This window comes from Haliotis rubra, unplaced genomic scaffold (assembly GCF_003918875.1).
Source record: "Haliotis rubra isolate DU_JTF1 unplaced genomic scaffold, ASM391887v1 Scf1026, whole genome shotgun sequence".
Lineage (NCBI taxonomy): Eukaryota > Metazoa > Mollusca > Gastropoda > Lepetellida > Haliotidae > Haliotis > Haliotis rubra.
Window position 1 is genome coordinate 29,031 of NW_025764922.1, and position 107,312 is coordinate 136,342.

A 107,312-nucleotide genomic window follows, 5' to 3' on the forward strand; every position below is an offset into this window, starting at 1 on the left:
ACCCTATCTGAGAGCGAAGGTTCTGGACAGGAGGATGAGGAGGGGCAATAAGACAATTCACAACAAATGTAAAGTAGACATTTGGGACAGCTCCTATGCTAATGTCTACTCATTTGAAACAATGAAATATGTATATCTCTCTTGTTTCTTAATGTATTGTACCCATGAAGCTCTAGGTTAGACTGAACCTTCAATAACCCATGTTTGTCGTAAGAGGCAACTAACGGGATCTGGTTGTCAGGCTCGCTGGCTTGGTTGACACATGACACATTGTGTAGAACGACGCTCATGCTGTTGATCACTGGATTGTCTTGTCCAGATTCCATTATTTACAGACCGCCGCCACAGAGTTGGAATATTGCTGAGTGTGGCGTAAAACTAAACTCACTCAATTTAATGCATTGCTGGAGGATTGACATTAGACAATGGTTCATTGTACAATTCTTGGATTTATAATACCAATTTCAACCCTATTTGACTGAATCCACAGAATTTTTTAACATGATCATACAACCTCAAACTATTATCAGTCAAATGACATAAAACTTTCAGTTTAAAAGTCACAGTCATTACTGTTTCAGTTCATTGTATTGAATACAAGATAACAACTGTTTCAGTCCATTTTATTGATGTACAACATAACAATTATTTTAATTATCTGTAATTATTATATTTATATATAAACGGTTTATGAATACATAGACTAATAAGCTATTACAAATGGTCACTTGAGTTGTAGGCCGTTTTGGTCTACAAAGCCATTTTGAACATGTAGCCGTTTTGAGTCCGAACCGTTTGCGAACCGGTATGATAGAACCGTTTGCGAACTGGTTTGACAGAACCGGTTTTAGGTCAGGGCTGTTGGCGCCAAACTTTAATGTTCTTTGTCTGTATGTTGTGCTGTGCGTGTTTAGGTATTCTGGCAGTTTCATGACTGTTTAAACAGCACAGTAGGTTTGGACTTTATGTGATGGATCATTCTATACTGAGTCAAAAAAGAAACTTCACAAAATGTAATTTGAAAATAAAGAATAATTTTTCTCTTATGATACATCTATGTATCCGAAATGGGATCCCTATCTTTCGACTAGAAAAACGTTAGCAAAACCCACTCCAACCCATCCATTCGTCGTGCAAATGACGTTAGTGCCAAATCAGGTTTTGCACGTGCGGTCGATCAATTGATCTTCGTGATCGAAGTTTTCTTCATATGCACGTGTTTGCATTGGCCTCAAGAATTGAAAAACCCTTTTAAACCACAGTTCTAACGGTACTTGAAATGCCACGATTGTCAAATGTGCAAGCGGAACGCGTGCCGTTGGCATGTTGCAAGCGGGAAGATCAGTTATTGACGTCGCAAGAGCAGTGGGATGCAGCCGTCGTACTGTGTATGACTTGTGAGGTCGTCTACAACAAACTGGCACCACTTCTGATCGCCCAAGGTCGGGTCGTCCACGTGTGACGTCACGAGCAGAAGACCGTCAAATCGTCCTACGTCACCTACGTGACACATTTCTGCCGGCTACACGAACCAGGGCTGAGATGTTTAGAGGTCGACTGTCCTCACAGACCATTCGAAATCTGTTGCGGGCTGCCAATCTCTATTCTCGACGTCCATATCGTGGGCCAATATTGACGCCGTTTCATCAACGTCAACGTCTGCTGTGGGCCCAACGTCACCTCCGATTGACCCAGAGAGACTGGAATCGAGTCGTCTTTAGCGATGAATCAAGGTTTACCCTCAGATTCGCAGACGGCAGGCATAGAGTCTGGAGACGACATCGTGAACGGTATGCCCAATGTTGTGTACAAGAAGTCGACAGATTCGGGGGCGGAAGTTGCATGGTGTGGGGTGCTTTCTGTGGGAACAACCGTTCCCGACTTCTGGTCATCCGTGGAAACCTCACAGCTGCTGCTTACCGTGACCAGGTGCTCACCCTGAACTCGTTCCTTTCATGGCGGCTCATGGCCCAGGTCTACAGTTCCAGCATGATAATGCTCGGCCGCATACCGCGATGTTGACACGAAATTTCCTTCAAAACGCTGGAATCAACGTCATGGACTCGCCATCGAGGTCCCCTGACCTTAATCCAATAGAGCACGTTTGGGATGCACTTGGGAGAAGGCTTCGTGGTCTTAGGAACCAACCTCAGAATTTGCAGGAACTTGGCGCTGCCTTGCAAGAGCAATGGCGCAGAATCCCCAACCACGTGTTCACAAGCATCAGGCAGTCGATGAGGAGACGGTGTTTGGCAGTGGTGAATGTGCGGGGCGGCCATACACGATATTGAACTGAGACATTTTCGCATTCCTGTGACTTGACATTCTGTATACCCATGTTTTGGAACGGCGGTGTGGCCTAATGGAACTGATTATGGCACTGTCAGTGTATCGAGTACATCACACAGATCTCAGCAATGAAATAATTTAACCATCTTACCATCTCTTGTTCTTTTATAGTGCCCTGAAGAAAGAATGTGAAGTTTCTTTTTTGACTCAGTATATATTCTGATTTGTGAGTATTTTTGCAATCCTATGAACGTATTGTGTGAATAATGTTGTTAACGACTGTCAAAGTATTGTGAGTTCACACATGCGAGTATCCTTGTGTATTCTGTTTTCGGTCATGTAAGGATTGTCGACCAACGTAACATAAAGTGCATGAATAAATCGATAATAAACAAACCTACCTCGTTTATTTGTTCTTTATTTATGATATTCAAATATCTGACGGATTAACCTCGTATTTCACCCGCACAGCAGGCCTCATAGTTCGCTACTCAAAGATCGTGAATGTGGATCGAGCCATCTGTTTTCGTTCACTTCATTGGTTCTACGTAAAACAGAAATCTAATAGCAGTATTCATGCTATACTGATATTTTTATAGTATTTAGATATAGCATTTTGATTACATGAAAATTTATGCATTAGTAAACTCGGTTCTAAAACGTAACATTTACATGTGTTTGCAATCATGTACCTTACTAAATTTCGGCACCTATGAAGAGCCACCTCCTCGTGGTGGGTGCTGGGAAACGCTAAGAGCTCTTCAAGCCCCCGTTGTGGACCCGGGGGTATATTTGGTCCACCAACCTGTTAGTCGTGGGTTGCGCCCCTGTGTCGGTGGAGGACTGGATTCTGGTGGTTGACTGCAGTAGGAGCCTGGAACCGTGTTCCTGTTGCCCAACACACCACTTTGACCCTTACTTCACCTAGACGGGTGGTAGAATCAGGAACAATTACATGTATTGTTAGTAATTGTTAGTAAACTTACCTCTGGATTATGGCTGCCTTATTCCTGTGGATTCCACAGATACATACAGAATGGAAATGAAAATTTTAACTAACTCACAGCTATCCCTAGTGGTATGCTTAAAAGAGTTATGCAGTTATCTCCCTTAGGCTAGCTGTGACGTCACAACGTAGTTGTTGAAAACCTCTCATGATTTTTCTGAAGAAAACTGACATCTTCTGCATCTCCTCGTGGGGAGGTCGGGTGGGCACTAGGTCCCATAATCCAGAGGTAAGTTTACTAATAATTACTAACAATACATGTAATTGTTCCTAATTATAGGCGTAAACATTCCCTCTGGATTATGGTTGCCAGAATCACACATAAGGAAGGAGGGTTTATGCAGATGATGAATACAGCAATACCACTAATTATCCCGTTATAATCTATGACATAACAATTAGGATAACTATGACTTAAGTGAAATGAAATGTAATATATATATGGATTACCTGGATCATTCCCTGGAAATTTCAGTATTTAATTACCTAAAGGGAAGGATCATGCTTGTGAGGGAAAAATATCTGGTGTTTGGAGAAGACTGTGACGTCATATCCGGTTCTGTAATAGTCTATTGACTGATTCTCATTTTAAACGGTTTCTGTGACGTCACTTCCTGTTTGATGACGTCACTTCCTGTTTGAAGACGTCACTTCCGGTTTGGATATATATATTTATGCACCCAAACAACCCCCCTTCTTTTTCCCCTTCAAGGGAAAAACAAGTGAAGGGAAAAACAAGTGGAGGAGAGGCGCTGTCTGTAGGCTCTCTAAGGATGGAATGACGTTTCGCAAAAGCAAATTGGTGTGGGGATTAGAGATCTTCCACCGGCATGCAGCAACAATCTGATCTCTTGAAATGGACCCCCAAGCTGCAAGTGACGACGTCCAGGCCCTGGTCTCATGCAGGGAAAACTACTCTTCACTAAGTTTGGGTCAAAATCCTGGTAAACAAAAATGATTGTCTTCCTAAGCCAAGACGATATAATATTCAATCAAGAACTCCAAATCAACAATTGTCTTGCATGAGATAATAAAACAAAACAAAAACAAACAAACAAAACAGCGGCAACTACGTCTGATATTGAGAGCATGCTGGATATACCTTCTCAGAGCTCGAATAGGGCAAAGGAGTCTAGTTCTGTCTAATCTAGAGGCAGAGGTAGGGAATACTTGAATCTGGTATACTCTGTGGCCGAGAGACCGCCAGCAGAAGCCTGATTCTTGGCAAGAACAAACTGGTAAAGTTAACATGACAGCCATCTAGAGCCTCCTGTAAAGGTGATTGACTAAAGTCTATGGCCAAAAATTCTGGTATTCTGGAACTGGAAGCTGTAGCAATGACAAGTAGAAAAACCATCTTTTATGGAGAAGAAATGACAATGAATTTCCTACATAGGTTTGGAAGACTTCTGGAGAGACTACAGAATTAGACATAAAGCCAACTTGGGGAAGATTGTAGGACTAGGAGCTGAAAAAAAATAAAAATAATAATAATAATAAATAAATAAACTCTTAACTGGAATGAACTAATCGGCTTGTAGAGCAAGCTGTTAGAACCACTGCTAGTCCTTGTATATCACAAACAGAAGCGATTGCTGATCTGTAGTCCACCATAGTACTGTGTTTCAGTGTCTTAACGTCACTGAGAAAAAGTAGAAATCCGCTAAGAAGCGTTGAGATAGTCCTGAATCTGAATTCCCCTCAACATAAAAAATTGTAGGAGTGATATCATAACAATGAAAAATATCCAGTAATTGTTGAAACAATTTCCTCATTGGATTGTTCTGGAAGATTCGTATCTCCAGTCAAGAGGTGAGATGGTACTATAGCTGCCGAATGGTCTAACACAATCATTCGAGTGTGATTGGCATCGGAAAACTGCCTGAAAAACGACATCCAAAGAGGAGTGGGCAAGCATCCTTCGTGGGCTGACATGACCACCATGGAATCTTGATTTATTGCCATATAATCCTCAAACCTGGGTGAGGAAGCTACCCGATTCCCAAGACAAGGACACTGCCGTATGAAAAGATATCGATCTAGTATGCACGGTCGAAAACCTAAAACTCCCTAGGACTAGGAGTAACGTGACGTAAATATGAACGAAATTTTTGGATAATTTCGAGGACAGGTGTGAGAAATCCCTATCAATTTGAAGCACTGTCGAGGAAAAAACAACCCCATCCTATCAAGGTTGACATGGGCTTTCCATACCCCTAGCCAAGGATGCTAAGCCTTCGTATTTGCAATATCGTGACTGAATTGTCCAGCCACTTTGTACAGTGAACGCCGACACGAAATCACGGAATAATTTCCCACATGATGCATAAAACGCTTACAGGGCATCTCCAATGGCGCGTCATTTTTTCAATAAACGTACCTTCATAGAAAAAGATGTTACTAATCATTGCGCCGTTGATTAAACCCATGATTAAACTCATGTCCGCCCGTAACACTCTAAAACCTAACAACACGATGTTTACAGCGCCCATTTACAATGTATTAGCTTTCGGCCAATCAGCGTCATTCAGTCCGCAGTAAATACTATTTATCAGCCAAAGAAATAATTCGTTATATTTTAGCTTACACAAGGTCTAAGCTGGTTCCCAAGCTGGTTTCCGGCTCCCTTTGCGCTCGCAAACTTGCACCACCTTGCGCCACATGGTTGCAAAGCATGGCAGAAGTTGGTAGACCAAACGGAAGATGCCATTAGCGTGTTTAGGGAGATGAGGGTGATGAAAAAGTAAACTCACCACGGAATACACCTTCCAAAATCCGTCAGAAAGCAGAGGGATAATAGGCACTTGGTAGAACAATAATGTGCTCTATAACACGCCTTTTCCAGGTACAAGGCACATGCTCAAGGTGTTGACATGTTACCTTTTATTACCCCTGAAAACGCATGCTGCCAAGAGGCGCGAGAAAATTGAGTACCCTGCTTGGTTATATAGAGGCAATTTGAATAAACTCAGACGGCAGTGCATTCTGGCAAGAAAATGCACGTGTCATCCACTTATCTGATTCATTCACCTGGTCGTCACCTGGTCCGACTCGTGCTACCTGAACTGCTATCGCCTCGTGGGACAGCGGATTGATTTTGAACCGTGGCCTCGAATAAAGCCGTGGTGTTTCTAATTCAGTAATAGGAATAATAATAATATTACTGAAAAGTTATATATCGCGAAATCCAACCACAAAGTGGATGCTCAAGCGCTACAAATGAAGTTTGAGTTAATAGTACAATGAAAGAGATGCGTTGAAAGATGTGATCTGAACGCAATAAAACATGGAAACAGTTTATAGCGAGGAACAGTCTATTCCACAGTGATGGCGTGCAACTACCTAGCTCAGAGTTTGTCGTAGGCATAAAACATTAGGAGTCATAATGACTCTCTAGTGACATATGCGAAGGAGTCATGGACATGTTTTGTGAGTAAACGTCAGTTTGGAACTTCCATCAAGACATCAATGTTGATTCTTTAATAACAACAAACAAAACAAAATAAGACATGTCAGGTTTTGAAGCAGTACCGAGCAGTCAAAAATACAAACAAAAAAACCCACAAAAAACAAAACAGTCATTGGATAGAACCCAAGTTAGATTATCTGAACTAAGGGCACAGTAGCAGTTCGTCAACAATGACGCAAGCTTCTAAATCCACTGCCTATTTGAGATAATTGTGTGTTAAATACGCAGGCTATCTGCGTCATGACAAACACTGCTGACACCCTTATATCTATCCCCCTGAAGGTAGATATCTACCGAGAGTTGAGAAGTGAGAATTGCAAATGCCGTTTCACAAGTGATGAATGGGGAGGTCCCTCTACTTAACATAAAGGGCGACTAATAGAAACAGGTGGTCAGGCTCGCTGACTTGGTTAGCACAATAAGTCATCGTATCCCAAATGTGTAGATCGATGCTCATGTTGTTGAACACTTGATTGTCTGGTCCAGACTCGATTAAGTACAGACCGCCGCCATAAGATGGAATATTGCCGAGTGAAGCGGAAAACTTAACTAGCTCACTCTGTGGTTGATACTTGACTACCCAAGTATAAACTAAGGAGTATCTCAGCTGCCTAAACTATGGCTTTTGCCGGCGTCATACGAGTTACTATGGCCGACGATCCCGTGGATGGCACCCGGTCACGTTCGGCTTGCGACTCTGACTGTGCCATGTGGAAATAAACGATTGCCTGCCAAGCGGACTTACTAATAGTAGGGTCAAACGCAAGCAGTTGAACCCCCGGGACTGACGGCAGGACCCTGTGCAGCTTGTGCCATGGGCATAAGCTACCGTCGGTCGACCTCATCGACATAGACAGTGTCAACCTGAGCCGAGATGTATCCCGTTATGCCATGCCACCAATCCGCCGGACTACCCGTGGCTACGGGAGACGGCAGCTGGTGGACAACCGTGAAGCCCATGTCTCCGTGAGCAGGGTCAGCTTCCATCGGTTGACTGGGACGATCCCACAGATGCGTGTGGGCATAGACTTAATCCACGGATCAGCCCTGTTATGCTCGGGGCTCCAATCCGCCCCTGCGGGAAAGTGTTGCCGGCCGAGAGGGCTTTTTATGGGTTGTAACCGTTGCCGGTTGAAACCCAGGGACTGAAGGCAGGGCCCGTGCGGCTTGCGCCATGGGCAAATCCTGCCTAATGTCGAACCGTCGACATAGTCCCTCCCGCTCGAAACCTTGGGTTCTCCCGCCATGGGGATTGCTCATCAGCTTCAGTTCGCGGGTGATACTACGCCTTTCCCGAGTAGAGCACCACAACGACCTACGGGTATAGACTCTAGACCTTGGTCTGGACCGTGGTCTTTTGAGTCTGTACGGCACACGGCTGACAGGCTTCAGCCTGATCAAACTGCCTCTGCAGATTAAATTCTAGCCTCGTTTTTTATCGAATTTGCAAAGAATAGATATATGGACGAAAGAATGTACCCGGAAAGGGATGAAAATAATGCCGTATATTGTCCATTTAATCCAATCATATTACAAAAAATTCTTGACACAATGAAAATCGGTTATAAAAAGAGTAGGGAGGACCCGTGAGGCAGGAGGCAAATAGAAAATGGGGATACAATTTGGCCATGAATTTTTTAGATTGCAGACACGCGCTTGAGACATTATGATTTTGGGCTGGAAAATTAGATGAAAAGCAAGCAATATGCACAAAATATAGAATGCGATTGTCAGAAACATCAACCAATGCGACACTACTGACCAGGAGTCTTGAAGTTGTTGAAAATTTGAAGAAAAATTAAAAAACACTTCCACTCTGTAAACACGTCTTCTGTGTTGTCCATACAGAAAAATTATGAGAGGTTTTCAACAACTACGTTGTGACGTCACAGCTAGCCTAAGGGAGATAACTGCATAACTCTTTTAAGCATACCACTAGGGATAGCTATGACTTAGTTAAAATTTTCATTTCCATTCTGTATGTATCTGTGGAATCCACAGGAATAAGGCAACCATAATCCAGAGGGAATGTTTACGCCTATAATTGGCCCGATTCTATCAATCGGCTGGTCACGCCATGCCCTGTGCATGGACAACATTCTTATGCAATTATTGTACATTTTTGTACATTTTTGACGACGAATGTTTGTATTTCAAATTATATTATATATACGTTTGCCTAGAGTCCTGTGCCAGAAGGCGGTGCCTCAGGGGCTAATCTGGTGCTGTCGACCATAGGAATAGTGATTGGGTGTCCGATGAGCTGTCCCTCAGATCTCCATTGGGTAAAGCGCTTCCATCTGGCATCGTAGAGGAGAGATGTGGATGGACGTATGGCTTGAGATATGGCTTGAATTGTGTCAGTGGCAAACCCTTGTTCGTGGAGGGCAGAGTGGATAATCGCCACACGCGAAGATTGAGAGCAGACATGTTCGGATTAAGTACTGATGACCCCGGTTGAGTCAAGAGATTGTCCTATAGTGGCAGAACCAGAGGTTCGTCCGAGAGGAGTTCCAAGAGGAGCGAAAACCAAGTTCTGGTCGGCCATTCCAGCGCTATGAGGTAAAGGACACAATGATGTAGTAGGAGCTTGGAGAGCACATCCGGGATCACTTTGAATGGCGGGAACGCATACGCTATCATGTTGTCCCAGGGAACCGACAATGCATCCATGGCCCAAGCGTTGGGATCGGGAACAGGACTGATATAGACTGGCAGTTGAGCTGTCCGACTGGTTGCAAATAAGTCTATGCACGGAGTTTCCCATCATTGGTGGATCATGCGAAAGGCGTCCCTGTGAAGCATCCACTCAGTAGGGAGAATTTGGCCTATCCGGGACAGAGAATCCACTAAGATGTTGACCTTCCCTGGGATATGTCTGGCCCTGAGAATGCATGTGGAGATCGACTAGACGATAAAGCTTCCGCGTGAGCTCCATCAGGTTGGAAGAGTGTGTACCTACCTGCTTGTTGATGTATGCCACTACCGTTGCAACCATTACAGACTTGTGATGAAGGTGAGGCCACCACATTTCCCAGACTCAAAGAACTGCAAGAAGTTCTAGCACGTTTATATGGTATGTTCGTTCCAACCGATTCCAAGTACAGTGTGCCTGAAGATCATTCATGTGTGCACCCAAACCGACGGCCGAAGTATCCAGGTAAATAGTAATCTCTGGATCGGGGATGCGAAAGGGAGCACCTTGGAGAATATTGTGTTCCTGCGTCCACCAGAGTAACTCGCGTTTGACTTGTAGAGGAGGAAGAACATCCAAATCCAGGTCTCCGGACCTGCAGTGATTGACCCAGGACTGTGTGAATCGAATATGTAACCGGCCGCTTGCATGGACGTGTGCGATCCTGCATGGACGTGAGCGATCCTACTGGGGATATCATAGTCCTGAGAGACACGGCGGGATTGTAGATGAGATGTAAGATACGATCCCTGACAGTAAGCCATCGATCCTGATTGGGAAGTATACGGCATGTCGTAGCGTCTAAGATGGCCTCTAAGAACTTCATTTGTGGAGTCAGGACAAGTTAAGACTTGTCGGGATGGATAAGGAAGCCCAGATGTGTAAACACATGGATGATAAAGTTGGTATGTCTGTAGGAGTATGCGAGTACAAGTATGGTGATTCAGAAAATCGTCCAGGTAGCCATGAATAGCAACGTGCAGTAGATGGAGGAAATTGAGAACCGGATTCATGACCATCGTAAAAAGCCACGGAGCTATTGACACGCCAAACGGTAGGACTCGAACTGGAACCGATGTCCATTGACCGCAAAGCAGAGATATTTCCGTGACTGTGGATGTATCGGCATGTGGAGGTAAGCATCCTTTAGATCGAGACTGGTGAACTTTGTGTTTGGAGGAAGTAGCTTGCGAAGATTGCGAAGGGATTCCATTGTGAATTTGGTAGGCCGACGTAAGAACTGCTTGTTCAGAATTTTTAGATCTATAACCATCCTCATCTCCGGAGTATCCTTCTTGGTTACAAAGAACAATGGAGAATAAAAACCTGGACAGCAATCCTGAGACGGTAACTCTACAATCGCTTGCTTGACAAGTAATTGTTGGATGGCTGTGAGGGCAGCTGATAGTCGAGGTCCCTTGAGATAGAGACGAAGCTCGTCGTCAACCACGAATGGGAGGTCTTGACGGACGATTCTGGGCCAACAAAGCAGAAGCCAGTTGCTGGTTCAAACTCCCAGAGACATGTGCATCTTGATAAGTGATTGCGTCATTACATTTCCCATTAAAAAGAGATGTAGCTTGCACAGGCTGTTGAAACAACGCATCCTTGGCTGCGTCCGGAATGTTCTTAACTCCGTATAGCATGTGCAGGCCATCAACCGACCCATAATATGAACCTGGGTTGAGGTGACATCCGATACGGCTTGATAGATCACGTCTAAAAACGAATGGGCTAACGCAGTTTCCTGTGCGGGCATAGCCACCATTGTATCTGGTTTGATGCCAGAATAGTCATCAAACACCGGAGGACCAATTATGTAGGATAAGATATCGATTGAAGATCGTGCTCTGTGATCAATATCTTTCAAGTCTCTCTGAGCCACTGGAATTTTGAATGTAGACAAGCGAGAAGCGCGGGGATCCAACGAAGTAAAATCCTTATCCAAGTCCGGAATAACAGACGGAAAAATACGATCGTGAATACCGTAGGACTGTCGAAGTTGAGTCTTACTGACTGACTGAATTTGGTTTTACGCCACTTTAAGCAATATTCCAGCAACATCACGGCGGGGGACACCAGAAATGAAGTTGAGTCTTAGGCAACGATGAGACAGTAGACGCCTTGGAAAAAGATTCATTAAAGGTTGACAATGCTGAACGGACAACAGTAGAGTGAGGCAATGTAAGCTTAGGTAACTTCTGAGGCGGTAATAAGCCGGAAGAGCCGAGCTCAGCCGGGAGATCCGTGGTTACGGCCATGGACGGGGGCGGAACCGTGCATGGTTTTAGTTCATGCAATAAAGCTATTTTGTCTGAATACGCCCAACCCGGAGTAAAGTCATTTGCCTGCGTATCCATGGATGGTACAGTGAGAATGCCCTCGTGCATCGAGACTTGAGTATCAGTAAGAGGATAAATGCCTTGATTGTCCGATTCCGTTACATCCGAAAATATGGGGATAAGAGGCGGATTATCAACATCAATATGATCCACACGCGCCGGTGGAAGCATATCCGCGGTATCCGACGGCAGAGAATGTACGGGTGGCTCCTGAGCCGCGGAACCCGTAATATTTGAATCCAACGCTGGTCCGGCAGACCTTGACACCTTGGTCTTGTCTGGGACGGTGGATATCTGAGAGAGCGGCAACGCCTTGGTCAGTTTGAGTGAGATTATCCGTGGAATTTTCCTGGAAACTCCGATGGTTATCGGCAAAAAACAGTTCCTGAGTAGGCTGAGATTCCATCTTAGATGCGGCAATAGAACGTTTTAATTCTTTAATCTTAGAAAAGCTTCTCTGTTCAAGATCTTTCAAGGCCGACCCAAACGACGAATTAAGATCCTCCTTAAAGGACGCTAACATAGCCGAAAAAGAGTTCAAATCAAGTACAGGTGGGGGACGATTACAGTTTGTTATAGCAGGCTTACTGCATTTAGATTTTTTAGGCGGTTCCGAAGTCGGTAATTTGCGTTTTTGGCGCGAATCCTAGCCTCATGCCTAGAATTCCATTCAAGTTCTGATAAATCCTGGCACAACAAACAACGCGTTGCTAAAGTACAAGGAGGGTCCGTGGTACAAGACAAACACAAAGAATGTGGATCCTTATCGGACTGGTAACGCTGACAGCCCAGACATTTCTTCTGAGACATGATACAAGTTCGCTAACGCACGTGGCTACAAAATGGCGGGAAAATCTAAACAAGTTCACACTGCAAAATTTAAGGCAATTAAGAGTTGAATATGCAAAAATACGATTGCCCCAGCACAAATACGACAGTACGAACCTAGTCTGTCACTGTATAAAGTTGAACTTGAACACAAAAGTGAAAATCCAAGGAAGTCTTGAAACACGTCCACACCTGGTGAGTACAGAGGAAAATATGACACGTGTGGATAACCACTGGCAGATGAGCAATCAAGGGACGTAATCAGGAGAGGGCAAGTGTTATCTAGGTAGGGATTACTTCCCTTTGTTATTAATTTTTTAAAATTTTATCTAAGGGAGTCTGTAACACATCACAAAGTGACGGAGGACAAGGCTATCACAACCCATAGGGAATGTTTACTTTATACGGGAACTTCGCATTGAATAACTCGACAAATAGTGACACTAGTTCATTACACCAGTTCATTTCTAAAAGTAACCGCTTCCAGTGATTATCACCTCGACATATATATTCAATATAAGACAAGTTTTATATAACTTGATTTTCTACGGCAGCTCATTTCGTTGCTAGGCATAACCTACACCATAACGAACATACGCATTATTCAATCATTTATCTGTTATTTTGTCTCAGTATTATTCTTTTGTTGTCGAATTATTTCAATTACATGTATGTATCCAGCTATTTGGACAGTGTACTAGATCCAGGTTTCTGCTTTGACGAAATAAAACTAAGTTTAAACCAATATGGACAGCATTGATGTTGGTGATTTCAATATTGATACATTCAACAAAATTAGTGAGAAGGTAAGTAACATTGAACATGTTTGATATGAAACAGCTTATCACAGAACCTACTAGGATTACTCAAACATCACTACACTGATTGATTTAATCTTTGCAACAAATTCTGATTCTGTATTGAATTCAGGTATACTTGATCCTGTTGGCAGTGACCCCCGCTTTGTTACTAGCCATGATGCAATACCGATCCATTATTGTTTTGAAAGAAAAATAGATTACTACGATTTAGCTGACACTGAAGGATTGAATATAAGTTTTCAAAACACAAATTGGTTAAACGACCTATCAAAAAAATCAATATTGCAACTGAATTAGTAATGGGAAATATTGTTTATTTGTGTAATACCTTTATTCCAAATAAGGTGGTAACCATGGGATCACGTGACTCACCATGGATGAATAATTTGACACGTGACTAATAAGGCAAAGAAACCGCAAAAACAAAATAGCCAAACGTAGGGCTTGCCCCCATATGGCCTACACCTCATATCCCCTACAATGATTATAATGGCCAGTTCTACCATCCCTATCATAATAATGGGTATTACCCAATTATGACTTACTGATCTTCTTTCTTTGATCAACCATACATGTTTTCATCGTATAAACTTACTCGCCATATTATATGATACTTTGATCAACCATACATGTTTTTATAGTATAAACATGCCTTACTCGTCTTCTACTTTGATCACCTAAGCTGTTTATTCTGTGTTAACAAGACCTGCTCATCTCATCTTATTCTTTTTTGCAATGTCGTATATTAACCTCTGCAAGTTTCACACTCAGCGTCAAAATGGCAAATCTTCAGAGAGCTGGGTTCGTTACGTCACAGAGAGGCGGTCAATAAGTGCTTCATGCTGGATACCGATACAGACGACGCCAGATTTCCCTGTAATGTCTGGAACCAGCACGAGAACACTGGACCTCGCTCAAACAACCACCTGGAGGGGTTTCACAATAGACTAAAGAAGAGAATGCCCCGGTCACATCCAAAATTGCAAACATTTACAATCAAGAAGATTCAGACAATCAAGAAATTGATTGGATAAAATTTAGAAAACTTAGAATTAAGGTAACATCACCGGTAAGAAAAGCTAAATCAGATTATTATTCTAAACTTGATGATGAATTAAATAACAGTAAAAATTCAAAATTGTGGTGGAAATTACCTGAACATGAAAAGTGATGACAACAAAGACACTTTCCACCCTCTGCACCACAATGGTGTCATTTATGAAGACGCAAACGAGAAGGCAAACATACTTAACGATTACTTTATTGACCAAGCCAAAATTGACTTCCCAGACAAACAGCTACCAGATGTAGAAATATAGAAATGTAAATTCATTCAGTGAAACTGTTTTGAAGCAAAATGAAGTTAAAGATATCCTTTTATCAGTTGACATAAATAATGCAAGTGGCTCTGACAAAATAAGCAATAAGTTTATAAAGCTAACCGCAGAATCACTTTCTTTGCCCTTCGCATATTTATTTAATAAGTCATTGCATGAATGTATTCTATATGGAAGGAAGCTTCAGTATTTCCTTTGCATAAGAAGGGTAGTGTAAATGAATGTCACAATATCAGGTCCGTTGCACTTACGAGCTGTACGGGGAAGATATTTAAAAAATGCGTATTCAAATATGTTTTTAACTTTTTACGGGACAATAATGTCTTAACAAATTTGCACGCAGGATTTATGCCATGAAATTGTACTGCTTATCAAATTACATATCTATATGACTTTATAGCAAATGCTTTAGATAATGGAAAAGGAGTAAAAGCCGTTTTCTGTGACATTAGTAAAGCTTTTGACAAAGTATGGCACAAGGATGTATTGTTTAAATAAGAGGCTTATGTGATACGTGGTTATTTAATTGAAAGGTTTCGCAGTTATCTCAGAAGCAGAGTAAAAAGAGTAGTTATAGATGGCCGATCATCAGATTAAAAACATATATCGGCAGGGGTCCCCCAGAAATCAGTCTTAGGGCCGCTACTGTTCTTAGTATAACACGTCACAATTTAATTCTGTACTCACAAAAGTCCAGAAACTCTCCGCACTGTGGGCACTTGACCAAAGGGATTTGACCAAATTAAACATGCAGTTGTAATGAATATATGCCAAGGATGAAAAAATGAAAAAAAAAAATTCCGAAAACTTTAAATTTAAACTCGTTCGCCCATGAAAAGCATTTTGGCCCATCGGCGAGAATATTTACTTTTACTCAAAATACATGGTTTTCCATGTTTTGGAGTTTGTAAATGAATGAAGTATGTTTATGACTATCATGACACAAATTTCAATTCATGTTGACGTAATTCGGCTAAATTAGAGCGGTATTAAAAACTTCGCCCATGGGCGAGAATATTTACTTTTACTCAAAATACGTATTTTCCCATGTTTTGGAGGTTGTAAATGAATGAGCGTATGTTTATAAGTATCATAACAAAAACATTAAATTGTTTGGACTTATTTCGACTAATTTAGAGCGTTATTTAAACAATCCCGCCCATGGGCGAGAATCTTTACATTTGCTCAAAATACATGTTGTTTTCGTGTTTTGAAGGTAGCAAATGAATGAAAGAACGTTTGTAGGTATCATGATACAATCTTATGACTTAATTCGGATAATTTAGAGCTCTATAACAAATATATTGGCCATGGGCTAAAATATTTCTTTTTACTCAAAACTAAGTAATAATATATAATACTATATATTAATGATATTGTAGATGTCATCAACAGCAATATTCGATTACTTCCTGATGACATAGGTGTTTATCTTCAGAAAGATTGTTATTGGACAAAAACAAATTGAAGAAATAGTGAAGGTTGTAAGTCCTATGGTAAACTGTTGTAGAAGCTTTAAATAAACATTAACAAGACATACATTAGAATGTATGTATACCTATTATATATTTCCACGCTTCCATTAGGGCGGTAGGGTAGCCTAATGGTTTCAAGCGTTCGCTCGTCACACCGAAGGCCCGGGTTCGATTCCCCACATGGGCACAATGTGTGAAGCCCATTTCTGGTGTCCCCGCCGTGATATTGCTGGAATATTGCTAAAAGTGGCGTAAAACCAAACTCACGCACTCACGCACGCTTCCATTATTGTTGCCACATATGGGACAATTGTACGAAAGAAAATCTATGATTCTAGAAAATTTACAATCAGACGCCCTAAGAACGATTTGTGGAGCCGTGAGAGGAACTAGTCAAGATAAAATCTACAAGGAGACCAATTTCCTACCACTAGTTAAGCGTAGAGAAATGAGGAAACTTACTTTCTTCTACAAAAAGAATAATAACCTCACTCCAAACTACTTATGTGATTTAATTCCAGAACATGTTTCAGTTTTAAGTTCTTACAATCTGAGATATACTGATAGTATACGCACAATTCGTTGCCATACAGACTCGTATGCACGCTCCTTTTTACCAGACACCATACAATATGGAACAATCCACACACTGAAATTATTAACTCACAATCCACACACTGAAATTATTAACTCACAATCAGTAAATTCGTTCGAAACACGATTACAGACCAAACAATGAAATATTCTCTCTGATAAAAACTTTGGATCTAGATTCATAAATAATAAATAAATAAATAAATAATCCATGCTCGTCTCGGGTTGGGTTGTGGTAACTTGAACGCTCATTGTTTTGATAGACATATTTCAAATAATCCGAAATGTGCATGTGGGTATCCATGCGAAGATTCTCTCCATTACTTCTTTTCTTGCCCTTGTTATGACTTAATAAGATCAGATAAATATTTCTATACTAATGGTTTTGACTTAAATTCAATTTTCCAAGGTAATCAAACATCCAGCAACAGAATTAATCAGCTTAATTTGCATCATTCAACAGGCCCTCTCGTCGTGTATTAAACATGTACCTGTGATGGGATACTTTTATACAATTTCAGTCGCACGAAGGTGGGGTTTTTTTTGTCTGCTGCACGTGCATTTTCCACGGCAACTGCGTTTCTGCTGAACCTTCTGTTTGGAGTGTTTCAGCCCAGTAACGTTTGGTCAATTCAAAAATATACTTTCTTGGCCAGGTACTTCATTTCAGGATCTAGTTTTGAGAGCGTTGGGTTTTGTTCCCAAAACAAAACATGCTGCTATCTTGTACCGCAACTCTGTTATAATATTCACAACAAACGCAACAAACCATTACTTGATATTACTTTATTATGGAATCCTCCCATTGGCAAACAGTTCTTAATTTCTGATAATGCAATTATTCATGTGAATCCTACATGTTCTAGTTCAATGACTAAGTTGTTTATAATGGATTGCTTAAAGACTAGAACATGTATATGTACCTTCGACACGTGTGCTTGTTAGAAAGTCTGGTGTACCAGATCGAAAATAGTGGCACTGTGTTCCCTTCATATGTCCTCTCACATACATGTCTTTGACATATTGCGCTATGATGTGACTACTTAGATTGATTATCACATAAAAACTCTTAAATATATTGCTATGCATATAAAGTACATGATTTGTTAGAGATATAATTTACAGTATTACTTTCTGATTGTGCTTGGGCACTCGCCCGTCTAATGATGTTTTTCATGTAAGCAAATACGTGCTACAGAGCAAGAGATGGAATGGGGTGGAAATTTCTTTCAGATGAACAAACGCCTGACAGCTGTGGTTGCAAGTCTTGCAACCACCACTTTAATGTTGGATGTTTATATCGAAAACCTTCTATGATAGCAGATAACCACCAAACTTGAGCCTCTTAGAAGAAAAGGTGAGAGAGAAAGTGGGTTAGCTGGAACCGTGATGAGTATTTGACCTTTTGGGGAGACATCTTGTTTAATGAAATACGAAGACAGGTTACAGTTTCATCAACATATTACAATCGTACTTCTTAGTAACTTATCTACCCATCCATCATGTTGGTCTTGATAACATACATTTGGTCTGGGATTTAAAATGACCATTTTACTGTTCTCCCACGTATGTTCTTCATTACTTATGCATAACAGTTGAACCATAGTTGCAGATTGGCATATAAAAGGTAACAAAGAAAGATTATGCAAAAACATCACCTAAATTCAACAGACAGCTAATTACCTGTATATACGACATGACACTATTTCAGAACAACTAACCTTGTAACCAACCACTCACCACAGTACATGGTTATTTCTGAATGTTATCGCATTTCTGCTGCAGTCACTGCTGAAAAAATATGTGTTTGGTTGTGTGCTGTACTAAACATTGTTCAAAGAATATATATAAAAATGTAACAGTATGAATGATGATTCGTAAATTTCAAGAGTGTAATACTTCAATGTTTTCTAATTGACATATAACTCCACCCTGTTGGTATCTTTTTACAGAATGGTTAACTATAAAACTCGTTTAAACTTCCCTTCTTTACCAATATTCCATACCCTATTTAACACCAATACATAAAAAAAACATTGGAACTTTTCCATATTACAAGATAGAAACATATGAAAAGACAATACAATAGAATGGCAAATTTCCCTTTTACTTGACACACTGTTAACCTTACGCAAAGGGTCATAAGGTTTCAAACACTTTTTACCTGTCGGACGTTTACACTACAACAAAGAAACTTTTCAGAGATATGTACACATCTAATAAATAACTATTGCACTTAAGTGAGTATTCGTACACATAACATGCATAAACAATGTAGTGAGATTTCTAAGTTTATTTGCCATTTGCCCAAACCAAAAGTATTTAAATGAAATTGCATTCTTTCCAGTTCTGTCAATTTACTCCCATTGACGAAATAATGCATGTCAGTTTACTCTCAGACCAGTGTGAAATGTCTGTCATGTTACTCACTCACTTGTGGGAAAGGTAGTTTGTTGATTCATACTAACAGGTGTTAATTGTTCAAAAGGGCTTAGGAGAACCATAAACAAAGCTGGTAATGCCGATACTTGTTGTAGTATTACCTATAATGCAAATCCAAGCTATAGAAAATTGCCAGTACCAATTCAAAGAATAAATTCTATACAGTTTTGCATATGCATTGCCAGAGGCAACCATGAAAATTGAAGTGCTGTAATGCTGTTACAGAAATGTGAGTGGAAGTGGCAACTATACTTCACAGGCACTTTTATCACCTTGCCATTTATAAGCAGTAATCACGATCTCTAATAAATGAACCGCTTTATGAAGTTATTGGATGAATGTTTTCATCTAAAAATGCTTTTTTTAAATTAATACTGAAAAAATACTTTTTCACCTCCCTGACAAAGCAGGCAAACTGAGTTTCTCAAAGATGTGATCCTGAAAATGTTCTGAGATTATAAGATGAACATTTGCAAAAACCTGTTGATTTTTCAGACTAAGTAATAAGATGAACAAGAACCTGACACAGACACATCCTTAATTTGAACATGACTGCCAAACAAGTTGATGCAAATAGCCAAACGCCTATCATTAGCAGACACAATTCTCAATTTCCGAGCTGAATCATTTAAATATTCTTAATAAGATAATAACATGTAATTAATATACTGATAAAATAATGAAGACGTTAATGTTTTGCAAGTAGTCCAAATGAGTTTTAATGCCCCAAATGCAGTGTGTAATGTTACACTGCAAAAATCAAACAGAACTCCACTATAATATTACTTTTGCTTCAATAAGGAGAAAGAAGGCCCAAATGTATATCTGTTGATTGACCAGCATTTCAATGTACAAACTCTTTATGGTTTTATGGAACAACCATTTTCCAATCAAAAATCTGAAATAAAGCTGATACAAATGGTGCGTAGAAGATGCATTGTATATTGACAATAACTAAACAGTCACATTCAGACCAAGACTGACTTGGACATTAACTGGAACACACTGGAACTGAATTACTGGAATGATACAAAAGCAAAAGCAAATATAGAAAAACTGAACAAATATTTAAAAGAAACAAAAGCAAATCATGTGTAATTGAAACTCATAACTGAACAAGTAAATCTTTCCTATTATCCATCAGTGACAAATCTAAGCTCTGAAAATCAGAAATGCAATGATATACATATATGCTTTTGGTATATTATGCATTAAGGAGACAGAGTATACATTCGGAGGACAAGGCTCCTATGACAGTGACAACATGTACCTTGGTCATGACAGTTCTCACTAAACAAACAGCATACACATGCTGCTCTGCTCTGCTCTTATTTAATCCCTAACCAGCAGCGAAATTACTTGCAACATATTTTGGCCTGATCTCTCTGGTGTTCTTAACACTTGCTCCAGTTTGATGCGACAAACTTCCCCTCTGATATGCTGTAAAAAGGGTCCTGCAGTATTAATGATGGGGTGATTTCACACATACATGTCTTGTGTGCATAATATTAATTTGATATATACTGAGAGAAACAAAAAAACGATCACAAGAAAATGCAAGCGTTCCTTTAATATTTTCCAGTTTTCATAACCAGCTTTGAATAGCGCTGTGGTGATGAAAACTGGAAAATAATAAAGGAACGCTGTGATCCTTATTTTGTTTCTCTCAGTATATTTGAAATAATTAATAATTCTCACAATACAGTATGGAAACAACACAATATTTGAATCTGCGAGATATATATGTTCTCCAGACAGGTAATATTGCTCCCAGTGTTTTGGCAATCATGGTCATGGTTTCCTTGAGGTGGTGTACATATCATACACTTATAACCACTCATTCACAAAACTCAGGCACTGTAAAAAAATCTTTATATTTGTTTCCTTGAACTGCCACAGTAAACATTTTTATGGAATGTTCTTTTCGGTAGCCTTTTTTTCAATGTTATACATAGTGCCTTGTGTATGAGGATATATGAAGTGAAATATTTCCTATTGTATTTTGAACTTTATGGAGTATTGACATAAGAACTGAGGTATGTGACAAAGATCATTTGCAAAAGTTATATATTCCAAAATATACAATTTACACTACAATTCACATTTGTTTTTAACAATATTAAGTAGGATACCAGCCATTTGAACACACTCAATCAATCTCACTCTCACTGAATTCAGATAATGCTTTTCAGTGAATGAGTTCGTGAGCTGTTATAACAATTTGACCTGTTTTTAAAAATAGATATAAAAGGATACCATCACTTGAGAAAATACATCTGTTTCACATTGACCATTCTGTATTTGTTATGGATGATGCCTGAGATTTCTTATGAATAAGGTCAGACAAATTTCATTTCTTGTATTATGGATTTTTGTCCTCAGAAAACCTAAAGGCGGGAGGCTAAAAATAAAAAATAAAAAATCACCAGTCAAAGTAATATTCCTTTTAAAAACTAAAAGTATTTTACTTTTGGCAATTTATGAAGTGTATATGGGGCAAAAAATATATCTGAAAACATTTTCTTGCACATTTATATTTTTGGCCAATAAAAATATCAATTTTTTTTTTGAGCGGGGAAAATTAAATTATTATTTTTTTTATTCTTGAAAAAATACGACCCGGTGGATCCGTTAAAACAAGAAATAAACTTGGCCTGGCCTAAGGAAACTATTTTGTTATTTATTCTTTAAGGTTCTTTGCAGATGTAAATATTTCTTGTAGGAAGTGGGAGTTCTATATAATGATCAGTAAATTAGGGTTATAAAGAAAGATGAAGGAAACACTATTTTAGTTGGAATAACAGTAGTCTGTTACATGCATTTTGAAAAAAAATTCCGTCAGTTCATCATAAGCATGCTTGTTATAATTATAGTTTACTGTATTTGTACAAAACACAACAGTTGGGTTTCTTAGCAACAAAAGTAAGATTCAAACCCAGAATTGATGGCATCATAATCAACCACACCAGATCTCAGATGACACCTCTCCCAAGTATGACATTTCTTTTCACTTTAACACACACACATTTAACTTTACCCAGAAGACAAAATGTCATTTAGAAAAGTTAAAAAACAACATCACTGACTCCATGTGGATAATATTACAGAAACATGTTAGTTTTCTAGAACATCTTGCTTAATGGGTTGGAAACAAGTACAAATTCACACAGTATGAAGATTATATACAAAACTAATACCAAACAATATATTATTCTGATATAAGGTTTAAGTGGGAATATACATACTCTCTACAGATTTTTGATAAGTTAATTGCTCTCTGAAATGACTTATTGGCAATAACACACACAGAACTCTTGCATGTTTTTTTAATTGTCTAAAGGACTAACAAATATACATGAAGGTTCTTATGTACAGAGACATATCCACTCAAGCAAGACCACTTTCCACAATTACGGAGATAAAGTCAATACATTAGTTTATACATTAAATATGTCACAGTCACAACAATAACGTTACAGCCTCCCCTGATTATCAAACTTATTATTCATGATTATTATCATAGATCAGTTTTTGACAAGCAATCACAGAAGGCTTTATATGTCCCATCCCATAATTCTAAAGATCACAATGTCTCTAAATCAGCCTCGAGAAACTCAACAACGACAAAATGTTTGATCATTTGGCAAAGGGATAAAATGTACAAGACCAGAGTTGCAAGATTTTACATGCTAATAATTTCAGTTATCAAGTTAGCAAACTTGCGGTTTAAAAACTAATAATAAAGAGTGCCATAGGACTGTAACTCATATTGATATACATACATGTATGTATAGTCAACAATACAAAATGTCAACAAAGCCAATGAGCATATTGTGCTGTCAGCTATCAAATATTTTCTCGAAAGTATTTACAAATATGAAACAAGTCAGCACGACAAATGTATTATTGTATAACTTAACTCTACTGCACACAAAGTTTGAAGTAATTGCGTTTTATAATTCAAAGGAGCAGGAAGTCCAACGTTTCATTTGTGCAGCGGCTTCTGAAGATTAATACTTTTTTCAACCTTATGCACATTTTGTAAAAACTAAGAGCATTGGTCAAACACAAAGGCCAGATTAAGATCCAAATTTAAAAAGTGGCAAAACCTGGAATAAGTTTTTGTGTGGACTACATCCTAAACACTTACAGTACTAATTTTCATTATGTCCTGACAAAAAATGAATGTGTAACATAAGATAAGATAAGATAGATCATTCTATATCTTTATTAACATCCATGACTTCATTACCTTTATTAGCACTTGTTGTTTACCAAGGCAGGTGAATAATGACCACAACAAATTTCAGGTTTCAGTATGATTAAAGTGCAAACTGAATTATGTTTGAAATGAAAATGAGTCAGAAATGTCTGCGGTATGGCCATAAAACTTTTCTTAATATAGTCAAAGTAGAGGCCATATTGAAATTTGGATTTGGGAATAAGCAAAGGGAACTTGGGAACAAGCAGGTGAAGCTTCATTTGTCATGTGGTTTGTAAGGACAGACACTGACAACATCACAAGCTATATCATGGAAAACCAGGCCATGACTTCCAGTCACATAAGCTAAAGAGTGACAGTTGTCACCTTTATCCAGAACATGTGGAAAAAAAATTGGACAAAAAAATATCCTTGCAAATGCAACTCTGATCTTGCACTATGAAGGACAATGGAAGGTGACAATGGAGGGTACAGGAAACATCCTTTTGGATGTCACATCACCACAGGGACATACCCTATAGTACGTTCCTGCATCAATGTCAACAGCATCATGCACATATAACCAGTCTGACTTAGCTTCATCTCTACTGCAAAAACCTCAGGTCATGGGAACCATTCATAGACATTGGCATGGACACACATGGACATGTCAGTGAAGTATGGACACAGATGAACCGTTCATGGACATCAGCATGGACACACATGGACATGTCAGTGAAGTATGGACACAGATGAACCGTTCATGGACATCAGCATGGACACACATGGACATGTCAGTGAAGTATGGACACAGATGAACCATTCATGGACATATAGCATGGACACACATGGACATGTCAGTGAAGTATGGACACAGATGAACCATTCATGGACATATAGCATGGACACACATGGACATGTCAGTGAAGTATGGACACAGATGAACCGTTCATGGACATCAGCATGGACACACATGGACATGTCAGTGAAGTATGGACACAGATGAACCATTCATGGACATATAGCATGGACACACATGGACATGTCAGTGAAGTATGGACACAGATGAACCGTTCATGGACCTAGGGATATAAACATGGACATAGGCACGCAGAACACACACATACACATGAAATCACATGACAGACTATCACTTATGTCAATATTGATGTACAGTGATTTACACTTATATTGATATTAAAACAAAATGAAATCTTTTGAAAGTTTTGCTACGATTATGTCATGAGAATTTCCTTCATTCCATTATGATTATTGCTATCATGCTTCAGGGTCAGTAAACGTAAACTTGCAGACTCATAATTCCATACTTGTAAAGACTATATGCATAAAGATTCTCATGTACAAAAGTAAATGGTCTCATGCTTAATATCAGACAAGAAGTATCACTGAAAACATATGTATCTTCTTCAACTATGTTTCTCATCGCCTTGGAAATATGTTGTGTCAGTCTACAGTGCATCAACAGAAATGCATCTAGGACAATATTATATTGCCAGAGAAATTCATATTCATTCAATTCGTCTGTCAAACCATTACAGAATCATTGTAAAGAAGTATCTACAAACATTCTAGAAAAAACAATCACATAAAAGAGAGTTGCTGTAGATCTGATCATGTCCTCTGACATGTTGAAAAGTGTAAAAAGGACACTTAGATGGAAACACATTCAAATGCTGCGTTAAACACAAAATCAGTCAACTACTCCTCTGTATACTACAGCACTGATGATGAAACATAAATAATTGTGCTTGAAGAAAAGAATTAACACAAACCTTGACTGCTTGTGGAGTTAAATGTTGTAACAGTTAACACAAACATGTTTCAGATGTTGACAGCATTACATTGTAGGAACTATTGACGACGTATATCACAAAATGGTTCTGTAAACAGCAGTCAACAGTGACATTTTCTTATCACATATTGCTGTTGGAACTAATGTTTACAACATTTTTACAAAATAAGTAGCTACAACATTTTTACAAAATCAGTAGCTATTCAGGAAACACTGTCACTTTTCTAACCACAAAGTATGCTGGTACCAACTGTTCTCTAGTCTTATTGCCTTGTTTCTATATGTGTCAGATCTCCAAACCTAGTTTTTGTCAAATGTTTGGTAAACACTGGACCTCACAAAACCTACTTGCTGTAAAACACTTTGTTAACATCAAATACCAGTAGGACCTGGTTGCTGTCAAAGCTACTTCTGACATTGTAAATTCTGGTAGCTGTCAAACATATTGCTATATTGCTAACAACTGACATCACAAAACCTGGTAGCTGTTAGGGCTACTTCTAACACCAGACATCATAAAACCTGGTTCCTATTAGAGCTACTTCTAACACCAGACATCACCAAACCTGGTTCCTGTTAGAGATACTTCTAATACTTGACATCATAAAATCTTGGTTCCTGTCAAACATATTGTTAACATTTCACATTACAAAACTGGTTTGTCTCTGGATTCTACCACAGATGTAGATTACTGACTCATATTCATTTCTGCTGATGCCATTTTGGCAACATATACTATATCTGGAACTGTTCTGTTCTTGACTACAGCATTGTCATCCACTTCTTGTGTCTGGTGTTACAAAGATAACACTCTAAAAACCAATTCAAGTTGGTTTGTTGTTAAAAGTTGGCCAGTGAAGTTCAGGCCATTGTTATCGTATTTCTGGCTTGCCTTTGGTGCCGACGATGATGAGTTTACCATCACGAAGTCCAGCAAGGATGTGACTGTTGCCGTTGGTTACAGTCAGACATTGGATGGGGACAAGCAGCTGAAGGGTAGTCAGGTTCTTCAAGCTGCAGTAGGAACATATTGTTAGTGCACAGAGTGACTCAGTGACTGAATAAGGATTAACACAACTTTGAATGAGGCATATGTTTGCCTTTAATTGTTTGCTTTGTTTCAAACTCAATTACCACTTTGGTAGAGTGAGTGAGTGAGTTTAATTTTACGCTGCACTCAGCAATATTTCAGCTACATGGCAGTGGCTGTCCCAGACAGTCCAGTGATCAATAGCATGAGCATAGACTTACACAATTGGGATACATTGATATGTGTCAACCAAGTCAGCGAGCCTGACCATGTGAGTTATTCGAATCTTACGACAAGCATGGGTTACTGGGTCAATTCTAACCCAGATCTTCATGGGTCCACCTTGGTGGAACCAATAATCATATTCTGTCATCTACCAAAAGGACACAGCACACTGAGTTGTGGCATCTCAGACATCTAAGACAAACAATTATAAGAATGGCGACCTGGAATCAGGGACTAATAAATCTGTTTTTCTTTTCAGATAAATCCAATGTCATGCTCTCAGATGCCTGCAGTGCATAATTACTTCAAAATGAACCTGCAGACAATTACAAGAAATTGCATTGTTAATTGTTAAGAAAACGTAATCCATCGTAACCTTATTTAACATGTTCAAGCCATGTCTGTTTTCTGTGAACATGAAGCTATAATTTCATGTACTACTCACCCGAACAGCTGTTTGATCATAAGATGTCCCTGGCTGTCCCCAGCCACCAGGAACTGTCCAGCCACAGCCATGTGCCCCAGTGGGTAACGCATGTCCTCTGTGAACAGGTGCTTGCCGTTCACCGAATACAGGTGCAAGGAGTAGCGTTCCTAAAACAGAGTTGTGAAGGCGAAATGAGAAACACCTGTCACCAAATAACTCTAGATGAGTAACAATGAACTACCTAGATGAGTGGAGTGGAGTATGGGCAATGAGTAAGTGAAAAAAAACATAACCTTCTTAACACCTGACGCTTGGTTCTTGACAAGAATATACCTAAAATAGCACGCATTCTGCCATGTTACTGAAAGACCAGCATCCACATACTCAAAGAGTTCCAGGGTTATCTTCCTCTGGTACTTGCAAAAACTTGTCTCAGAACTTCCGAAAAATCCTTAACATTAGATTTATGACAAAGACTCCTTGACTTTCAAGTTCAACTTTAACACTTTCCCCTACTGGTATTACACTGGAAACCATCTTCACAAACATCACTGCACCACTGACAATATGACAGAATATGTGGCAATATTCACATATAATTGTATTGCACCTGGATACTATTTGTAAAGCAAGAAAATAACCTGACCCCCTTTACAAAAACAATATCATAACTACAAAACACACTTGGATGACATTGACTTATATGCCAAATGCCAGAACTATCCAATATCCTGTTCAAACAGGTGCTAACCAGACAGTATCTGTGCTGTGGATACATGGACCTGTTATACCAGCTGCTAACTCGGCCACTATCTGTTCTGTGGACGTTCAGGCATTAGAAGCTTTCTGTAGCCTCAGGGAAAACCAGTACAGTTACAACAAAGTTGTAACAAATTATACCCTGAAACTCCATAACTCTGATATCAGACTTACCTCACATGTGGAGGTGTACTCTTGGCAGTACAACAGGATCTGGCCGATCTCGGACACCAGCATCAGGGGAATGGACAGGTGTGAGCCAGGGTCAGATGGAGGGCGTAGTGTCCGCATGTAATGGCCTTTCCTTACTGTGTGTATGATCACAGACCCATCCTGCATACACACAACCATCATATCATAATCAAAAATTCCAGGAATGTTTCACAAAGAAGTGAATTTTAATGAGCTGGGAATTTGTCCAACAATGATCAACATGTACAAAATATATTTTTTACCACAAAGATTTGCATTTGCCACCATAGCTAAAGTTTTTCGATAATCTGAAGAGAAATGTCCTTGTTCACAAAAAAATGTTTATAAGCTGACCAATTTTCATTAAATGGCAATTAAGTGATTGTGTGAGTTTAGTTCTACGCTGCACTCAGCAACATTCCAGCTATATGGCGGCGGTCTGTAAATAATCGAGTCTGGACCAGACAGTCCAGTGATCAGCAGCATGAGCATCGATCTGCGCAATTGGGAACCGATGACATGTGTCAACCAAAGTCAGCGAGTCTAACCACCCGATCACGTTAGTTGCCTCTTACGACAAGCATGGGTTACTGAAGATCAATATTCTAACCCGGACCTTCACAGGTCTGGCACATTAAGAGTGGGTTAAGTGAAGTTGTACACCACTACTGCAATATTCCTTCTGTATCACACCATCATGTAAATGATAAAATCTGTCATCTGAGTTATGACCACTGGATCCATGGATCCAATATTCCCCTAAACCCAAAGGGATGGCTACTGATATATAGCTTCACACAGTAAACTCATGAAATATCTAAAGCTTTAACAAATCATTCAGGTGACAATGAGAGAAACAAATTTATGTTGAACTATCCCATACCTTGGAGGCTGAGAGAGCCAAATCTAGTTCCACGGAGATATGGACTGAGGTCACCTCGGCATCATGGCCATACAGTGTCTGGATAGGCTTGTTGAACACGTTACTGCTGACCCCTCCCTGCAACACGTCACAATGGAGGTCGAATCAGTACCATCATATCTACCTACCTGAGTGCAAAGTCAGATTCACTGGAATGACTGCGGTGACAACAACAACAACAACACCACTGTGAATGAACGTATTTATTGCAATGTCTCACCCTATCATTGTAGGGCACCTCTGAACATGATTTGGTACAAATCGTGGTTGTATTACTGTGTCAACACCATGGCATATGTAACATTTTACACAATCAGGTTAGTTACTTTGAGTTAATCGTAACTGACAACAAAAGCTTTGAAAGTTCGTGAAAAGTGAAACATGCCACAAGGGTATAAGAAGTTAGAGACAAGCTAGGAAGTACATCAATTATGAAAGTCTCCAATGTCTGCCATAAGCGTGGCAATATTCCAGTGTTTCAGTGAGTGAGTTTAAGACCGCTTTTTACAATATTCCAGCAACATCACGGCGGGGGACACCAGAAATGTTCTTCACACATTGTACCCATGTGAGGAATGGAACCCAGGTCTTCGGCGTGATGAGCCAACGCTTTAACCACTGGGCTACCCCACCTCCCCCGTGGTGTTCAGAAAACCAACTGCAGCTGCAGAGGCAATGATGATGAAGTCCAAGCAAAGGCGTTAAACACCACCTATTGACATTATATTGCTTAATAAATATGAGACTAGACATATCTCAATCTCGCTATAGACAAAATGATGACTTACCTGCTGCAGAATCTCCCAGATCATGCAGGTTGTGTCCCTAGAACCAGTGATTAGATGATTTCCACAGTAGTCAAGGGCCAAACATGTCACAATATCTGAAATATGCAGTGTCAAGGACTTAACGCAGTGTTCAGAAGGGTCATAATTGTATTTAACCTGGGTTAAACCCATGAGTTTGGTGATACAGTTGTGGTGAGTTCAAAGAGCACAGGTCACAAATCAGTTGAAGTTAGGCGACAATGGTGGCAAGGAGTCAATGGATGGGTGACCATAATCTAAGTCAATTAAATTATCAGAGGGTTTCTAGTCCTGCACCACAATAAAGCCTCTGTTCACCCAGCAGTGAATGGATACCCGGAGGGATGAGATGTTCAAATGACTGTTAACCTTATAGCACCTCACAGGCAGCTTGGGTTGTAGCACACTGAGCCAATGACAAGGGTAATAATGTTTGGGTTTTGAGCAAACACCATGTGGGTGGAAGTCATATACAACTCAATATAAGTACACACATTATTACAAGTATTCTTTAAGGTCATAATCATTGTCAATCTTGGTGACAGAGGGTTTTTACCAAGGTCATTACCATGAAAATCAACATAGAGTGAGAGAGTGAGTTGAGTTTAACGCAGCTATGAACAGTACACCGGAATGACTTGAGCAATTTTCACACAGAGTATGCTATGAACAGTACACCGGAATGACTTCCAGGAGCAATTTCACATCACACAGAGTATGCATACAGTTGTAATCCATATTATGTCAACCATAAATGCATGACCATGTTCTCAAATCTTACCGATGTGTCTGACAATATGGTTGATCCGCTTAGCTTTCCCGAGATGGTAGACCTGTAGGCTGTTGTCCCAGTATCCCACACTGAACAACAGCTTAGCATCATGTGACACAGCAAACAACTTTGGGACAACTCGTATACCAGGAGCAAATGGACCTCCAACTCTCTTCTTGGTTCTGTTGGAGAGAAGCAAAATGTCACAGAGCAATCAGACAGTCACAGAACATACTTATGGTCTCAGAATATTCAGAAATTCCTGGAAAGGCATTCATTTACTAATGCACCATGGAGAAAGATGTACATTCATTCAAAATCTAATCTATCATTTTTCTATCACTCACTTGGCATTGAACATGGACGGATCTTTCTCAAATGTGTAATAGTTGGAGATGGACTTGTCAAATGGCAGCCAGCCATGGATGCCAATTATGCCATTTTCCGTCACTGTAATCTGTAAAATTGGAGAAAACATGAGCAAATAATGAGATGATCTGGGAAATAAAAGACATTTATTGCTATTCATAGTCATATATTGAGTCATCAAATCCATGTCATGACTAACATGTAATTGTCTAGGGAGCAAGTACCAAGTTGGGACATATTTTGTTGTTTCACACTGGCTTCTGTAGTATTCATGCTGCATCATGGTAGGGGGGTTTACCATTGAGTGAGTGAGTTAAGTTCTGCACCACAGTCAGCAATACTCCAGCTATATGGCGGTGGTCTGTCAATAATTGAGACTGGAAGGTATACCAGTGAAGATCCAGGTTGGAATTGGTCTTCAGCAAACCGAGCTTGTCGTAACAGGCGACTAGAGGAATCAGTTGGCCAGGCTCAATGACTTGGTAGACACGTCATTGTATCGCAATTGCATAGATCAATGTTCATGATGTTGACCACTGGATTGTCTGGTCCAGACTCGATCATATAGCTGGAATATTGCTGAGTGTGGCATCAAACAACAAACAAACAGCTGTATCCTGGTGAACAGTGATCAAATATAGTGTGTGCCAGATACCCAAGTGGTCAACATAATGAGCAACATCACTTTGCTCTTATGATATATACTCCTCACAAAAAGTTAAGCAACACAAATTTTTAGACTCATTACATTTTCATTTATTGAAATTGCAAATCATGGAATGATGCAATAGAAAGGTGAAACATATGTACACATGATTAACAAAATGAAATGAAATGGTATTGAGCAATCATAGACTTACAAATCATCAAAAGCATGTACCCGTGACACAGTCATGGAAAATGTGCTCCATTGATGGAGCAAAATGTTAACATTAAGGTTCAAGTCAGTTTTTTTTATAGTGAGGCAGTGTTCAGTAACGCATATGACCACTATGAGCACAAATGGGCGGGCGAGCTGGCTAAGGCGCCAGGCTAGTGATCCAGCGAGGTTAAGGTGTCGGGATCAAGCCCACCTGTGACCGGGTGTAAAAACCACGGAGTCAACTTTGTGTGCAGACTCTTTCAGTGTTGTCACAACCCCTAGTGTACAGTACACAACCCTGTGCACTTAAAAGAACCCACGAATCTGTTGGTACTTGACCAGATGGTGGCCACATGAATACGTGCAAACACCTAGTTGTGGGTACAGCAACGTGCAGTGAACATGGACAAAGTACTGTGACTACGTGTCCCAGTCCACCCAGCTGTGAATGGGTACCTCGTTAGGATGAGAAAGCCACAATAACTCAGTGCGCCTAGTGGCTGCAAGAGTTGTATACTCCCCAGGGAGTTGAGATTGATAATCGATGTGCCGTTGAGATTGACATCCAATGATCGAGGGAAAAAATACCAGCGCCTTGAGCATGCACTAGTGCGTGGATATGTGCGCCATATAAATATCCTATAATAATATATAAAAAAATAATAACATGGAGACCGTAAACATGCCTTCCAATTAAGTCCCAAGCATGTTCAAGGGGATTAAGATCAAGTGACCTTGCAGGCCAGTCCATATTTGTGATGTTGTTGATCTAAACTCTTTCTCGGGCATTATCATCCATAGATGGGAATTATCGTCCATAAAAAAGTTAGGACCCGCTTGTTGTACCAGAGGAATGATGACAGGTAGGTTTACACCGATCAGGGTGCATGTGTGAAGAGTGGAGCACATTCATGCCACACATTTTTGTATGTTTTTTCCTGAGGGTGGTTGTGATCGGGTGATGTAATCAATATTATCAGATAAATCAACTTAACAGTCACTAAAGGTTATGTATTCTTTGAATATTTACCTTTCAGTAACTTGTTGGCAAAAATCGCTATCGAAATTGATAAAGATATATCACTGAAAATACTTGTTGCTTAATTTTTTTGTGAGGAGTATAACAGGCTATCGACCCATGTTCCCATATTGTGTACATGACCTGCACTCAATGTTCTGGCTAAATTGGATGACAAAGACTGTGTTTAAGTCTCACCATGTTGTCTGGCATCCCATGCTGAATGATGGATCGGAACTGACTGCGAGGTATGTTCACATACACCATCGGGTCCTGGTCGTTGGATACCTGCAACAGACAATCAGAATTCATTATACATGTGGAAGTTACACAGCCTATCTTGCTGAGATCACATTGTTTGTTTTCAGCATAAACATTGACAAATCCTCCTAAGGAGCCACATCAGGTGGGAGCCACATCAGGTGGAATACTGACAGAAAGATCTCAATAAATGAGCCCATCCGATGTGAGGTTTCTAAATGATTTGGCATAATTTCTTTTCCACTTTGACTTGGAACTTGTTGGTATTCGTATCAATTAGAAACACACATGTACACCTTTAAATGTATATTGTAGCTTTTGAACTCAGAAACAACAAGGTTCATCTTACCTCACACATAAATGTCGCTTTCTGATTGGCTGAGAGCTCTTCTATTTTTTTCAATGTACCCTGCTTACAAGCCAGTAACATTTCAATGTACCCCGCATTGGGTACTTCGTGGTAGTAATTCTTTATCTCGAATAACACTGAATCAAGTATGATGAACGGAAATTACTGATGTTTTGCGAATGCAAATCGTTGGAAAGGGAGATAACTCTAAATCTGTTTTTCTTGTCAGCAAAATCTAGCGATGGCTACAAAAAGATTTGTACCCGTGCTTCAATCAATCCAAAATTAACATTAAGGTGTTTGGTAAGATAAATTCCCGGGCTCAGGGAACATAAACAAACATCGAGGGTACATCAACCCATGCCCCCCTTGTGACCAGTGAACAACTTATAGTATAAAATATTCTGAACAAAATACTGTGGCGTTATTGTTATTCCATTTTGTTTTACCCTCCCATTCATGTTCATTTTTAGGCATAAATATTGAAGATTGGGTGTACTGGATGATTTGCTAGTTCTATAAGAGAATGGGCTGATTGACCCAATCTCCCTCCTTTGTTTGAGTTTCACATAGAATAAGAAAATTATCAGAGTAAAAGATCTGATTTTCAAGAAAATGTCTCAGTCAACTCAACACACGTTTCTAATGAAACAGTGAACAGTTGCAAATGTTTTCATCAATGGATCCTCATACTGCTATACAAATTCCCCCTCAGTTTTCTGGACAACCGAGCCACTGACTACATCAGTATTTCTGATTACTGTCCCTCACACTGCACTCAAAGTTAAAGTTGGGAACTTCCTGCAGACTCACCTCCACAAAGAAAGGTTTCAGTTGTGACAGAAAATTGAAAATGCTGAGTGGTCTCCCAGTTTTGCTGCCCTGGTAACAGCATCATCAAGAGCTAGTCTTCTTGGATGGGGTTCCTGGAAATGGAACAGTTTCCTGGTGTCGATTCTATCAAGGTACTGACTTCGTTACCATAAGGAACCGTTCATAATTTATGACTAAGGGGGTGATGATGACTTTTATGGAGTAGCATGTACAATGTGAATGCCCCCTCCTAAAATAAGTGACTCCTCTGCATGCCATGTACAAAATTACTGACCTCCCCCAAGTACATCTGTACAAAACTGATGACCCCCTACCTCCCCATAACAAAGTAGGTAACACCCCACACCCTGACCCACCACTTAAAAATCATCATCACTCCCCCTCGCCATCCATTATGAACGATTTGATGATTTTCTTGATTCTGGCAAACTTTCATTACTGATAATATGTTGATTTTATACAGTGTAACTTACACATCAAAAGCTTCATGATGTATGACTACTCAAAATGGTCTTGTAGGAACAAATGTAAATTCCTTCATACCCTATGAAATATGAAGTTAACATCTGATATATCTGATCGTTGTCACTTGACCACAGACAGTGTACAGAGCTACAAAATCTGATCCACATCATCCATTCACAGTCAATATACAGAGCTACAAAATCTGATCCACATCATCCGTTCACAGTCAATATACAGAGCTACAAAATCTGATCCACATCATCCGTTCACAGTCAATATACAGAGCTACAAAATCTGATCCACATCATCCGTTCACAGTCAATATACAGAGCTACAAAATCTGATCCACATCAATTCACAGTCAATATACAGAGATCCGTTCATCATCAATATACAGAGCTACAAAATCTGATCCACATCATCCGTTCACAGTCAATATACAGAGCTACAAAATCTGATCCACATCATCCGTTCACAGTCAATATACAGAGCTACAAAATCTGATCCACATTATCCGTTCACTGTCAATATACAGAGCTACAAAATCTGATCCACATTATCCGTTCACAGTCAATATACAGAGCTACAAAATCTGATCCACATTATCCGTTCAGTCAATATACAGAGCTACAAAATCTGATCCACATTATCCGTTCACAGTCAATATACAGAGCTACAAAATCTGATCCACATCATCCGTTCACAGTCAATATACAGAGCCACAAAATCTGATCCACATCATCCGTTCACAGTCAATATACAGAGCCACAAAATCTGATCCATATCATCCGTTCACAGTCAATATACAGAGCTACAAAATCTGATCCACATCATCCGTTCACAGTCAATATACAGAGCTACAATATCCGACCTCAATCTTTGCAGTTAGTTCAGTAATGACCGACCTTGAGCAACTGTGTCGGTGTCTGGCCGAAGTTGTTGATCATGCCTTCCAGGGCTTTCCTCTCCTTCTCATTCTCAATGGCGTCCAGGTCCACAGCTCCTGCAGCACACAACATACACTAGAATCGTGACTAGCAGTGCATCAGATTATATGACCTAACAGTCTGATCTACCTAGGCTGCCTGAGCCGTATACTTGGAACTAACCTTCATAGGTGCAGTAGTAGAAGACATTGAGGGCATCCACAGCAGCTGGGCCTTTCTGCTTGTAACCGAATATCAGGTCAATCCAGTGATGGAGGTTCCTGGACACAAACTCAGACTCCTGGAAATACAAAACCACAAGGACTCCATTAGAGATAGTCAAACAAATATGAATTTGTATATCCTCGTATTATAGGTTTTTGGACACTTAAGAAACATTCGTTGTTATCTTTCTAATCACATGAATGACTAGAAAACATCTCCCTAACTTAATAAGAAAACTTTTCCCAAAACACAAGCAATCGTTCAAGAATTTACAATGTCTGTGTGATGCAACATCCTTGTTATAACCTGGGAAAACACTGGTGTCCGAAAAACCTATGATCTGATGATATTCATGGTAATAGTATACACAAGATGTCTGCAATGGGATAACAAATACCTCATATAAATATTCATGATATTACATCTTATCCCGGCACAAGTCTCATTCCTGCCCTCCATCCCAAGGCAAGAAGGGAAGCGAGCGATCAAAGACAGATAACTGATTGGCAACCAAGGGCAACATGTATCCTGGAGGCACATTTTGGGTTCTATGATATGAATGAAGCCAAGACAAAAATGGCACAGTGTTGCACCCTGATATGAACTAACAGCATCTTGTCATCAGTTTCTCTATTGTGTGTTACACTGCCCACAATTAGGTATGACAGCTAGTCTGCTACTGCACAAGACAGTTGAAAGTTAGCTTTATGCCACTTTTAGCAAAATTCCAGCAAAATTCCAGTGGGGGACACCAGAAATGGGCTTCACACATTGTAGCAATGTTGGGAATTGAACCCAGGTCTTTGGCGTGACAACCAAACGTTTTAACATGTTTATAGAGAAGGGTTTTGGGTTTTAACCACTAGGCGACCCCACCTAGAACTGGCTGTTTTCTCTCAACCATGAACGATTAGTAATAAAAATAAATGGCCTTTTACTAATCAGTACAGCTGAACGTACCAGAGCCTCCCTGTGTAGGTTGATGAACTCCTCTGGTGTGGAAGCCCAGGGTGGCAGGAGCACATCCCCCACTCCCTCCTTTGTCAGCTGCAGGCGACCCAAGTCAAACCCTGGGAGACATAAAAAATTTGATTTTTATTTCACAGATCCAAGATTCAAGGTTGGATCGATTTCTGACAATTCATCAACAAATAAGAGAGGGCCTGAGTATGACACATTGAGTGAGTGAGAGAGTGCTGATGTTGAAGTATACATCACCATGGCATTGAATGCTTTAATCAGTACCTCAGTTTCCACTACAATGCTACAAATCAACTCACCATCTGAGTTTATAAGGAACTCCGGTAGGTAGAAGAACTCTGGAATGAGTTCTTTGACATCGTTGGGGTTTTCATACAGTGACTGCCAACTGCCTGGGATAGAGTGAAACTGTCGATCTGCCACGTCAAATCTGCAACAGAAACATCTCCTAAATAACAAGCTTTTTGTGAAGACAGATGAACAAAAACTTGCTTTAGAAGCAACACACGCTAAAATGTCATCAAACATAATGATATTTAAAGGATACTTTTCATATAGAGCACATATCCACACACTAGTGCATTCTCAAGGCGCTGGTATTTTTTCCCTCGGTCATTGGATGTCAATCTCAACGACACATCTTATTATCAAGATCAACTCCCTGGGGATCATACAACTCTTGCTGCCACTAGGCGCAACAAGTTATTGCGGCTTTCCCATCCTTACGGGGTACCCATTCACAGCTGGGTGGACTGGGACACATAGTCACAGTACTTTGTCCAAGTTTACTGCACGTTGCTGTACCCACAACTAGGTGTTTGCACGTATTCATGTGACCACCATCTGGTCATATACCAACAGATTCGTGGGTTCTTTTAAGTGCACAGGGTTGTGTACTGTACACTAGGGCTTGTGACAACACTGAAAGAGTTTGCACACAAAGTTGACTCCAAGGTTTTTACACCCGTTTACAGGTGGGCTCGATCCCGGCACCTCATGCCCGCTAGATCACTAGCCTGGCGCCTTAGCCAGCTCCCACCACCACGCCCTGTAAGGTGTAATTCAGTGGGACTCTGAATAAAGAAAAACCAAAGGAAACAAATACTACTGAATGTGATAACAATATGGCCATGATGAACATTTTGGGATGTGAGACAAAGTACATATTCAGACTCACTTGCCACTCTGCAGCTGTATGTGCAGCGAGGTGAACGGCTCCATCCTCACCATGTAGTGCATCACGCTCGCGGCATTGGAGTAGTGGGTGCCGTAGTGGAACTTCTCTATGTTACCTGTTGGGTCCTCAAAGGTTTCATACCTGTCAACAAATACAGAACATACAGCTAACATAAACAGCACATACAGTCAAAACACCGAGAAAATACTGTCTAGACACTGAATAGTCAAATCACAGATGTGGTATTCATGATGAAGTTAATGCTCAGTGAGTTGGATCTAGGCTGGATTCAGCAGTATTTTAGTCATAATATGTGACACCTTAATGTAGGAGGTGAGCTGAGGTGAGGTGAAATTGGGTTTAACGTCGTGCTTGAGAATATTTCACTCATGTGACGACGTGCATGCGTGTGTATGTGCGGCTGCTTGTACTAGCCCAAACTGAAGCTGGTTTTATAGTGCTAGCCCACTGAGATACCATGCCGCAGTGAAGCATGAATACCCCACTCAGACACATTATACTGACTCCGAGCCGACCAGTCCTTGTTGTACCCATTAATGCCGAGAGCCAGGCAGGGACCAACAAGTACCATATTTTAACGTCTTTTGGTATGACGCGGCTTAATGTAGGAAGCCAACCCAGTGATGCATGTCAGATGTTTAACATGATGAGCATGGCAAACAATGCTGCTGAAAACCAAAAACCAAAACAAAGTAAATCTGGGATTCCAATCAGCAGATCCTGTTACACAACACAACACAGAATCAGGCTCAGACACTCACACTCACACTCACATATCTCAGTTATGACGACATGAAATAGAATCAGATACTAATAATACTGTATGTCGTAGTCAAAGTTTTGCATTCTAAATAGCTCACTTTTCTCTGACTTCATGCTCGTTCTTGGGGTTAATGACCCCCATTGGTTTGCTCAGGTCACGGTACACTTTCGGGTTCTCGAGGTCAAGGGTGGGAGATGTGTAGTCACGTAGGATCCAAGGGAACTGAAAGTTATAAATAGAAAGTTTTACATCCCGCAATCATGATGGCCATCTGAAGACTACAGAACAAATAGACCTGCAGATTAAAGGACAAATACATCTGAACATCACGGAACAAACGCTTACCACAGGATACTGGCTGAGGTCGTTGTAGGTCCGACCTGCGATTGTATTCAGCTGCATCAGATACTCAAAGTTGGATATCTCTCTCTGAACCCATTTCTGAAGAATAAAGACACACAAGTGTCAACAATGACAGCAGAAGTAACATGGGAAACCATAGAGTGAGTGAGTGAGTGAGTTTAATTTTACGCCACACTCAGCAATATTCCAACCAGTGTGCGAAATGGTTTCCAAATTTTGCAAGCCAGATGGGCTAGCTATGCCTGAAAGTTATTAGCCCACAAAATTATTCCCTGGCCTGAAATTTGAATGTAGACACGGGTTTCATCATTAAGCTGCTAATATGATGAACATTTTATCAGGCCATAATCTTGCATGATTTAAAAGTGTATTATAACTTAATGAGTCTGAGAGAGTGATATACATGTATTTACAAAATGACCCCTTGAAAATATATTCACTAGCCAGTTGGGCCAGTGACTGTGGAGATTTACTGGCCCGACTGGATTTTTACTAGCCACGGGCTAGCGGGCCAGTGGATATTTCGCACACTGATTCCAACTATCAACAGCATGAACATCAATCTACCCAATTGGGATACGATGACATGTGCCAACCCATGTCAGCAAGCTAGACCACCCGATCCCATTAATCGCCTCTTCCGACAAGCATAGGTTACTGAAGGTCAATTCTAGCCCGGATCTTCACAGGTGGGACACCACAGAACAAACTGAGTCACAAACCATTTTATCTTAAGTTGTATTATTTAAACTTAACAAACTAATGTGAAACCTTATCTGTTTTCATTAATCTGACAAAACAAATGTTCAGGTTAATCATGTAATTTTACATAACAAGCTCTCTTCATAACCATGAGATGCACAGCTTAGCAGTGTGCATGCAGAGGGAAGTAACTATATGACTTTATCGGATCTCGTTATTTACAGTATTGCAGCATTCCACAGCTGTGGTCACGTGTTAGAGACAAATGTACCCATTCATATTTTCTAAATGCAAATAAAACAGGAGCATGCAGCATAATTCATGATGATGCAATGGTGCCTGAGAACTGAGATGTTTTTTCAGCCTTACAAATAGCTTCACATACTTGCCACACTTCACATACAGTAACAACAGACCTCTTTAAGATGTCATGTTTATAGAGAAGGACATTGGGTTTAGGATCAGGATTGACTTAATGCCATCTCCTAACAGACTTACCTGTGTCAGGCCTGAAGCCTTGAGGAGTTCCGCTGGGGAACGAGTGCCGTAGTAGCTCAGGTTGGATGGACGGAGGCTCAGGATACGACTATAGATCTTGTTTCTTACTTGCTGTAGCAAAGGTATAATAGACAAATGAAACATATGTACATTGCAAAGTCAAAAGTCGACACAACATATGTGTGTAAGCCTTTCTTTGTGGAGTATATTATTCAAGGAAACATATATAAATCAACATATACTGAGGGAAATAAGTTAGGGAACACATGACAGAACAAGTGTTACTTTATTCTTTGCCAGGTTTCTTCACAAGCTTTGTATTGCACTGTTGGTGAAAATCTGAGAATAAATAAATGAACACTGTTCCCTTGTTTCCTGCCGTATATGTTAAGGTAATATGAACACTGCTTCACTGGAAACTGTACCATCTGGATCAATGGGCTTTATTCTTATGTCAGTGTCAAACAATATTTCAGAATATTTCAGTTCAGGACATCAGGAATGGTTTTCAGACATTTTAACCATGTGAGGAATAAATCCTGCTTCTTCGGAATGCCTAGTGTTTCTAATTAACATCAAAATTCATGAAGGGCATCTATGAATCATGTAACAAGAAAGACACTATAGCTGAACAAAAACACTAAAATATTCACTTTGTTTGGTAGATTGATGAAGTAGTTAGTCTGGTCAATGAGGAACATCTCTAGAGCCGAGCGCCGAAGGTTGTATCTGCGGAAGTGGATCTCCCTCAACTCAGACAGAGCCCACTTGAAGTCTTCCCCTCCTGCACAGAGCAAGGTTACATCCATACCAACAAAGACAGACAAATATAAATTCTGGGGCTCAAATACGGCATTACCAGATGATGAAAGACTGTACAGTAATGCTTAAAGTGGATTAAGCTAATTCATATTTGCTATCCTCAAAGTCTGTGATGCTGTATTGCAAACTAGTTTGGTATCATGAATATCGCAATAATGGCATCAAAATTATTGCCTTATTGTTTCTGACACTCTGCAAAATTTAACCAAACCTGAAGAGGTTTTCAATTCTTTGAAGAGAGTCGTCCTTGGGGTACATATATGCATTTTCTGCGCTGAAAATGTCCTGTGACAGTTGTATCAATGTTTTAATAAAAATATTGTACAATAAATAAAATCTTTTTTATCTATTATACGGCCCCCACCTCGTCGAGTTACCTCCTGCTATGCATGCGCAGCCAACCAGGTAAGCACCTAGGCGCGTATCATCATTCCTTCTGCTGAATAAATCAGTGAACAGAATTGCGGGGAGGCGGTCGGGCCCTACCCAAGGGCGACTCTCTTCAAAGAATTGAAAACCTCTTCAGGTTTGGTTAATTCTTTCATAGAGATCGTCCTTGGGGTACATATATGCATAAACACAGACTCCCAAAGACCGGAGGCCAGGGAGGAGGAATTCTGTCAAAGTACACACAAATAGCGATCGTTAAGAATAATGTAACAGGCATGCACAATCACTCACCTGTCACATGTCCCGTTTGAGCTTCCGCGAGAGGCATGATGGGAGGGTAACAGACAGGGAGGAAAGGTATTGAGATTCGACCTCCCAGGTTAAGCATAATGAGAAGCGCACAAAGTCGCGGCGTAAACAACCCCACCCACCTTATGGTCTATCAGAGAGCACCGTGGGGAAAAACACTCACTACCGACTATAATCTCCGTAGAGAATCGAAGGAGGTAATACACCAACAGCGGACATATCAATAAAACACAATTGAAAGCAGCGTCAACTAAACCAGATAACCAAGACTCACTTTCGGTCAGGGTGGCAGGACACTGTCCACTGGAGAGAACAGAGCGGTCAAAGCTTCGAGCGATTACGTGAATGTGTATCGAGCTGATAGTGCCAGATAAAAGTGCTAGGCGGCTCAAATGGCGGCAAAGCATATCTCTTCAATGGGTAGTGCCGATGCAAAAGCTTTTGGCGTGGCTACTGCCCTGACCTGAGTGAGCCTTCAACCCCTCAGGGGAGGCTTGCCCTTAGCCTGATAGGCAGCACAAATGACCGAGACAAGCCAGCGAGACAAAGTCTGTTTGCTTGCCCGGCACCCCAGCCTTCCGCCACCGTAACAGCAGAACAGATGGGTACCGTCTGCGGATTCCTTGAGTTCATTTGATATAGACCTTGAGAGTCTTCACGGACATCCAACAGGTGAGTGCTCGTAGGAGAGGTCCCCGATGTGGAAGGCTGGGTATGAGTAGGAAGTTTGATAGAAGCTGTAACATGGAAAGCGTGATGTCGACCCCGGCGGTAAGTATCCGGGAGGCAAATACTGACACGATCTGAATGGAACACAGTCAGCGCCGGGTCTGGCGACATAGCATGTAAGTTAGCCAACCATACGCCCAGATGTTACCGCCACCAGAAATACAGCCTTCCATGTTAACAACTGAATGGAAATAGCCGATAGGCGTGATAGCGGCGGACGGACAACCAATCGAGCACAATTGACAAATCCCAAGGTGGGCTGGTTTGCCTGACAGCAGGTCGAACCTGATCAGCGCCAGCTAAAAGCGCTGCGAGAGCTGGTGCTGCACCATCGACAGGGGTGTGAAAGGTGAAAACAGCCGTGGAGTAGACGCGAATCTTCCAACCGCGAGCTTCTGCAAAAAAGCTCCAATACTCGGACTAAATCTGCAGAAAAGGGATCTGCAATCCCCTATCTGAACACCAGCGGCGCATAGCAGGACCACCTATCCTCATACTGAGCGTTTGTCGAATCCCCTACCGAAGCCAGAATTGTGTCTGCAACTGCTGCAGGAATTCCGCGTGCTTGAGGCTAGACCTGACAGAGGCCAAGCCACCCACTGAATCCTTGGATTGGGGTATGGCGCCGTTCTGAGTGAATGTCCGATCGCCAAAGGTAATAGAACAGGAGGCTGAGCCAGAAACCTGAAATTACGGAAACCAGCTCTGTGGCGGCCAAAGCGGTGCCAGTAGCACAAGCAGCCGAGCTGGCTGGAGTGGACAGCTGGGAGAGGACCAGGGGAATGAGTGGTAGCGGTGGGAGCATAGAGCACTTTGCCCGTCAATCCAGCAGGAAGGCATCGGAAGCCAACGCCCTCTGGTCGGTATCGAGAGCAGAACGCGGGTATCTGATTCGTCCCGCTGGGCGCTAAAACAGATCCACCTGGAGCGATCCGTTACAACTTCGAGAGATAACTCCGAATATCTGCCCGGTCGAGCATCCCACTTCGTCGCGGGGCCAGGATCCGGCGAGAAGGCGTCTGCTGCGCGCGTTCTCCAGCCCGGGGAGATAAACAGGGAGTACCTGACAATGCGCACTGGTCGCACCAGAGGAGAAAGTCCCGTCTCCCGAAGAGAGTGCTAGGGACACCGTGCGCCTTGCTTCAGGATATGCGTCATGGCCGTATGGTTGTCCAACTGAAGAGCGAACCACCTGGCCCTGGACATGCTCCGGGCGCTTCGAAAACCAACGCACAGCTCTCAGTTCCAACACGTTGATGTGAAGGCGGGCCGAACCCCGGACCAGAGTCTGGACACCGACAGACTGCCAGAACATCCCCAGCCCGTGAGGGGCGCATCGGTTTGAACTGTAAGAGCTGGCGTCGGGATTTCCAAAGGATCCCCTTGGAGAGATTCCGACATTGGTCCACCACTGAAGGTGAGGAGACAACCACCGGGGACTGTGAGACTCCGGCCAGGTCCTCTGAGTGAGCCCACAACTTCGCCAAAGTTGCTGTATAGGGCGCATCCTCAAGCGGCCACACTACAGAGATAGTCGCCGCCATATGGCCCAGGGCTGACCAAGTCCGTGATGGTGCCTGGGGCTGGGAGAGAGCGAGGTCAGGCCTGAACTTCGGATAGTTGCGAAGACGACATCGCCGTCCCCCAGCGTTCCCCTCAGCCTCCAGGGCTGACCTCTGAATAGAGAGGTAGGCCTCCGGATGACCACCGCACCTGCTGCATGGCATTCGTAGGTCGGTAAGTAAGCCTGCTGCAGAAGCCCCCGAGGAGGGCAAACGGTGGCACTAAGCGCCCCTGCCTGGCAGGCGGAGCTGCTCGGAGGAAGCCGAGCCTCCCCAGGGTGACGAAGTGAAAACACACTCATCGACCACTGGCACAAAGAACGGGGAATCGTCCCCAGCTGGTACCTCTTGACAAGCTCAGGCAAGTCAAACTGGTGGCGTGTCCCAACCAGGTGGGGATCCACCACGTCCTGCACCAGGGGCGGGAATGCGGCAGATCTGCGTTGGTTGCCTAGGGCAGCAGCGCCTGCGCTGCAGCCGGGTTGCCTCCGGCGGCTGGTAGGCACCGCGGCCTGGGGAATAAGCTTCGGCAATGCCTGCCCCCCTCAGAGCCGTCGGAAAACGGAAAGCCCTCCGGCTCCTCTACCTCCCCAATGTCCATGGACTCGGGCACCCGAGCCCGAAGTCAGAGGCTGGATCTCCTCGCGAAGAGGACCCGAACCCGACCGGTGGGAGGCCTAGCACCAGACACAGAGGGAAGGGAAGAGCTGAAGGAACTCCCCGCTTCAGCACCCGACACCACACTCGAACCCGGTCCCGAGGCGCTGGAGGAATACCAGGCAGAACTGGTTCCTCCGGCTCTCATGGGGCGGGACGGCGAGGGACGGAACCCCAGGAATCCTCAGCGGACCCTGTGCCAACACCGAGAAGGGGACTGGGAAGCGAACCCTCCCCTCCTCGGGGGCAGCAGAGGCGTCCGGACCGAAGCCAGAGGCAGCGGATCTACAGGCGCCTCCAGGCCAAGGGATCGAGCGGGCTCGGCGATCCCACCCGGACTCTCCGTCCCCTGCTCAGAGTGGGCGAGGAACTCCTGCCGGAGACCTCTAACCGACTCATGAACAAGGGACTTCCACTGAGTCCATGTGCTGCTGGAAAAGCTGTGTGATAAGGACATGTCAAAACGGGCTAGGTGCAGTAGAAGGCCTGACTGCAGCGACTTAGCTTTTTGCCTGCCTTGGGGTTTTGGCTTTAGGCGCGAGGACCTGGGTCAGTTCCCCTCCGCCTCTCGCATTTCTCCTATAAGAGGAAATCAGCAACCCTCCTCTTCTGGGCTCGGGGAGAAGCCCATACATATCTCATATGTCGGGGATTATGTCGACTTTCTCTGGACAAAGCGAGACACTTGTCATGGCTTGTCTGCTCTGGGAATACTCTGTCCGCAGACAGAACATCCGGAAAAGCGCCTGAAAGCAAACACGCAAGCATGTAGCTAACAGCCGGAGCCAGCAGCATAAATATACCGCATTACAAAACATTGAAAATTACATGAATGCGACCACCGGGAAGAAATACTTGGTTAAAGCGCCAATATGACAACCACATGGCGCTAAACTTCCCGCCATGGAAAAGCAACACATCGCGTAAACCACAGGAATGTTAGCGTAAAATAATTAATACAAAGTCACAATTATGGGACAACCGACCGCAAAGCTTTACTGTTCCATTCATAGGACAAAATAAAGACCATACATACAGGTGGTGGTGTCCCAGACATTATTCTCTCTAACTTCTTATCAGTGAAAAGTTCAGCTCTACTTTACACATCCGTTCAGTGGAGTGACAGCAGAAGGAATGATGATACTGGCCTAGGTGCTTACCTGGTTGGCTGCGCATGCGTAGCGGGAGGTAACTCCACGAGGTGGGGGCCGTATAATAGATAAAAAAGATTTTATTTATTGTACAATATTTTTATTAAAACATTGATACAACTGTCACAGGACATTTTCAGCGCAGAAAATGCATATATGTACCCCAAGGACGATCGCTATGAAAAAGATTGTGTTTGTGTATATTTTGCATATTTAACATGCCCACTCACCTTCTTCCTTCACAAAGCTACAGTCAAAGAAATAGACATGAGTTGTTGTGACCTCCAGACGACCTTTAATGACCTCAACCAAGGTGACAAGGTCACATTCTTCAGACAGGACCAGTTTCTCTTTACCAACATACTCTTCACTGGCAGTGCTGTGGAGTGTAGAAAGTAGTAATGTTTTATGAGACAAAATATTATGGATGTCAACTTCTTTACTGTACACACGTTTCTGGGCTATTCCTTGCCTTCCTATTTTGGTACTTGAATACCAACTTCTATATGCCTCTCAAGAGCCTAGTAATGTTTTGGTAACTGTCAGTGCATCACAAATGAATAAATCTAAGTTGTTATTTGTACACTGAACTTTTTTCATCGTAAAATGAACATGTTAACTGTTAGCTAATGTTAGGTACAGATAGGGAAATCTTGATGCGAGTGTCACAAATTGTCATGGTTGATAGAGATATATTAAGTGTGGTGAGAATACCCAACCGCACAACCTTGATTCAGACCTTCATTTTCTTTGCAAATCAGTCCAACTAGGCACACTTGTTATGGATTGGTTGCTTTAAGTGTTACACTTCCATTTTTACCCCAAACATTCATTATATTTTCAGATGCTTCAGAGCTTGTAACTATTTTCTTTAAACACTGACACATGTTTTAAACATACACAATAAGGGTTTGTTGTTATTTGAAACAGAAATGTCTGGGGCATGTACTGGTAGGTGTTTTGTGGTAGTTACATAGTTTTTGCAACATTAGCAACAGACACTGTTAACTTCCTCACAAAGACGGCCTGCCATCGCATTAATGTCATCTCTCAGACAACTTTCAATTCATATCGTGATTTTTTTCCGATTTTACGAGGATGAATAACCCTTTGCATATAGGAGCATTTGAACAAGAAAAGTGCACTTGACAGGAATGTTGACTATCTATATCAGACCTTGAAGCACTGATGACATTCCAGTCTTCATCTCCAAGAGTATCATCTGCGATATTCTCCTTTGACACCAAGGCCTCTTTAGCAACTTTGATGGTCTTCACCTCTGGATTCTCAAGGTCAGAGACACCTGATTGATATACAAATATGTCTCATGAGTACTCTGACAGACCGGTATGACAATTGTTGCTTACAGTGTACAACATGTATGATGTACAGACATGACACAAGTTATGCATAGTGTTCAGTGTGTATGACATACAGATATGACACAAGTTATGGACAGTGTGCATGACATACAGATATGACACAAGTTGCATAGTGTGTATGACATAGACATGACACAAGTTACATACAGTATGTATGACATACAGATATGACACAAGTTATGGACAGTGTGTATGGCATACAGATATGACACAAGTTACATACAGTGTGTATGACATACAGATATGACACAAGTTATGGACAGTGTGCATGACATACAGATATGACAAGTTATGTAGTGTGTATGACATACAGATATGACACAAGTTGTGTACAGTGTGTATGACATACAGATATGACATACAGACAAGTTACATACAGTTTGTATGACATACAGATATGACACAAGTTATGTAGTGTATGACATACAGATATGACAAGTTATGTAGTGTGTATGACATACAGATATGACACAAGTTGTGTACAGTGTGTATGACATACAGATATGACAAGTTATGGACAGTGTGTATGACATACAGATATGACACAAGTTATGGACATGTATGACATACAGATATGACAAGTTATGGACAGTGTGTATGACATACAGATATGACACAAGTTATGTAATGTGTGTATGACATACAGATATGCCACAAGTTATGTACAGTGTGCATGACATACATATATGACAAGTTATGTACAGTGTGTATGACATACAGATATGACACAAGTTACACACAGTGTGTATGACAGACATGACACAAGTTACATAGTGTGTATGACATACAGACATGACACAAGTTATGTAAAGTGTGTATGACATACAGACATGACATGTTATATACAGTGTGTATGACAGACATGACAAGTTACATACAGTGTGTATGACAAAGATATGACACAAGTTACAGTGTGTATGACAAAGATGTGACACAAGTTACAGTGTGTATGACATACAGATATGACACATGTTACATACAGTGTGTATGACAGACATGACGAGTTACATACAGTGTGTATGACAGACATGACAAGTTACATACAGTGTGTATGACAGACATGCCAAGTTATATACAGTGCGTATGACAAAGATATGACACAAGTTAGGTACAGTGTGTATGACAGACATGACAAGTTACAGTGTGTATGACAATGATATGACACAAGTTACACACAGTGTGTATGACAAAGATATGACACAAGTTACACACAGTGTGTTTGACATAAATTATGACACAAGTTATGTACAGTGTGTATGACATACAGACATGACATGTTACATACAGTGTGTATGACATACAGATATGACATGTTACATAGTGTGTAGGACATACAGATATGACACAAGTTAAGTACAGTGTGAATGACATACAGATATGACAGAAGTTATATACATTGTTCAATGTGTATGACATACAGACATGACACAAATTACATACAGTGTCTATGACAAACAGACATGACACAAGTTATGTACAGTGTGTATGACACAGATATGACACAAGTTATGTACAGTGTGTATGACATACAGATATGACACAAGTTATATACATTGTTCAGTGTGTATGACACACAGGTATGACACAAGTTATGGACAGTGCTCAACATATGACATACAGATATAAGATGTGCCATGTACTTACCCAAGTTGTCCCGTTGTCTGCTGGCCTCGGTGTGAGGTTCAAAGTTGTAGTTCTGAATGACCTTCACCTTCATCCGCATGAAGTTCTCTTGGTTTGACAGTTTCCAGTGGACATCATGTTCATTCCTGACAGATGGAGATGACAGTGTTGTAACTGTATTTACTGACAGATGGCGATGACAGTGTTGTAACTGTATTTACTGACAGATGGAGATGACAGTGTTGTAACTGTATTTACTGAATGATGGTGACAAAATATGGTATAAGTGTATATACTGACAGATGGAGATGACAGTGTTGTAACTGTATTTACTGAATGATGGTGACAACCAAATAGTATAAGTTTATATACTGACAGATGGAGATGACAGTGTGTTGTAACTGTATTTACTGATATTGTTTCATATCATGACTGATGTGTCTGTATCATGTTAGACAACAAACCTCAGATGCCAGCTTCCTCGCTCCCCGGTGAAGAATCTCTTGTTGGCCCGCCATTTCCGCAAGGTAGAGAGATGCTGATTTCTCAGCTGTGTTGAGACATTTTGATATCGGCGGTATTCCTGGGATGACTTAGTTTTGAAAGGGTCTAACACTTGTGCCTGGAAGGAAAACAACAACATCTTACACCTGAACAAAAGATGTGCAAATAACAAAGTTACATGAGAAGGATGTGACTTACATGAGAAGGATGTTGTACTGGGAAGTACATCATGATGACACTAGACCATCCAGTGACTGATATGACTATCAATGCTGTTGGGTCCTGATGCAATGCAATCAACCATGTGACAAAGCCTGGCCACCTCATCCATAAAGTCAGCCCTTACCATCAGCAAAAGTAGCTGGGACCAATAACTAATCATCATTATTAGCCCTAGATCCTTTACACCCAAAAAAGTTAAGTGAGGAGGCTGGAAGAGGAGGAGGGAGGAGGAGGAGGAGGGAGGAGGAGGGAGGAAGAGGAGGGAGGATGAAGAGGAGGGATGAAGAGGAGGAGGAGGAGTATATTTTGAGTAAGCATCAACAAAGATGATCTACTGCAGTAGAGACCAATCATACCTGGAATTTGAGCTTGCTGTCACCAATGTCTCTGTTCCTCTTGTGCATGTTGAGCATCATGTTTTCATGGCATTCTCGCCAGAAGCCATTTGTAGCGGTGTGAGACTCGCTGAAGCTGGACTCAACAAAATGATGTCTTTGTGGATAGATCTGAAACCAAAAGAACTACATCTTTAAAACGGTTTCTTGAAAACAATATGATTCACCATGAAGGCAGAAAACTCTTTGACCAGTTGCTCAATCACATAACACCTGTTCCATCTAGTTTCAGGAAAAATAATTGTGTAGCAATACCTGGTGCCTTGTTCAGCAATAACCTTAGAGATGTGGCAAATGTTGTAGTTTGGGAGTTACAACAATCGTGAACCTCGAGTCTGTAGGTCACTGTCTCGTCATCAGTGAACTTTACTTTTGAAGTAAATCTAACAGAAATCATTGTCAGGACAGTCATAATTTTGTTTTCATTGATTTTCTAAGAATTAAAAAAGAACAAAAATATACTTAAATGTGTCTGAAAGATGGTCAAGAAATTACAAACAAGAAATCAATCCAGGCATCTTTAGTGAATGTAGCAATAAACTGGGGACATTATCTCGAAGATCTTTTACTGTTTCTTTTCCTTCAGCACGATCTAAATATCTTGACTGAAAGCTAAGAAAACCAGCATTCAAACAGGTAGAGGTTAGATTTCAAGGCCCATTCGCACAGCAAATTTCTTTGTGGAACTTTCGCATGATTTAATGCAGCTGCATCCATTAAACCACTAAACATTGGTCTTCTTATGGAGAATGATGCACTGTTTACCACAACTCACATAGTTTGTGACAAACGTCTTCCACTCCTCGGTGTGGCAGTAGGAACGGAAGTCGTCAAAGAAGGTGGGACTCATGGTGGTCTGAGGCAGGTTGGGGAGGTTCACTTCAATATTCAGGAGTGTGTGGGCCTTGTCCACAAGGGCCTTCAGTACCGGCACTAGGAACGAGTAGTTGTCTGTGTTCTCTAAACACACGAAACATGAATGTGATGCAGAGGTCGAAGTACAGGAAACAGATACCATTTTCACATTGAAAAGATTTCATATTTTGTCAGACTCATGTAAAAACGTTTCTTAAGTTATCTTTAGGAATCCAGTAATGATTGGAGTTCCTGAGGACCCAAGTTTGAGATACTGCTTCATAATCTAGATTTGAGTCATTCAAGACCAAGGTGCTTCATAAGAAAGGTCTGAGATATTTCTTCAAGACTTCGGGTTTAGATATCGTTTATAACCACAGCTTGAGATATTGCTTGATGACTACCATTTGAGAAACATTAGGTAACTTCAGTTTAGTCTTCTAATTTTTGTGTGCCAAATGACATAAATGTGTAATGACAATATACAGATATTTCTTTCAAAGCTTTGTAAGCTTCTGCTCATTAACAAATATCACTGTCTGTAGAAAAAAAAAGAAGTGGAAATGAAGAAAGAAAAAACCTACCATCCACAGCTCCGATGATGATAGAGTTCAAAGTGCCAATGATATAAGAGGCCTCAGCTGAGCTGCTGATGAGCTTGGTCTGCACCAAAGCATGAAGTCTAGCTGTGGCCACTGCACACATCTACAGTGGGAAGAAGTACATGTCATGAAATTCAAGCTGCATATACCTGTTACAGACTTACAACTTTGCTCTGAAGATTAGAAGAATAAAATAACTTCATTCCAAACGATTTAGTCCAATCAAAATCCATCCATTTCTGAGTTGAATCTTGAATACAGAGCAAACCATAGTATCAACTACCTTGCTGAAACTAGAAAGTGTTTTTTCTCGTAAAAACAGATGTCTCCCCCTTTCCCCAATTCAATGTTGAGACCTCAAGCAATTCATTTGATTCCTTCAATTTCAAAATCTCTACCTTCAAAAAGACCAAGTCCAAATTGTTGCCATGAAAACAGAAAAAAATAAAATTGAAAAAAAACCACTCAAACCCCTTAAAGGCATATCTACGTGATATGGAGGGGCAACATAGCAAATTTGATGAAGGTGGGTCAATTAGTTTCAGAATTTTGCTCCGGAAACAAATTTTACCCTTCAAAAAGACAAAAGTCCAAATTGTTGCCATGAAAACAGAATATAGATAAAATTGAAAAAAACTCAAACCCCAAAAGGCACATCTATATGAAATGGAGAGGCAGTACACTAAATTTGGTGAAGATTGTTTAAGTAGTTTTAGCGTTATGTTCTGGAAACAGTGGGAATGCTGACGCCCATGGAAACTCAACCAAAAACAATATGTCTCCCGACCCTTCGGGGGGGGAGACATAACTACTCTCTTGGTATTCCTTGTGTCAAACAATTTTTGCTGGCAACTGAATTGTTTCAGGGGGAACCCTTATTATTTCAAATCACAAATACATTCCTAGGCATCTGGAATTGTTTACTTCATATCAGAAAGAATATGAAAAAAGCCTAAGCAATGCAGATTTTAGACTGCACGGTGAAACAAGCAAATGCTGACAAACAAGAAACATGACAAGGCAAATCTGGGAATCAGTTATACAATCATAGGTCTCTTGTATGCCTGAAGGAAGAAACTATTTACATCTAACCGCAGTGACTTAGATGAGTGGGCCACCATGTCCCGAGCATAATGTGCAAAGTCAACTGAAAGTTCTCAACTGAAAAATACGTGTTGACAATGGTTGTGTGGTAAGTGTAGTTCTGCCTAGTACAGGGTCTACTCACATCCAGGTTAGGGTGCTTGGCAAAAGCCAGAAGTATGCTGAGACCCAGATGAACCATCTCCTTCCAGCCCAGGCCGGTCTCCACCTCCCATACACCCAGGGTGTCCAGGAGTGACATCACATCCTCCAGGAGCTGAAACACAGAATATACACAACATAATGTCAGCATGGGATACATAACAAATTATCTTACCTTCACGTGAAAAGCTTTTATTTCATTGGTCAATAACGCTTTAACAAGTTTCCGTGCAAATGATATCACCCACTGCAAAAAATATTACCCACTGCCACTGTAACGGCCAAACTCTCTGGCCGAGAAGCTGCATCGCTAACAATCATATAACGTCATAATATGACGCATGCAGTGCATGGAGTTTGAAAACCGTTCAATTAGCTGTTTTTGAGTTCAATATGTACACATTTATTTTACCACCTTTCACTGCTTTATTGAAACTATTTTATACAATGAATCGTTTGCAGACTCAACTTAAACATAATTTACCATTTTTATAGCAGTTTTAAGCTGGCCAGAATATGTTTCACTGATTTTAAAAATCCAGTTGAGAGGCAGACACCATTTTGTTTATATGTCATATAGTCGGTAGCAAGCTTATCGATCTTCAAAATAAAATAAAAAGATAATTTGTACATCTAACATGGCGGTAGGATAAATATGTTGTTAACTTCTCCCTCAGGTAATACGGTCTGATGTACGCCTTTTTGTAGCAGTGTCATCCCTACCCGCTCGGGTAACACTGCTACAAAAAGGCGTACATCAGACTGTATTACCCTCGAAAGAAGCATACAACTTATATTGTCAATGCTAGACAACTGCAAGTTGTCAACACTGGACTCAAAGCATACTGTCAACACTACACTAATAGCATACTGTCAGCATTATATTCAGACACACCTCCTCCAACAGCTACAAACACCACATACTGTTGACAAATTGATATAACTAAACACATCAGCTCTGAACAAGTTCTAGCCTCCAGTCCAGGTAATGAAAGTCGACAAACTATTGATCATTATCAGGGTGATTCTGGACTTTCAATAGTATTGTAATACTACCCAGATTGTGCACCAGATGGAGTTTATTTAGTTGCATAATCTCTACCCGTCTAAACAACTCACCCTCTCACTGTATTTAACTTCATTATCACAGCTGTCGTCAGTCACAAAATTGCGCACAATCCTCACCAACTCAATGGCATTTTCTGTGTGGACGGCTATCGGTTGACCTGGACAATACAAAGTATGAACAGCTCTTATACATAACAGAAATATATAACATATCATATTATCAATGAAAGACTGTTCAAGAATTGTGCCTCTCTTAATGATAGGCAACTGGTGGGCATGATGAAACAATACTGTTGCTGTGGTGATAGATAAACATAAGCTACTAAATTCAGTCCTTATAATGTCTGTGTTTACTATATTCCCATTATACTGATACATGAGATAACATAGTGTAATACCCTAGCTGTATCCTTGATTTCAGCAGGACATGGGATAACACAGTGTAATACCCTAGCTGTATCCTTGACTTCAGCGGGACATGAGATAACACAGTGTAATACCCTAGCTGTATCCTTGATTTCAGCAGTACATGGGAGATAACACAGTGTAATACCCTAGTTGTATCCTTGATTTCAGCGGGACATGAGATAACATAGTGTAATACCCTAGCTGTATCCTTGATTTCAGCGGGACATGGGAGATAACACAGTGTAATACCCTAACTGTATCCTTGATTTCAGCAGTACATGGGAGATAACACAGTGTAATACCCTAGCTGTATCCTTGATTTCAGCAGTACATGGGAGATAACACAGTGTAATACCCTAGCTGTATCCTTGATTTCAGCGGGACATGAGATAACACAGTGTAATACCCTAGCTGTATCCTTGATTTCAGCAGTACATGGGAGATAACACAGTGTAATACCCTAGATGTATCCTTGATTTCAGCATGGGGACATGTAATACCCTAGCTGATAACATAGTGTAATACCCTAACTGTATCCTTGATTTCAGCAGTACATGGGAGATAACACAGTGTAATACCCTAGTTGTATCCTTGATTTCAGCAGTACATGGGAGATAACACAGTGTAATACCCTAGCTGTATCCTTGATTGCAGCGGGACATGGGATAACATAGTGTAATACCCTAACTGTATCCTTGATTTCAGCAGGACATGGGAGATAACACAGTGTAATACCCTAGCTGTATCCTTGATTTCAGCGGGACATGGGATAACATAGTGTAATATCATAGCTGTATCCTTGATTTCAGCGGGACATGGGATAACATAGTGTAATACCATAGCTGTATCCTTGATTTCAGCGGGACATGGGATAACATAGTGTAATACCCTAACTGTATCCTTGATTTCAGCGGACACATGGGATAACATAGTGTAATACCCTAGCTGTATCCTGTATCCTTGATTTCAGCGGGACATGGGATAACATAGTGTAATACCCTAGCTGTATCCTTGATTTCAGCGGAACATGGGATAACATAGTGTAATACCCTAGCTGTATCCTTGATTTCAGCAGTACATGGGAGATAACACAGTGTAATACCCTAGCTGTATCCTTGATTTCAGCAGTACATGGGAGATAACACAGTGTAATACCCTAGCTGTATCCTTGATTTCAGCAGGACATGGGATAACATAGTGTAATACCCTAACTGTATCCTTGATTTCAGCAGGACATGGGATAACACAGTGTAATACCCTAGCTGTATCCTTGATTTCAGGGGACATGGGATAACATAGTGTAATATCATAGCTGTATCCTTGATTTCAGCGGGACATGGGATAACATAGTGTAATATCATAGCTGTATCCTTGATTTCAGTGGGACATGGGATAACACAGTGTAATACCATAGCTGTATCCTTGGATAACACAGTGTATCCTTGATTTCAGACATGGGATAATACAGTGTAATATCTAACTGTATCCTTGATTTCAGCGGCACATGGGATAACATAGTGTAATACCTAGCTGTATCCTTGATTTCAGCAGTACATGGAGATAACACAGTGTAATACCCTAGCTGTATCCTTGATTTCAGCGGGACATGGGATAACATAGTGTAATACCCTAGCTGTATCCTTGATTTCAGCGGGACATGGGAGATAACACAGTGTAATACCCTAGCTGTATCCTTGATTTAATAGGGATCATGGAAAGGGATAACACAGTGTAATACCCTAGCCATATCCTTGATTTCAGACCTACATGGAAGGTAACACAGTGTAATACCTTACCCGTATCCTTGATTTCAGACCTACATGGAAGGTAACACAGTGTAATACCTTACCCGTATCCTTGATGTCAGAGGTACATGAGTGTAGCATCATCTCCAGTAGACGCCTCTTCAGCTCATGTTTTGGACGGACTAGAATGTGAGTATCACAGATGTGGTCTATACAGGCAAACACCTCACCCCGATCCTACAAACAGACAATGTGATGTACATTCATCACAGCACAGGACTAATCCTGGGATAAATACATGCTAACATTTCTATATGTGATTCAGCATAAATACATTTGAAGCATGGATATTTTAAAAGGTTTGCAGTTACTTCAATGAAGTATGTATTCCTTCATACAAATGGGCATGTCAGGCAAATACATATACATTCAGACTGTTTCTTGTTTCAACTTCTGATTGTGGCCTTTGACTCTGGAATGTTATATCTGTTGACCAACAAATACAAATTTGTTCTCATAGTGCAACATCGATGTGATGAAAATGACAGCACAGCAAGTGAAAAGAAAACTCATCAAAACTAAATACATTCCTTGTCTTTCAATTGTTATCCGTTAACAGATATAGGTCAAAGTTAAATTAAGTGATTTTTTCACAAACATGTTGAATGCACTTTTGTGAAAGTGTTAATGCTAAATGATGTCAGAAATCCTGACAAATGATGGGTTGGTCTGACACCATAACATGTTTGCCTTGCTCCTCCTGATTTGCAGCAGGCTATACTTCAAACAAATATTCACATACATGGGCACTGCACCTAATCACTACTTCAGTGAAGAAAAAGCCAGGCTCACCCTCCAGACATTTTTGTCTGATCCATCGATCCCCTTCCACATGACGGTGAGCAGGATTATGAGTACGTTCTGGCACAGTTCCTCGGTCTGCTCCACTGTATCCCGCACAAAGATCTTCTGTATACCAAGATTATCCAGGGCACGCTGAAAATTCTCTGCCTGAGCAACAGATGCTCTCCGAGAATCATTTCCAAGCTCCATTGCGAGGTCTGATATACTCTCACTAAGAGACATGCTGCTTTGACTCTGAGACAAAGAATCTTTGCAATCTGCTGCACGTTGTCCAATAGCACTTAAATCTTCTACACTTGTACTTGAACTCCGACTCATTGACCTTGACCTTTCCTCCTCGGACATATTCAAATCGTCAAAACGCTGTGATTGGATAAACAAAGGAGTCATTGGGGTTCGGGAACTTCCTTGCTCAGAATATCCACTGTTGTTAGAAATGTCCAAAGCATCTGGTCGAAGGGCACCCTCCTTAATCTGACTAGAACGACGTCTTTGGGTTAAGTCGCCATTCATGAAGTTGCTGTTTGCAGCACCGCCTAGAGCCTCCTCTCTGGTCTCAGACACCTGGAGAACAGGGTTGACCATCTGTGAGGCGCTCCCACTGTTTCCTGTCAATGGCTCCTGAATCAATAGTTTAGCAATGGTGTCCTGCCAACACAGTTGTTTTGCAAATCCCTTAGCTGCCCCAGGCTTTGACACAAGAATTGATAGAAGCTGGAATGACAAAGATTCAAGAATTAGCCTTGTGTACCAGCACTGAAATGTAAAGCTGATTTTCATTTTATTTACTTCAAATATGTCATTATATATGGACTTGCATTCCTACCAGCATACTTTCAGGTCTTGTTGAAACTGACTGATTTGTGTATGTAATTGTTATCATGAAACTTTCCAGTTTCTAACAGGTAGTACGGTTTGAATGCACCCCAGGCAGCAGGAAATGAAGTCTAATTGCACAAGCAGCTTTGCCTTCATCATATTTTGCTGCTCAGAATATCAATTTCTCAAAATTTAAACCATGTTGACATGAAACCTTCCAGATTCTAACAGGCAGTATGGTTTGAATCGTTTCAAGTGAAATGATAATGCAGTCTAACTGCACAGGCAGTTTTGACTTCATCACCTTTAGCTGCTAAGAATATTAAGAGGTTAGGAAACAAATTTCTAAAAACTTTAGCAGTTTGGAACAGTCATGCCCATCTGTGAAGGGAAATATTATGCTCATGTAGTCATCTATAATTGTCGACATTTTGTCCACTCTAATAAAGCAAGGTGTTGAGAGTGACAACCACTGACCTGTCTACTGGCCTCCAGCCTGATGTCCAGCCCACTGTTGTGGATAAGGGTCAGGATGGACAGGATAGCATTGTAAGTCTGGCTCGTCTCTGAAATATGGCACACAGGAGTGATTAAGTGTTATAGGGCAAAAAGCAAAACGTACAGTGGAAACCCTCTAAACTAGCAGCCCTCCAATCCGGCATGCTCTCAATATCGGCACTAGAATTTGGTCCCCGGTAGACGCTAATTTATGATGATAAACTGCTCTCTAAACCAGCACGCCCTCTATACCGGCATTTTGTGCCGGTCCCAATGAGTGCCGGTTTAGAGGGCTTCCACTGTAATGTCAAATCTGCATGATCAGTTCATCTCATTGTCATTAACAGAATTATTTATCAGGATCAGGTAGCAATGTATTTTGCATTTAGCTGTTACAACTGCGCTTTACAACTGGGATGATTTATCAATCTCATGTTCATGAGGTGTGAGTGCATGCTTTATTACACCACCTTCAGGCCAGTCAATTTGTTTGTTCTGACAATTTAGTGATTGACATCATGAGCATCAATCTATGCATTTGGGTTGCTGAAGATCAGTTCTAGGATATTCATAGGTCTTCTTCCTGTGAATAGTCTAGTCTATCCATAGATCGCACAATGTGGCAAACTGACCCTTGCCACATGCATGTTTTTTTTTCAAACTAATTCTCTTCCAGAAACTAAATACAGTTAATATTTGCCTAAAAGGAAGATTGACAAGCAGCCTCTAATATCCAGTATTGCAAGACCAGCTTTGACGAAACACTCACCGACAAATGACACCTGCTCCACGAATCTCCTGATCATGGGGACAGAGAGATCATAGCCCTGCATGAGAGATATCAGTCCAAGGTGGCCACAGTCAGACAGACGAAGCCGCTGTTTGGATTTCTCATATACTCTGTCTGACTTTAGAAGGATGTGCAAAACCTACAGAGAAGATATGATTCTGTGATACTTGATAAAGTTCCTAAGGGTACAAGCAGTGGGGTATATCAGTTTGATATCTGTCCAAATACTTATACAACACTGAAGGAAATAAAAATATTCAACACAGCAAGACACTGAAAGGTTCAGTCTGTCACGATAGATACTCTTAGGTCCAGCTTGTACGTCAAATGTACTGAAAACATGAAAATGAACTGTCAATGTGTCGTTTTGCTGAAAAGTCATACAATGGCATTTTATGATTAACAGAACTTGTACCTTGACAATTTTCTCGTAGTATATGACAGAGTAGTTTTTGTAAGTTAGCAGGACGTATAGCATCTCAGCCATCTCAGGCTCAAACAGCAGCAGGTAGAGCTGATCGTGAAATTTTTCCAAACCTGCAGAGGTTTTCAATTCTTTGAAGAGAGTCGTCCTTGGGGTACATATTATGCATTTTCCGGCTGTAAAATGTCCTGTGACAGTTGTATCAATGTTTTTGAATAAAAGATTGTACAATAAATAAACTCTTTTATTTATTATCACGGACCCTACCTCGCGGAGTTACCTCCCTTAAGCATGCGCACCAACTGGGTAGGCTCCTAGACCCGTATCATCATTCCTTCTGCTGAATTCTCATCAGTGAACAGAATTGCGGGGAGGTGGGTGGGCCCTACCCCAGGGCGACTCTCTTCAAAGAATTGAAAACCTCTGCAGGTTTGGAAAATTCTTTTCAGAGATCGTCCTTGGGGTACATATTATGCATAAACACAGACTCCCAAAGACCCGGAGGCCAGGGAGGAGGAATTCTGTCCAAGCACACACAAAATATAGCGATCGTATCATGGAAAAAAATTGAACAGGCGCCATAACACTCACCTGTCACTTTCGACCCAGTTTAAGCTTCCGCGAGAGGCATTATGGGAGGAACTGACAGGGAGGATTTGTGCTCAAAGGCGACCTCTAGCATAATGAGACATTGCGTAGTGCGAATGTCAGTGAAATCCGACCCACTAAGTGGCTTCTTAGGTGAGAGCACCGTGGGGAAAACAAAATACCACTCACTAGCGATATCGTAACTCCTTAGAGAATCGAAGGGGTACAGGTTCTCTGAGTGCTTTCGTAGCAGACATGTCAATAATGGAATCATTGTACAGTAAGCGTCAACACAAACCAATAAACCAAGACTCACTTGGTCAGGGTGGCAGGACACTGTCCACTGGAAAAGCGATGCGACCAAAGCTCGCCGCGATTGCGTGAATGTGTATCGAGCTGATAATGGCGTATAAAAGTGCTTGGCGGCTCCAAATGGCGGCAGAGCAGATCTCTTCAATGGGAGTGCGCTGCAAAACTTTGATGCGGCTACTGCCTGACCGAGTGAGCCTTCAACCCCTCAGGGGAGGCTTGCCCTTAGCCTGATAAAGCGGCACAAATACGAAACAAGCCAGCGAGACAAAGTTTGCTTGCTGCGCTGGCAGACCAGCCTTCCCGCCACCGTAACAACAGAACAGCTGGGTACCCGTCACGGATCCCCTGCGTTAGTTTGATATAGACTTTGGCGTCTTCACGGACATCCAGCGGGTGAGTGCTCGTAGGAGTGGTCCCGATGTGGAAGGCTGGGTAAGAGTAGGAAGTTCGATAGGAGCTGTCACATGGAAGCGTGATCGACCCGATTCGGTAAGTATCTGGGGGCCGAATGCTGACCACGATCCGTGTGAAACACAGTCAGCGCCCGGGTCGGACGACATAGCATGTATATCGCCGACTCTTGACCAGATGTTACGCCACCAGAAACACAGCTTTCCAGGTCAACAACTGAATGGAAATAGCCGATAGGTGTGAGAAAGTGGGACGGACAGCCAATCGAGCCGCGATCGACAAATCCCAAAGGTGGACTGGTTAAGCCTGAGAGCAGGTCGAATCCGTTCAGCGCCAGCTAAGCTATGCGAGAGGTGCTGCCCCAGAAGAGCACCATCGACGGGGGTGTGAAAAGTGGAAATAGCGGTGGAGTAGCCACGAATGGTGAAGCCGCCAGGCCTTCTTCCAAGCGAGCTTGCAAAACTCCAATACTCGGACTAAATCCGCCCAGAAAAGGGATCTGCAATGCCCTATCTGAACACCAGCGCGCATAAGCGGGACCACCTATCCTCATACTGAGCGTTTGCCGAATCCGCCTCGAAGCCAGAATTGTGTCTGCAACTGCTGCAGGAATTCCAGCGTGCCTCGAGGTTAGACCTGACAGAGGCCAAGCCACCCACTGAATCCGTGGATTTGGGTGGAAGCTCCGTTCTGAGTGAGAATGTCGGTCGCCAAAGGTAATAGAACAGGAGGCTGAGCCAGAAACCTGAGAATTACGGAAACCAGCTCTGTGGCGGCCAAAGCGGTGCCAGTAGCACAAGTAGCCGAGCTGGCTGGGTGGACAGCTGTGAAAGGACCGCGGGGAATGAGTGGTAGCGGCGGGGGCGCCCAGAGCACTTTGCCCGTCAATCCAGCAGGAAGGCGTCGGCAGCCAGCGCCCTCTGGTCGGTATCCGAGAGCAGAACGCGGGTGTCTGATCGTCCGCCCGGGCGCAAACAGATCCACCTCGAGCGACCGTACAACTGGGAGATTACTGTGAATATCTGCCTGTCGAGCATCCACTTCGTCGCGGGGCCAGGATCGGCGAGGCGCATCTGCTGCGCGCCGTTCTCCAGCCCGGGGAGATAAACAGGGAGTACCTGACAATGCGTACTGGTGGCTCCAGAGGAGAAAGTCCACGCTTCCGGGGCGCTGGGGACACCGTGCCTCCCTGCTTCAGGATATGCGACATGGCCGTCTGGTTGTCTAACTGAAGGCGGACTACCTGGCCCGCGGACATGCTCTCTGAAGCGCTTTCGAATACCAACCGCACAGCTCTCAGCTCCAACGTTGATGTGAAGGTGAGCCCGGCCCGGACCAGAGTCGGAAGCCGACAGACTGCCAAACGCCCCCAGCCCGTGAGGGGCGCATCTGTCTGAACTGTGAGAGCTGGCGTCGGGATTTCCAAGGGAACCCCTGGTGAGATTCCGACATTTGTCCACCACTGAAGGTGAGGTGTCAACCACTTTCGGGGACTGTGAGACTGCGCTCCAGATCCTCCGTGTGAGTCCACAGCCGAGCCAAAGCTTGCTGTATGGGGCGCATCCTCAACAGCGCCCGCCACACTACAGAGATAAATTAAGCGCCATATGGCCCAGTAGGCGGAGCCAAGTCCGTGCTGGTGCCTGGGGCTGGGAGAGGAATGAAGATACCATCTCGAACTCTGGTGACCCGGTCGAGGCGACAAGGAAGCGAGATCCTTGTTACGTTTGGAATCGCTCCAAGAAAAACCAAGTCCTGGGTGGGTACCAGGTCGGATTTCTTGAGGTTGATGATCCACCCCAGTCGAGTTAGAATGTCTATCACTGTGTGAGTAGCATCTTGACTTCGCTGGCTGTGTTAGTGCTCGAGCAACCAGTCGTCTAGGTAAGGGTAACAAGCGCCTTCCTTGCGGCGAGCTAGGGTAGCTGGGACTAACATGAGCTTGGTGAACACCCTTGGGGCAGTCGATATGCGAAGGGAGCACCCTGAATTGGTAATACATCCCGTCGTAAGAGACCCGGAGGTACTGCTTGAGCGAGGGATGTATGGGTATCTGAAATCGCATCCTTTAGGTCGATTGGCGTGAGCCAATCGCCCGGGCTGAACAGATGAGATCACCGGCGCCAGTGTCTCCATCTTGAAGGATGGTGCCGAGCATGCGATTCAACCCCTTGAGGTTGAGAATCGGGCCGGAACCCGCCGTCTTTCGCCGGGCGAGGAAATGCGTGGAGTAAAATCCCGCCTGTTCCTCTCCCGGTGGAATGCGCTTCGATTGCGGACTTGTCCAGCAGAGCCTGAACCGTCGGCGCAATATGTCGCCCTGGCTTGGCATGGCGGCACGAGAGTGCGTCGTATGCGGTGAAGTCGAGGCGGACCTGCCGCTTCCACAGTGGGAGATGGCCTATGCTGACCGTGGCCAGCACCCAAAGCGTTGTTGGTAGCCTTCTCCCATTCCGGCAGGAAAGAGAAGCGACCTCCCACTAGGATATGGGGTAGGAAGCTGGCGTCGCGTGGACCCTAGTAAGCGGAGCTGACTGGGTGTGACACCGCGGCTTGGCGGCAGCCTGTTGGGTTAGCGGGAGGTGGGGCAGACCTCCAGCGCCAGCAGGCTGGGGAGCTAGTCGAGGACTGCTCCTTGCCCCTACCCTTGGCGGACCTACTCCTCCGCCCTACCTACCAGCGGCGAAGCCAGCCCGGCAGACTTCGGGTGTAGGCTGCACCCGGCGGAGGAGGAAGGTGGCGGGGGCAGCGGGAGGCGAGACACCCAGCGGGTGCTCAACAAGGCCTTAGAATCCTTGAAGGAGGTAGCTGCAGCGGCAGCCTCCCGTATGACCTGCTGTGCCCGGGAAAGAGGGTGGCTCCCAGGCGGAAAGGGAGAGCCAGCAAGGTCTGCTGTGTTGCTGCTGCGAGTACCTGGGCGTCGACAGCCACAGCCTGCGCATCCCCATGACTGCGCACATCACCGTCGGCGCAGCAGACCGCCAAAGAGTGGCGAGTGAGCCTGAACTTCCGACAGCTGGCCGGATTGTAGCGACATCGCGGCGACCGCGTCGCCAGCATGCCCCTCCGCCTCCAGGGCCGACCTCTGTATCGAGGAGAGGTAGGCCTCATGGACCACCACCCGCACCTGCTGCGCCAGCGTTCGGTAGACCTCCTCGTAGGTCGATGCAGCGTGATGCGCGAAGCGCCAGCGAGGGCAAAAGGTGGAGTGGCCCTTGCCGAGCAGCGGGCTGCTCGGAGGAAGCGAGCCTCCCCAGAGGCGGCGGAAGTGAAAACACACTTTCGTCAGCGATCGGTCACGGCGAACAGGGAATCCTCCCCAAGCTGGTAGCGCCCGCCGCGAGTTCAGGTAAGTCAAACCTGACTCGGGTACCAGACAAGAGGGATCGACCCGTCAGCGCGACCAGCGATGGCAGAATCGCGGGCTGCGTCTGTGAGGGTTGCCTAGGGGCAAGCGCCTCGCCAGGCAAAGCGGAACTCAGTCGAGTCCCGCTACCAGCAGGCACGCGGCCTGGGGTAGGCCCTCGGCAATTCTCTGCGGACCTCCCGCCAAGGCGAAGCAAAGCGGAAGCTGCCGTCATGCTCCTCGACCTCCCGAGCTCCATTGCCTCGGCGTCCGAGCCGAGTCAGAGGCTGGGTCTCCTCCGTAAGAGGACCCTAACCCGACCCGGTGGACTGCCTGGCGCTGGGCACCACAGGAAGGGAGGAACAGACCGACTGCTCCCGTCAGCGCCAGCCCGGCGGCGCGTGGACCCGGTCCCGAGGCGCTGGAGGCAGGCCAGGCAGAACTGGTGCCTCCGGCTCTCATGGGGGCGGGTGTGCGCGCCAGGGGACGGAATACCAGGAATACTCAGCGGCCCAAAGCGCAAGCTCGAGAGGGACTGGGAGCACCTCCCTCTCGGAGCAGCCCGAGGCGTCGGACCCGAAGCCAGAGCAGCGGATCGACAGGCGCCTCAAGGCTGAGGATCTAGCGAGGCGGCGATCCCACCCGGACTCTCCGCCCCGTCGGAGTGGGCGAGGAACTCCTGGCGGAGACCTCCAACCCGACTCCCGAGCGAAGGACTTCATTGAGTCCATCTGCTTCTGAAACATCGACTCCATTAGAGACATGTCAAAACCACTTTCGAAGTGGTAGGAGGGAAGGCCCGCGGGATTTTTCCTTTTGGGCCGCCCGTTTAGATTTTGGCGGGGAACCTGCGTCAGGTCCCCTCCGCCTCCGCATCTCGCGGTAAAACAGGGTGTCGGCCGCCCGCCTCTTCTGTGCCGGGGAAAAGGCCAGACAAATTGAACATGTATCAGCCACATGGCCCGTCTTCTCCAGACAGGGCCGCATTGGGAGTGACTGTCAGCCGGGGAATACTTCCCCACAGACCGAACAACAGGTAAAAGCCTGAAACAAACCGCGTAAACATGTTAGTTAACTTGTGGCCAGAAGCAGAGAAACCGCGTAGAAAACATTGAAAAATCGTGAAGGTTACCCGCGAGGAAAGTAATAGTTGGTTTTAAAGCGCCAATAATGCGACCAGCGACGCGCTAAACTTCCGCCATGGCAGAGCAAACTTGCGTAAACCGCGGGGAAAGTTTGCGTATTTTGATAGTACTTATACAAAGTCACAATTATGGAAACAACCACTGTAAGGCTTTACTGTTATTGTTTTAGACAAATAAAAACCAAACATACAGGTGGTGTCTCAGACATCTTAAAATACAAGCCCGTGCGGCTCATGAAAGGTAATCTAGCGAGCGTCTGTTCAGGGCCGTGACAGCAGAAGGAATGATGATCACGGGTCTAGGAGCCTACCCAGTTGAGTGCGCATGCGCTAAGGGGAGGTAACTCCGTGAGGTAGGGTCCATTATAATAAATAAAAGAGTTTATTTATTGTACAATCTTTTTATTCAAAAACATTGATACAACTGTCACAGGACATTTTACAGCGGAAAATGCATAATATATACCCCAAGGGCGATCTCTCTGAAAATGACCACAGTAAGGAAGCTGATCATCTGTGCTAACTCCTCCACGGTGATGTCCTTGATGATGTAGAACTTGATGAGGTTAAAGAGGGACACTCTGATGGTCTTGCTGTCTTCCTCCGACAGACCACTGGTCAGACTGGAGCTGGAAGGAGGAAAAGCCCATGTAGCATGGTCGACTCGGATGGCTTCGTTTTGTGTCATTTATAAAAGTAGTTTCTGACGATATCAGTCAACAGTGTATACCCAACACTTTTGATGGATATCCTAGATCTGAGATCTTTGTAGAAATTGCCTGTGTGATATTGCCTGTGTGATATTGCCTGTGTGATATTGCCTGTGTGACATTGCTGTGACATTGCCTGTGTGACACTCCTGTGATATTGCCTGTGTGACATTGCCTGTGTGATATTGCCTGTGTGTGACATGTGATATTGCCTGTGATATTGCCTGTGTGATATTGATGCTGATTGCCTGTGACCTCCTGTGATATTGCCTGTGTGATATTGCCTGTGACATTGCCTGTGACATTGCCTGTGATATTGCCTGTGACATTGCCTGTGTGACATTGATTGTGTGTGACATTGCCTGTGTGTGACATTGCCTTTGAGATATTGCCTGTGTGATATTGCCTGTGACATTGCATGTGTGATATTGCCTGTGTGGCATTGCCTGTGTGATATTTTCTGTGTGGCATTGCCTGTAGGACATTGCTTGTGTGATATTGCCTGTGACATTGCCTGTGTGATATTGCCTGTGTGGCATTGCTTGTGGGATATTGCCTTTGTGGCATTGCTTGTGCGATATTGCCTGTGTGATATTGCCTGTCTGACCTGTAGTATGTTCTGATGGTGTCCAGGATATACTGCACTCCATACTTCTTCCTGAAGTACTTGCGGTCATCCTTGATGATGGTGGACAGGTACTGAATGTGACCTGGGAAATATATTCTGGTTTTAAGGGAATGCCCACATTAACAAAACACATAATCACATAAACACTCAGAGTATCTAACAATGTCAAGATCTTCTTGCCTGAGAACCGATCTGTCAGAGCCTGTAGCAATAATATGTACCACATTTTTAAATATGCTGCTACAAATTCTCAGTACAGTTGACTGACTTATGGAATCTGATAGTTAACATAGTAGCAAAATGTTATTCAATCATTACCAATACAGTACCTCAAAAACACAAGAAAATTGACATGAAACTAGACAATGGTCCATTCATACTTTGTGCAAGTACATCTACTTGATATCATCCCTCCCACCCCCAAAATTATCTGCCTCCTCACCTATCCTGACAGGGAAATCACTCTTGCTCCACACACGGAAGTCGAACAGTACAAGCTGGTAGAGGTGCTGCAGCAGTGTCTTGTTGAATGAGGCACAGGACTCCACCAGCAGCTGGACAGCCATCAGGACATTCACATCCACCAGTTTCTGGTCCACCTGGCAGAACACAACCAATACAGTCAAAACACAATTTCACACAACCTAGGTTGTTAAAACACAACCCTGACCATCATAACACAACCCAATTTATTATATCACAGCCCCAGCCATCATAACACAACCCTGACCTAAATAACACAACTAAAGTGATTATATCACAGCCCAAGCCATCATAACAAAACCCAAGTTATTATATCACAGCAAACCCAATTTAGTTATTATATCACAGCCCCAGCCATCATAACAAGTTATTATATCACAAGCCATCATAACACAACCCTGACCTAAATAACACAACTAAAGTGATTATATCACAGCCCCAGCCATCATAACAAAACCCAAGTTATTATATCACAGCCCCAGCCATCATAACACAACCCAAGTTATTATATCACAGCCCCAGCCATCATAACACAACCCAAGTTATTATATCACAGCCCCAGCCATCATAACACAACTCTGACCATCATAACACAACCAAAGCAATTATAAAACAACCCAGGCTGTCACAACACAACCCTGACAATCATAACACAACCCAGACAATCATAACACAACCCAAGTTATTATATCACAGCCCCAGCCATCATAACACAACTCTGACCATTGTAACACAACCAAAGCCATTATAAAACAACCAAAGCTGTCACAACACAACCCTGACAATCATAACAGCCCACATCAACATAATACAACCCTGGCCATAACAACACAATCCAGACTGTCATAAAAGGAAACACAGGTAATTGTTATAATATAGCCCTGACCATTACCATGTACCTATGTTATAATTAGGAGTCCTACCACTGGCAGCTTACCTTCTGCAGCAGAGCTCCCACAGTGGCTGCTCCATGGGTTCTGATGAAGGTGTCCTGGTTCATCATCTTCGTCTGGAGCATGTTCCGCAGTAGGTTCAGGAAGGCAGCAACCTGGTTCTGCTCCAGCTTTGTGTCTGAGAGCAGAACGGCCAAAAAATGACAGTTAACTCTATTATCCTGATACACAATTTAAGCTAATGTAGCATTACAATACCTGAAAAATTTGTATTGGGAGGGGGACACTTTATATCACTGGGCCATCAAATTGACACATTTTCAGTGCAATACAGATTGAAAACCTGCATCAAATCTTTATTTATATAAATTCAACCACATCTGACACTTGACTCGTTGTAAAGACTGGTTCTAGGTGCGTCTTAGATAAATGACTGGTAGAAAATAAAATGTGATAGATGGACATGCAGACAAAGTATTTACATTCAAGCGGAAAACTCAACAGCATTACAACATAAAACAAAGTTATCCACAAAAGCATTACCAGCATAGGAGCTACTGGGCACAATGACCCAGTCATCTGTTTCCTCGGAGACTGAGCTGTCTGGAGACAGGGTGTCTGTGCTGTCCTGGCGTGACGGAGACGACTTGTCTACCTGCTCCAGCAGGGGCAACAGGACCTGGATGCCCCCTATACAGTTGATCACATCCTGTGTACAGAAAAACAATATGGCACTTTGTATTTATTCTCAGTATCCACTGTGACCAAATAATCCACAGTTTGGTCCAGTGACTCCACTCAACAGCAGCATGCATACTGGAACTACTGATGCCATGATTCTCTGAGGAGTCGATGCTCAGGTGTCACAATGTGTCACAACATGAGTGACTGACTTAAACCAAAAGCTCTGTTGGCATCATCTCACAGGAACCCCATGATGTAAGCATCTAATTATGAGGTGGTGAAAGACTGAGAAATTCTCTTACCCTTGAGAGATTATTGCTGGTTACTGAAAGGCTACATCCATCTTTTACACATGAATTCACCTGAATTCTTTGTCAGTTTATACAAGGGCTGATCATCACAAACTACACATTACCTTGATGTCCCATGTGACACATCTCTGCCCTGTAAAATGGCCATGATTCTGATATGGTGACAGATCCACACACACATGTTCTTTGCATGCCTACAATGAGATGACATTATAGAATAATGAAACATAACCCATATTTCGTCAATCAATAAATTTCTTCACCACGTGTACTTGACAGTAAAATCGTTACAAAAATGTACTAAGCTTTGTAGAACATTAAAACACTATCTGACTAAAATCTATAATCCTTGAAGTACTTACCTTCCCATTATAGTGAACCACAAGCTTTGTGAGGAGGTCTGAAACTTCCGGTTCTTCACTGAAGATATTCATATGGTTTGGTCCTATGACAGAAGAAGGATAGAATTTAACATCTGTAAAATACTGTAGCAAAAAACATGTGCTTACACATGGTGCATCAAGAAACACTCCCTGAAGGTGTCAGACAGATCCCACAGGTAGAGGGTCCAACATTGTCACTGAAGGTGTCACCCGACAAGGATCTATAATCCTTGAAGGTGAACCACAAGCTTTGTGAGGATGTCACTGAAGATATTCATGGTTTGGTCCCTCACTGACCAACACATGGTGCATCAAGAAATACTAAATTAACAGGATCCCACAGGTAGAGGGACCAACATTGTCACAGGTGGTGAGAGGGTCACTGAAGGTGGGACCAACATTGTCACTGAAGGTGTCACCTGAGACAAGATCCCACAGGTAGAGGGACCAACATTGTCACTGAAGGTGTCACCTGAGACAGGATCTCACTGGGAAAGTGTCAAACATCAGGCTCAATGTGAACTATAAGCAGAGTTACACATTGTCAAAGGTAAAATGGATAAAGTCTCTAGCAGTTCATATGTGACAGACATTACCTAGCAGTTCATAGACATTGCCATATTGGTCCAAGAAACCACATTATCTGCGACAGGTAGCCAATAATTAATGGTTACAGCAAATAATGCCAAAAGAAACATTGCCATCTGAAAATCAGCAAAGCTTTTTACCTTGAGAATACAAAGTACGGACTTGTCCTGGTTGTAGTGCATCATGGAACACACAGATAGATCCGATCTGTCCATGGATGGAGATGGGAGGTCCAAGAACTTCATCCTGCTTGCCGCCAGGAATGCTGTCAATGCCAGGCTGATGTGTACTGGATCGTGTGGCACTTTGGAAGAGAGACTTGAGTGTTGACTGTTTCTTGTGATCTCCGGAGTGTCCATCCGTATGAGACATGTCCATGAGGATGTCCATGGTACTGCGTAGTCCAGGGGATCCTTAAAATCAGCAAAGACTCTTTTTACCTTGAGAATACAAAGTACGGACTTGTCCTGGTTGCAGTAGTGCATCATGGAACACACAGATAGATCCGATCTGTCCATGGATCCAAGCACTCTCATCCTGAGTGGAAGAGAGGAGTGTGAAAGGGTGAAAGACTGAGGAGGGAAATCATACCTGCTGTACAATCAGTGGGCTATCTGACTTGTACTACTGTTCTGAATCGTTTACTGCTATTACTGCAGACATCTCTAAGCATTTTCCTACCATGACATGTTAGAATCTTGCATTCTGAACAGTCTACCAGAGGTAGCAAATCAATGGAACTTAACAATTTTGATGAGGACTTCACTACCACAAAAGAAATATTTACACTATATTTACACTTACATCATCTGCTAGGTGACATTAATGAGTCTCATTGAAGTGATGCAAGTGTTTCCAAGAGAATATGGTGTGGATACTTAAAGCAAACATTTAAATACAGATTGAAATTCTGTTGATCACAGAACTCTTACAACCTTATAAGAGTAGTAACTGATGCCATATCACTAATAATTTCTGCCACTAAGAAAGAATCTGTGTTTGTATGGGCATTGTGTTGTGGTAGAATCTGTGTTTGTATGGGCATTGTGTTGTGGTAGAATCTGTGTTTGTATGGGCATTGTGTTGTGGTAGAATCTGTGTTTGTATGGGCATTGTGTTGTGGTAGAATCTGTGTTTGTATGGGCATTGTGTTGTGGTAGAATCTGTGTTTGTATGGGCATTGTGTTGTGGTAGAATGGATATAAAGTATGTGCATGTTTCAATTCAGACGTTTCAAACGTAGATTTGATCCCAGTACATTTCTCTAAATTTGAAAGACACAAGTGTTTTATCTTCTGGTATTTAGTACCTTGTTCAGACTTCCTTTTCAATACTTTTCTACATCAATCCACCCAAGACAATGAAAAGTGGATAAACATAATGTGCCTTTACTTACCTCTGAGAGGCTGGGGAACTTGAGTTGTGTGCTGAGCCTCTGTTTGCCATCTATATACACTGTAAGCTGACTTTGGGTGAAAGGCCGCCTTGAGCTGGTGTGCACGATGTCCACACAGTGCTGGAAGGACATCAGTTAGAATGATCCGTCTTGTACAAAACCTCAGTGTCCCCATACACAGCATGGTTACAAACCAGAAAGAGTTTCCTTTTTGAAAGGTGCTCAGACATAGCATGTGGCATATGCATTTAGTTTAGGAGGAAAACCTAAGAGACCACTTTGGAGAAAGCAATAGCCATAGGTAAGGTTCTCATTATTACCAAATCTGGAATAAGATCTTCCAGTGTATCCTGGTAACTAAGGCAAGAGGGTTTCGAACCACAGACCTGATGAGAATAAAATTTCTTTTAGATCCAGACAGAGCTGTTCACTAAGCCTAGCTGGCCTAGCATTGTAATCTGACGTGGATCTTCAAGTTGGGGAAATGTGAAGATATACATGGCTTTTGTATGACATGGTTATGAGCGGAAGTTTGACCTACCCACTGTCCATCTCTGAGAGGGCATTCTGGGACAAGAACGCTACTGTACTCCTTCTTGTTGTATACTGCCACCACCAGAAGACCGTCCGGAGTGAAGAACGCCTCAAACCCGTTACCTCCTGTGCTTGGGAAACTACAAGGAGGAACAGATGCTGATGTTATGATGCTGGCTGGCAGAGGCAGTAAATTATATTGGGTTCTCAGTATTCTGGCAGTCAGTATGTAACAGTTGAATCATACTTACTTGTAGAGTTGTCTGCGATAGATGTGCTTGTCAGGGAGGTTGTGATGAGTGACGTCAAACTCCACGTCCAGACACAGCCAAGCATGGACAGCATATCCTGAACCAGGCCATTTTCGTATTCCTGGGAGGGAGATTCCCTGAAAATCATCAGAACTAAGTATTACATTCATGTCAAAAGTGTCATGTCTGCATGTCAGATGGTGATGTTATGTCAAACACCTACATAAGTGTCATGTCTGCATGTCAGATGGTGCCGTCATGTCAAACACCTGCATAAGTGTCATGTCTGCATGTCAGAGGGTGCCATCATGTCAAGCACCTGCATAAGTGTCATGTCTGCATGTCAGATGGAGCCATCATGTCAAAAATCTGCATAAGTGTCATGTCTGCATGTCAGATGGTGCCGTCATGTCAAACACTTACATAAGCGTCATGTCTGCATGTCAGAGGGTGTCGTCATGTCAAACACCTACATAAGTGTCATGTCTGCATGTCAGATGGTGCCGTCATGTCAAATACCTTCATAAGTGTCATGTCTGCATGTCAGAGGGTGCCGTCATGTCAAGCACCTGCATAAGTGTCATGTCTGCATGTCAGATGGTGCCATCATGTCAAACACCTGCATAAGTGTCATGTCTGCATGTCAGATGGTGCCGTCATGTCAAACACCTATATAAGTGTCATGTCTGCATGTCAGATGGTGCCGTCATGTCAAACACCTAGATAAGTGTCATGTCTGCATGTCAGATGGTGCTGTTATGTCAAACACCTACATAAGTGTCATGTCTGCATGTCAGATGGTGCTGTCATGTCAAACACGTATAGAAATGTCATGTCTGCATGTCAGATGGTGATGTTATGTCAAACACCTACATAAGTGTCATGTCTGCATGTCAGATGGTGCCGTCATGTCAAACACCTGCATAAGTGTCATGTCTGCATGTCAGAGGGTGCCATCATGTCAAGCACCTGCATAAGTGTCATGTCTGCATGTCAGATGGTGCCATCATGTCAAACACCTGCATAAGTGTCATGTCTGCATGTCAGATGGTGCCATCATGTCAAACACCTGCATAAGTGTCATGTCTGCATGTCAGAGGGTGCCGTCATGTCAAACACCTATATAAGTGTCATGTCTGCATGTCAGAGGGTGCCGTCATGTCAAACACCTATATAAGTGTCATGTCTGCATGTCAGAGGGTGCTGTCATGTCAAACACCTACATAAGTGTCATGTATGCATGTCAGATGGTGCTGTCATGTCAAACACGTATAAAAATGTCATGTCTGCATGTCAGATGGTGATGTTATGTCAAACACCTACATAAGTGTCATGTCTGCATCATGTCAGATGGTGCCGCCATGTCAAACACCTGCATAAGTGTCATGTCTGCATGTCAGAGGGTAGTGTCATGTCTGTCATGTCAAACACTTGAATGTCGAGAAGAAGTGCAGGGCCTCTTCCCTCCCTCTCCGCGCTATGGTACATAAGTGCATGTCAGAGGGTGCCAAACCATGTCAAACAGTGTGAGGGTGCTGTCATGTCAAACATCTGCATAAGTGTCATGTCTGCATGTCAGAGGGTGCCGTCATGTCAAAGCTTGGGTGTTGTGTACAATGTGCTTTTCTTTCTCACTGAACTCTCCTTCAACAACCTGATATACAAATGAAAATGTGGTCAGTTAATTTGCAAAATTATCACACTTCTGTTACACTATCAACAATTATTATATTAAATATAATACAAACAGCAATGAGGCAAACAAAAGGACTGGGCATCATGCAGTTCCAGAAAAAAATTCAGTGAAATCTCTTTAATGGGAACATCACATATATTTTCAACTTTAGTATTGAGCATGAGGTGCCTACCAAGAAATACAGTGATACCATCAAAATCCTGCATTTATTATACAATCTTCCTAATCTTGACAACTTGATCAATAATCAGTTAAACTGAACAATATGATCAATTTTGCATAATTGTAAGTGAAAACATCACATCAGATATTTTAGGACTGTATAACACTATGTTAAGGGAATAAGATTCGACCAAGGAATAACAAAAATACATAGGTCAGATTAATTCTCAGTGATCTTGATCAGATTCAGTTGGATACTGCTGAACAGTCTGAACACAATGCTGATCACTTACCAGGTTCAGCACAGATTTCAGCAGCTCCACTGATGGCTGTCCAAGGCTCTTCAACACTTCCACAAACTTGATGTAACCAACTTTGGTTTTAAACATGAGCTGAAAGACATAATGTATAAAATTTGTCAGATATTAAGGTATTATCGAGGTCCAGTTTAATGGTATTAAAGGCATTTGAATCATTTCGATTTCTGGCTTGACCTGATCTATCATAGACACCCATGCGGTGGTAATGATTTCTTTCAGTCATAAAGTCATAGCAATAATGGTCAGGTCGTGGAAATCTGTTGTAGTTTCTACCCACGCACAATCACACTGACTCACCTTGGCATTGGAGGATCCTGAGAGGATGACCTGCATCACCCTGATGACCGACATGGCCAGCTGTTGGGCCTGGGCACCTGTCAGCTGGAAAATACAACAACTTGTTCAGGACTTGTTCAGTAAACATCTCCAGTGCCTTCGAATTGAATTTACTGAGAGCAAAGGTAATAAAACATTTGTTCCAAGATACTTAGGTCTTTGTTTTCAGCATATACTGTTAGATTGACAATTTGAGTGATGCTCAGTTTCATCAACATTATCAGGTTTTGTAGCCAAGTCAGAATCGACACAATATGTATGGAAGTTCCATTAAACAATGTTAATGTCAGACATCGATGTGACAAGAGTTACAGTGCTAGTGCTATGATCATGTTGTGGAATGGCCTTGAACCTCATAGGGCCGAGCTTCACAACAAGCAACACTTCCCTGACTGAGAACTTATTCTGACCCCCACCCCCCAACATTAGCTGTAATGGAGTAAGTGTTCTTGCCATTGTACTCACTGAGGTTTGTTGTAGGAGAGAGATGAAAGCATTAAACGTCCCTCCTGACACCATGAGCACCTGTAGAGCTGCCCTGTCATTGCACACCATCATCTCATTGATGGTGTCTGAAACATGTACAGTCAACTGATCAAACTAAATGCAACACTATATAACAAAATGAACACATTATGATGAGAATTTTAGACAATAAAAAGTAATTATTTTTCCTGCGATAAGGTTGTGCTTCCAAGAGTAATAAATGAATGTTTTGTCAAAGCACAGGCATCTCATTACCCACGTTTGGTTTTAAGAAAAAGAGTTTGACCTTATACTTCATATATTGTCCTGGTGTTCGATATACTCATAGAAACGAATAAGGGAACACATGAAAGTACAAGTGTTCCTTTACTTATTTCCAGAATTCCACTCACAGTGCAATACATATCTTGTGAAGAAAGCTGGAAAAGAATAAAGGAACATTTGTACTTTCATGTGTTCCCTTATTAGTTTCTATGTGTATATTTTGTTTCCACAAATACTTAGATATTTCAGGCATTTGGTAAAGTAACCACTTAAACAACACTTCTTTGAAAGGTGTATGAATTATCAGCTCTCAAATAATGGCATGTTCTCTGCGGGTGAGACATTTCCCAGATAACCATGGTAATACAAGGCTTACTGATCATGGTGAGCTGCATGTTGTGTTCTGTCTCTGGGGCATCAATGGCATCCTTCTGTAGAGCAAGCAGCACCTGCATGTAGCCCTGCATCACCTCTATCACTTCCACTTGGCGCTGTGCAAATCACAATCAATAGTCTCATGTCACAAGTATAAACATATGGATCATATACCTACACACAGTTATGAGTGAGTGAGCGAGTATGGTTTTATGCCGCTTTTAGCAATATTCCAGCAATATTGCAGCGGGGGACACCAGAAATGGGCTTCACACATTGTACCCATGTGGGGAATCGAACCCAGGTCTTCGGTGTGACAAGTGAATGCATTAACCACTAGGCTACCCCACTGCCCCCACACTGTTCTGCTACCAAGCTCTTTAAACTCAGTGGTATAACACGCAACATGTCCTGTCATGGGGGATGACACGACAGGCTATCAACTAAGTCTGATGCAACAATATGCACTCAGCCGAGTAAGTAAGTCTGACTAGGTGATCCCTATGGTTGCCCCTATAACAAGCAAGGGTTGCTGGGGAAATCTTGTAATGTTGAAGAACCCTGTTTAGTTGACTAACCTGGTCAGGGCTGCAGCAGTGGATGGTGTGGACCATCCTCACAATGTTCTTCAACACCAGGTCCTTCAGACACAGCCTCTCCTGGCGCTGTTCATTGGTTGGACCTTCTCTCTGATTAGTGGACAGAATCTTCAGGAGAACATCTAGGGTTGCCGGGGTGATGGCCTTGAGTGCATTATGCTGCAAAAGTTGCAACAGGTAAAAAGACTCATTCATGTCTGACAAGGTTTGATAACTGCTTAATTTTGTGTATAAAAGATTATGACTATCAAAGTGATTTTACTCTTTAGGGTGCAAAGAATGCTGCTGGTTAAGTATCCAAATGTATCCACTCAAAGGTGACGATGACGATGATGATGATGATGATGATGATGATGATGATGATGATGATGATGATTACTACAACATCATTTAACAAATGAGTAAAACATTTCTCTTAAAACAAATGACAAAATTAATACAAATGATATGATTCTCTGTCATTACCGGAGCCCCAGACATTATGGCACCAAATATGTGTAAAAGACGTAGTTGGATATCGGTAGACAATTTATCCTTCTGGAAACAATCTGAAAGAGAGTGTGCATAGACATTAGGAAACTGGTAGTCATGATGTCACAATTAAAGATCAACAATCTCTCTCATAAATACAAATAACTTTCAGAAAGTGTAACCACAAACTTTGAGATCTCTTGACCTTGACCTTTGACCTTCCAATAACATGAGACCAAACAAACCCCAGATGTAAGAATAACATACAGTTCCATGTCCAAACAGGTGTTTTCCATCTCATGTTTTTAACCTTCTTTTACACCTTCACCATTTCTGTACATGATTCAAACCTAGTGACAGCAATCTATCGATTTCATTTATGAACAAACCAGAATCTTAACAAAACAGACCCATCAGTGTACGGTACTCGCCACTTTTAGCAATATTCCAGCAATATCAGGGCTGGGGACACCAGAAATTGGCATCAAACATTGTACCCAGGTCCGGAATCGAACCCGGGTCTTCAGCATTACGAGTGAACACATTAACCACTAGGCTACCCCATTGCCCCTCGCTGATAAAGATATGCATAGATAGACTGGGGGTATTTCAAGAGGATTGGTATAAAGCCAAGCACACTTGAATCAAACAATCAGTCAGATAGAACACATTAGTTTATTCCAGTCACCCTTATTACACTCTGACCTGGACCACTGAGTAACAACGAGTAATATTAATGATGAAGCAACACCACTGAAATCATCCAATCCTACAGAGGATGCAGGTTGGCCTAATTCCAAACTGGGAAATTCCCCAAAAATGTTTACATTGAGAACATTCAAGACAAGGATGACCAGCAGTCATTCATATAAATGCTACCAATCTTGGTTGTGAAAAAATGCAGATAAACTTACCATGAAAGAAAGGGACAACTTCATTATGCAGTAAGGCAGGGCGGAACTTTAATCTGGTGTTGTCAATCTTCCAGCTGGAACAGATCCAGGGCTATGATTATGCATGCAATGACTAATGAGATACCTTGGTGATTCTGACATTTTCCAATGTGAAGTTGTCTGACTTAATAATTTGTCTGTCTTTAACAGTCCTCACTTTCTCTCACTGTGACTTCTGTTTAAACTGGTTACACTCATATCAGTTACACTCATTTTGAGCATATCCCTGTGTCATGGAAAGGTGCTATATAAATGGCCTATTATTATTTATCCACACAAAACTAACAGTGACTTAATCTTTCTGAAACATGGGGGTCAAATGAACACAGGTCATGAACAAGCATTAGCATGGGGTTGACAGACGAAAGATCATAACGAGCACATACTTGTGAATTATGGCCATGTCTGTCAAATCCTGGCACTCCAAGGTATGCAACTCTGCTTCGAAAATTGAAATACCTTAATATCAGTTCACCCCTGATATCAGAAGATTCACCCATGTGTGAAATATGCATCATGTCAGAAAACAAACGTAAAATCTCCAAATCATCATCATCAGAAAATGAGTGCAGATTGATTTCATCAGAATGCAATATACTGCAATAAGAAACTTTATGCAGCTAAAAGGGTTCATTGATGAAGATGTTTGACCTGTTGCTGAAACAAGTACTTTGCGCACATCGTCCTACCTACCATCTTAATTTCTTCCTCCAGATGAAGTATGGGTCATAGAGGCACTCAAACAGATGAAGGGTATGCTTCACAAAGGAGAAGAGACAGTCAGTTGGGTTGGCAGGATTATCACTGTCCCGACAAATCTGAATCAGGAGAGGGTTAGGCCGTCAGTTTAACCATGTGATGACTTAATTCAGACAAATGCATGAAACTGAAGTCTAAGGAATATAGAAATAATGTTACTTTCCAACTGAACATATTGAAGAAACCTTAACAGATTTGAGAGGAAGACATCAACTTCAAACAACCTCCGATGTTGGATGTTGGATTAGAGGAAACCGTATTGCTGAGGTATCGGCTGCCATGCTCAAATTTCATATAAAAGAGTGAGTGAGTTTGGTTTTACGCCGTACTTAGCAATATTCCAGCCATATGGCGGTGGTCTGTAAATAATTGAGTCTGGACAAGACAATCCAGTGATCAACAACATGAGCATCAATCTATGCAATTGGGAACCATGTCAGCGAGCCTGACCACCCGTTAGTCGCCTCTTACGACAAGCATGGGTTACTAAAGATCAATTCTAACCGAGATCTTCACGGGCTTATTCAACTACAAGAAGACAAAGTCATCAATATCCCCCGCAATGGCAAAATACTCTTCATGATTATGTCTACGAGTTATGATTATGTCAAATATTTAGGTGTGTATATAGAAAAGTGGAAGGAGAGTACTGAAAGGTTTTTAAAGTTCTGCTGCAGAAAGGAGCACTATCACCAATTTCAGTCTATGTCAAACTTGTTGCCATGGAAATGCCAAAAATATTTTATTCAGAAATCCAAACTACCAAAAGGCACCAGTACACCACCAGATCTATCTATGTGCCAAGTTTGGTGAAGAAACATTGAATGGTTTTAGAGTTCTGCTCTGGAAAAGAGCACTACCACTAATTTCATTGTAAGTCGAACTTGTTGCCATGGAAACGCCAAAAATGTTTTATTCAGAATTCCAAAACTACCAAAAGGCACCAGTACACCACCAGATCTATCTATGTGCCAAGTTTGGTGAAGAAATTTTGAACCGTTTTAGAGTTCTGCTCTGGAAAAGAGCACAACCACCAATTTCAGTCTAAGTCAAACTTGTTGCCATGGAAACGCCAAAAATGTTTTATTCAGAATTCCAAAACTACCAAAAGGCACCAGTACACCACCAGATCTATCTATGTGCCAAGTTTGGTGAAGAAATATTGAACGGTTTTATTGAACGGACGGACGGACGGAGGGAGTCCTTTTTAATATCCCCCGCAAATCGCGTTGCGGGGGATAATAATGGGTCTGTTGCTGTCACATGATGTTTATAAGCACATATATGCAAATTGTGACTATCATACATATTCCACAAGACTGTAACTTTAAGCGACGTTACCATGGAGACTACTTCCACATTCCATGGGTCGCATTCAGGAAATGCCCAGCATAAATAATTCTGATCAATTAGGAACTTTCAACTCTTAAAGGTCACATGCAACCAAAAAATCAAACATAATTAAAACACAATTATCACTTATTCATGACATATAATATACATTGCTGGTTATGAAAAAAAATATAAACAAAGTTATAAGCGTACAATCGCAAATCAAAAGTGCAATATTGTGTACTTGGGTTTACTTCCCAAGAAACGAAGCAGCCGGGATACCGAACCCAGTCAGAGCGGGTGGGTGTGCACTCAAGTGTAACGGCTGGTTCATTTGCAGATGCCCTCACGGCTCATTGTGTGTGTATATATAGAGATGTTGGGTTTTGAAAATACATGCTCATTTTTTGTGCATAACATTTTACAATCAACAGACATCATAACATGTCATGTGTTCAAGTATCACACCTGCCTGTCTGTGTAATTACATAATGTGACAGAGACCGAACTCGGGCCATAAATCAATGCATTTTGTTTATGGTGTATAGCCTGATTGGTGTTAAGTTCAAATTGCATGTGGTCAGTGATAGCAGCTGTGTATTGAATATTGTCATTAGCAGACAGACAGGCAGACACACAGGTGTCAATAAAACAAGACATTGAGTTTTGTCTGTGACAACGACATATCTATATCACAGTTAGAAATTCTGTCAACGCTAAATAATGACATTGCTTTCAAGTATCGAACTGAGAAAGTGACTCGGTAAGAAGAACGTGTGGTGAAATAGACAAATGAAATTATATAAACAGTTAATTTACTGTCATAACATATAAAAAGCTTCGCCTGTGAGATATCAACAAAACATTAGAAAAATAGCTCACACCAACGCCTTCACCGAGGTATTCACCGGACAACCCGCGCTCCAAGCTGCGCGAACCTATTTCACTGCGCATGTGCTATGAGCGCAGCCCAGCTGTTGAAACCAGTTTTCCCCAGAAAAGTCGGGGGAAAAATTAGTGAAATGTTTGAACTCCGATTTCTCGCGTTTTTTTTCATCGCGTTTTTTTTCAACTTTATAAGTTGAATTTGCATTTTTGACGATTTGTTTCGGTAAGTCCCTACCGAAAGGTATCAGAATCTGCAAAGTTGTGTTTTACGTTGCATATGACCTTTAAGTATCTAAAATACACTACTGACATTCCTAGTACACAAAATATAGAAATGCATACCCAAACTAATGACTTGATCCATGCCCAGAATAACAGTGACAGTCAGTAACTTACATTTCACAGCAATCTAACTTCATTATCTATTCAACACCTTTATAAACACCTCTGAATCATCAGTCCAATGGACAATGATGAGCAGCTCCAACATTATACCGTTTGTCCATCACTTTTGAAGGTTCATAATCACACATTGGTTAAATTCTTAAATAATATTGAAGGAATTTTCAACTATTGAATATCATTCTGGAATAAAAAAAAATATGTTCAAGAAAAACAAAACAATTACCTGATCGACAACAGTAGTTGATATGACAACTGTGTGGCTCACAAACTCACAAGAAGCTACAAGCGGCACATTGTCATAGTTTCTGAAATAGGAAAAAGACATTCTTACTGAAGTTCAATATTCCAAACCACACATGACATTCATGTATTTCAAGCCCCTAATGTTAACCCCATTTCAAGCCGCTATTTATTCACCTGCACACATGTGACAATCAAGCATATCAAACCCCATTTATTCACCTACACACGTTACAGTCAAACATTTCAAGGCCCCATTATTCACCTACACATCCACATGGGACAATCAAGCATTTCAAGGCCCCAATATTCATCTATCCACATGGAACAATCAAGCATTTCGAGGCCCCAGTATTCACCTACACACGTTACAATCAAGCATTTCAAGGCCCCATTATTCACCTACACACGTTACAATCAAGCATTTCAAGGCCCCATTATTCATCTATCCACATGGGACAATCAAGCATTTCAAGGCCCCAATATTCACCTATCCACATGTGACAATCAAGCATTTCAAGGCCCCATTATTCACCTATCCACATGGGACAATCAAGCATTCACCTATCAAGGACAATCCATTTCAAGGCCCAAATATTCATTATCCACATGTGTGACTATCAACATGGGACAATCAAGCATTTCAAGGCCCCATTATTCATCTATCCACATTAGCAATCAAGCATTTCAAGGCCCCATTATTCACCTATCAACATGGGACAATCAAGCATTTCAAGGCCCCATTATTCATCTATCCACATTAGTGGTGGTCAGATTAATTGAAATAATCGAAGATTGGTCACAATGACAAAACGACCAAGCAATCGATCATGTTTTCTCATAATCAAACACAATCAATATTGGAACACTTGTTTGCAATAACAATATTTTTCACAAGGTTGGTTTTGTCTGTTAGATTTCATTAGCACTACAAGCTCTTGCAATTCATGATTGAATTTATTTTAAAGACTCCATGAAATTCATGTTCCTAACATGCTAGTCATCCTTTAAAGATGTGAAATTTGCAAATGCATTTTGTGCTATTTGCAAAGAAAACGAAAAAAACTACATGTTTTTCTCTTTATCTTTTGTGCATTAACAAACATAACCAGGAAAATTTGATAAATGACGCTAACCAATTATTTTCGATGATTGATCGGTTGTAGTGAACCAATCATCAAGTATGATATTTAAACCAATTCCCAACACTAATCCACATGGGACAATCAAGCATTTGAAGGCCCCATTATTCATCTATCCACATGGATCAATCAAGCATTTGAAGGCCCCATTATTCACCTATCCACATGTGACAATCAAGCAATTCGAGGCCGCATTATTCACCTATCCACATGTGACAATCAAGCATTTCAAGGCCCCAATATTCACCTATCCACATGGGACAATCAAGCATTTCAAGGCACCATTATTCACCTATCCACATATGACAATCAAGCATTTCAAGGCCCCATTATTCATCTATCCACATGGGACAAATCAAGCAGTTCAAGGCCCCATTATTCACCTATCCACATGGGACAATCAAGCAATTCAAGGCCCCATTATTCACCTACACACACATAATAATCAAGCATTTCAAGCCACTATTTATTCACCTACATACACGTGACAATCAAGCATTTCGAGCCGCTATTTATTCGTCTACCTACATGTGACAATCAAGCATTTCAAGCTCCTATTTATGCACCTTCCTGCATGTGACAGTCAAGCATTTCAAGTCCCTATTTATGTACCTACCTGCACATGACAATCAAGCATTTCAGGATGCTCTCTGCAAAGACAAGGGCTTCTGTGTTGAAGCCTCCCAGGAACTGCTCACTACATTTCGACAGGTAGTTGCCCAGGATTTCCAGGATTCCATCTGGAAGTCGGGTCAGGTGTGGACCTTCTTCTGAAAATCTGAAATTGATCATGTGACAATGTAAGGAATAGACAATAAAACATTATGAGTGAGTGAGTGAGGAGTGAGTGAGTGAGTGAGTGAGTGAGTTTGGTTTTATGCGGTTTTTAGCAATATTCCTGCAACGACACAGCAGGGGACACCAGAAATGGGCATCACACATTGTACCCAAGTAGGGGAATCGAACCTAGGCCTTCTTCTGAAAATCTGAAATTGCGTGACGAGCGAACACTCTAACCACTAGGCTACCCCACCGCCCTGAAACATTTATAGTATACTTGATGACACACACCACAAATACTTGATAGGACTCCAGGCATATTGTAGACATAATACAGGGAAACTGTTTATAACTATAATTGCATCACAACCCCTCAATATATATATATCATGTATATAGGGTACTAGTTAGACAGGAGAATTGGGTTCTTCACCAACTTCATTAAACGAGTAGGGACATACAGACATATATGTTTATTGTCATGTGTCTCTCTCCCTGCTTTATATGTTAAAAGGTAAGAAAAGAAAATTATAGCTAATAAGCCACTTTTCAGCAATTATGCAGGATTGGTCAGCACCTGGAACAAATGCTGCTTTTTACTGCCACCTCAGTGATAACTCTTAGAGTCTGATATATGTAATTATTTTCAAGGCCACGATTTCCTCTACTCATGTTGAAGCAGTATTGTAGCATTGGCATCATAAGATTACATTTAGAGCCTTGCTACATGTGTAATGCAATTATGTTCATTAATCAGTTGCCATGGTTACCATGATTACTGCCGTTCCATAACAAAACTATCATCTCCACCATCTATTACCTGAATCAATTCACAGATCAGAATCAATTGGCTGTATTTCATTCTGTCAATTCTAGTGCTCCCTGAGACCAAAGATAAGTATTGGACAAATCCAGAACACATGTCATCAACTGAAATCCACTGTGGAACCCCAGCAAGCTGTTTCAAGCTGTTCAAGCTTGTTCATCACTACACAAATATTGATTACGCTCTTGCCTTGTCCAGAGTTGCATTAAGTCAATACGTAAACAGGTATCCAATGAAACATGTCAGTCTATTAGATATTTGCTAAACAACTGGGACAGTATCAGCTTCACAATAGCAAGCTTGCATAATCTGCCCAAAAAGCATGCCTGTTTTGCAAAATCAGCTTTAAATTGTTTTAATAACATGACTGAGTAGTGTTTTGTATAATATGTCAATGACCAGTATATATCAGTTAAACACAAGTTTATAGTTTGGTGAGTCTCTGCGATTTGTGTGCTGAGCTTAGACATAAATTCTGAAAGGAAATTGCTGGGTTTTTTTCCAATTTTTTTTGTTACAGGACTGCAAATGTGTAGAAGGCTTACTTGTTTCAACAGTTGTTCACATGGTATACAGGGGAGTTTGACTGATACATGTGAAGTGAGGTGAATTTGGGTTTAACGTCGTGCTTGAGAATATTTCGCTCATATGATGACGTGCATGCGTGTGTATGTGTATGTGCGGCTGCTTGTACTAGCCCAGACTTAAAGCTGGTTTTATAGTGCTAGCCCACTGAGATACCATGCCGCAGTGACTCCACATTATACTGACTCCGAGCCGACCATTAATGCCGAGCGCCAGGCAGGGACCAACAAGTACCATATTTTAACGTCTTTTGGTATGACGCGGTCGGGGATCGAACCCGCGACCTTCCGCTCTCGGGCGGACGCTCTAACCACTACACCATGGAGGCGGTCAACTGTGTTTTGACATGTATATTTTTTAAACCAACATAGCAAGCATCCCCGACACACATCAAACAAACCCACAGTCGACAAGTCCGGAATGGAGTTTGTCAGATAGCTAAGCTAAGTATATTTATTGTTTCATTTTGTTGCCTAGGCCCCGTTTCTCAAAGCGATCGTCTTCGCGCTACGATTGCTTTGAGGAACTGGGCCCTGAATTTTAAAGAAAAACTTCAATGTTGTGTACAACACTTGTAGCAGACTCTTCTATGTACACCAAGTGATGAACTTACAGGAACCATGATCAGTTTACCACTACTGATGACGTGAAATAAACCTTGGTTTTCACAGAATGAAAATCTAACTTTTTTGACTTCAGTGTGATATCTTGAACGTGTTCTCAGGAGTCTTTCTGGTAAACTTTCACAAAACTTGATCTGTGTCAAGGCTTCTTATTTCTTAATCCTAAAGAAATGTAAAAACCTTTTAAAGAAATGAAAAACATTTTCAGCTGAACATATTTCAGACACTCTCTAAGGGGTAGATGTGGAATGGAAAATACCAACAAAACATGGCTTTCCTACTGTCATGACTGACAATGCTGCCAAATGTGATTAAAGCTTGTCAAGCTTTTGATAATCAAACTTAATACATCATCAACTTACAAAAGTCATTGAATGTATAAAGCTTGTCTCATGGGCTTGCAAAAATGTGACAAATTGAAGCCTTCTTCCACAGAATTTCCATAACTAACAACGTGCGTTAGGTGAAGGTTGCACTCCTGGCCCTGCCTCAACACAATTATGGATGCCAGCACCCACTGGAATAGTGCTTCTTCTGACATGGCAGCAGGATGTCTTGAAATGCACTGGGCAGTGATAACACTTCAACACCAAAGAGCTGTGTAAGCTCAAAAGAGACATGCAGTCATTATCTAAGTAGGATATTCCTTTGATGGAAGATATGTTATTCAGTGCTTGAAAGTCATGAAACATATCCCAATGATGTTATGTAAGGACTGGCTGACTGACTGACTGAGTTTAGTTTTACGCTGCTTTTAGCAATATTCCAGCAATATCACGGCGGGGGACACCAGAAATTGTTATGTAAGGAGAAATCGCCAACAATTACATTTATCTGATTAAGGCACCAGCTGTTGGGTAGCCTTGGTGTGCAGACAAAGGGACATTACCAGCGGTTTCAGAAATGAAATCATCATGGAGATGATACAGAGGACCCTGGGTTGAAACTCTTCCCATACATGTCTAATGTTCTAACTTTCATGTGTTTGGGAAGCTGTGTCTGAAACAGCCACGTTCCACTTGAACTGTGAATCTGAACTGCTGTGAAAACTGAACAAAACATTAACCCACTACTGAATGATCCTGTCTAATAAAAATGTCTGCAAACAGAACTACCCCAACACAGTCACCAGACAGTACAACCAACACCTAGTGAAGGCTTCATGAAAAATGGATTCCATGTCTCTGTCATCTTGCCCAAAATTCATCTTAGACATTTTACTAAGAGAAGTCCCTGTGATGAAAACAGAACAAGCCAAATCTCAAACTTCCCGAAGTGGAAGTAACAAAGGATGAAAGTAAAGCCGGCATAACACTCCCAGACAACAGTCTGACCTGATAGAAAGGAACATTACATGTTTCTATGTATGTGAAAGATGGCAAGCATGCTGTTGTGTGTTCCAGCAACAAGTGTGCCGTCTGAGAGTCTTTTGACAGCTGGGGACATTGTATCTCATCAAAAAGCATCAACATTATCAATGAAATCATGTGGATATGCTTCTGTTTCTGAAGAACAACTTGAACTTAGAGTAACTGACTGAAGTTAATATGTTATAGTGATAAGACATTCAAACTGTTTACTGTTGAACCTTCCGATCATAGTTCCAGTGTCTAAGATCCAAATGCTTATGTCTGAGAGTCATTGCTATTTTTCTGGTTTGGTGCTTTAGTTATATTGAGGTAATAATGATGCTTTAAAAGATAAATGTCATTTGTGGTACACTTACAATTCACATGATGTTCCTGAAATAAAATCTTGGAAGTCGCTAGTGAGTACTGTGTTAAAAAGTTCATATCATGTTTTAGGTTGAAAGTTAAAACCTTTTAAGTTTCTTTGTTCAGTTCAAAGTTTGAGAGACATTTAGTTTCATTTCTACATTACTCAAAATTACTTGGAATTAGTTGGCAGCCTAATACTATTGTTGTGAAGATAATACACATCACTTACAAATATTGTAAGGCTGTTGTTCATACTTGCTGTGTTCTAAACATGTTAACCCATGAAGGTCCGGGTTAGAATTGTGTTCTAATTGTGTTAGAAAGTGTTTTCTCGTCACACTGAAGACCCAGTTTCTATTCCCCACCTGGGTACAACGTGTGAAGCCCATTCCTGGTAACCCTCACCATGATATTGCTGTAATAGCGTTCAAAACTGCGTAAAGCCATACTCACTCACTCATTCGCTCACCCACTCTTGTGTTAAATAACTCTGTCTGCACATATCTATACCCTTTGTCTGCCTCTTGTTGAACTTTTTTGTAATATACACTTGTAACTATTTGGAAAGGGCTTATTTAAGTTCGATAACTTGTGCCCAATCTGTTTCTTAATTGAATAAAATATGTTTCAATCAATCAATCACTCTTGTCCATCAGATTGCACGACCGATGCTCACGTTGAAGATTTTGGTTGATTAGCCATATATATATATGCTGAGTGTGGCATAAAACTAAACTCACTCACTTAACATGTTAAATTGAACTTGCAAAGAGAAATGTGCCTGTTGAATTATACATGATGAAACAGAAAACGAAGTCACACATGTCCCAGTGTTCATTTATTAAATAGCTTACAGAAACTAGGATCTGCAAGTACTCAACAGTACTTAATTAGACTAACGCTTAGACCCCAAATATATATAATATTGATAGTAACAAATAAACCCATTTAAATTGAAAAGGAGCCCCAGTGAGTTGGGAGATTCAGGCCTGAACCTGGGGAAATCTAGACTTGCTTCATTTAGGGCTTTAGCATTACAGGAAGGGCTGGGCGGAAGGGAAAATAATGTGGTTCAAGAACTGTGAGACAGACCAGTACTCTATCTCTACAAACACTTCAGCTCCCCATATGTTGTAATATGTATCGCAATATGCATTCCTGTATAGTGATTTATTGCATAAATATAAGGAACATCTGTATTCTGTGTGTGTTTTCATTTGTAGAGACAGGAATCTCCTAATCTAGGGGAAGAAATGAAGCAGAAATGTATCAGAAACCCAGATAGCAATGTCCGTTGGGCCTTCGTTGGCCAATGTTGGCCCAACCAACATTGCTATCAGGGAAGATGATATGTGACAGCCACAAGAAACCATGCATCCATCATTAAGACTGATTTAATTCTTATTTGCAAAAATCATCCTTTTACAATGTATTGTAACAATCATCATGAGATGAAATTTGGACCACATGCATCAGCACTTGTTTCACATGAGTGAGTGAGTGAGTTTGGTTTTACGCCGCTTTTAGCAATATTCCAGCAATATCACAGCGGGGGACACCAGAATTGGGCTTCACACATTGTACCCATGTGGGGAATTAAACCCGGGTTTTTGGCGTGACGAGTGAATGCTTAAGTTTAACCACTGAGCTACCCCACCGCTCCATTTCCCATGAGAGTTCTGGTTTATTTTTCAAATGGTTTTTATAAAAAGACTTCACAAAATACACCATGGATATTGAAATATGTTTGCATTTGGAATACTTCACATAAAAAAACTACAAAAAACCTACAGATTTGTGAAGAATGGTTTCCACCCTTGTTCAGGGCTCATACTGTTTTTGTGTTTTCATGACTCTTGTCGGTGTTTCTGTGTTCTGTCCTTTACAGGAAATCTCATGGTATTAGGAGATCCTTCCAGGCCTAATAAACAGCCCGAGTAACTCGGGGCAAGTTACAAATCTCCAGACAAATAACAGTTCTGTAGTCGAACATGGGTTGAGAACATTTCAGAAATTACATCCTTTGGGCCCAAGGGAAAGACATGTTTCTTATCATCTGAGACCTCTTCGCTCATTGATGGCCACACATCACATTTTTTTCCACGGCAGAAACATAATTCATCAATTACCGTTGTGCACTGAGCTTGCCCAACACCAGCGATGGGGCCTTACGCTGTCAGACACTTTGGAGCAGAGAGGTGTGTCGCAATGGATTGAATCTGGTTATTTCTTACGCAATTCTGCACACACAGTACCGAAACATCCAGCGAGAGTATTGGTGCTGATCAACACTGACGGATATCTGATATGTTTAAGGAGAAGATGATATGCACTAACGCTCCAGCTTGTCTGTGTTTGGGAAAGGCATTTCGTTTCCATTGATTTGACTTCCACCACTGCATAGTGATCAAATACAAGTGTTCTAACAAAAGAACTATTTTCTTTTAAGATGGTTGTTTTTCTTTACATTGTCATAAACAAATATTTTGGAAATAATTGTTTAGATGCAGTGGTTGTGATCTGATGATTACTTGAAAATCTTTGACTTAGGTATAGGGCAGGAAACAAACCCTAGTATGCATGCATTTTCAAGCATATGTGTTAATGTTGTAAACCATGCATCAGGAAGATGTCATAACGAGTAAGTGATGTGTGAATTCAAAGCCACTTCAACAGTATTTCCGTCAAATCATAGCATGTCTCTAGCATCAGTTCTATTGTAGGGGAAGATTACAGATGTTTGTCAATTTTATGAAAGCCACTGATTTTTTGCCCTTGGAGTGAGTGAGTGAGTCAGTTTAGTTTTATGCCACTATTAGCAATATTCCAGCAACATCATGGAGGGGGACACCATAAATGGCCTTCACACATTGTACCCATGTGGGGAATCAAACCCGGGTCTTCGGCATGATGAGCAAACGCTTTAACCACTTGGCTACCCCGCCGGCCCTACTGCCCTTGGAGAAAGGGTCATATCTGGGACAATTCTGAGATTAGAACCCAGCATCAGCATTTTAGTAAGTTTGGTGACCAGTGGTCAGTCCACATTTTAGATTGTAAACAAGAAAAATTCTCACATGACTCTGGCTGTTTGAAAAAATCTGATTAGTTAATTAATGGTTCGTAATGACCACTTCTGACCTTAATAGCTGAAATGATGGCTGCCTCACCAAGATCACAGGAGAGGCCAGTATTTATGATGTTTTGGAGAAAATATGTCTAAATCAATCAACGTTGTCATTTGAAAATAACAATATATCCAGTCATATATTACAAAATGCACAGCTGTTTCTGTAATATTCCTAGTGTGTGCTGTAATTGAGTTTAGGCACATAAAACGAGTGTATTTCATGTTTAGCATGCATTAGGGACAATGCAAACTTTTGAAATTTGACACTTTCCATCTTGTTCTGTATCTGACTGAACATGATGAGGGTTATATCTTTTGCTACACAATGAACATGGAGAGCATTTCAATGTCATAATTATTACCACACTAATTTTGTTAAATTTAAACCTTTGAAACCACTCAGTGTATGTTCAGTTCCAGGTTCAATTTAGTGCAGTAAAATCTGCAGGTAACATAGCTCTACATCAGACATGTAGTCTGTCTCACAGTCCCTGAACCACATTATTTTCCCTACTGCGAAGCCCTATCTGCAGTGCTAAAGCCCTATATAAAGCAAGTCTAGATTTCCTCTCTGGTCTCCCTGGGGCTCCTTTTCAATTTAATGGGCTTGTTTGTTACAATCAAAATTATATATATTCAGAGACTAAGAGCTAGTCTATCAGACATGCTGAACAGGTTCAAAACACAGTAACAATATACCTCCCAACAAACCTGATTAACATCTATCACATGCAAGGCTCAAAGGTGACTGTATACTAGGTAGTAATACTTTATCACCATGATCACTATTATTATCAGTGAATATAATCTGGATAACCATGGCTCATATTTAAGTTTTTCATCACATGTCATTTATCATGCAGGAGAGGTATTCCGTAAGCGTCTGACGAGCAAACAATATGCAAGTCGATTAATTTAGAGCCTGAATCACTGTCAGAACGATCAAGAGATAATGTGATCAAGCCTCGGTGATCTTTTCTAGATGATTTCCATGACAGTAATAAGACAAAAATAATTTAGCTTTGTCTTCCGACCTGCAGAGTCACAGTGACTTACAGTGTGCACAATACTGAATAATAATATCTCTTTCTCCCCAAATCAATACGACAAATCTGCACCAGAGCCGAGAAAAGGATTCGTGTTCGTGGTATTTTTAGATTCCATGTATCTAACATGTACAGTGGTATTGAAGAATGCAACACTTTGAGAATTCAAGTGGATTCTCCTGGTTTTCAATGAGGCACTCCCATGCTGGTCTGAAAGTCGGCTTGCTGGGTGGCTGATGCTAACTGGAAAGACACTTCCCAAGTGATGACTACTTGTGTCAAGACAACAAGACACCAGGCTTAGATAGTGAAGGAGTTTGTGGAAAGAGTAGGAATTCATAAATATTACGGAAACTTTCTGGCTTAAACTAAAAGTTTCCCTGAATAATGAAGTTGGCAACATTGGTTGCATTGACAAGCTGTTCTGTGCCATTCACACGACCTGGCAAAACTTACGTCTAGAATACGCCCAGTTATTGAAAGTTAGGAAGGTTAAGGGATACATCACAAAGTATTATGTGTGTGCAACGAACGGTAAATTGGAAATAATTTTTTATTAAGACACACTTTGATCAAAACAATACAGTGCCTTTGGGTCACATATCTAATAGATCAGATGGCCTTTGGCTCACATGTCCACTAAAGCCAGATGATCTTTAGTCAGGTCTAATAGGTCAGAAGGCCTTAGGGTCACAAAGGACGATTCACCGATGCACCAATACATCATGATACATTTAAGTTTGATACAGCTATCGTATCGTCGACTGGTGTATCGATACAAAACGATACACAACTTCTTTTCAAAACAGTATTATCTTAAACATGTTAAAGTACTTATTTAGAGAAAAATATGCAAGTATGATAGAGTTACTTGTTTGTTTATTACAATAGTGTTAATTGTTATAAACAAATACCTTGAAATACATCATTTTAAATCTTAATATTGTGTCATTCTTTCAAGGTGTATGTATCGTGATACATATTGTATTGCAGGTAAAATATCGCAATACGTATCGTATCAAGACATTATGTATCGCCCCAGCCCTAAGGGTCACATGTCTAGTAGGTTAGTAGGCCTTCAGGTCACATGTCTAGTAAGTTAGTAGGCCTCTGGGTCACATATCTAATAGGTAAGTAGGCCTTAAGGTCACATGTCTAGTAGGTTAGTAGGCATCTGGGTCACAAGTCTAATAGGTAAGTAGGCCTTCAGGTCACATGACCAATGGGTAAGTAGGCCTTCAGGTCACATGTCTAGTAGGTAAGTAGGCCTCTGGGTCGCATGTCTAGTAGGAAAGTAGGCCTTCAGGTCACATGTCCAATGGGTAAGTAGGCCTCTGGGTCACATGTCTAGTAGGTAAGTAGGCCTTCAGGTCACATGTCCAATGGGTAAGTAGGCCTCTGGGTCACATGTCTAGTAGGTCTCTGGTCACATGTCTAATAGGTAAGTAGGCCTTCAGGTCACATGACCAATGGGTAAGTAGGCCTTCAGGTCACATGTCTAGTAGGAGTAGTAGGCCTCTGGGTCACATGTCTAATAGGTAAATAGGGCCTCTGGGTCACATGTCTAGTAGGAAACTAGGCCTTCAGGTCACATGTCCAATGGGTAAGTAGGCCTCTGGGTCACATGTGTAGTAGGTTAGTAGGTCTCTGGGTCACATGTCTACTAGGTAAGTAGGTCTTCAGGTCACACGTCCAATGGGTAAGTAGGCCTCTGGGTCACATGTCTAATAGGGGTAAGTAGGCCTCTGGGTCACATGTCTAGTAGGTAAGTAGGTCTTCAGGTCACATGTCCAGTAGGAAAGTAGGCCCTCTGGGTCACATGTCCAATGGGTAAGTAGGCCTCTGGGTCACATGTCTAGTAGGTCTAGTAGGTAGGCTTTCAGGTCACATGTCTAATAGGTAAGTAGGCCTTCAGGTCACATGACCAATGGGTAAGTAGGCCTTCAGGTCACATATGTAGTAGGAAAGTAGGCCTCTGGGTCACATGTCTAATAGCTAAGTAGGCCTTCAGGTCACATGACCAATGGGTAAGTAGGCCTTCAGGTCACATATGTAGTAGGAAAGTAGGCCTCTGGTTCGCATGTCTAGTAGGAAAGTAGGCCTTCAGGTCACATGTCCAATGGGTAAGTAGGCCTCTGGGTCACATGTCTAGTAGGTAAGTAGGTCTGGGTTACATTTCTAGATAAGTACATCCAGGTTGCATGTCTAATCAGTAAGAAGGCCTTGAGGACAGAAATTTCTAAAATCATCCAAACATTGAAAATGATACTATATAGCCTACCGTCATTTGAACAAAGCCTTAAAATGTTAGATGGATTGACCAAGTCACAACTTATCTGATATGTGTACACTACCGTTCCAGTCAATAATCTCCATCCTCTGGGTGACCTCAGACTTATAGAGATCAGTAACTGCACTGTTGGTAAACTTGATGTCTCTATGCCACTGCCTTTCACTAAAATATAACTGTCGCCAACAGACATAGGCATGTCCACATGTCCTGCTGCCCAATGCCCAACATTGATATGTAATCATGGTAATGAATCATTAGTACTGACCCTTCATTGAGGTGGTCAAACTCCACATCCACCAGGTCCTTGTACGTCTCCAAGAAGAAGCTGATGAACTCTCGAAGATTCTTGATATCATTCTGAAATATCAAAACATCAGTTACACAGTATCTGTACAGCATTGGAACTAGTTCAACAAGAAGATTATCATGGGTAACAACTCATTCTTCACTTGCCCTGAAACATCATCCAAAAAACAATAACAAATATAGAGTTTAACAACAGCCCTGACACGTGACAAACTTGATAAAAACAGTGAAGTAGTTGTTAACTGTATTTGTTTCTGGTGCCTGACAAACAGGAAAATATATGTTGTCTAGTAAGGCCAATACAAATATTCTTAAGTCTTAGGTAACATGGACTCAACATATAAGAGTGAGTGAGTTTAATTTTACGCCGCTTTTAGCAATATTCCAGCAATATCAGGGCGGACACCAGAAATGGGCTTCACACATTGTACCCATGTGGAGCATCGAACCAGGACCTTTGGATGAGCGAAAGCTTTAACCACTAGGCTACCCCTCCACCCCCTAAACATGTATAGTCAATCACTGCAGTGTTGAGGTTGCCAGGACCTACATAAATACTTTGAGTTATCCAAGGTTGACTCGACCACAAAATGGGTGCCTGAAGAAGGGATGCACAAGGATGAAGGATTCTAACAGACAACCATGAGTTCAACACATTTAAGTTTGACACAACCGTGTGTAACTGTGTGAGCTCGTCGGTAGGTTCATCTTGGTTTTTTTTATTGAATACCTTTTTAATGTTTGCCATGTTTACTCTTCAGCACTGATGTTAATTAGAAGCTAATAATGGATACAGCAACAGGATGATGTGGAAACTTCCAATATGTGTTTCTTGACAGGAAATAGCTGTAGTAAAGTGGGTCACAAATAAAACAATGAATCGGCAGGTTAACCCGATACACAAGTATTTGAAGAGGGGGCCTAACATCATATGTTAAGACTAGGTCAAAGCAAGCATGGTCAAGGTCAACCTATCTTGACCATGTAATTGAAATGCTCACAAGCCAAGATTATATGCAAGTTATTGTTCACATGTTATCAAGGGTTCAGTTAACAGACTAGATAAGGCATGCTCATAAGGCATGTAAATACGGCAACAGGTTAATGAAACATCTGGACATTTTTGGTGATGACAAACTATTACTGGGAACTAGTTAGGATTTTAGCATCAATCAAATGTTTTCTTATCAAGAGTAAATAGAAAGTGATACCAAGCATTTGACTGGCAAACAAATCAATGTTATATGAGCTTAGGTTACCATACTACAAACTGACAAGGCATTAAGCCATGCCTGCTACCAGAATAGAATTCCATGTAGGCTGATGATTGACTGGGCAGGGCTTGTGTTGTATTATTGTGCCAAATGATGTCATTCATTTTGTATCATTGGCTACCCTGTTTTGTATCAATGTATCAATTAGTGTGGGCTTATTTACTTATCACGCTTATAAAAATTAACTTCAATATCTTTTGCATTAATAAGGTATAAATAAAACAGATTTTTAAAAAGTGTGCACATTGGTTTTCTATGTATACCTTCATAAACACAAAGCATATTTTAGTCAGTTCTAAAATAAAAAGATTCTAAACAAATCCCCAACATAATTGCTTCTGAATCAATCTTACACTAATATTCTTTGTATTTCTACATGCTAACATGGTGAATCACCTGCTACATCATAAAAAAAAAAATAAAATCCAACACCTGAAACATGTTACATGAAATTGAAAATGCCATATTCAGACCATATAATGATGGGTGTGTTTATCTGTGATCATGTTTAGATTTGTATGAAATTTGTATCTGCAATAAACTATCACATTACATAATCATGATCCTTTTATCCAAGACAAGTCATTGAGCATGAATTCTAGAAAGTGATGCCTACAACAGAGAACATGAAGGATTACCAGAAATGTTTTCATAATACATTGTTTCTCACACTAAAAGAATTTTAAGTGAGCATGATAAGAAAGACCAGAGCCGATGACTCAATTTCCCACACTCGGTGGTGAGTGATGTCATGTTCATTTTGATAGCTTAGGCCATACACTTGAGCAATGTCCATGTAAGCTGAGAGAAAAGAGAAGTCAAAAATTCTGCTTGATCGCATAGTTGCCATGGATGCAGACTGAAATAAGTAACAAAAAAGGCCAGCTTACCCATTTATTCTTAAATGCATACTACAATCTGGCCAATTATTCATATCAGCGAGGTTAAATTGCAAATGCTAAGAAAAACATGTTGTTTGACTTCAAAATGAAATTTGAGAATTTGAAACAACAAAACAAAACAAATATTTTGTTTTCTACAATGTGTCATGAAAGTGACATCCAGATTACACAATGAATTAAAATGCATTCTGTGATCAACAGGTTTGTTTTTATCAGATGTCAAATGGCTCTGGTAATTCTCTGGTAAGATACCGGTATGTCACCTGATTGTTGCATTAAGATATCATTGAAACACTGTTCCTCGGTTTTGTTTGAAAATGTAAAACCTTGAGCTCAGTTCTTTCCCCTATAAGTTCATATAAATCACTTATTTCAGCTACTTGACAATATGGGCAACAGTCTGAGTAAGTGTAGATGTCCTCATACTCATCCTGTCATTGGGTTCTATCCATTAGTAACATCTATCAATGTCATCTATCAGACCCATCAGGCCATGTCTCACTTTTCTAACTGGCTAAAAGATCACACATAATATAAACACTACCTATCCATCTTCCTTCTGGCCACCTCAATCAACTACCTCATAAATACATACACTATAATTCACTTGGAAAATAGAAACCATTAGCTGCGTGACTAATGTATTGTGACATGCTATCACAATACATGATTTGCTCTATTTAGCAAAATCCTTCTGATATTTCACAAGAGGTTGTTGCTATAATTAGTATCCTCCAGTTTGTATTTAGCTATCATGTGACCTGATGACTACTAAAAATAAAATCAGATGATGATATATAGAAGGTTCGAATCTCACACATTGATTTGAACGTGTCTAAAGGGGATAATCCTGTAACATGGTCAAGAAGCAAAACAAAATATCAGTCTGACACAGCAATGTTTGACTGTGTGTGCTGATAGGCTGGTCTATATTTTTAATTGAATGCTTTTTAAAAAATATTTACTCTTCAGAACCAATGTTAATTAGTAGCTCAAAATGGATACAGCAACAACAATATGTGGAAACTTCCAGTAATTACCAAAAGTACAGTATGTGTCTCGTGACAGTTGCTTCCATATTCTATAACTTTCAGTCAACCTGTCTGCTTCATTTTGGAGTGCTATGAGTACTGGAATAATGCTGACAGTAATTTATCATCATGATCTGGTGACATCAATCGTGAAACTGCCAAGATTATTATTATTATTCTGCACACAAGAAACATAAAAGTATCTGCAACAGACACTAATTCCAGTCAATATGTACAATTATACAGTCTAAATATAAAACAAATATCCTTGAAATATCTTTAAAAGGTTAACCAACTTCTTGTTTACTATGTTGCAATAACCGTGTGATGCCATCAACATTACCCTCTGATAACACTCCATGCATTTCAGCTATCAGCAAACAAAAATAATACACACACAATTATCAACACAAGTCACAATTCCGAAATAAAATAACAATAATCTCGACAATGTAGAACTTTTTGTAGCATATTTTGCTTATGATGTCATACATGATAGAAATATTTCCGCAGACTTCCTAACCAAATTCCATCCCGAGAGACTCAATAATCCTTCAGATATATTCCATGTAAACTAAATCAAATAATTCGTGAAAGTGTAACACTCGTTGAATGTCTTCATTCTAGGTCAAATTCGTCTTTAAATAGGACTGTCAAACAGCGAAAGAATTTTAAGCAGACGGAGATTAGCTTGACCACCCAGCTGGGCTGGGCCAAGATTTGCATACCGCTAAGAAATCAGATCCTCCCATTTAGAGAGCCGATGGCTGGTTGTCTTACCTTTGCAGTGTATATCATCCATAATTGAAATAAATTTTCTTTCGCATTTAACTCGTCCATGTCGGCGATCACCCTAGGAGGCTGATCCCGTTGATCATGGAAAGTTGGACTGGCAGATTACTTAGTGCCCGAAACGTGAACTCGCACCTCATCGGCCATTTTGACAATTGACAATAATATACGACTAGTCTGACAACTAACGGCATATATTTTAGCAATAGCTATTCATCGACTGGTTGTCGCCAATTTTACTGCTCTGTATTTGTCAAGCATTTCTGCCGGGGTACATTTCTACTAAATTAGAAGCTTATACATATTTTTTTCCATGCGTACACAGGTTGAAATTTGTTTGATTATTCTAATTAGTGCACACACACAAATATCATGTACAAATATAGCTGTTCGTCTCCTACGAAATGACTGTAAATGGTTTTATTAAATGTGAGTAAGATATGAACTTTGTAATTTATTCCATATTCTTTTCAGAACATAACTGAGTCACAGAACAAAGATTTTCAAACAGTGTTGGATATACATGACAAGTCACTGCCTTGAGACAATCTGTGGAAATATTGAAGTTGAAAACTTCGTGTGAGGCTGACGACGTGCATATTTTACTCTGTTGGTACAAGGCAATTTCATAGTCCTCATACATTAATCATATTCACATGCATATAAGTATATTTTAAATGAGTGAAAAGGGAATTATACTTCTAGCGCTTTGAGCACCCACTTAGTGGTTGGATTTATCGCTATATAATTTTTCAGTATTATCATTATTAATTACTATTATGTTTATAAACATGTAATAAGAATATCTGGTATCTGTCTTGACATGGGCGGATTAGCATCATCATGCAATATACGGCATCTGTTATTAATCACTTGCTTACGCATGTTTTTATTCAATTCCGTAGGATCACTTATCAAAATAAAAATACATAACATATTTAAAATCTTAGCCTTGGGGTCTTTTCTAAAGCTAATAACGATCGAAATTAAAGAGAAAGGTTGTTTTATAATTTTTGTCCATTTATGTTGTTATATGTCTTATATTTAATGTCGGCGGATCAGTATGACATGAAACAAAAAAACTATATATTGTGTTATGCATCATCACCATTTTGGTAATGCCACGAAAGACAGACAGGTGTATTAAATAATGAACGTTATGTTTTGAAAAATAACCACAAAGATGCATTTTATCATTATAAATTTGTAACACCATAGTTGACAAACAACCACCCTCGACTGATTTGAAATACCGTGCAAATAACTGAGAAAAATCTAACTATGTACTTTGGTCTCGAATCCGATATTGCGATCAATGGCTGATGGTGAACTTGCTTGTGTCAGCTTAAATGCTTGTATAAGTCCACTTTTTGTGTCTAAGTCACACATCCAACAGAATCCTGTATAAAGCTTCACCATATAAATACAGTTGTTAAAGAAGTAGTATCGGAACACTTCAAAGCAAGGTGTACGGAAGTAAGTTTGTGTCTAAAATTAAGATCACTCAAAGTGATGTTATCGCTGGTATATGTGTTCTAAATCATATGTTTCTGCAAGAATAAATGCGATTTCTGTATGTGGCGAATGTGCTAAATAAAGTGTAGCATGCCTATGATATGATATTATGTTTCTATTTTTTGAATATCTAATGTTTGTTAATATAAATTTAATTACATACATAGATCAAATATACTGTACGTATGTTAATTAAGACGACCAGAGTCAAATGTTACAAATAATTGTCTTTGGTAACGATTCTTCAACAGACATAAATAATTTCAAATTTCTATTTTTACAAAGGCATATGACATCAACACGACTTTCCCGTGTATTATTTCAGTGTGTATGTTTCTCAAAAACACAGCAGTGGGATATCATGTAAAAATTGAACAACGCATCTCAACAACAAAATAAAATTTGGAAATGGACAAATCTTTGTAACATGACGTACCGTAACTATTAACTGTTATGGTATTAGGTGTAATCCCCCACCCCCACCCCCACCCAAAAAAAGAAAAGAAAAAAGAGATCAACTTCTCATTTAAAAAGAGACACTTCCTAATTACTTATAACATTCCGATGTGAAAACAGCCATGATATTGGGGGCGGTGGGGTAGCCTAATGGTTAAAGCGCCCGCTCGTCACGAGGAAGACCCAGGTTCGATTCCCCACATGGGTACAATGTGTGAAGCCCATTTCTGGTGTCCCCACCCCGTGATATTGCTTGAATATATTGCTAAAAGCGGCACAAAACCATACTGACTCACTCACTCATGCTGTTGGTCGTATTCAGTTGCGTTTTATCAGTGAGTGAGTGAGTGAGTTTGGTTTTACGCCGCTTTTAGCAATATTCCAGCAATATCACGGCGGGGGACACCAGAAATGAGCTTCACACAATGTACCCATGTTGGGATTCGAACCCAGGTCTTCGGCGTGACGAGCGAACGCTTTAACCACTAGGCTACCCCACCGCCCCTTGCGTTTTATCAGCAACATAAATCAGTCACTTAAATCAGGTTTCAAAACTTGTCAGTTTCCAAAATAAATTACATGTCCATTTTCCAAACTTGTTAATTCCGTGTATTTCTTTGTGGTCGACTGTCCGATTCGTTGATAAACGGTAAATGTTCATAACACTTCTCTGACTGCAAGGCCGCATTCATGGCCGCATTCATTACGTTGAAAGGAGTATACTTGCCAGAGAGCTCGAGCAGAGCAATGTTGCACATCTATTTATAAATACAGGTACGAAGTGCATTACACACACTTCGAAGGAAGTGTGGCGAAGTTATGTTTGTTTTCAAGGAAGCTGAAGCTATCTGCTGAATATTTGTATGTATATATGTTCTTGTGAATTCACATAACAATCGACTACTCCGTTACTTGATCCAATGAAAGAGCGATTCGGCAAGAAAACAGTGTTCACATATATATATTCTTTCAGAAATATAAGATCTGATGAAGGGGACATGTATACTGACGCACGTAAGAAAGTACACAAGTAACTCACAATCAAAAGACGACATATTTATGTTGTGTTTTTGGAAGTGGAGAAACCCGTGACTGAAGTCATGAGTAACAATGTACGCAAACGTGTCAGAAAACCTTAGAAGCCTGAACTGATGATCCTATTACGTCGTCGGAGGCGGTGAGGTAGCCTAGTGGTTAAAGCGTTCGCTCGTCACGCCGAATACCCGGGTTCGATTCCCGAGCATGGGTACAATGTGTAAAGCCCATTTCTGGTGTCCCCCGCCGTGATATTGCTGGAATATTGCTAAAAGCGGCGTAAAACTAATTAACTCACTCCTATTACGTCGACAACCTATACAAACAAGAGGAAATAGAATTGACTAAGGTCATTAAACCTAACACGTGACATGTCCTGTGAGGAATATACATGTACATGGTTTAAACAAATGTTGATAATATAGTCGGATTCGTAAACAGATTCAGCTCTTAGCAGAGATTTCTCATTATGGAAATGGTCTTGTCACCTTAATATACTCTCCTAAAAAGTGGGATCGTGAAATAAAACTATTATAATCGGTCGTCAGAAGAAAAGATCAGCTTTGAAAAATGGATGCCAAAGATGGAACTTAAGCGTGAGCCAAAACGGTTTTTTAAAGTAAATCCCTTCTCCCCATGACAACAAAATCATTGCTGTGCCACTGTTATCAAATCGAAACGGTCGCGCCTGACTCCAATGACCGAGAAACTTGGGAACCACCCTGGACTTTCGACATGCTGTGGATGTGTCGTGACGCCCTAACGAACGTAATGCGACCTTCTCCGTAAGGCTTCATGCGACTGTAATGATATGGGACGAGATACGGTTGCCAAAAAGCGATTGCACATTGTCGTAAAGGAAGGATCGCTGGACTATTATCGAGACAACATACTGGCACCAATAGATATACCGTTTGTGCACCATCATACAGGTCCACGTTATGTCTTTCAAGACGACAACGGACCCGTGAAGATCCGGGGTAGAATAGGTCTTCAGCAACCCATATGCTTGCTACAAAAGGCGACTATGCTTGTCGTAAGAGGCGACTAACGGGATCGGGTGGTGAGGCTCGCTGACTTGGTTGACACATGTCATCGGTTCCCAATTGCGCAGATCGATGCTCATGCTGTTGATCACTGGATTGTCTGGTCCAGACTCGATTAATTACAGACCGCCGCCATATAGTTGTAATATTGCTGAGTGCGGCGTAAAACTAAACTCACTCACTCACTCACTCAAGACGACAATGCTGCCCCCCCCCCCCCCTTTACTGAGTGAGTGAGTTTAGTTTAACGCCTCTTTCGATATTCCGGTAATATCACGGCGGGGGACACCAGAAATATACAGGATAAATAAATACTGCACACCCATCTTTAAAGGTTGTTTGCACCCACATTTGTAGCACATCACCATCCTGTTGGCATGAGTGTCATGTTTCACCCAGCGAATCATTTTTCTTACCCATACTCCAGCAACATCAGGGGAAACCTGAAATGGGCTTCACGCATTGTACCCATGTGGGGAGTCAAACCCGGGCCTTCGGCGTGACGTTTTAACCATTAGGCTACCCCGCTGCCCCTATAACTCGAACAACCACAAAAGTCTCATACACATGAGTTCCTTAACACAAAATTCAGCACAACTGTATTTGACTCTAAATAGAAAGCACCGTGGACGATACATATTTTATTATTGTAGCAACGAATCAAAATAACGAAAAGTGAAACTATACATATTTTATTATAGTAGCAACGAATCAAAATAACGAAATGTGAAACTATACATATTTTATTATAGTAGCAACGAATCAAAATAACGAAATGTGAAACTATACATATTTTATTATAGTAGCAACGAATCAAAATAACGAAATGTGAAACTATACATATTTTATTATAGTAGCAACGAATCAAAATAACGAAAAGTGAAATGATACATATTTTTTTATAGTAGCAACGAATCAAAACACCGAAAAGTGAAACTATACATATTTTATTATAGTAGCAACGAATCAAAACAACGAAAAGTGAAACTATACATATTTTATTATAGTAGCAACGAATCAAAATAACGAAATGTGAAACTATACATATTTTATTATAGTAGCAACGAATCAAAATAACGAAAAGTGAAACTATACATATTTTATTATAGTAGCAACGAATCAAAATAACGAAATGTGAAACTATACATATTTTATTATTGTAGCAACGAATCAAAATAACGAAAAGTGAAACTATACATATTTTATTATAGTAGCAACGAATCAAATTAACCAAAAGTGAAACTATTCACCCATGACATGACAAAGCAGACCATTGTGGTAAAATTAGACTAACGCTTAGTCTCTGAATATATATCATTTTGATAGTAACAAACAAACCCATATAAATTGAAAAGGAGCCCCACGGAGACCAGAGATTCAGAACCTGAACCTGAGGAAATCTAGACGTGCTTCATTTAGGGCTTCAGCATTGCACAGAATGCTAGGCAGTATAGGGAAAATAATGTGGTTCATGGACTGTGAGACTGACTATGGTAAAATCATTAGGTTGTGAGAATCGAATGAAGCGTCCTTAAATGCAAGAAAGATATCCCATTCTGAAGTTGTCAAGCCCGCACATAATGAGTGTCACTCCGAGCAGTATCATGCTCGTCATATGTAAGGGTAATTCCCGTGCAGAGTCATGCCCATATACTCAGTCATGTCACTGTTTCATGATTGCGGGTGACGGAACTCGTTAGGTTTAATACCCTATGTAATTGAAACTGCCAGTCACTCCCTCAGTTCAGTCCTAAATCCGCTAACGGAATGAGTGCTGAAGGTGAAGTTTCTGAAAATAGAAATAGGATGAAGGGATGCGCTTGGGCAGAAAATTGCATCTTATCTTAAATTGGCCCATCAGTTTATGCGAGGTAGAGACGACCAGCGGTGTCTCTGCGTACACGAAATCGATACCGGTACCATGTTCGGGTTGGTCCATGTTCTGACATGTATACTACTCCAAGTTTTCTATGGATCTGTTTTGTTGATATAAAAAAATAATCCCACAAATAAAGACTGAACTACTCCGGTACACAATGACTTATGCCGTCATGAATGGTCGCGTTGTGCACAAGGTGTTTGAAATGCAGTGTTTGGATGTATCGTGACTGCACGTCATTGTCGGAGAGAACAACATCTGCTAATGAAGATTGCAACAACTATATGCACTGAAGCCCAATCAGCATCCATGTCGACTGAGACTGAGCGGACACATAGCCATGCTTGTTGTAAACATCTTTGTTGTCAGCCAGAGTGTGATGGAATCGACACCAGACGTTTGGAGTAGCTACCCAGCGACTTGCAGGGTGTCGACAGCATTCCTTAACTCAGCGGGAAGACGGGTTTCTCCTGATTGTAGACACCACACTCAGAAATGACCTGCGAAACTTCTACTTAGTGCGTAATAACCTTCGTGTGACTGGTGTCCGGTCAAGGAGGGCAAGCATTCTCATCCACCTGAACCAACATCATATCAGGCTATGTAATGCTATATAACTGTAATTATCTTACCTCACAGATATATGTCGCTTTCGGATTGGCTGAGCGCTCTTCTATTATTTTCAATGTACCCCGCTTACAAGCGAGTAACATTTTCTATGTACCCCGCTGGGAATGCCGAACTCATTTGGTACTTCGTGGTAGAAATTCTTTAACTCGAATAACATTGAATCACAAAAAAGTTTTGTACCAGTGCCTCAAAAATTCAAAATTAACATTGAGGTGTTAAGACAAATACGTTGTTCACTGGTCCCTCGGGGCCCATGGGTTGATGTACCCTCGATGTTTGTTTGTTCCTTGAGCCCGAAGCCACGTCATCAGTTTATCTAAACAACACAGACCTATGTGGTCCAAGTCGAAATAGGGAATAGCGTCAGACGTCAGTTTTGTCTGATCAAATAATTTGTATGCAAGGGTCGTATGGCACTTTTAAAATCTTCGTGAATTCATTCAACTATTGTGGAAATCCTGAAAGAATAATTGTCACTGTTTGTATTAGCGGAAAAAACGACCGCATGTCCTGTTGACCTGACATCGTGGATCGACGCTCATACTTTCAGTCACTGGTTTGTTTGGTCCCACGTTTAGTGTCACTAAAGTCATCTCAGACGGAGATGTCGTTAAAACAGCCCACGCGGTGTTGCCAAACCAACATATACTGCAAACAAAAAGTATGGGAACACCCTAAAATAAACTTAACCGTGGTGAGGTCATTTATACCCTCAGGTAAATGCAACTTTTTGTGTGCTTAATGGGCACTTTAAACGACATGTTGGAACATGCAGTGAAGCCACTGATTCAATATTTGTTGAGTTTGAGTCTAATGAAACATTGTCAAAAACAGCGAAAACCATGGGTGCTGAAACACACCAGCACCGTGTTTGATTCAAACGCCCAAACACAACAGCCTCGTGCATGTGGAAGACAGACCTCCCACGCAGCTTGTGGCAACGTTTCCTTTAAAAGAAGCTACATACAGTATTGAAGCTTCACAACTTCTTCACCATGCCACAGCGCAGACCATTAAGCGCTCACGACAGAACAGGTAGACTAAGGCTTAGTCTCTGAATATATATAATTTTGATAGTAACAAACAAGCCCATTTATATTGAAAAGGAGCCCTAGGGGGACCAGAGATTCAGAACCTGAGGAAATCTAGACTTGCTTTATTTAGGGCTTTAGCCTGCAGAGAGGGCTTGGCAGTAGGGAAAATAATGTGGTTCAGGGACTGTGAGACAGACTACAGAACAGGTTACAGGATGGTGAATCCATAAGAAGTCCTGCTCGCCGTCTTCAGGTATTTCCCTGTGTCAGTCACAAACTGAGGGACAGATTCCAGGTCATTGGTAGAGTACAGGGCAGGCCTCCCTCTGGAATACCCAGAAAAACATCAAGGGCAGATGACCGATATGCTGTGCTCCAAGCCCTTCGTAACCGATTCACAACTGCCAGTGTCCAGTTGCCTCAAGCTGCATGGGAAGTCTGTCTTCGACATGCACTAGGCTGTTGTGTTTGGGCGTTTGAATCAACATGGTTCTGGTGTGTTTCAGACCCCTGTTTTTCGCTGCTTTTGACATTGTTGCTTCACTGCATGTGTGTAGCATTTCGAGTCGGGGGGTCATCTCCAAAAAATATATTTTAAAATCTTTAATCTTCGCAAAGACACGAGGGGCTGTGCGCAAAGATTTAAGTCCTGTGAGAAGCGCAAGAGCTCCAGGGCAGGCGAACCAGTCTACCACACGCATTTCGTAGGAACACGATGGTGTAGGAGCGGCGATTAGAATATTCAGGTTAATTGAGAGATGGTGTGTGTTTGATTTCGTGGTTCTGTGTTGGCTATTACAACCGATGGTGTTTCCTAAAATAGTGTGTGTTGATGACGTTATATACGTACACTACAAGGTTAAATAAATGGTGTCGTTGTGATGTCGTTGGTGCCGGCTACGGCGTGAATGTTCATTAGAAGGCGATGTGTCATTAGTGCAGTCGCGTAGCAAATCAGTCGTTACTGGTGCAGTTACAATTACAGAACCCCTCCGCTCAACCCCTTCCACCAACACAAACAAATACAAACGAACAGTGATACGCATTGAATCTCTTTTTCTTTACTTACAATCAGCAGAATCTCTTAACTCGCTTATTTAATTACAAATTAATAGAAATTTGCGTTTAATTCCAACAAAATCAGTAAACGATCTTCCTCGTGACTCCATTTCTTGTCCATCACTTACTTGTCTGACGGTCTGGTTTGTCGCAGGTTCTGTCGAAAGGGTTCTGTTTAACGCCTCCCCGGCAATATCCCAGCTATATGACGGCGTTCTGCAAATACTCGTGTCTGGACAAGGTGATCCTGTGATTATCATCATGAGCTTCGATCTACGCAATTGGGAAACGATGACATGTGTCAACTAAGTGAGCGAGCCTGATCACCCGATCCCGTTAGTCGCCTCTTACTACAAGTTGTGTTATGCGTAGGCAGGAAAATGTGTGGGTTGTTGAGCTTCATTGGGGCATGGCCTGCCTACCCTTAATGCGATGTGATCACTAATTTAAAAAAATAAATAATTCATTTATGAATTTTTGGACATGGATGTGTGACTACATTGAACACTGGATATTATATAATTTGTGATCACGACTATTTGCATTCTTTCATACCGGGACGAAACACCTTCATGTCTGATTCGGGGCAGTGAGGTGGCCTAGTGGTTAAAGTGTTTTATCGTCACACCGAATACCCAGGTTCTATTCCCCATATGGGTACAACGTGTGAAGCCCATTCCTGGTAACCCCCGCCATGATATTGCTGTAATAGCGTTCAAAGCGGCGTAAAGCCATACTCACTCACTCACCCACTCTTGTGTGATACGACTATACGATAGAATTGAACTTCAGTAACCTATGCTTGTCGTAAGAGGCGACTAACGGGATCGGGAGGTCATGTCATGACTTAGTTGACATGTCATCTTATGCCAATTGTGTAGGTCAATGCTCATGCTGTTGATCACTGGAATGTTTCGTCCAGACACGATTATTTACAGA

The 107,312-nt window shown here is 41.5% G+C and overlaps 1 protein-coding gene across 1 annotated transcript; it reads right to left on the reverse strand.

The window, feature by feature from the left end:
* Window positions 1-23,163: 23,163 nt before the first annotated feature.
* LOC124271452 (neurobeachin-like protein 1) lies at window positions 23,164-97,855 on the reverse strand. The gene is given in 60 exon segments (XM_046706612.1): window positions 23,164-26,326; window positions 27,013-27,161; window positions 27,928-28,086; window positions 28,829-28,945; window positions 29,656-29,750; window positions 30,455-30,627; window positions 30,793-30,902; window positions 32,893-32,982; window positions 34,118-34,173; window positions 34,176-34,230; window positions 35,509-35,606; window positions 35,713-35,830; window positions 36,715-36,824; window positions 37,035-37,165; window positions 37,913-38,053; window positions 38,794-38,918; window positions 39,042-39,137; window positions 40,260-40,370; window positions 40,913-41,043; window positions 46,110-46,258; window positions 47,056-47,182; window positions 48,906-49,030; window positions 49,349-49,506; window positions 49,967-50,116; window positions 50,781-50,965; window positions 51,445-51,565; window positions 52,691-52,822; window positions 53,827-53,933; window positions 56,033-56,165; window positions 56,781-57,506; window positions 58,089-58,177; window positions 58,879-59,038; window positions 59,315-59,436; window positions 64,829-64,892; window positions 65,591-65,753; window positions 66,442-66,544; window positions 66,905-67,061; window positions 67,883-68,016; window positions 68,382-68,547; window positions 68,938-69,027; window positions 69,196-69,278; window positions 69,945-70,217; window positions 70,263-70,341; window positions 71,201-71,320; window positions 71,742-71,874; window positions 71,986-72,171; window positions 73,326-73,357; window positions 73,586-73,639; window positions 74,137-74,235; window positions 74,461-74,544; window positions 74,965-75,071; window positions 75,626-75,740; window positions 76,203-76,382; window positions 76,689-76,771; window positions 77,609-77,682; window positions 78,341-78,465; window positions 81,255-81,336; window positions 83,030-83,191; window positions 93,680-93,771; window positions 97,708-97,855. Coding segments are annotated over 60 exon segments (7,791 nt in total). The 5' UTR covers window positions 97,768-97,855; the 3' UTR covers window positions 23,164-26,184.
* Window positions 97,856-107,312: the final 9,457 nt, after the last annotated feature.